The sequence below is a fragment of the Candoia aspera genome, chromosome 1 (assembly GCF_035149785.1).
Source record: "Candoia aspera isolate rCanAsp1 chromosome 1, rCanAsp1.hap2, whole genome shotgun sequence".
NCBI classification, from domain to species: Eukaryota; Metazoa; Chordata; class Lepidosauria; order Squamata; family Boidae; genus Candoia; species Candoia aspera.
The window spans coordinates 316,079,474-316,223,652 of record NC_086153.1 but is presented as its reverse complement, the minus strand read 5'-3'; the positions used below and the strand labels follow the sequence as shown (position 1 = coordinate 316,223,652).

Here is a 144,179-nt window from a genome sequence, read left to right as displayed (position 1 = left end):
AAAATAAACCAATGACCTCTGAGAAGGTAAAAGCCAGTTTGGTCTAGTGGTTAAGGCAGCAGGCTAGAAACCAGGAGGCTGTGAGTTCTAGCCCCGCCTTAGACATGAAAGCCGGCTGGGTGACCTTGGGCCAGTCACTCTCTCTCAGCCCAACTCACCTCACAGGGTTCCTGTTGTGGGGAAAACAGGAGGAGGAAGGAGTATTAGGTATGTTCGCCGCCTTGAGCTATTTATAAAAATAATGAAGGTGGGATAAAAATTAAAAAATAAAATAAAATAAAAAGTAAATAAAAATAAATTCCCTTCACAAGAATTCCAAATGAAATCCATGCCTTTTTCCATTTGCTTCGCTTTGAATTCCATCCCATTTCTGAAAAGTGCAAATTCAAAATGGAAAGAATGTTCAGAACACCAACAACATCAGTGGAGACATAGGCATCAGCAGAGATACGAAAGACTATGAGGAGAGGACACTAAGGTAGATGTCAGGGCAGCCACGCTCTAAATAAAACACAGACTCACTTAGAGGGTCTAAGGATTTCTGGCTTTATTAGAACGGAGTGCGTGCAAAGAAAAAGACGGGAATCCTTATGTGTTGACAGGGTGCCCTGTTTACACTTTGTTGGCGGACGTTGTGCTTCTCCACCCTCGAGCCAGGACCGGATGGGTGCTTGGGACTGTGATGCATCAGCTGATGGGCGATTCCGGCAATCTTCTTTGTCTCTCTGCCTTCGTCCGGACCAGGTGCGTGCCCTGGGGAAATGGGATGGCGTTCCCCCGATCCTCTGATGGGTGTTGAGTCTGGTCCGAGGGGCGCTCCCCTTGTGTTGGAGATTCCTCTATGGACATGGGTGCTTGAGGGATAAGTGAGTGCATCCCCTGGGGAAATGGGAAGGCGTTCCCCCTATCTCTTGATGGGTGCCCATTCTGGTCTAGGGGCTTTTCTATTATGTTTGTGATCCCCTTCTGGATATGGGTGCTTGGGGGATTACGCTTATCCCTTCCTCTTACCTAATGTGCATGTTCCCCGTTGTGATGCACAAATGCCTTGCAACGGGGAACATGACATGCTGCCCCCCAAAGAAAATCTTAAGGTGCTGGTTTAGATGGGTATGCTTCATGGAAGTTCCTTACTAGCCGTTTAGCTGAGACATGTTGAGCTTGGACCCGCTCTGGGTGTGGGAAATGCCTCCATTTGACGAGGTATTGTATTGTGCCCCTTTGCCTCCTGGAGTCGAGTATTTCTTGTATCTCAAAATGTTGTTGCCCATCTATCATTATGGGTGGGGTTGGGGGGGGTTTCTGTGTGCCATTTTGAAGGGGTGGCTGGTTTCAGGAGGGCACAGTGGAAAACTGGGTGTATGCGGCGTAGATTGTGGGGTAAGTCCAGTTTGAAGGTGACTGGGTTAATAATCTCTGTGATGGGGAATGGACCAATAAATTTGGGTGCCAGTTTCTTTGAGGGCTGTGGTGATTTGATGAACTTAGTGGAGAGGTAGACCCTATCTCCCACTTTGTAGTTCGGTTGCGCCGCCCTGTGATTATCTGCGAACTTCTTGTATGTTGCTTGCGCATCAGCCAGGGCTAGTTGAATGATGGGCCAAACCGTGCCCAGTTGTGCTGCCAAGTCATCTGGAGAACAGGGTGGGGTGTCTGGTTGGGGCAGTTCCGGGATTGGCACAAAGTCTCTGCCATAAACCACCTTGAAGGGGGTGTGACCTGTGCTTTGGTGTACCGCGTTGTTGTAGGCCACCTCTGCAAAAGGGAGCAGGTCCACCCAATTGTCTTGTTGGTAATTAATGAATGCCCGCAGGAACTGCTCTAGGGTGGAGTTGAGGATCTCCGTAGAGCCATCTGTGTGGGAGTGCCAAGCCGTTGACAGTGCTTGCTTTGTGCCAATGAGGTTTAGGAATTCTTTCCAGAACCTAGAGGTAAATTGTGTGCCCCTATCTGTCACCAATCGGTAGGGGGCGCCGTGGATTTTGTAGATATGGGTGAGAAACAGGCGTGCCAGCTGTCGCGCAGAGGGGATGGATGCGCAGGGTATGAAGTGTGCTTGTTTGGAAAAATAGTCTTTTACCACCCAGATGATGGTTTTCCTTTGGCTGGGTGGCAGGTCGACTATAAAGTCCATGGAAATCTCCTCCCAGGGACGGGAGGGGCTTGCTACTTTCTGCAGCAGTCCTTGGGGTTTCCCCACCTTCCGTTTTGACCGTGCACATGTGGGGCAGGCCGTGACGTAGTCCTTGACATCTTTTCTTAGGGTACGCCACCAGAATTGCCTCCTAATTAAGTGTAAGGTTTTAACGAACCCAAAATGTCCAGCTGTCTTATCATCGTGGGAGCAGTTTAAAACCTCCGCTCTCAATGATTCTGGCACGTATAGGGTTTTTTGTCTCCAGGCAAGCCCGTTCGTAAGAGATACATGGTGTTGGTTGTTTTGTAACCATGTATCTTTCTCGAGGGCTTTGACGAGTCTTTGTTGCCAGTCCTGTGAAATTGACCTGCGTCTCCCTCCGTTTGCCGGTGGTTGCGCTGAGGCGCATTGGGTTTTAGTCTGGCTGCGTGTGACAGCAGGGCAGCCCAGCTGTGTGTCTGTCCACACAGTACCCACAATGTCCAGTGCCTGGCCAGCATCCTGAGGTTGTCGGGAAAGGGCATCCACCAGGAAGTTCTTTCTCCCTGGGATGAACTTAAGTTTGAAGTTAAATCTGCTAAAGAATTGCGCCCAGTGTACTTGCTTTGGACTGAGGTGTTTTGGGGTGCTGAAAGCCTCCAGGTTTTTGTGGTCAGTCCAGACCTTGAAGGGGCAGGAGGCCCTTCCAGGAGGTGCCTCCATGTTTCCAGGGCTGCCTTGACCGTGAACGCCTCCTTTTCCCACACGTGCCATCTCCGTTCCGTTTCCGAGAACTTGCGGGAGAGGTACGCACAGGGCTTCAGCTGATTGTCAAAATCGCGCTGAAGGAGGAGCGCTCCTATGGAAAAATCTGAGGCATCTACTTGCACAACGAAGGGTCTGGTGAGCTCGGGATGCTGCAGTACTGGCTCTGCCATGAAGAGGCTTTTGAGGCGTTCGAAAGCCGTTTGACAATCAGCTGTCCAGTTTAGCGGCGCCCCCGGGTTTCGTGATTTTCGGGTGTCTCCAAGGCCCTTTGTCCGGAGTAGGTTGGTCAGTGGCAGCACAATTTCCGCTAGCCCCTGGATGAAACCCCTATAGAAGTTAGTGAACCTGAGGAAACTTTGAAGTTGCCTCCTCGTGCATGGGCGCTCCCACGCCAGTATGGCCTGGACCTTGCTAGGGTCCATTTCGATCCCCCTTGCCGAGATCCGATAGCCAAGGTAGTCAATTTGCTCTTTGTGAAACTCACACTTGGAGAGCTTGGCGTATAGCTCTGCCTTGCGGAGTTTCGTGAGCACTGTCTTGACGAGGCGCTCGTGCTCAGCTGCATTCTCAGAATAAATCAAGACATCATCAAGGTAAACAAGCACCCCCTTAAACAAGTGGTCATGCAAGACCTCGTTAATTAGCTGCATGAACATGCCTGGTGCCCCTGCCAACCCAAATGGCAGAACTCGGTATTGGAACGACCCCAGCGGGCGGTTGAAAGCCATCTTCCATTCGTCCCCTTCCTTTATTCGTATCCGGAAGTAGGCTTCTCTGAGGCCTAATTTTGTGAATATTTTGCCCTTTGCAAGATGGGCCAGAATGTCCTTTATTATTGGCAGGGAATATTTATTTGAAATTGACGCGGCATTGAGCCTGCGGTAGTCTGTACAGAGCCGGAAGGACCCGTCCTTCTTCTCCCGGAAGAGAACTGGGGCCCCGACTGGTGAGTTAGCTGGCTCGATAAACCCCCGCGCCAAATTCTTGTCGATGAAGTCCCTTAAAGCTGCCAACTTCCTCTGCGTCATAGCATAAATTTTAGGCTTTGGTAAAGTTGCCCCCGGGATCAGTTTGATGGTGCAGTCTGTTTTCCTGTGCGGGGGAAGTTTGTCAGCCTCCTTTTCACCAAAAACGTCGGCAAAGTCTGCATATCTGGCTGGCAGGCCCTCCGGGGTTGCTGTCTCCAGGTGCATTGAGGTAGTTGTTGCCCTCCCCATTGCAGTACAGGGAACCCGATCCCCTGTGGGTGCTTGGTAACGACCGTCTGAAAAGGTGATCTCTCTGGTCATCCAATTTATTTGGGGGTTGTGATGCACAAGCCACGGGATCCCTAAGATGAGTAGAGGTTGACCCACCGGTGCCACGATGAAGGGAAGGCTTTCCTCATGGTCGCCGAGCCTCATCGCAACTTTGTCTGTGTATTGGGTGACTGGGCACCCTCCCGCTGCTGATCCATCCAACTGCGTGAACACCAAATGGTGCTGAAGTGGATAGCGGAGGTTAAGCGCGGCCACCAGGTCTGGGTGCATGAGGCATTTCGAGCAACCCGAGTCAGTCAGCGCCCAAACCTTCTCTGTTTTCCCCCTGTGGGCCAGGGTGACTCTCACATATAGGGTAGGACAGTTCTCACTCACCCCAAAGTCGTCGCGCCCTTTGTTGTGTTCCACCTGTCTTCTGGCGCTCTTTAAGGCAGGTGGCTGGCGTTTCCCGCCGGTTCGTCGCTTCCGCTTTCCTCGTCATTGGTGACGTCAAGGAATTCCCTTGCCGAGGTTTCTCCCTTCGCAGCTGGCCTTTTCTTTGGTATTGGCGTTGGCTTGTTAGGAACCTTTCCCAGGCTGTCTCTTGTTTTTGCTTTCAGGCAAGCCACCGCCTTGTGGTTCACCTCTCCACACTTGAAGCACTGCCCCTGGGCAAACCGGCACTCTCGTTCCTCCCCCCGGGGTAGGGGCGCTGGTGTCGCTGGAGCGCCGCCGGATCGGGGTCCTCTTGCTGTTGCTGCGGGTTGTAGGGACCTCTGGACGTGCCGAAAGGTTTCTTGCGCGTTCTCCGCCTTTCCCGCGAGCCAAATCCATTCTCGGAGGGTGGTGGGGTCATCCCGGTTTAGCGTCCATCTTAAGATGGTTAAATTAAGCCCCTCCTTGAATTTTTCCGTGAGGGTGGATTGCGACCAGTCCCGCACTTTGCCCGCAAGCGCTTGGAACTCGCTGGCGTAGGCAGCCACGGAGCGCTGTCCTTGCCTGATTTCCCGTAGTGCTCTCTTCGCCGTTTCCGTCTCGAGGGGATCTCGGAAATGGGAGTCCAGAGCACCGAGGAATGCGTCCACGTGCTTGAGCTCTGGGGCGTCTGCCTGGCATAGGTGGACGTACCAGTCAGCCGCCCTCCCCCTGAGTCTGTTTGCAATAGTGTTGATCTTTCCCTGTTCTGTCCAGAAGCAGGGTCCGTATTTGGCCATGTAGTTCCTCGCGTTGATCAGGAAGAATGACAACGTGGTTGGGTTGCCATTGAATCTTGCCGCGAGGTCTCTCACTCCCATCGCGGGTGGGCTCCAGGGCACCTCCGGACGCATGGCCATTCTCCCCTCCGGTAGAAAGCTGTAGTCCCGATGTAGGGATTCCCTCAACCTGGCTCCGGGTGGCACCAGCTCCGCAACCACTCGTCTCCAGCCTCTCCCCAGCTGACGCCCTGCGGAAGAGGGGGGGGGAACCCTCTCCCAGGCAACCCTGTGCGGTGTGCTCCGGCGTGGTCGGCTCCCTCCTCCTGTGCTGCACCCTGCCGCAGCAGCCTCCATGCTTCGGGATCAAGCGGGGGTGGGGACGAGCTTCTGGTGCTCCGTTCACACTCACCCCGGTCGCTGCCTCCACGCTCCAGCACTAGTTCCACGAGTAGCCGCTCGATCCTTGCCAGGCGCGCTTCTGTGGCTCCGCAGCATGCGTTCTCCGGGGCACCTCCTGCGGCTTTCCCGCTCCGCCGGTGATCTCTGCCGCTCGCTGTGGGTGCGTGCCATTGCTCCCACGCTGCTCCGACCATCACGGGCAGGGATTCCCCCGTTGCGTCGAGGGTGACCCATTCCGCTAGCGACTCACCGGTGGTCACCCAGGTGACGTTGCGGTTCGGTTCCTCTCCCACTGGGCATCCGTTGGCTCTTTCCGCGGGGTTGGGGGTGCTGTCACCGGTCCCTGGGCCGCCGCCGCATTGCACCGGGTGTCGCCTCATCGCTGCGTTGTTCCCTCACAGAAAATGTCTGGAAAGGTGCTAGCGAGGAAAATTTTTGGGGGGGGATTCCCGTCTTTATGTCAGGGCAGCCACGCTCTAAATAAAACACAGACTCACTTAGAGGGTCTAAGGATTTCTGGCTTTATTAGAACGGAGTGCGTGCAAAGAAAAAGACGGGAATCCTTATGTGTTGACAGGGTGCCCTGTTTATACTTTGTTGGCGGACGTTGTGCTTCTCCACCCTCGAGCCAGGACCGGATGGGTGCTTGGGACTGTGATGCGTCAGCTGATGGGCGATTCCGGTGATCTCCTTTGTCTCCCTGCCTTTGTCTGGACCAGGTGCGTGGCCTGGGGAAATGGGATGGTGTTCCCCCAATCCTCTGATGGGTGTTGAGTCCGGTCCGAGGGGCGCTCCCCTTGTGTTGGAGATTCCTCTATGGATATGGGTGCTTGAGGGATAAGTGAGTGCATCCCCTGGGGAAATGGGAAGGCGTTCCCCCTATCTCTTGATGGGTGCCCATTCTGGTCTAGGGGCTTTTCTATTATGTTTGTGATCCCCTTCTGGATATGGGTGCTTGGGGGATATGTGAGTGATTAAGGGATTATGCTTATCCCTTCCTCTTACCTAATGTGCATGTTCCCCGTTGTGATGCACAAATGCCTTGCAATGGGGAACATGACAGTAGATCACTCTTTGATTCTGAAATTCTTGAGCTCACTGATAAATCTTTTAGCATCTGCCTTGAGCACTCATGTCTGTTTGCACCTGATCATTTTTCATTTGTGACCAGAGCCTGACTGATGCAAACTAAAATGCCAATAAAGTTTGACATACCCTTTTAAGTTTACCACTAGGTTCAAAGGCAATCATTGACTAATAAGATAATGGCCTCTCAGTACATATGATCCACGGCAAAATGAAGGTAATTGTATTGTAACAGTAAAAGAGACCATGAATTTACTATACAGATTATTTTTATTTTATTTTGTAGGTAGGGGGATGCCATAACAAATGGCTGCTGGTTTATTTAATACTGTGTAAATGCTAGTTATTGTTTATCTAGATTTTCCAATAAGATAAATGGCTAAATAAATAAATAAATAAATAATATGGTAACATCAAACAGTGGCATTATAACAGCACATGACAAAACTCAGCAATAGGGATGACACCAATACCTCCCATAATAATAATAAATGTTTGAGAAAGTGCTCCTGAAATGCCTTTGGGGAATACATTGCCTGAAATTGGAATACTGCTATTATCTTCTAAAGGTTCTCTCATATGCAAGTCAAAACGTATGCACCATGATGTCAAAGATCCATCTTTTTTAATAATATTGTTGTGTGCAGCTAACTTGCCAGAGCAATGAGAAGCTCTGGGGTGCTGTAACCCAGGCCAGGTTTGATTTTCTTGAGTTGGAGAATGCCAAAGACCTTTCTGTAATATGTACTTTGTTTATAAATATTTGCATTTACAAAACTTTATTTACAAATATGTAAATTGACCATACATGAAAGCTAAGTCTGTTAGTTTAGCACAGATTCTCACAGAGAGTCTGGATCTCTTCCCCAAGGTGTCCCATGTGGATCAAAACTTCTCTACCTCCCTTCTGTTTTGCTATCTCTTTTTCTTGCTGTAACTTGATTTACACATTGTGTTCTTTCAGAGGCAAGCAAGTAGTTTCACTTTTTTTTCTTTTGGCCTCTAGGTCTTGCAAGGGATATGTCCATTGAAGTAGTGATATCATGGGTGATGGGGAGATGAAATATTTTCAGCCCCTTTTAATATGGGTGAGTGTGTGTGTTGGGAGGTAGTTTAAGGGTCAAAGTAAAATAATAATAATAAAAAACTGTGCATCTGAAAATTGGCGTTTTTACCATTGAATTTTAGTGGCGTAATCTAGAAGAGCTCTAGGGTTGCCAGATTGCATATAGGCTGCAGGCTGTGGGTTGCCCATCCCTGTACTGAACCGTTTGTGTTTGGCTTAGCTTATTGTGTGAAGCCTTATTCAGCAAGTCATAGTTAAGCAAACTGTGGCTTACAACAATATGTGAATTTACCTCTTCCCCCTTCCCCATGGAGCTTTTCTTTTCATCCATCCTTCTCCTTAGTTTGAAGAAACATCTTCTCCAGCTTTTGAAGTCTTTCTCAAATATAGGAATATGCCCAATCTTTCCCAATCATTCATGGAGAAAGTTGATCTATGTGGTCACTAGGAGTTGAAAATGACTTGATGGCACATAATCAAAAAAATCTCTCAATCATTAGCTTCCACTTTCATGAACTGATCTTTTTGAGCTATAAACCAGATATCCATCTAAAAAAGCAGTATGCCACAAAAGCATTTATTAAGTGGAGATAAAAAAGCAGCACAACAACCTTTTCACTGCAGAATAATGGGAACATGACAGTATTCCTAAGAAAAGTTCCAGGTAGCCACACCTTAGTAGAAATGTGCATCATACTACCTAGAAGTTTTTGATATCAAGTAGAGATACAATTGGACCCCTGGATTCCAGGAAAATCACAAGGTGCTTCAAGCTAGTTGTGTTGCAGAATGCCATTTCAAGCAGTTTTCAGCACAAGACTTGCCTACTTATGCAGGTATTGTGGGTGTAGGATCTATATTGCCTTCTGAATCCTGTAGTTTAGCCCTCAGGCAAAATGTGGGGTAGGAGTGTTTGTGTAGCCAGTTGTCAGGCAGCCTTGCTCCAAAAAAGACACGGACTCACTTAGAGGGTCTAAGGATTTCCGGCTTTATTGGAACAGAATGCATGCAATGAAAGAAATGGGAATCCTTATGTGTTGGCAGGGTGTCCTGTTTATACTCCGGTGGCAGACCTTGTCCTTCTCCACCCCCCATTGACCCTTGAGCCAGGACTGGATGGGTGCTTGGGACTGTGATGCGTCTGCTGATGGGCGATTCCGGCGATCTCTGGCGTTCCCCTTTGTTTCCTCGCCTTCATCCGGTGCAGGTGCGTCCCCCGGGGTAATGGGAAGGCATTCCCCCGATCTTTCAATGGATGCCAAGTCCGGTCTGAGGGGCGTTTCTATTATGTTGGTGATTCCTTTATGGATATGGGTGCTTGAGGGATATGTGAGTGATTAAGGGATTATGATTATCCCTTCCTCTTTCCTAATGTGCATGTTCCCCGTTGTGATGCACTTATGCCTTGCAACGGGGAACATGACATGCTGCCCCCCAAAGAAAATCTTAGGGTGCTGGTTTAGATGGGTATGCTTCATGGAAGCTCTTTACCAGCTGTTTAGCTGAGACATGTTGAGCTTGGACCCACTCTGGGTGTGGGAAATGTCTCCATTTGACGAGGTACTGCAGTGTGCCCCTTAGCCTCCTGGAGTCGAGTACCTCTTGTATCTCAAAATGTTGTTGCCCATCTATCATGATGGGTGGGGGCGGGGGGGGGGTTTCTGTGTGCCATTTTGAAGGGGTGGCTGGTTTCAGGAGGGCACAGTGGAATACTGGGTGTATGCGCTGTAGATTGTGGGGTAAGTCCAGTTTGAAGGTGACTGGGTTAATAATCTCTGTGATTGGGAACGGTCCAATAAATTTGGGTGCCAGTTTCTTGGAGGGCTGTGGGGATTTGATGAACTTAGTGGAGAGGTAGACCCTATCTCCCACTTTGTAGTTCGGTTGCGCCGCCCTGTGATTATCTGCAAACTTCTTGTATGATGCTTGCGCGTCAGCAAGAGCCAGTTGGATGATGGGCCAAACTGTGCCCAGTTGTGCTGCCCAGTCATCTGGAGAACAGGGTGGGGTGTCTGGTTGGGGCAGTTCCAGGATTGGCACGAAGTCTCTGCCATAGACCACCTTGAATGGGGTGTGACCTGTGCTCTGGTGTACCGCGTTGTTGTAGGCCACCTCTGCAAAAGGTAGCAGGTCCACTCAATTGTCCTGTTGGTAATTGATAAACACTCGTAGGAACTGCTCCAGGGTGGAGTTGAGAACCTCCGTAGAGCCATCTGTGTGGGGGTGCCAAGCCGTTGACAGTGCTTGCTTTGTGCCAATGAGGTTTAAGAATTCTTTCCAGAACCTGGAGGTAAATTGTGTGCCCCTATCGGTCACCAAACGGGAGGGGGCGCCATGGAGTTTGTAGATATGGGTGAGGAATAGGCGTGCCAGCTGTTGCGCGGAGGGGATGGATGCGCAGGGTATGAAGTGTGCCTGCTTGGAAAAATAGTCTTTTACCACCCAGATGACAGTTTTTCTTTGGCTGGGTGGCAGGTCGACTATGAAGTCCATGGAAATCTCCTCCCAGGGATGGGAGGGGCTTGCTACTTTCTGCAACAGTCCTTGGGGTTTCCCCACCTTCCGTTTTGACATTGCACATGTGGGGCAGGCCGTGACATATTCTTTGATGTCCTTTCTGAGGGTAGGCCACCAGAATTGTCGCCTAATTAAGTGTAAGGTTTTAACGAACCCAAAATGCCTGGCCGTCTTATCATCGTGGGAGCAGTTTAAAACTTCCACTCTCAATGATTCTGGCACGTATAGGGGTTTCTGTTTCCAGGCTAGCCCGTTCGTAAGAGATACATGCTGTTGGTTATTTTGCAACCATGTATCTTTCTTGAGGGCTTGAACGAGTCTTTGTTGCCAGTCCGGTGAAATTGACCTGCGTCTCCCTCTGTTCGCCGTTGGTTGCGCTGAGGTGCGTTGGGTTTTTGTCTGGCTTCATGTGACAGCAGGGCAGCCCAGCTGTGTGTCTGTCCACACAGTACCCACAATGTCCGATGCCTGGCCAGCATCCTGAGGTTGTCGGGAAAGGGCATCTGCCAGGAAGTTCTTTCTCCCTGGTATGAACTTAAGTTTGAAGTTAAATCTGCTAAAGAATTGTGCCCAGCGTACCTGCTTTGTGCTGAGGCGTTTTGAGGTGCTGAGAGCCTCCAGGTTTTTGTGGTCAGTCCAGACCTTGAAGGGGCAGGAGGCCCCTTCCAGGAGGTGCCTCTATGTTTCCAGGGCTGCCTTGACCGCGAACGCCTCCTTTTCCCACACGTGCCATCTCCGTTCCGTTTCCGAGAACTTGCGGGAGAGGTACGCACAGGGCTTCAGCTGATTGTCAAAATCGCGCTGAAGGAGGAGCGCTCCTATGGAAAAATCTGTGGCGTCTACTTGCACAATGAAGGGTCTGGTGGGGTCGGGATGCTGCAGTACTGGCTCTGCCGTAAAGAGGCTTTTGAGGCATTTGAAAGCCATTTGACAATCAGCTGTCCAGTTTAGCAGCGCCCCCAGGTTTCGTGATTTACGTGTGTCTCCTAGGCCCTTTGTCCGGATTAGGTTAGTTAGCGGCAGCACAATTTCCGCTAGCCCCTGGGTGAAACCCCTATAGAAATTGGTGAACTCGAGGAAACTTTGAAGTTGTCTCCTTGTGCATGGGCGCTCCCATGCCAGTATGGCCTGGACCTTGCTAGGGTCCATTTCGATCCCCCTTGCCGAGATCCGATAGCCAAGGTAGTCGATTTGCTCCTTGTGAAACTCACACTTGGAGAGCTTGGCGTATAGCTCTGCCTTGCGGAGTTTCGTGAGCACTTTCTTTACGAGGCGTTCGTGCTCTACTTCGTTCTCAGAGTAGATCAAAACATCATCAAGGTAAACAAGCACCCCCTTAAACAAGTGGTCATGCAAGACCTCGTTAATTAGCTGCATGAACATGCCTGGTGCCCCTGCCAACCCAAATGGCAGAACTCGGTATTGGAACGACCCCAGCGGGCGGTTGAAAGCCGTCTTCCATTCATCCCCCTCCTTTATTCGTATCCGGAAGTAGGCTTCCCTGAGGTCCAGTTTTGTGAATATTTTGCCTTTTGCCAGGTGGGCTAGAATGTCCTTTATTATGGGTAGGGGATATTTATTTGAAATGGACGTGGCGTTCAGACCACAGTAGTCTGTACAGAGCCGGAGGGACCCGTCCTTCTTCTCCCGGAAGAGAACTGGGGCCCCGACTGGTGAGTTAGCTGGCTCAATAAACCCCCGCGCCAAATTTTTGTCGAAGTCCCTTAATGCTGCCAACTCCCTCTGAGTCATAGCGTAAATTTTGGGCTTTGGTAGAGGTGCCCCCAGGACCAGTTCGATGGTGCAGTCTGTTTTTCTATGGGGGGGGGGAGTTTGTCAGCCTCCTTTTCGCCGAAAACGTCGGCAAAGTCTGCATATCTGGCTGGCAGGCCCTCCGGGGTCGCTGCCTCCAGGTGCATCGAGGTAGTTGTCGCTCTTCCCATTGCAGCACGGGGAACCCGATCCCCTGTGGGTGCTTGGTAACGCCCATCCGAAAAGGTGATCTCTCTGGTCATCCAATTTATTTGAGGGTTGTGATGCACAAGCCACAGGATCTCTAAGATGAGTAGGGGTTGGCCCACCGGTGCCACGATGAAGGCCAGGCTTTCCTCGTGGTTGCCGAGCCTCATCGCAACTTTGTCTGTGTATTGGGTGACTGGGCCCCCTCCCGCTGCTGATCCATCCAACTGTGTGGACACCAAATGGTGCTGAAGTGGATAGCAGCGGAGGTTAAGCGCAGCTACTAGGTCCGGGTGCATGAGGCATTTCGAGCAGCCCGAATCAATCAGCGCTCAAACTCTCTCTGTTTTTCCCCCGTGGGCCAGGGTGACTCTCACATATAGGGTGGGACAGTTCTCACTCACCCCAAAGTTGTTGCACCCTTTGTTGTCTTCCACTTGTCCTTTGGCGCTCTTTAAGGCAGGTAGCTGGCGTTTCCTGCCGGTTCGTCGCTTCTCTTTCCTCATCAGCGGTGACGTCAGGGAATTCCCTTGCCGAGGTTTCCCCCTTCGCGGCTGGCCTTTTCCTTGGTGCTGGGGTTGGTTTGTTTGGAACCTTCCCCAGGCTGTCTCTCGCCTTTGCTTTCGGGCAAGCCGGCGCCTTGTGGTTCTCCTCCCCACACTTGAAGCACTGACCACTGGCAAAACGTCGGTCCCTGTCGTCCTTACGAGGTTGGGATCTTGGGTTCGCAGGTCTTGCAGCTGTGCGGGGTCCTCTCGCCGCCTCTGCGTACTGCACTTCCCTGCACTTCCCTGGAGGAAAGTTTCCTGGCCGTCCTCTGCCTCCCCTGCCAGCCAGATCCACTCCACCAGAGTGTTGGGGTTGTTTCTGCAGAGTGCCCACCTGAGTACATTCAGGTTCAACCCTTCTGTAATGATTGCCTATTCCAATAAAAGGAGTCTCATCAGTAATTACTAGAGAAAACTAATTTATTGAATGAATAGTATGCAAAGTACGAAGAAAGCTGAGAATGAGCAAAAGCGCGCCAAATGCAAACTTAAAAAGCCTTGCTCCCGTTGCGAACCCTCCCCTCAGGCTAGCATAGCAACCACCCACCCCAGACGCTAGCAACCGTTAGAATCGGCCTGAGAAAGTAACCTTGAACAACAGAGATAACCCAAACATACATTCCAGAAGATCACAAGTCAGCACAAAGGAAATTTACCAGCGTGGCCAGGCAGGCACGCAACTGCAGATATGACATGTGAAACGTTACGAGGAACCATAAACATCGGAACGGGAACATGACATACCGCCCCCCCACAAAGAAAAAACTTAATTGTTAAGGTGCAGGTTTATCAGGGTAAGCAGCATGAAACTGAGCAACCAAGTGGGGAGAGCGCACATGTTGTGCAGGGACCCACTCTGGATGAGAGAAATGCTTCCAGCGAATCAGATATTGCAGAGTGGAATGGAAACGTCTAGAGTCTAGTATTTCCTTGACTTCGAAATGTTGTTGACCATCAATCATTATGCGGGGAGGTGCAGGCGGCTCAGGATGCCAATGGGTAGACTCCACGAATGGTTTAAGCAAACTGCAATGAAAAACAGGGTGTAAGCGCTTGAGATTGTGAGGTAAGTGCAACTTAAAGGTAACAGGATTAATCTGAGCAACAATAGGAAAGGGACCTATGAACTTGGGCGCCAGTTTTTTGGATGGTTGAGGGGATTTGATGTATTTGGTGGAAAGGTATACCCTATCCCCTATTTGAAAAAGAGGTTGTGGTGCCCTTTTTTCGTTGGCATGTCGTTGATAAGTGGCTTGAGCATCGGCTAAAGCTTGCTGTAGTTTTGGCCAGGAATCTGCCAGTTGTGAGGCCCAATCGGTCGGGGAGGTGGGCGAAGTAGACGGTGGAGGCAATTCAGGAATAGGGACAAAGTCATGGCCGAATACAGTACGAAAGGGCACCGCCCCAGTACTTTGATGCACAGCATTATTGTAAGCAACTTCAGCAAATGGCAGGAGGTCTACCCAGTTGTCTTGTTGATAATTAACAAAAGCACGTAAATATTGCTCCAACGTGGCATTAACCGCCTCAGTATTCCCATCCGTTTGGGGATGAAAAGCCGTGGATAGCGCCTGTTTAGTGCCCAATAGTTTCATAAATTCCCGCCAAAAGCGTGAAGTAAATTGTGTTCCTCTGTCGGTCACCAAGCGGGCGGGGCTACCGTGTAATCTGTACACGTGAACTAGAAAGAGGCGTGCCAGCTGTTGTGCAGATGGTAGAGACGCACAAGGGACGAAATGAGCTTGCTTCGAGAAAAAATCCTTAACAACCCAAATGACAGTCTTTCTCTGGCTAGGAGGTAGATCCACAATAAAGTCCATAGAGATTTCCTCCCAGGGGTGGGAGGGATTGGCCACTGGCTGCACAAAGCCCTGGGGTTTCCCCCCTTTTCGTTTTGCAGTAGCACAGACAGGGCAAGACTTGACATAGGCTTTTACATCTCGCCGGAGGGTTGGCCACCAGAACTGTCGGCGCACTAGATGAATAGTTTTTGTAAAGCCAAAATGCCCAGCTGTTTTATCGTTATGAGACCTGAATAGCACGGTTTTGCGCAAGGTTACAGGCACATAGAGGCGATCATCTTTCCATGCCAAACCTTGCTTCAAAGTAACCTCGCTCTGATTGTTTTGCAACCAAGTATCCGATTTCAACTCTGCCAGAAACCTTTGTTGCAAATCTGCAGGAACGGATACATGTATCGCGCTAGGACCGGCAGGGGTGTCAGGTTGCTGCGCTCGCGTCTGACTGCGAGTGACTGCTGCTAGTGCCATTTGGGAATCTGTCCAGAGGGTTCCCACCACATCTGGGGCTGTTCCTGAATCCTGGGGTTGGCGCGACAGTGCATCAGCTAAAAAGTTTTTCTTTCCCGGAATGAATCTGAGTTTAAAATCAAAGCGGCTGAAGTACTGAGCCCATCGCACTTGCTTAGGGCTGAGCTTACGAGAGGCAGTAAGGGACTCCAAGTTTTTATGATCAGTCCACACTTCAAAAGGGTGTGCCGCCCCCTCCAATAGATGCCTCCAATTCTCCAAAGCGGCTTTCACCGCAAAAGCCTCCTTCTCCCAAACATGCCAGTGTCTCTCTGTCTCAGAGAATTTACGTGACAGATAAGCACAAGGCTTTAATTGTCCTTGCTCATCGCCTTGCAATAAGAGGGCACCAATAGAAAAGTCTGAGGCATCGACTTGCACCACAAATGATTTGTCAGGATCAGGGTGTTGCAAGATTGGTTCAGAGGTAAACAGTCGCTTGAGTTGGTCAAACGCCTGTTGACAAGCAGGCGTCCATTTTAGGAGTGCCCCTGGATTCTGATTTGCGGGTGTCTCCCACACCCTTTGTTTTGAGTAATTCGGTTAGGGGTAAGGCAATCTCAGCAAATTTTTCCAAAAATGGACGATAAAAATTCGCAAATCCAAGAAACGATTGTAGTTGTTTGCGTGTGCGTGGGGGCTCCCATACTAAAATAGCCTCAATTTTGGCAGGATCCATTTCAATGCCTTTATCTGAAATCCTATACCCCAAATAATCAATTTGTGTTTGATGAAATGCACATTTGGATAGCTTGGCATACAAGTCAGCCTTTCTCAATTTGGTTAACACTTGCCTAACCAATTGCACATGTTCCCTCATGGTTTTTGAATATATTAACACATCATCTAAATAAACCAAAACCCCATTGAACAAGTGGTCGTGCAAGACCTCATTTATCAACTGCATAAAAACCCCAGGTGCCCCAGCCAATCCAAACGGTAACACTTTATACTGAAAAGCCCCAAATGCACAATTAAAAGCTGTTTTCCATTCATCCCCCTCCCGAATGCGAATGCGATAATACGCCTCCCTTAAGTCCAATTTAGAGAAGATTTTCCCCCCCGCCAAGTGGGCTAACATTTCCTTGATGACCGGGAGGGGAGATTTGTTTAATAGGGAGACTGCATTTAACCCATGGAAATCCGTGCATAGTCTTAAAGTTCCGTCTTTCTTTGATCTAAAGGGTACTGGAGCACCCACTGGTGAATTGGCTGGTTCTATGAAGCCCCGCTGTAAGTTTTTGTCTATGAATTCACGAAGAGTAGCCAATTCCTTTGGGGTCATTGCATATACCTTTGGTCTGGGCAACTTGGCATTGGGAAGAATTTCAATGGCACAGTCAGTTTTCCGATGAGGCGGCAGCCGATCTGCCTCCTTCTCCCCAAACACATCGGCAAAGTCCTGGTATTGGTCCGGTAGCCCTTCCAATGGTACAGCGAGGGTATGCAGCGTTGACAGTGCTGCCCTCCCCACATTGGTATCCTCCTCCTCATCATCCCCAGGAGGGGCTTTATAGAACCCATCTGCAAAAGTAACAGTTCGGTGTACCCAGTTTATGCTAGGGTTCTGTTGAACAAACCAAGGCATCCCCAGAATGACCAAGGGACCACCCACCGGTGCAACTACAAAGGGCAACTTTTCCCAGTGGCTACCCAGTTGCAAAGCCACTAACGCTGTAGACTGGGTGACTGGTTTTCCCCCCGATATAGATCCATCCAATTGGGTGAAAATCATGGGACGTTTCAACGGGAAGGTGGGTAACTCCAAAGCAGCTACTACATCAGGATGCATTAAGGAACGTGAGCATCCAGAATCAATCATAGCCCATAGTTCCACAGTTTTTGTAGGGGAACCGAGCTTAAGTCTCACGGTTAACGTTGGGAAATTTCCACTCACCGAGACATGATCGCGCCCCTCTTCTTCCACCTGCTCTTTGGCGCTTTTTAGAGCAGGTGGCTGGAGTTTTCCGCCGGTTGGGAGGCTTCTTTTTCATCTTGCCCACCATAAAACAAGTCCACATCCTCCACCAGCTCTGCTACTGTTGCTTTCAGCTTCCTCGGTGCCACTGGTGATTTCCCCCCCGATCTGTCTCTCCGTTCCTCTGGCTTCCTGCGGGGACATGCAGCTGCCAGGTGCCCCTCCTTACCACACCGCAGGCACAGTCCTTTGGCAAAACGGCTTTCTTTTTCTTCTTGCCACGACCGTCTCACTGGTTTGCTAGCAGTAGCTGCTGGCCTTGTAGGTTTCCCCATCGCTTGTTGTTTGGGACCTCTTTTAGTTTGAGTATACTTAGCTTGGGCTTGCTCAACCTTCGCAGCCAATTGTATCCACTCATACAGCGTTGCTGGGTCGTCCCGTACAACTGCCCATCGTAGTATATCTGGTCTTAGTCCATCTTTGAACATCTCTACAAGGGTGGTGGCAGACCAATCCTCTACTTTGCCGGAGAGTGCTTGAAACTCCAGCGCATAATCCGAGACTGATCTGGAGCCTTGAACCAACTCCCTTAGGGCTACCTTTGCTTTTTCCTCAGCTAGAGGATCACCAAAATGCATTTTCATTGCCCACATGAAATCATCAAAGCAATCCAACTCCAAAGCGTCCATGTCAACCAGTCTCACGAACCAGTATGCTGCCCTCTCCTCTAATTGGGTTGCGACAGCATTAATCTTAGCCCACTCAGAACGAAACATGCTCCCAAACTCTTCCATATAGCTGTGTGCATTCGTCAAAAAAAATGACAGCTTTGTGGGATCCCCATTAAACTTCACATTAAAGTCTCGATATCGGACCCGGGTTGGGCTATCGTGTCTCTTTTTGTGCTTAGCCTTTCGTGGCTGTGGTGGCTCTTCCTCCTGCACCTCTGGCGCTATTTCTTGAGCCTCTGCCAGTCGAAGTTTCACACGTCTCCCCCCCTCCCGGCTCCGTCCTCTCTCCTTCTGCTCCCTACTTGGGGAAGGTAAGGAGGCTTTCTTTGGAGGCCTGCTCGGCGGGGGCCCTCCCCCCCAATATTTCCGTTGCTTTCCCTGTTTGTCTATGGGGGGAGGGGGGGTTGGGGACGCGGAGGTGTCAGGAGAGTCACTACCTTCTTCACCTCCCATCTTTTCCTTTTTCTGAGTGTCCCTGGTAAAGGTTAACTTTGCCAACAAATCCTCTATGGATTTCATCCTCGCCTCCAGCTGCTGGGATTTCTCCGTCTCCATCTCCGTTGGTGTCACTGCTCTTGTCCTTTTGGTGATCTGCACGGTCAGAAACAGCGAGGAATACACCGGCTTGGCTGGGGCTGGTGGCGACCCATACAAGGGTCCCTCTGTCTTCTTGAATACCACTGACTTCACTGCCTTCTCCGTATCGCAACTGGAATCCGTTGCCTCGGAGAGGTCATCCGACCCTGGCATGAGAGTCCCCTCTCTCCGCGGTCCCATGGGCTCTTGTTCCCCACCTCTGGAGAGCTGACTTTCCCCCGAGCCGGTGGTTGAGGTTGGGGCAGTTTCAGTCATCGCTAATTAAACTCCTCACAGGAAACTGGATGGATACTAGCAGACTGATATTAAAGATTCTCAGCTTTATGTAATGATTGCCTATTCCAATAAAAGGAGTCTCATCAGTAATTACTAGAGAAAACTAATTTATTGAATGAATAGTATGCAAAGTACGAAGAAAGCTGAGAATGAGCAAAAGCGCGCCAAATGCAAACTTAAAAAGCCTTGCTCCCATTGCAAACCCTCCCCTCAGGCTAGCATAGCAACCACCCACCCCAGATGCTAGCAACCGTTAGAATCGGCCTGAGAAAGTAACCTTGAACAACAGAGATAACCCAAACATACATTCCAGAAGATCACAAGTCAGCACAAAGGAAATTTACCAGCGTGGCCAGGCAGGCACGCAACTGCAGATATGACATGTGAAACGTTACGAGGAACCATAAACATCGGAACGGGAACATGACACCTTCCTTGAATTTTTCGATGAGGGTTGATTGGGACCATACTTCGACCTTACCGGCCAGGGCTTGGAACTCCATGGCATAATCTGCCACGGAGCGCTGTCCTTGTTTGAGGGCTTTCAAGGCTCTTTTTGCCCTCTCCCTTTCCAGGGGGTCCCTGAAATACAGTTCCACTGCCCATAGGAACTCGTTGCAGTCCTTGAGTTCTGGGGCGCCTGACTGGCACAACTGGACGTACCAGTTGGCAGCCCGTCCTTTCAGCTTGACAGCTAGGGCATTTACCTTGCCCTTCTCAGTTCGAAAATAGGGGCCCCATTCTTCCATGTAGATCCTCGCGTTCGTGAGGAAGAAAGAAAGTTTTGTGGGGTCCCCATCGAACTTGATCCCGAAGTCCTTGATCACCACTCTCGGTGGGCTCCAAGCCGCAGCTGGGCGATGCTGGGTACTTCGGGCAGTTGGGGCTCCGTGGTCGGGACGTGGGGTTTCCCTCCATCAGGTGGTGTTTGTGCCCTGTCGTGTCGGCTTCCGTTGTGTTGGACTCGCCTCGGCTGTGGGGTGGGAGGGTGGGGTGCAGCACATCTGGCAGGTACCTGGAACCGGACTCTGCCTGGCGCTGCGTCGTCCTCCGGACCTCTCCTCCGTCTCTCCGGCTGGTGCATCTCCAAGGGGGGGGGGTGAGGGGTGTCAGGCTTCTGGTGCCTGGTCCCTCCGCTCCCCAGCTGTGGGACTCGTATGCCTCTGCTAACCTCTGGAGCAGCTGCCGCGTCACCTCCAGCTTTTCCTCAACCGCGCTCAGCCTTGCCGCCGTTCGCGAGCTCGCCGTGGTGCGGTTGCCTCCGGTTCTTGATGCCTTTGATATCGGGACGTCCCGCGGTTCCTCCGGGGTGCCGGGCGATCCAGGTGAGGATCCGTCCGTCTTGTCGAGAGTGAGCCATGGGCCTCGGGACTCACGGGTAGTGCTTGCCATGGCTTCTCCCTCCGAACTCGATCCTGAGCTCCCCTGGACGTCGCACCGTCGGGGCCTCGGGCATCTTCCATTCGTCTGGATGGGAGTTCTGTTGCTGGTCGCCGGGTAGCTGCTTCTCCGTGAGTTGAAGTCTTCCATCCTAGCGTGGATCCCTCACAGAACTGGTCCAGATTGGTGCTAGGGAAAAAAAATTTTTGGATTCCCGTCTTTATGTCAGGGCAGCCTTGCTCCAAAAAAGACACGGACTCACTTAGAGGGTCTAAGGATTTCCGGCTTTATTGGAACAGAATGCATGCAATGAAAGAGATGGGAATCCTTATGTATTGGCAGGGTGTCCTGTTTATACTCCGGTGGCAGACCTTGTCCTTCTCCACCCCCCATTGACCCTTGAGCCAAGACCGGATGGGTGCTTGGGACTGTGATGCGTCTGCTGATGGGCGATTCCGGTGATCTCCGGCGTTCTCCTTTGTTTCCTCGCCTTCGTCCGGTGCAAGTGCATCCCCCGGGGTAATGGGAAGGCATTCCCTCGATCTTTCAATGGGTGCCAAGTCCGGTCTGAGGGGCGTTTCTATTACGTTGGTGATTCCTTTATGGATATGGGTGCTTGAGGGATATGTGAATGATTAAGGGATTATGATTATCCCTTCCTCTTTCCTAATGTGCATGTTCCCCGTTGTGATGCACTTATGCCTTGCAATGGGGAAGATGACACCAGTGCCCATATAACTAGAAGTTCACCTTCTTTGTGATGAACATCAGACCAGATGCATATTCAGCTGTTGGTGGCTTTTTTATATGGTGGCATGTGGATGAATGTTTCCTTTGTAAAGAGCAAGACATAGAAGACTGACTATTTTATTTATTTATTTATCAAATTTATCACTGCCCATCTCCCCAGAAAAGGGACTCTGGGCTGTTTACAATAAAACATAGATAAAAAGCCATATAAAACTATAGAATAAATATAATACATAATAAAATGTAAGTATGGTAGGAACCTGATGGCTAAAAGTTCTCTATGACCCGCAAGCAGAACAGGGCCACTGTAAGGAACTAGCCATCCCCAGAAGTGACTATTCTCCCTCCCGCCCCAGGCTTAGTCACAAAACCAGGTCTTTAATTGTTTCCTAAAGTCCAGGAGGGAGGGGGCCAACCTCACTTCCGGGGGAAGGATATTCCAAAGGGCAGGAGCTGTTGCAGAGAAGGCCTGCCTCCTTGACCCCACCAGATGGAATTCTCTTGCAGACGGGTTCCGTAGCATGCCCTCTCTGCATGACCGGGAGGGACGGGTTGATGTAGTGGGCATGAGACGGACCCTTAGGTAACCTGGACCCGTGCCATGTAGGGCTTTAAAGGTGGTAACCAACACCTTGAATTGAGCCCAGAAGCATACTGGCAACCAATGCAGCTCATGGAGCAAAGGGGTGACATATGCTGATCTTGAGGCACCTAAGATCGCCCACGCGGCTGCATTTTGCACCAGCTGTAGCTTCTGGATACTCTTCAAGGGTAGCCCCATGTAGAGTGCATTGCAGTAGTCTATATGGGAGATAACCAGGGCATGAGTGACCGTGCGAAGGGCCTCTTACTCCAGGAAGGGGCATAACTGGTGCACAACACTATCCCCTCTTATTCATCCAGCTGTGCAGTATTTCAAAAAGGAGTGGTTCCAGTTAGTCAGACTAAAGTGACTGCAAATAATTTAACTGGATATAATGTGATGCTTAAGGACAATTTGGCAAGATAACTCTGTCAGTAAATCAAACATTCCATTATAATTTCCAGTGGGGAATCTATGTGACTTTGTCAGCTATGGAAGAAAGTAGATGTGAAGGCATCCAAAGTCAAGGTTCTGTTGGTTGGCTTGAATTATTTATGAGTGACAAGGTGCAGCATCTTTTCTGTATTTTTTTTTTTTGCTTTTGTTGTTTAATATCAGTAAACTGCCTAGAGACCCTGTGGACTGAGGTGAGGATAGTTTAAATCAATCAATAATAAATCAGTATATCTTTACCCAGGGCTGCCCAACTTGTGGGCTTTGGCAAAGCAATATACTGGTTGAGGAGAGAGTGAGAGAGAAAGAGAGAAAATTAGCAGACAGAAAGAAGGATATGGCCCATTTTCGGCTCTGATCGCATCGTTTCAGCCTGGCCCACTGCTAGTATGACACTACTGATGAAAGTAATGTGGCCCTCAACGGGAAAAAAAGTCCATACCCCTATGTAAAAGCAAATAAATATCAGGACTATTTTTAAAAGGGAAAGAAACACTCCTTTTCTTACAGAATCCCCATCCTGCTAAAAAAACCCAGCAATTTCCATTCAGATAATTTACCTCTAAATACAGCTGAGCTTGACTTCCTGGCAAGTATATGCACACTGCCCATACCGACTTCACATAACTCTTTCTCTCCCCATATAGAGGGACAGCACTAAAATCTTTATCAAGAGGAAAGGCTTTATGTTACTGGTGTGTTTCCTTCTTGTCTTATTTAGAGAGGAGAAACTAAAGAAATAGAAGCCTATCCAACGAGTGGAGGGCTGATATCATGTAATAGGCCCATAAACCTTTCATGTGCATTGGATTCCAGAAGAGTTGTAGTCATCTAGTATAATACCCCTGCCCGCCCCACCACCCCAAGCGGCTCTGGTTCAGATCTATTCTGAGTCTTAAGTTATAGGGTTGCTTTAGGATTGGGTAACTGCTACCTCCCAATCTGATCCAGCATTTCTGTGATTCATGGATGAAAATACAGATGCACCTCAGAGAATGTTGCACAAGGCTAATGGGAGCAATGGATTTATAGTATGGAGACTGGATTTGATTCCCACTCCCAAAGCTAGGCTAAGACATTTTGCTCCCTGAGACCAAAAATAAGATGTGTCTCCTTTCATAACTCCTTCTAGATATACCTTTTAACTATGGTGTAGAGATGCTTAGATCTACTTTACATAGAGAAAAAATCAAACTTAGGAACCTTAGAAGTAGCCATTGCAGCAATGACACCACTGAGACCATAGCTACAAAAAAAGGGTGCATTAGACTGTAAGATAAAAAGAAAGCCTCTTTGCCTAAAAGATGGCACACAGTACTAAAGGAAAGCAATCTGGCTAACTGCCTCTTTTACAATGATCAATGCTAGCATTATCCCTAAAACAGTTGGCAGAAGCCTGTCCATGAGTCAAAGAAGAGAAGGGAACTTTGTCCCTAATTCTAAAAGAATGATGAATTCCTATATATAACTAAAAAGCTCAATATGATCACATTCATTTATTTATTTATTCATTCATTCATTCAATTTTTGTAGTTGTCCATCTCATCATAGAGTCTCTAGGTGGCTTACAAAAAAATAATACCAAAAGAACAAAACACAGTTTAAATTATATACAGAAAAGCCACATAACTTAGGTTAAATAAAAAAAAAACTGTTCCATTTCAGTCATTAAGACAACAACTAGCAATCAACCACAAGGGCTTGCTCACCCACCTGGCCCAAATGCCTGTGGGAACATCTAGGTCTTTAATGCCTTACAAAAGACCAACTGGTTGGGGCGAAACAAATCTCTGAGGGAATGCCATTCCGCAGGGCAGGCGCAGCAACAGAGAAAGCTATCTCTGTGGCTGTCCTAGGTCTGACCAGATGGCACTGTCTAATAGATGGGACCTGGAACATGCCAACTCTGCTGGCTCTGGTAGGACAATTTAGCTGTGAATAACCAGTTAGCTGTAAGTACTGTCTATGTGATGACTATTGTATCAGCAATTTCCATTTGCTGCAATTCAGTGGTGCAAGCACATTTTCTGCTTTGATTTCCCAAACCACTGCTGCTTGGAATGTAGCAGGATGTCCATTTTCCCCCTCAGTCCCTTTTTTCCTAAAAAGGGGCATGTGCATATGCATGTCTCATTTCTCTGTAGTGTTCCCATGCCTGTAGCACCTGTGAACATGTAACTATAGTACTAAATGCTAGTTTGTAGAAGTGCACCTACACATTGCCTAAACTTTGCTAAGCACTGTATTGCTTTCAGAAAAATCCCATCAGTATGTTATGAATTAGAAACCATAATCAAAAATTATTTCAGCATATTGGATCAATATTCAGTGAAATGCAGTAATTGGAAGCTATATTCTCAATTCCAGTTCTGTTTCGATAAACATTCAATAACCCCTTTTCCAGTTTTCAGTTTATTGATCTCTACCTGAAAGCAGGATTCAGTGGCTGATCTCCAATAGGTAGAAACAAATCAATAATGTTCAATTTAGCAAACTACAAATGGTTAGATTATGTATTGATCAGAACAGCACTGATGTTTTCACCATAGTTAGAGAGTAATTTTTCATGTTTAGATATTGACAGTCTTTTTGTTCATTACAGATTTCAGTAATTTAAAGAGAGAGAGGATGGGGAAAGTATATATGACAACATGGAAACTATTGGTATTGGTGATGCATTTTCAAGCTTCCTATTCTGGTAAGTGCATATACAATATATTCTATACATAAAATTGTTACAATCTAATATTACTGTTGGTTTAGCTCTTAGCTATGGATTGATTGATGGATTGATTGCTTATAATCTGAGCTGTAACAGGTACATTGGACTAACTGGAAAAAGGGACACACAGGAAAATATCAACTGTATGAAAATTTGCCTCAGGGTGAGTCATGGAAAAATAGCAATACACCTACATTCTGAGTAACAAAATTAAGGGTTCATTGTCGTACCAATTGATAGACAACACAGGTATAAATATCAACTTTCTCATGTGAAATTTTTAACTACAACTGAGTTCTCATACATGGTCAAATAACATCATATTATGTTGGATTAATGTACTACCACCTTTTGCTGACTGCATTCTGTGTGATGTGGTTTAGTTCTGCAACATACCTCTGAGTAGCAATTTCAGCAGAACTAATGTTGAGTACATTGGTATGCAAATAAATAATAGCCTTGCTTCCTCTTCCATATGCACAGTAGATACATTTTTTTAAAAAAATCCTTGTTAAGACCGTAAGTTATTGTGTATTTCATCATCAAAGTTTAAAATTGTGGATATCTGTGTTTCAGAAAACAGTAGAAATCACATCTCATTCTTCGCTCCATCATAAAGATAATCAGTTATGCATATGAAGAGGCACCATGTGAATCGATGGAAGGAGATGATGAAAAAGTTGATACAAGACAAATCAGACAATTGTCAAGATAGGATAGACAGGGATTCTTATTACACTTCCTGGATTAATTTCATCAGGAGTATAACAAGAGTAAGATAGGGACAAATACATCTTTATAAGATTTATAGTCAAAGGCTACATATATGGATTTGGTTGCAAGTATTCTCGTGAAACATGTAACTGGACAAGCCACTCAACATTCAACTACAGATGAGGGCATGACTTAAATCATTACTCAAAGTCACATTTTTAGGAATAAGCGTTCTAGTATAACACAGGTTGTCATTTTTGCAAAACGTAGCCATAACAGCAGTGAACAGGGCACAATACACAATAGAAAGGGACGGGAGGGACCGTTTCAAAACACATACTTGCAATCACATTACTATAGAAGGTGGCCCTAAACTATGCAGATTCTACAAGTGGATGGGTGGGTAAGGTTCAAGCAGTCCTGGCAGTGATGGTTCTGAAATATCATACATAGCTGAATTTCTTCTTAGAACATGTTACATATAATGCTGTCCATTATCCAATGTCCAAGATGCAAAATTAGAAAAAGAATTCCAATACAGCCCACCTAACGATGCACTCTTGCTGTATCTCTCTAATAAACACAAAACCGAGGTGGACTTTGCTTGAATCCAAATTACAGTTACAATTACTACTCCTACAAATAATTACATGTCTATGAAAGATGCAGAGCAAAACCAAGAAATGAAAAAACAGTAAGACTACATGGCAGTTGTTCCCTGATAAAGAACCTTGTTATACCCTCTACAAAATATCCATAGAGATGAAAAACTAAGCCACTGCTGCAGTATTTGAAGAACAATGCATATGGAATACTTCTTGTTACATATTTCCTGATGGCCTTTTCTGCTTTGTATTTCATTTAATACACTTAAAGAACCCTGAACACCATCCTAGCAGCAATTCATAGTGTATTATCGCCAAGGAAAATCAGAAGATGCAGACAAGCTTTATAGCTCCATAGTTGTGGTTGGATGGTTATTAATGGTACCTGAGGTCGCCTCCCTCAGAATCTGGCATTTTTGAACTATGCTTTCATTTTTGTCTTTCACACTGATAGTATGAACTAGGTCCATTATAACTATAGTGATTTCTTGACAAGTTTCCACAATAGTGATTTATAGGCTTCTTTGGTATCAGCCAGACATATGTGACAGTATAAAGCCTATCTTCATTACTGATATATATTGGCACAGTGATGGTACTATAAAAGCCTATAAATCACTATTGTGGAAAGGTATCCACAAACCATCCAGAATGTACTCTTAAGCAGGAAGTGGGAATGGCAACAAACAGCTTCCTCAGAGTTGCATTGTGGGACAACTCAATTTGCATGCAAATGAGGCATGCTCAATTTGCCAGGACTTCCAACGGTTCCCACCCTCCAGCAAAATTACATGGTTTTATACACATGCAACATGCAGCTTGATCTCTCAAGTCAGCCATTGTTGCAAACATATACATGATTGTAGCCAGATCAAAAACCTGCCAATCAACAGATGCACAACTTGTGCCTAAGTGCTTTGCAGATGTTGAGGACTTCTTATTAAGATGGGTGTTTTTTTCTTAGCAGATTTTATTTTCAGCAAGATGTTTTAAATATTGTTTTGGCGGAGGCATAACAATATGCCTTTTCATTCAATAATGTGCACTTTGATATTTAGCTTGTTTGTGCAAATGCACAATTGTATTACAATGTTGTGCTGAACAGTTGGTCATAATATTCTGGGAACATAGTAGTATCTTCATAATCCTGGTATACATATTGTTAAGTATGTTGGGTTAATCCAACCTTTTTCCTCTTCAAGATAGAGAAAGATATCTAGTGTATTTAACTCAATCTAGTGTATTTAACTTCCTGTCTCTCCATGTGGACTTCCTCACCACCTTTCATGTTTTCTCATTTGTACACAGTAATCTGGCATTCTCATCAGTGATTATTTTCCATCATACCATTTCATTGTCCTGAAAAAACTAAGTTTTAGGCAATTTAATTTTGATTTTTATGCTCACTTGACGAATTTACACTGTACGTAACGCTTTGCAATTTTATAAGCATTTGTAATTGGCGCACCTTGGGAGAAGAGCAATGACAAATCTCGATAAAATAGTTAAGAGCAGAGACATCACACTGACAACAAAGGTCCGCATAGTTAAAGCAACGGTGTTCCCCATAGTAACATATGGCTGTGAGAGCTGGACCATAAGGAAGGCTGAGAGAAGGAAGATCGATGCTTTTGAACTGTGGTGTTGGAGGAAAATTCTGAGAGTGCCTTGGACTGCCAGAAGATCAAACCAGTCCATCCTCCAGGAAATAAAGCCAGGCTGCTCGCTTGAGGGAACGATATTCAAGGCAAAACTGAAATACTTTGGCCACACAGTGAGGACAGCCTGGAGAAGATGCTGATGCTAGGAAGAGTGGAGGGCAAAAGGAAGAGGGGCCGACCAAGGGCAAGGTGGATGGATGATATTCTAGAGGTGATGGACTCGTCCCTGGGGGAGCTGGGGGTGTTGACGACCGACAGGAAGCTCTGGCGTGGGCTGGTCCATGAAGTCACGAAGAGTCGGAAGCGACTGAATGAATAAACAACAACAACAATTGGCGCAAGAGTGCTATTCATAAGTTGGTTGATGTCCGCTGAGTTTTCTGCCGGAGAAGTGCATCTGTCTCAGTTATAATCCAAGATGTTCCTGACCTATCCTCCACATTCCAATTCCTCTCTAGTCACAAATAAAGGTATAACAAGAAACAGAGATCCAGAGGAAGGCAATTGTTACGTGTCCCTATCGTCTTTATTGCCCCTGTTCAGAAAGAAACAGCACTTCAGTGTCTGAAGCTGAGCAATAAGATTAAAAGTGACAGCCATCTAACAGCATTTTTGGTGTAGAACTCCTCTTAAAAATAAGAGATACATTTAATGGTTTTAGAATTGTAATTCCCTGTGCTTGTTAAAACATTTCTTACTACATATTGTGTGTTGCTGGTGAATGTCATGCACACATAGTTGCACTTTCAGTATGGATGGGTGGATAATGCAGTGTCAACATTTTTGGTGGAAGTAATGTATTGATTAAATGAAATAAGTTACTTTGATGTCATAATAAATTGGAAATTCCAGAGCTTTTATTTCAGTTTCAGTCGTCGGTTACTGGACAGTGGCAGTTTGCAAATGTTTCTCTTTAGACTTCCTTCCTATTTGAAGGGGTGTGGGAATATATTCCTTCTCATACATGGACAGAAATACTGATAATACTAACAGTGGCAATATACAGGATGAGTAATCCTACTTTTCACTCCACACATACCAGAACATGGTAAGAGAAAATAAATTTTGTTAATGTAATAAAAAAACAATAGGCTTGAGGGCACTGAGAGCAAGATATGTCCTGATGCAAGAACTGAACATGAAGAGTGACTTGCAAGCTCCATGTAGCTGTTGAGTCGGGTCTCTTATGAGAGAGAAACCTAACCCCTATAACTCCACTAGTCTCCCTTCTTTGCGATTCTGTCCATTGTGACAGTTGTAACCAAGACTTAGAAGTAGTACCTTCAACATTCTGGTGCAGGACTTCCTTCTCCCATGCAGGTAAGAGAGCCACCAATGTAAAAATATTCAGCAGCTGGTGTGGGGCTGCTCAGGTAGCACCAAAAAGCCTTCAGGTGGTATAATCCCATTCCACAACCTATTCCACAACGTTCCTGCCATTACTGAACATTTCATTGAAGAGCTGCTACTCTCAGTTCAGCCTACACCCAGATAAGCAGGGATTAACCCCAGACAAATGATCAAGCAGAAAACAATACCCTAATCAAGGAACTACCAAGGAGAAAACCGCACCCCCACCAACACTGGCAGGGCAGGCTACTGTATATAAACGGGGAGCAAGCCCCACACTCACTCACACTGATGATGTCACCTAGTTGGGTAATGAAACATTTGCAAGCAAACAACCAAGCTCAAAGGGCACTAAGGACTGTACAAAATGCAACTCAGTAATGTGGAAAATGTTAAATGCTGTTAGTAATGTTGAAAATGCTGGCTGTTAGTAATGTGGAGGGAAAAAACAGAATCATGTGGAGGAACCTCCTGTACAAAAGCTGGATGACAGCTGAAACTTCCTTTGACGTGGAGATGTGATAATGTCCTACTTAGCTAAGATGGCCGACTAGTTTAAGGTGCTAGGATATGCTGTGTGGCATGCCCAGCTCTGTCTTTCAATCAAGGAGAACAGCTGGAAAGTCAGAAGCACCGTCATCTCTGCCCTGAAGTGGTTGCCTCAGTCTGCTTAATGGTGGGGCTATGACTGCCTACTCTTCATCCCATGTAACACTGAATACATACTCAGTTCAACATAATGAGGTCTTTGTCAGTGATTGGAGGAAGATGTGGAAGAGGAATTACACATTAATACTACTCTTGTGTTTTTAAAAAACTGGAAAAATAGCTGACAGGTAGAAGAGGGTAGATTGCAAGGTGAAATGGGAAAAAACTTTCAACTGTTACCCATTTGTTAGGCTACTTTGAAACATGGGTTGGGTTAGTTGGGCTACTTTTAAACTTGAGTTCAGCATTGAAAGAAGAGCTCTAAACCCATGTTTAAAAGTAGGCTCAAGTGCTGGGGGGTTGGATGGTGGTGGTATCTCTTAGACTCCCAGTTCTTTTTTCCAGGCTGGCTGGCTGGAGCAGTACTCTCTATACCAGTGTTTCTCAACCTTGGCAACTTTAAGACAGGTGGACTTCAACTCCCAGAATTCCCATGCTGGCTGGGGAATTCTGGGAGCTGAAGTTCACCTGTCTTAAAGTTGCCAAGGTTGAGAAACACTGCTCTATTCCATCATTCTGTGGACAATGGGTGGGAGGTGGGACTGCCTGGTGATACTGTGGATCATCTGTAAGTACAGCGCCTGGGCTGTAGGGCAGAGAAAGGGGTGTGTCCAATGAAGTAGGAGCCTCTGCTCCTTTTCCAGGCAGATCACATCCATCCTGCAAATCAATTCTCTTGGTACCAGTCTTCCACAGATAGCTAAATTCAGAAGTCTAGACACCTGTCAAAACTTGCTCTTTCTCCAACGCCTCCCCAACCTTACAGAGAACATTTTGTGGTGGTTGTTCCTGATTGCAAGTAAACTTTGGTGTGAGGGGAAACCATGTCAGGAAATGCACCAATTACTTTCCTTAACTTGTCCCGTATTAAAACTGTAAGGAGAGCAACACTCACCAGCCTCATTACTGAGACAGAAAAGGGCGGTTGGAGCAGCAAACGTTAGGCTGGCATAAGCTTCCCTTGGCTCAAGGATGGGTGGATTTCATGTTAATCTGGCTTTCTGATGGTGACCAGATGTTGTAAAGATAAAAATGGTTTCATCCAATAATAAATTCCCCACATGGACAACTCTCCTGACCTTGGAAATTTGGATGTCAGCCACACATCAAGAGAGTGCCAGGCTGGGAGAAGTTTCATTACATTATGTAATTCATGCTCATGATAAAGAATAGGATTTCGGGGAGCCAAGAAACATGAGGGTTGAACTGATGGCAAAATTTTTCTGCTGTTTCAATTTTCAGGCAGTTTGTTTAACTAAATCAGAACATCATCAAAGATCTGATTTTTATTTCTTGTTTTATATAGCTGCCTGACTGCGTAGTATTGAAATTAGCAAATGATGTCTCCAAAGAGCTGAAAACAACATTAACATCCTGAACACTGGCATCCCCTTGGGTGTTGTTTCTTCTTGGCTTTGTTCCCCTTCCTTTTCTCTCCCCACACCACTGACCTTGGCTTCATTTGCCCCGGCTGCACTTGGATCCAATTGGCTGCAGTGAATCATGTGACTTTGTTTCTGAGCATGTGCAACATCATCACACCACATATAGCACGGGATTGCATCAGCAGAATCACGTGGGTCAGTGCAGCCAATAAGAGTGAGCAAGTGAATAATTTAATAAGACCAAGGACTATGAAACCAAACAAGGGGAGAGACTGTAGCTCAGAAGAAGAGCATAAGCTTTTTAACACAAATGATCCTAAGATCAGTCCTAGGAGTCTCCAGGTTTTTAAAAGGTTCAGGTTTGAGATAAGAGAAACACGGCACTGAGAACAATGGAAATCATACAAATGTGTTTGGAACAAGTGCTTATATACTACTGAAAATGGGAAGATGCTTTTTGGAATGAGAGAACTTTTCACTCAGGTCTCCTTTTGCATGAATTATTTACCTTCTTGCACTATTTATCTCCGCTTGTGTAAGTCATCTTCCTGCAGTGGAGCACAAATGGGGGGCTGTGAAACTCTCTTCTTGCCTGGATTAAATGCTGCAGCACATCTGATCTCTGGGTAATTTTCTGTGATGAAAATACAAGCAGACGGTGTGCAGTTTACTGGAAGACGTCTGCTGGCCTAATCCATTATTTATTGCACTGCGCTTTATGGCTAAGCTCTGAGCAGCAGTGTAGCTGCAACACTTCGGCCAACAGTCTCGGGAAAACATATATGGAGTGGATTGAGAATAAACACGTATCCTAACACAACCTCAGTGGTAAAATAGACCTCTGGCCCAACGAAAGAATGGTTAGTGAATGTCTGTCTCCCTGAAGGACTGAACAATTGGAAGAAGGTGTGTAGGTGTGTTCCTTGGCACTGTGACTCAGCCCAAGTTTACACTTGGTTTGCTATGGCCAGAGCTGGTAAAAAGGAACATTGGTGCCTCTGCCTAGATCAGTGTTTCTCAACCTTGGCCATTGTAAGATGTGTGGAGTTCAACTCCCAGAATTCCCCAGCCAGCATGGAAGTTGAAGTCCACACATCTTCAAAAGGCCAAGGTTGAGAAACACTGGCCTAGATAGCATGCCAGGACGCTTACCTACCCAGTTCTGCATTGCACTGGAAGGAGGGAGAAAGGGGCCCCTTTTCAGCATGACAGAAAACACAATGGTAAGCTTCATTCTATTGTTTCTTTACCTCTTGATATGTTGTTAAAGCAGGATGCAAATGGAAGTTCGGTCATTGGTCTTACACTCTAATGACAGTTATAAAAAAAAGTAAATAAATTAACTCACAGTAACAATTGCCCACAGCAGAACGACAAGTGCAAACTTGGAAAGCTTCAAGCTCCAGCATTATCTTTGTTTCTAAGAATGCATCTGGGCCCCACACAGGTCCCACCACCATTCTTAGAAGATGTAAAGATGGCTGCTGCTCTTTCTTTTCTTTGGAAATGTGCCCACCTGCCCAGAAATAGATGAAGCTGGTTGACAGTGATTTTGTGGTAAGCAATGTCTACTATGAAAGTGAACATGCAGGCCGCTGCATGCTAGCTTTTCTTCAAGAGTATCCATGTTACGCTCTCCAAATTCCAGATGTTCCCCCGACCCAAAATTGTTTGGGACCCCTATTCTAGACTATATTTAGATTTTTCTGTGCTTCGGAAGTTGCCTTATTATTGAATCAAGGCATGACTGCACTTGTATTGAAGCTGGCCATGCAATTATCTTGACTCCCATTCAAGTGCCTTAAAGTGCACTGAATGTGCTGGGATCATCATGAACTGACTGCACTCTCCAAAAATCTAATTCATCCCTCCCTTTGAACTGTGCAGTTCCTGTCATAACAAAACCCACTTGTCAAAGAAAATTTAAAAATAGCTACTGTCTCCCCATCCACATTTTCAGACTAGGTACACATACGTGGTATGATGGGGAACTGCCAGGGCATAATGACACAATTCCTGCTTCCATTGAGAATTCTGTTGGTGAGCGGACAGGGGTAGATGTCAGCCCATGTAGGCCAAGGTAGGAACCAGATGACTACTGAAACTCTATTGTTGCAGGTATAACAACAAAATCTTGAAAACCGGAAGGGATTCTCTGTCCCCTCAAAGGCAGGGCAATCTTGAGTTTCTTCCTCATTCCCTCCTCTCTTTCAGGGCTAACCAGTTGTTTGCCTAATAGCTGTTGAATATCTTCTTCATGGCCATCTCTGTATTCTTCTACAACAGGAGAAATGTGTGCACCCCGTCCAATGAATAACAGGGGCATCCATAGGGATGTCAAAAAAGTAAAAATGGAGGCCACAAACATGTGATTGAAGTCTGTCATAATGCGTGTAAAAAAGGGGAGGGGCTTTGGTTGCATACTTGATTTTTTGACCTCCCTCCCTCATGGACACTTTGATAAGAACATTATACATTTCTCTTGTCTGGCATTTAAAGCCCCACTGAAAGCTATGAGAGTGAAATGAGAGTCTTGCAACCTGCTGACTCATAGTGGGGAATGGAGAGGGCAGCAGGGAAGGGAAGGGATTTAGCCTAGCTTGAGCCATGGAGCTGGCAATGGAGCCCCTGCCAAGCAGCCAGCCATGGAGCTGGGCTGTGGATGGGCATGAAGGAGGGCATCAGTGATGCGGGGACAGCTGCTCTCATAGCATTGATGGGGAGGAAGAGAAGGAAAAATGTCAGAGTCAAAGGCTTGCACAGTGCTGCTGTTCCCGTAACTCCCATCTGGCTTCCTCGGCTAGAAATTTGGTCCCTCACTACGAGCATATTCTGTTTGTATTCTCCCTCTGCATTCTTTTGTATCCTACTAGCATATCCCTTTTGTATCCTCCCTCTGCATTCTTCTTTCCTTTCCTTGGCATGGGTAAGCTGCAGCAAAGACTGGGAATTCACATTTTGCTTGAGTCCATGAGCTGGAGAGCAAAGCCAATAGAAAATGATTTGCCCGCAAAGCTCAGCATTGCAAAAAAAATAAATCCAGTTTTCTCTGGTTTGGAATAAAATGGTGCAGAGGCAGAGAAAGCTGATTCATCCCCCAAAATATGCTGATGTCATGGAGCTGGAGAGGACCGGAGCTACTTCAGGAGCAGCCCAAAGATACTATGTTGTGTTGCTCAGAGATGCCCCTTTATTAGAAGTCATGTCGATCACAGGAGTCTTTCCTGAAGTGAGATAAGCCTGTGTCATCAAATAATTAAAATATTATTTATTTGGACCATCTTTTTAAACCATTGCCCTTCTGTTTGGCTTCTTGTTTTTCTTTTTTCTCAGATCTCAGACAAGACCCTCCCTAGTTCTCACGAAGATAAAGGGAGGGAGGGGGAAAGTGAAGACTTGCAAGATTCTGTTACTATAATCTTATAATAAAAGTAGTATTAGCTTGCATGACTTTGGTTTCTTAGTCTGGTCTACCTTGGAGGGCTGACAGGGAATGAGGAACCATAGTGGCCTTCTGGGTGAGAATGCATAGAACAGTTCTCTTAGTTCTGCTTTAATTCCATTGAAATCCTTGGGTTGTAAACTAGCTATAACAAAGTTCCCATTCATCCTGTCTCCATTTTTTTCCTGGAACTCTCAGAAACAGTTTCAAGTTGACCCACTGTCAACTTCAAAATGTTAGGAACCAGAAGCAAGGAATATCAGGCACTGCCCCTCTTTAAGCTGTTGCAGATCCTGGAGTATAACCAAAATGGTTCATGATCCCCCCCCCCCCAAAAAAAAAAACCTAAGGAGGGAACCAAAAGAAATTGTTAGCACTGCCTTTCCATATCCTCAATTCATATTGTAAAAACAACTAAACACACAACACTGAGTGGCTGGGCTACAAAGCTGTTGAGCTACCATTCCTTGTGAAAGACCTACCAGGATGTTGAATGAGGTAGGAGTTACCTCCAATGAGAAAATGAACCACTAATGAGCAACATCTCAGCGTGTTGCAACGGTAAAAAAAATCTTCACTGCAGTTTCATTCATGCTGCAGCTGAGCCAGAAATGAATCAGCTCAGCATTCCAGCACTTGGCGCAGAGAGATGTGGAACTGTTTTCAAACTGGTGGTATAGAACCATTATTTGAAGCTTCCCTATCTGAAGTCCCCTTGGATCCAGCTCTGCTGAGTATGCACTCTTGCTTTTCAAAATCAAGACAAATCAGAGGGCAACAACAAAAAGGCCACACAAAACTGGAATCAGCCACCTCTCCTGCTTTCACACAATCAGTCCCATGATACATGTTTGATTTCAATTCTATTTTGGTAGTAATCATCAACTTTCAGCCACCAATCAGGAGATATACAGTAGGTAAACAAGGCCTCCAACTTGTATGGATGAATTACATTAGTGTTCAGTCAGTAGGAAAAAGTATATCTTTTAACTGCAGCAACAAAGTCAACTACTGTCTGAGCATCAACTCTGTGCCCTAAGGATTTTCATGCTTGTTAAAGAAGACAGATTTTCAATGTGGCATCTGTTTGGTTATTCAGATGATAGGCTCTCTACTTCCAGGTTTTGAAAGAATTTAATTTCTCCTTGGGATGAGAGGGCTGGACTGGTTTCCTATAATGCCCAATCCAGGGATGGCAAACAATTATGTCTGGGGCTGTACTGGAGGGTGGAGAGGGGCTGTAGGATGCAGCATGCAGGGGGGTGATGCAGAATGGCCGGGGCTGAATCCTGTGTCTGATGTATTGTTTATTTCCAGTTATTTGGGGGGCGGGCAGTTGGAGAGGCCAGAAACAGATGATAGCCATAAGGTAACCACAGTTGAACCTAGGATGTGGAAAACTGTGGCCCCAGAATTGTATACAGCCCCAGATTTCCTTTTAGTTGAAAACTAACAACATAGTTTCCTATTATTTTGAATACACTCTAAAATAGGCATATCACAATTAAAAAATAAAGCTGTAACCCATCCTGACTCATGTCTGACTTTCTGCTTTTGTGGCCTTCAGTCCCCTCCTGAATCTTAAGTGGAGCTCTTGGTCACCGAAAGCTGCCTCCTATGGTCTGGGAGGGACATCTTGCTACATGTAACCCCGCTAAAGCCTGGCATATCACATGAGCCAGCTCATTTTTGTCAAATGATACAGACAATTGAAATGCATTCAGTCTTCAGTGCCCTTGAAAAACAGGCATTAGTTATCCCTTAAGAGGCATCCACATTGACAGCTGTATTTATAGAAATCTTCAGTGCTCAAGAACTTCAGAACTGCTTGACAGCAGCTCCTTCCCAAAATCTGCTTACAGGATTAATCAGCCCAGTCTTTGCCAAAATTATGGCATCCACCTAATTGGAAGCACACATGGTACATTTTAGGACCATCTTTTTCAACATGGTAGTCTCTGAGGCAGATAGAAACTAAAATGTTTACCTGACAATCGTGGGAGTGGTGGTCTAAGATCTTTTTGTTGTTGTTTATTCGTTCAGTCGCTTCCGACTCTTCATGACTTCATGGACCAGACCACGCCAGAGTCAACACCCCCAGCTCCCCCAGGTATGAGTCCATCACCTCTAGAATATCATCTATCCATCTTGCCCTTGGTCGGCCCCTCTTCCTTTTGCCTTCCACTCTCCCTAGCATCAGCATCTTCTCCAGGGTGTCCTGTCTTCTCATTATGTGGCCAAAGTATTTCAGTTTTGCCTTTAATACCATTCCCTCAAGTGAGCAGTCTGGCTTTATTTCCTGGAGGATGGACTGGTTTGATCTTCTTGCAGTCCAAGGCACTCTCAGAATTTTCCTCCAACACCACAGTTCCAAAGCATCTATCTTCCTTCTCTCAGCCTTCCTTATGGTCCAGCTCTCGCAGCCATATGTCACCACTGGGAACACCATTGCTTTAACTATGCGGACCTTTGTTGTCAGTGTGATGTCTCTGCTCTTAACTATTTTATCGAGATTTGTCATTGCTCTTCTCCCAAGGATTAAACATCTTCTGATTTCCTGACTGCAGTCAGCATCTGCAGTAATCTTTGCTCCTAGAAATACAAAGTCTTTCACCGCCTCTATGTTTTCTCCCTCTATTTGCCAGTTATCAATCAAGCTGGTTGCCATAATCTTGGGTTTTTTGAGGTTTAGCTGCAAGCCAGCTTTTGCACTTTCTTCCTTTACCTTCGTCATAAGGCTCCTCAGTTCTTCTTCGCTTTCAGCCATCAAAGTGGTATCATCTGCATATCTGAGATTGTTAATGTTTCTTCCAGAGATTTTAACTCCACCCTTGGATTCCTCAAGCCCAGCACGTTGCATGATGTGTTCTGCGCACAAGTTGAATAGGTAGGGTGAGAGTATACAGCTCTACCATACTCCTTTCCCAATCTTAAACCAGTCCGTTGTTCCGTGGTCTGTTCTTACTGTTGCTACTTGGTCGTTATACAGATTCCTCAGGAGGCAGACAAGATGACTTGGTATCCCCATACTGCTAAGAACTTGCCACAATTTGTTATGGTCCACACAGTCAAAGGCTTTAGAATAGTCAATAAAACAGAAATAGATGTTTTTCTGAAACTCCCTGGCTTTTTCCATTATCCAGCGGATATTGGCAATTTGATCCCTAGTTCCTCTGCCTTTTCTAAACCCAGCTTGTACATGTGGCAATTCTCGCTCCATGAATTGCTGAAGTCTACCTTGCAGAATCTTGAGCATTACTTTACTGGCATGTGAAATGAGTGCCACTGTTCGATAATTTGAACATTCTTTAGTGTTCCCCTTTTTTGATATGGGGATGTAAGTTGATTTTTTCCAATCTGATGGCCATTCTTGTGTTTTCCAAATTTGCTGGCATATAGCATGCATTACCTTGACAGCATCATCTTGCAGCTGGGATGCTGTCATCTCCTGCTGCCTTGTTATTAGCAATGCTTCTTAAGGCCCACTCACCCTCACTCTTCAGGATGTCTGGCTCTAGCTCCCTGACCACACCGTCAAAGCTATCCCTGATATTGTTATCCTTCCTATACAGGTCTTCTGTATATTCTTGCCACCTTTTCTTGATCTCTTCTTCTTCTGTTAGGTCCTTGCCATCTTTGTTTTTGATCATACCCATTTTTGCCTAGAATTTACCTCCAATGTTTCTAATTTTCTGGAAGAGGTCTCTTGTCCTTCCTATTCTATTATCTTCTTCCACTTCCATGCATTGCTTGTTTAAAAATAATTCCTTATCTCTTCTGGCTAACCTCTGGAATTTTTCATTTAATTGGGCATATCTCCCCCTATCACTGTTGCCTTTTGCTTTCCTTCTTTCTTGGGCTACTTCTAGTGTCTCAGCAGACAGCCATTTTGCCTTCTTGGTTTTCTCTTTCTTTGGGATGTATTTTGTTGCCGCCTCCTGAATAATGTTGCGAACTTCTGCCCATAGTTCTTCCCGGACCCAGTCCAGTCCCTTAAATTTATTCTTCACTTCCACTGCATATTCCTTAGGAATATTAGTGAGCTCATATCTAGCTGATCTGTGGGTCTTCCCTAATCTCTTGAGTCTGATCCTAAATTGTGCAAGAAGAAGTTTGTGATCAGAACTACAGTCAGCTCCAGGTCTTGTTTTTACCAAATGTATAGATGTCCGCCACTTTTGGCGGCAGAGGATGTAGTCAATCTGATTTCGGTGTTGTCCATCTGGTGAAGTCCATGTATAAAGCTGTCTCTTAGGTTGTTGGAAGAGAGTATTTGTTATGTAGAGTGAGTTGTCTTGGCAAAATTCTATCAGCCTATGTCCTGCTTCGTTTTGTTCTCTACAGGTCACTAAGTCAGGGAAGGCTCTCTTAGGACATGCCCAGTGTCATATTCCTTTGCAATATAGAGTGAGGCCCAGGAAAAGTTTCAGTCTGGTAAAGGAGAAACCTTCCCTGAAGGTAGAAATGTTTAAAATGACTGCCACAACTCTAAAGGCAAAGAGAGAAAACCTTACCCTAAGAACTTAGAAATAGGAATCTCCCTTATATTAGGTCACTCAAATATTCCTTGACCACTATAATTGCCAATGGTTTCCAGAAACTCAGGCAGACACCTTTTCCATCTCTTCTCTGATCCTTTAACACCAGATGCCCAGGCTAAAATCTGTGACATTTTATACATAAATCAAGTGCTCTACTTGAGCTTGACCATTAGGTAAACAAAAAGAACCATGGCAGAAGTTAATCTGCCTTCATGCTTAACTGTTCCCGCTTTCCACTGCTTATGGGGAAGAGGATGCTCCATTCTCCCTTGCCCCTTCCCATACACACATCCTTCTGCTGCTTGCCCTCAGATGACTGCCCACAGACATCCTTCTGGGTGCCTTTGTTAGCAGGCCATCTGGGCAAAGAAATGGCTGCTCCAGGTGAGCCAGGAACCAGTGGGCTTGCCTTTGATCACAGTTCACCGCCTCTCCCAGTCTCCACCTATAATAGCTGCTTATATATTTGATTTAAAGCTGAAAGGCCTTTGGCCCCAAATTACCCACAGAATTTATCTCCCTGCATGTCAGCATTTTAATTCTTGATGGATTTGTCTGCAGACTAAGAATTATGTTTTGTATTAGGTAGCAAGCATAGATTTCCTGCAACTGATGCAACATTTTGTAATGTTTTTAACATTTTATAATGAAAAGCTAAAGTATTTTACATTTGCTGACTGGCAGCTTATTAGATTTCATTCTTGATCCCTGACAAAATCAAATCTGGATGGCAACGTTTGAAATTTGAGCATATGTTCATTTGGGATGGGGCCATGAGACGTCTATGGGCTCCCCCACACAACCAATCAAAGTAAATTAAACTGAAAAAGGGTAGGTAGTAATTTACCACCACCAAGAGAAAAAGAAAATTAATATATATATTGACAGTGTTCACACACCACAGCACATCATGGTTTCTTTAACCATGATTTGTTAAATAAATCACAATTGGCTGGGTTCACACAGTACATTAAGCCATAAAGTATATACTGTAGTTTGCAAATCATAGTGGCTGAATTCACAAAACACACTAAGCCACACAAAAGCGGACCATATTATGGTTTACTGTGTTTTGAAACAGGTCCTTGGGATGGGCTGAGTGAAATGCTTGCTGAAAGAACTGGGCAGAAGGTGGCCTTCCCATGTTCTTTTTTCTTAACATCTCACCTAGTGGGTTCCGCATTTCACTTTGCCCCTCTATTCCACAGCCCGTCCAATTTAGTGGGATCCCTTGAAGCTCAGTAGAAACTTTCATGGGGCAGCTAGGAGTACCTTAAGGATTGCTCCCTCCAGTAATTCTTAAGAACAGTTCACATAACACTGAACGGACTCATAGTTCCTTTGCATAGGAATTGGCAGCACACAATCAGAAGAGCCATCATTTTTTATGGAATGGTACCCACTCCCTCTGTTGTTGCCTAGTAACCTATAAGCCTTTGCATCAAGAGATTTCTAGCAAAGTTTCATTTCATTACATCCAGAGACTTTTGTCTATTGGTCACTGGGTGTGGCTTTGGCAGTGCAACCATTCAGTCTTGGGAAGGGTATTATGTAGTTGCCAGGCCATGGCAGCAGATTTCAAAGTGAGAATCCTGCTTTTCCAGCTGCCCTATAATTCCATCTCTTTTCCTTGGAGGACTGAAAAGGCAAGGCTCTGACTGCCACACAGTCAAATGGGCTTTGGGATTCAAGCAACATGGCTGATGAGGAGAGGGTAGTTTGATTCATAATTGTCCTGGGACAGTTTTGGGGTAAAACTGCCTTCCTCTTCTCTGCTAGTACTGATGGAATTAGTAGGTTCAGTGTAACACTGTATCTTGACTGGATGTGTTGTGTAAACCAGCCCACAGTCTAAATTCCTTTTACAGAACAACATTTGAGAATCTCACTGAAGGGAACATGGAGCCATCATCTGGACAAACTGTGTGACTGCACTTCTGTATCATTTTCGAAATAGGTAGCCAACCTTTACAACAAATTCAACAGAGAATAGGGCTACCAGAACTGAAGATGACCAATACTGGGTAGCAAAGAGTTAACGTTTTCCTGTATCTCTAGATGCTCTGGTGGTTTTTTGAATCTTGCAGCCCAAGTCTGGTAGCCCCAAGAACCTCTCCTCAAATGCACCTAAAGGTGGCACAGTCATGCCCCAGCAATCTTTTTGTTTTGTGCTACTCCCCATAACGTTGCTTTCATTTACTTCTCAAGCCCCACCAGGGGCAGCCTTAAGTGCTGACTCACACAATGTGTTTTATGAGGACAGACTACAGTGGCTTAAAACAACAACACTATGTCTGAATCATACTCTATTTTGGGGGGATATTTAGAAACTAATGCCCACTTCTGCATTTGGGTTGCTGTGCTTTTCTTGTATTGGTTGTAAGCTTCGTTGCAGAGTCACTTGTACAAACCTCCCAAGTAGAGTTGGGTGTGTCCTCCAGAGCGCCTTCAAAAGTGACTAATTTTTAATGTGGCAGAAGAGGAAAATTACTGAGCACATGAGGGGTAATCATATGATTTAAGTACTTGAATATAAATTAAATCATATTTAGTTTTGGGCTAGCCTCACCCACTTTTTGGTGGGTGGGCCCTAGTATGTCCCTTAAAGTCCAAATGTGCTTTTCAGATTAAAAAAAAAAGGTTAGTGCCACTTTGGGAATACAATTAAAGGCTTGGAAGGAAGTGCAGAACTGTGAAAAAGCACACTTGGTAGGCTGAATACCTTCACTATTCTTCCCCTGGGGGCTGTGATGACATGAGCACTGTTAGCCAGAGATGCCATGGTCTCGTAGCTCCTTTTGTTGATCTATTTGCTACAGGTTATTCTGAACATTGCCATTCAGCTGTTCAGTAGAAAAAGACACATTAGGCAGGACAAAAAGATGGCATCTCCGGAAGTGCTATGTAGCCTTAATTTGCAACTGAGACAATTGACAGAATCTTCTTTTATGTCACATTCCATACTTTTACAACCTGGTATTGTCCACATGTATTGAATGACAACAGCCATTATCTTCAACCAGCATTGTCATATACCAGTATGTTCGTGTATATCCAGCACTGCGGGAGATCTTTGGACTTTGGAGGGTTTTGAGAGATGGGACAGCCACCTCTTGGGGATGGTTGGTTTCCCTGCACAGTGCAGAGGATCATGCTAGATCATTGTTTCTTAACCTTGGCAACTTTAAGACATGTGGACTTCAACTTCCAGAATTCCCCAGCCAGCATTTCTTAAAGTTGCCAAGGTTGAGAAACACTGTGCTAGATGGTCCTTGTGGTGCCTTTCAACTCCACCATTGTGTCATTCTATAGGATTGTATAACTTTCCATTGAAGGTTAAAGAGGCTATGACCAGAAACGATGAACAGACTGAAGGAGGTATCTTTCCTATTGTACTAGGGCCTATACAACACATTGCCAATTGAAGACATCACATATATGAATTGATCCTCTCTATTTTTGGAATTTCACCTTGCATGACCTAAAAAGCCCCTAGCTCTGGGGTTTTCATCTTGATGAAATGGAACTGAATGGCTGCATTGTGACAGATAGTTTGATTCCAAACAGAAGGCTACAGATTAAACCAAGGAGCACAATGATAAGGTAAAGCACCCTTGTCCAAAGTGGAGGCCTTCAGATGTGCTGGGACTCCAAATGACCTAATGCCAAGCCAATGCTTTCTGGGAATTTTGGTAGTTGGAGTTTAAACTGAGGGGCTTCTCACAGTAAGGCATGTTCTTTATTCTTCCCTTTGTGGTAGTGGTTTGACAGTCATCTGAGATGTCACATTCCCATGACTCATTTGGCAAAAGAACCCCCAGATCATTTCATTTCCATGCTCTATTGAGAAGCCAAGCTGTGTGTCAGGGAAAGCCTATTTTGACAGAGGTAGAAGGGAGTGGTTCCTGGTATTTGGGCTGTAGTAAGATCTTTGCTTGGGCTTCCAGTAAGAAGGCAGCAATGGTAAAACAAGTACATATTATTGCAAAGATTATCTGGACATGCCCATGAAGTCAACAGGATTCAGGTGCCATTTGAATGGGCATTTACCCTTGTAGAAGAGACAATTGCAAGTGATAACCATATGCTTGGACTATATCATTTCATGTTGCAGATTCATGCTCATTGGGTTGAGTAATCCTGCTGCTGGGGAAGCTAAGTTAGAAATTTTATGATAACAAAGTGATACAACCCAAACATAGCTTCATAGATTGTGCTAACTCACAGCTTCTTTAACCATGGTTTCTGGTAGAAAATACTGTAGCTTAATTCACATGGTATGCTGAGCCATAAACCATAATTTACAGAAAATTCCATAATCAACCTAAGCAAAAACCATACAAACCGCATTAGGATTCAGTGCAACAGCACCTGATTAACTCTATATAGGCTCCTTTGAACATAATAATTCAATAAAAATAAACATTAAAAAAATTAAAATGGCTAAAAGCTCTCACTACCATTACATCTGAGTATATTTCAGTGCTCCTTCATGAAATCTTGTGCAAAGCGTTCTTATGGGAGACTGAGTAAGACCTTAGGGATGAGATTCCTAAGTCTTGGAAGATTTGGTGAATTTTAATAAAAAATATGTGGGGCAAGGGTGTACATTACTTTAAAAAACTCCTGGTTCCTGGTTAATACAATGACTATGGAGAATACAATGACTATGGAGAATATGCAGAAAGAGAAGCTTTCAGGCAAGCTTACAGACTCCAAGGACACAGTATGAATATTTGTGAGCTAGGAAATCTCAACAGGTTTTTGCACACTTTAGTGCTTATAACACAACATTCTTGGGCATTCTTTAAATAAAAAAGCAATGTTGTAAACTTGTTAAATGAAAGCAAGTTTATTGTGCCAAGTGTATGTGACCTAAGCAAATGCACACATACAGACACAAATGTAAACACCAACTTGGAGATGTTATGTTGCAGTACCATCAGTAGCCTCATTCATAATCTTATTTCATTTTTGCAAAATGATGACAAATGCCTACTACTGTTGACTTGGGTTGGTGGAGAAAACAATTCCTTTGAAAAATGGTAAATTTGACAGCTACAACAGCATGCAGCGGTAAGAAGAGTCAACTATAGGAGCCCATCCCAACTCATTGCTTCTATGTTCAGTGAAAGTAGGACACACTCTACTCCCATAGGTTTGTCCCTGCATTTTCAATTATTCCTTTGACTGCCAGACACATGTGCCTAGTCTATGAGTCCAGCTTGGGTGTTCTGCTATTTCTTTCAAATTGTCCCTGTTTTTTCATGCTTGCCTTGACATGCAGGGCCCAGCCATGGAAGCTTCTTGGGGTCCTGCTTATATAATTTCATATGACTGGAGGAAGGTGGTATCCAGTGTTTAGAAAGTTGCTCCCACAAGCATCCCCAAGAATTGCAAGTCTCTCTCAACCTGATGCCCTCTAGATGTACTGGACTATTACAGGTGTTATAGTGTAATACATCAAGAGCGCTGTTTCTCCATCTTAGCAACTTTAAGATGTGTGGACTTCAACTCCCAGAATTCCCCAGCCACACATTTTAAAGTTGCCAAGGTTGAGAAACACTGATCTAGGGTTGGCTGCGTTACATTCTTGAGTTCTGTTCAAATCCTGTGATAACTAAAACATAGGCAAAGTTGACTTCTTGTTTCAAAAATGTATGCTTGCTTTTTCAAACCTGGCATTTTCTGGACTTGTTGGGAGCTCATAATTTCCCATTATGTACCTTCCATATGATATACAAAAGGCAACAGCTATTTACAAACCTGCGGTTCTTTCAATAGTATTTATAAACTACGAAAAAACTACTTCAGTTTTTATGATAAAAGGGAAGCACATTCCCAATATTAATGCTAAAATATTTCCATTAATGTTATAAGCAACAAAAAATACCTAACCCCAAATACATTTAGTATCACCACCACAAAAAAAGTGTAAATTGATTGCATTAATCATAATATTACTACTTCTGGAGGAATTGTTCTGGCAAAGAAATGCTGCAGTATGTGTAGCGAGAAAGAGGGTGGGGTAAATGTTTATGGAGTGTAGACCAATGCATGTGTGTTCATATGGACAGTAATTGCATACCTTAGCCACTAGGTGGCATTCAACTACATGGGTGGAACCAGGATTTCTTCTACTTTTCTTTAAGACAGACAAATCTCATTGTCATGTAATCCTCCAAGTGACAAGTTTTCTTAATTCTCTTGTGTAAAAACAGGAGGGTGATACGTATCTGATTTTATGTGAGGAAGCTGAGTGAGAAATATCCCCAGGTATTTCCCCCCACCTTTTCACAATAATCTGCAATATAGTTTGTTTGCTTGACCCTGGTGTAATGCATAGCACAGTCAACTTTAAGGAAGTTGAAAACTCAAACGCAGATCTTTGCAAAATCAGCCTTTGGTGGATCATAACCCTGAGCCGCCACATTAGCCAAACATGAGATGGTGCCATAAAACTTTGAGTGCTTTCTGTGTTAACTCAAAAGATGACCATGTTGGCTTCAACTTGTCCCTGCTCCTCCTTAGATCACATTTCCTTCACTTTATGCAGAGGAATTTTGTCCAACGGAGTTGACTCTATGGCCCCAAAGTAGCAGAAAATTGTTTTGGAATTAGAATTTTGTATAAGGCACAGGCTGAGGGCGCTTTTAAGTCTGGATATATCATATATTTGAGTATTAATTACTCCCTATCAAATATCTCCAGACAAAATTTAGTCTCCACCCTATTACCATGGCTTCTTCCAATAGCTGACTGCTGAATAGCATGCTTTTTATTTTTTCTGTCTTGCTGCACCACCTGCAGAGGAGAGGAGAGGAGAAGTCCATTTTTAGTGCCACTTTGGGAATACATCATTTAATCAGCCACTCTGTATTACCTACAGATCCCATTCAAACTGCAGTTTGCTTAGCATTAATACTATGACAGCTTTGTGTGTCTCTGGACCAATCTCTGGGCTCATCAGCTAAGGATTACAATGGCCCCAAAATGTCCAAACTGAAAGTAATAATGAAATGTGAGGATATTTAATTTTGGCTTCTGATTCCAAATGAATATGCTATTGGCAGAGATAGGAATGAAAAGTTTAAGGGGTTTCCATCCAGCCATCCTGAGCATCTCCTAATGGCCTCTGGCACAAACTCCCTGCATTTCCAGCAGGATGGGTTCATATCAGTCTTGCTATTAAGTTTAGTATTTTAAAATCACTCTCACAGAGTTTTTATTTAGGTTTCTTGATCCTTGAGATTTGATGAAATTTGATCAACTCCTCTGGCCTGATTGTGGTCCAGAAGAGGTGCCTATTGATGCCCAGACACCAGGGTCACCACATTAAGGATGGGCATGGACACACTAGAAGTTGTACACTCTATAGTCAGCTCTGAGTATGGCTGTGTGCATGCAGAAAACTGGCCATAGAAAATACAGCTGCTAGAGCCTCCAGAATCTCCACATGTATTTGGTGCTTCCAGTTGGAGAACTTCCATAAGGTTAAAGAGGTGGAAATGCCTCCTGCAACACTGAATACTGTATAGTTCTAAATACGTAGAAGATATTTTTGAGGAGAGGGAATAATTGGAAATGGAAGCATCTGAATAGGGCTGTTGTTGAGTGGGGAGAGAGGGGACCTGGTCCCTGGCTGAAAATAATAGACAGTTGTTGGAATCATCACTGAAAAATGCTCCACATAATGTTCATTTCTGATAATACACTGTAAGAAAAAAAATAGATGGTTTGGTAAAACAAGCATGTTGATCACATAGTAAAGCATTTGGAAATCACATGTCATTTGACTGATTTATGTTATGGCTGCTTGCAATCAGAAGACGAAGGAGAAAGTAACAATGCAGTCGCAGGAATGGTCAACTTCTTGTCTGAAAACATGGAAACTGAATCTGAGAAAGAATTTGAGAATTTTTGGAATACTAAGAACATGGTCCAGATCCAATGAAAGATCTCCCTGTAGTTGCTAGGATGTAACTTGCAAGGCTGACCCTTCCTTACCATCCATGCAGAGGGAGATCTGCAAAATCCTGCAACCGTTTCCTGTGGACCATTGGATCAATATTTTACAGCACTGCAGAATCAGTACACATTCTACAATATCAAAGCAGTATTCAGCAATGGTTAAAAAATGCAATGAGACAGGAAGATTGTGTTAGGACAATCTTTCTCAAAGCTCTGTTCAGCTGGACACTTACAGAAGCCCTTGGCCAGCCTTATTCTGATGCTATAGTGAAGATGACCATAACCGAAACTGCATTTTTATAGAATTTCAGAGGATGGAAAATGGGGATCAGACAAAAAGAAGAATGTTTGCTATTATCCCAGCATGTTTAACAACATTAAACAACTTAACAAGAGACAATGTTTTCCCCCAAGTAAATGATGATTGGCTGACACAAAAGACCCAAAGCCTGGAGTCTTGCTAGCGATTCCAGTAGCTACAGAAATTGAACTCAGATAGCAAATCACCCAAAATAAAAAGCATTTTGTTAAAAAAGAAATAACATAGAGCATGTAATTAGCTACAAGAAGCATAGCTTTATGTGGTGATCACCAACAGCTTCATTAGCTGTGTAAGGTCCCAACGCAATGGTTAGTTCACATAGAGCAGCATCCCTGACAGTTTACATACCTCACTGTATCTCACAACCTCTTTTTGTTTTTTTATCTCCAGTATCAACCACCGCTTTTAAATCAGTGTCAACCACTGCTTTCAAATAAAAGAGAAGACACTAAATGTAGCCACAAGATAATAGCAAAATCCACTGCAACAACACAGTCATGGGATAAAGGTCAGTGGATAAGGAAACAAGGACCTCTCTAGATTAATGACATTTTAGTCGATTAAGTGTTTGACTCAATCATATTTGTGTATGAGTAAAAACAACAGCTTTGAAACAAAAAGCAAATTCCACATTTATCAAATGTATGTGGGTGCACCAGGTGCTATATCAGAAGAGGCATTCCATTTGGGATGCAAGGTAGGGAATATTTTTGTAAAACTGATCCACGCCATTTACATTTATATAAATACTTGCATTAACATAACGTTAAAGCTCCCCTACCCCAAATAATTAGTCGATCACTTAATAAATTAACTGACCTATCTGTGAAGGTGACCTTTCCAAATCTGGGTCCTTCCAGGTAAATTTGGATTAAGTCTGCCACCAGCCCTGCCTATTGGGCATGCTAGCTCAATATGATATGAGTTGTAGGGGAAAATATCTGGAGGGATCCAGGTTAAGGTCATCTTGGTTTGGCCCTAGTGTTCAATGGCTGCAATGAAAATGCCTTACTTGAATGGCTCTTGCTGTGCCTCTTTTTCTTCTTTCGCTTTGCTGAACTTCTCTGGCCATCTTTTTCAGCTTGGGCTTGTTCTGAAGGTACGGTCGCTGAATATGAAGAATCGGTCACCGGCTCTTCTGAGAAGGACTTCTCCTGAGAAGTGTCCAACAAGGAGTCCGAGGAAGGGTCTTCATTTTCTTTGGATGCTTCTGGCAGTGCCAAAGTTTCAAGGGCCACTTCTTGAGAGGTTGTGAGCTGTTTGATCTTTCCAGGTATTTCCTCTCCTGCATCGTCTTTTCTGTTAATACTCTTTTCCTGGTCATTTGAATTTAAACTGTTCCATGAGCTATCAGGTTCAGTTCTACCAGCTGGGTCCCCTGAGTCAACTGGGCCAGCTTTGATCTTCAGGCCAGTTGAATGTCCTGAGTCACCACTTGTAAACTTTACAAAAGAAGTGGACTGAGACAACACTAAATCATTGTCATTAGCATCCTGAAAGGAATGGGAATCATTTCCCTCCTCTTGCAAGTTTGTTCCATTTGGGGCTACTCTGTTGCCCTCCAAAACAAAGAAATGTAAAGCGGCCTTTTCAGAATCAGGCTCGGCTGGAGGGGCCGTACCATTTCCAAAGGCATCAGGCGGTTTCTGTGAAATTAATGGGTCAGCAGCCATCTCAGATTTCTCATTTGTGGTAGCACCTTCTGAAGATTTTGCATTTTCTGTTTGGTCCTGGAAGTTATTGTGTATCCTTGAAACATCTTCTTGCTTTGTGTTATTCACATCCTGAATGCTTTGGTCTGAAAATCAATGACATACACAAGAGTTAAACCCAACCCAAATACTTGTAGTTTGGATTGAGAAAAGGTTGCCACTGAAATCCCATCTCCCCCATGAACACCAAAATGAAATAGTAGAGAGAAGATAGTGATAATGTGGGAATTATTGGAATCACAGTGCGAGAGCTTACTTTTATTCTTTTCTTCTGAGCTGAGTTTTCATCTCGTCCCTTTTCTTAGCAGTAAGAAAAATAACATTGACATAATGGGAACTTTTTTCCCCCTACCACTTATTGCAGTGTGCAGCAGTGGAGAGAATTTACAGGAACTGTAATTGGGGATGGAAAGGTAAAATTTCTCTTCTGTTCCTCCTTTGGTCTTGTCATTTTGACCCCTCTGCCTCTGCAGTGCATATTGTTAAAAAGTCCAAAAAAAAACAAACCCCCAAACCCAAAAACACAGTATTGCATTTAGCTTCACATATAAGCCCTACATATGTAATTAATTGTGTTTACTTAGAGCCCTAAAACAAAAGGTGGTGTTTAGGGCTGCATTATTTCAAAATGTAGATGGAGGCTGAGATTATAGAATGTTCTTCCATAAATAAATACATGAACGTATTAGTGCATATACAACTATCATTTCAGGAGAAGTATTCAGTTCTGTCTTTAAAAAAAAATGCCAGGGTTTTGTTTTGTTACATTTTGTGCATGTATAGAGGAACCCTCCTGTCATTTGAGCTTCTACCTGTGATCTGTAGAAGTTCCTTAGTAAAGTTTACATAGTAAAGTTTACATAATAACAACTCAGTTTGGAACAGGACTCAGCAGCTGGGCTTTAAGCTACTAAACACAAACCTTAAATCACTACAGGATATAGATGTCCTATGTTTGCTTTCTATCTCTATTTCACAATTCAAGTTTTTCTGTCCCTGTTTCCGTGGTGTGTGTGTGTCCTCCACATGATCGGTAGTGGAGGAAAATTTAACAACTTCATGTTGTCACTCCATTGGGCACAGAGGACCACTTTAGGGAGGTCAAACTCAGGTTTACTATAGCTCATGATATAGGTCTGCCTCAGCAGAGCAGCACCTGGCTGACCTCACCTGCGCTTGAATGGGAGGCCACCAGGGAATTCCATGGCTGTAGACCAGATTGAGAAGCAAAAAACAAAACAACCCTGAAAGAAGGTAGTGGTAAACCACTTCCATGTTGTGGCCAAGAAAATTGTGTGGATGTGTCCCTGAACTCGCCAGGAATCAAGCTTGACTTGGCACCTTATCTGCTCTTAACAATATTTCCATGCTAGACCTGTCCACATGAGGGTGCTTTCCAATAAAATGTGGCTTTTATTTTTACTTGGAAAAGGACCCAGTGCTATGAGCAACCATAATATCTCCAAACAACATTCCAACATAAAAAAGAAGAAAAAAACCTTGCTAGCTAGAGTTATTCTGTTCCCAGTTCATACTATTCTCTTTTCCCATAAACGTTTGCAGTTAGCAATAAGAAGAAAAAAATAATTACTGGACACTGAGGTGGTACTGCTTCATGCTGTTCTCTTTGAGAATGTTTTTTGAAAGGGGTTTGGGATAAATAACCAAAAGAAGACAATGAAGACAGTTCTTCCTCATTCTAGATGGCAACAAGCTGGGCTTTTGTGTGTTAAACAAAGGAAAAGGAAACTCAGGAGATTTTCTGGATTTCTGGTCTTACCAATCACTTTCCCTCTCTGAGGTGTGGTTTTCACGGGAGTGTCTGTGCCATTTTTGTTCCTGGTTGTTTTTCGTAGCTGGAACCCCTTCCGTATATCAGCCAGCAAAGCATCAATAACACACACTTCCTCTTGCTTCACAGCTCCTTTCTTAACTAGGGTTGGAATTTGGAGAAAAAAGTGAGTTTGGCAATCAGATTGAGAGTGTGGATGGATTGGAGGCCCTACATTTATTTGTGTTTTATTCTGGATTCCATTGATCTGTAATTGCACAAGCAAATCAACTCAATGAAAAAGCTGTCTTTTGGGATCTAGGAAAAAGCATTCCAAATGCTCTTCCTTTGATGAGCGCTCCATCCTTGCAATTTCTGACACCGCACCACCAAGTAATCATATTTAGGCAAATAATCCCACCCTACCATGGTTCTGTTCCTTTTTGATTAGTGTTTTATTTTCTGGCTGTGTGGGGGCATTACAAAAACATTCCAGATCTTAGCACTGTCTCTGTCCATATAAACTGAAAGTACTGGTAAATGGGAGAAAGGGAACAGAATTGTGCACTTAGATAGCTCCTAGCAGCTCTCACTGAAACTTGAGCACAGCAGAACAAGCAACTGGTTCATGTTATTTTGAGAGTGCCTACCTGGAATGCTTAACTTTATTTCCTTACTAACTGTATTATGCTTCAGTGCAGCAAATTATCATGAAAAGAGATTATTTTTTTTTCCTTGCACCAAGTAAAGGCAAAGGTTTCCCTTGACATTAAGTCCAGTCGTGTCAGACTCTAGGGGGCGGTGCTCATATCCGTTTCAAAGCCGAAGAGCCGGTGTTTGTCTGTAGACACTTCCGTGGTCATGTGGCCGGCATGACTACACGGAACGCCGTTACCTGCTCGCCGAAGCGGTGCCTATTAATCTACTCACATTTGCATGTTTTCGAACTGCTAGGTCGGCAGGAGCTGGGACTAGCAGCGGGAGCTCACCCCGTCACGCGGATTCAAACCGCCGACCTTCCAATTGGCAAGCTCAGCAGCGTTTCTCAACCTTGACAGCTTGAAGATGTGTGGACGTCAGCTCCCAGAATTCCCCAGCCAGCATGCTGGCTGGGGAATTCTGGGAGTTGACGTCCACACATCTTCAGGCTACTAAGGTTGAGAAACACTGCATTACTCTTATATTATAAGCACTAGATTGTATTTGCACAAGAATAGCACTGAAAACAATAAACTGTTTTCAGTTTCTTTGTGTGTATGTATGTGTCTGTCTCACAGACACACATGTGTACACATACATATTTGTATTGTTCTGTTAGAATTATAACTTGCCTGGTATTCAAGGTGGTGCACATAACATTCCTTCCCCTATTTTTTCCTCCCCCCAAAAAACCTACTGTGAAATCGCTGTATCTGCTACAGCGAACTGGCTCTCAGAAGTCCCTTCTACTAAACTTCATGGGGCTCACTCCAGGCTACGTGGTATCCAGCCACAGATGCACTGATAGCCGTACCTGAGATTAAATACTTCCTCACGCAGATACTGCAATTCCATGCAGGTTCATTGAGAAGTAACTTCTGTTGTATTCAAAGGGCTTTCTCCCAGATACAGACTTGTGGAACCTAAGTCAAGAAAACTCCTTAAATTACTCACTGATTTTTCCATTTTCCCCTTTCTGCCTCTTAGCTTCTTCTGCCTCCAACTGTTTCTTCCTCTTCTCAGCTTTGGCTGCTTGTTCCTTTCGGTCCTTGTTTTCCTGTGTATGGGAAACACAGACATGCAAAAGGGGCATCTAATTTTTGCCTGATTTTCACCTTTCGTACTACAGTACTCCACACCGGGCCCACTTAATTTGCCTACAGTCCAAAGACGCGTGCATTCTTTTAGCTTCACTGCAGGGAATTCCCTTGAGTTAGCGTATTGAGTCACTGGCCCAGGTCAGACTGATGTTTGTAGGTTCAGGACTGAACTAGTATTAAGTGCTCCCTTCTTGAGTCCCCAGGTGCAAAGAGTTTCTACTTAAACCATGCTCTTTCCTAATGCCTGAACAAGGATACTTGTGGCTAAAGTCTGTCATGCAATTCTGATTTACAAATCACAATTAGTTCAACTTTATTTAAGAGAAACGATATCCTACCCATCTTTTGGAATCCCAAGATTCAGGGTGCCTAATTATGGAATCAGAGCTAAGAAAAATCAATCCATAAAACTAAAAATAAGGAGAGAGGGGTAGCGCAACTTAAAATAATTTATAATACAGTATGTTTTTTTAAAAGATGTGAGGTAGTAAAACCCATCAAGGGGGCACAAAAAGGGGACAATAAGATGAGACCCAAATTGTAGCTGAACTATCAAGATGGACAGACAAAAGTGCTTAAACATTTCCAAAATCTTGAAGGAAAATGCATGGCAAAAATACAGGCTCAATAAGAAGGAGCTTTGGTTACGCAATCAATTCCCCAAGAATCATTCTCAAACTACAGTCTTGGTATTATTTTAATGTCAACTTTCTGATGATGCACAGTGACGGATGTTCAGGTCAGTAAAAATAGAACTGCTCTAGACTCTAGGAACTCTGTCTCTCTATTTGTGTTATTTTTATGTCCACATCTGCATTGTGTGTATGTAGGAAGAAAAGTGGAACATGGGAAGAAAGGGAATGGGGAGGGGGACATAAATCTCCTCTTATACTGTCCACAGTAGTGCCAACTCCAATTAGTCTGCTATGGATTTTTTTCCTCAAAAAGTTTTTAAGAATGTTGCAGACAAGTGCCACATTTGCAACCTCCTGTGCTGTGAAGAACTGTTTTGGAATCAAATCCAAAATGCTGTACACTCACATCCCTCTGGTTTCTTTGTGTGGGTGCGTGTGCATACATGCAGTCTACAACGATACCAAGGATTTCTCAAGACTTTTGCTGTGCATCAGAATGAAGTCTCATAACAGTACTGGTCTTATTTTCTAATGTCTCAGATGCAGACCTTTAGTGCTTTGATGTAGAGATCCCGGAACGTTTTCATGGTATTAAATATATCCTCCAAAGACAATTTGTTTGGATCTTCGCAGAGATAGTTGGCAAGCTCCATTCTCTTAGCTTCAGTGAGTTCAAACTCATGCTCCAACTTTTTGTTAGCACTTAAGCTATCCTGGAAGAGATTGAAACTGAAATTCAAAAAGGATCAGCTAACTTCATGGAAACAGTGGAGGTGTCCTCCAAGGAGAGTGTGAAGTGTAGCTTTAGTTTGTTACACCGACCTGAATGGCTGTTCCATATTGGGCTTTCACTTCTTCAGTTGAGGATGAGAGCTTCCGTTCAAGTTCCAGCAATTTCTTTACATTGGAGCTGGATTCGGAATGAATCACATCCAAATTGATTCTGAAAAGAAACAAGCCATAGGTGCTGCTTCTGCATCTATTGATTCATAGGAACAAAGCCGGAATTCTGTGGACATGGTGAGAGACTGCACGACCCTAATTGTACAGAAAACAACTTCAAAGGTTTTGGGTTATTCATATGGAGGCTCAAACAACAATTCTCTTTGCCATGAACAAGTTTTTGATAATGAATATTGAAAAGCTTATTTTAAAGTATGATTAATCAAATTATTTTACCTTTAAAGATGACATGATTTATTTGCTAGGTTATTTATTTTTTTTGCAACAATAATTTAAGAAAGAAGTATGCCCAGAGAAACACTTATGCCAATAACGAAAAATATGGTGGATCCGTACCCAGCTGCCTTTGAAACACACTCAAGATCTTTGGGAAGCTGAAGCAAATCAGTGTGATTTTTTTCCACTTCCTAAACCAAAAAAGAAAAAAAAAGGGGAGAAAATATTAAAATTCCAATTATACACTTGCATGATTTATGATGGCTGCAGTTTTTTGGCAGGTTAACTCATTTCTCAGAGGTAATAAGCACAGTAATACTGGCTGCCTGCCAAAGACTTGTTAAACACAGATCTACCAAAGGGGGGATCTCTCTGCCTGAGAACATCCATGGGCAATCCCAGAAGCATATGAGTTTCTAGCATGGATGAAAGGTGGATGACAGTGAATGGGGCAGAATCAACCTTGAGTCCTCTGCATCCAGAATACCTTAACTATTAAGCATAGATGGACCTGGATCAATGAGCGGGAATTAAAAACAGGTTTCTAAAGGGTGGTTGCAAAAACCTCCAATCATCTTGTGTGAACAATAAAATGGGGATCAGACTAAAATATCCTGCAACTCAACCAATTGGGACTCCATCTGGACCAAAAGTGTTGGGCCAGCCCTATATCAGGGGCAGATTTTTCCAAAATGCAAGGGCTGCCACTATGTTTGATGAAATGGACTGTATTATGCCAAAATACATTTGTTAATCTTCATGAGAATTCAAGACTCAGTTTAAAAAGCAACCAAAAAGATCCACTAGGAAAGTAAAAGGAAAAAGAATCATTTCCCCCATCTCTAGGCTGGATGGGATTCTAAAATAGAGAACTACCATAATAACTGTTTCTGCTCCTAATATTTTTCTGCAAGGATGTCTTGCATTCCCTTGGAATAACCTGAGCAATATAATTAATGGCAGAAAGTAAGATTAAAGAGTGTAAATATCAATTTGACAAAAAAGTTTGACTGGCATTAATAAAAAAGCAAAATAAATTTATAAAGATAGATGAGCAAGAAAAACACTCTAGAAAAGTCATAGAGAAATATTTTGTGTAAGCAAGAAACAAGATTTGTGTATATGTATTTGGCAAAACCCTGTTTAATTAAATACCATCACCTCCCAAATATTTTTGCAATAAGATTATTAGGGAAACAAAAACAAAATGAAAGAATACACCATCCTAATAGATGGTTTCTGGCTAGTATACCTTTCAGCTGCATCAGTTTCTTTCTATTGCTAATTTATTTTACTATTACTGTTAAATTTCTCAATGAAAAACAGCAGAAAATACCTCTAAGATATGGTGGAGCAGCGTAATACGGGTCTGGTTTGCTTTTGTTTCTGTTAACTTGAGCAAAGTACCAATTTTAAAGCCATCAGCATCTCCTGTGTGAGATCCCTTTCAGAGAAAAAAGCCACAAAAAATAATGAACAATACTGTATCTGCTTCTCTCATAATGCTGGTTTGAACAGTATTTGCAGAACAGGAAAGAGAAACATGTTTTTACTCATCATTTTTTTAAAGTGCATTTTTTCAAGATTGCTTACATAGTTCAGGAAGTTTCCAACATTGAGGATCAATTGACAGAAAATGGGCAATCGATGGCTTGTGAGGAGATCTAAGAGGAAAGAAAGCCTGTTAAATAGGTGAATGTAGATGGCGTGGTGAAAATATCACTATCAATTAAACGAGGGTTTTCACTTTCTAATTAACAAGTAATAAATGTTGGAAGAATGTTGAAGAATAATAATGCTGCAGGTATAGATGGTGTAACTGGAGAAATGTTTAAATATGGAAGTTGTTTTCTTATGGAATGGATGTGTGATTAGTTTAGTGTGGGTATGTGAAGACTGTATCCATGTCTGATGATAAGAAGAATATGGCTACTGTTCCTCTCTGCAAATGGAAAGGGAGCAAGAGTGAATGCAAAAACTACAGGGGGATTTGATAGTTAATTGTGTCCAAGAGTTCTACTGGAAAAGGTGATGATAGGCAAAATCTGGCAAGTGCAGGCAGACCAGATTTTTGCTCTTTGGCAGATCACTGAGAAATTTATGAATGTGAGAAAGAATTTTTAATCTGTGTTTGTTGATTTAGAGAAAGTGTACATATGAGAATATGAATAGGCTTGAAGTATGGTGTGTTTTGCATTAATATGGAATTGAAGGTTGCTTGTTGAGTGTCATAATAGTGGTATATGACTGAAATAAACATTGTGTGAGAACAAATGCTTTAGCAGATTGTGCACCAAACAGAGAGTTGGACCAGATGTCATCTGAGATCCCTTCCAACTTGATGATTCTACATAAGTGGAAAAAAACTAGAACAGGTAGCTGACTATTTACTAAAGATGGGAAAATGGATGGAGAAATCAAAGCAAATATTTGTAGCTCAGGGTTGAACTGTGGAGTCCTTGGTGCTCTCTGAGCGTTGTTGTTTTCTTGCAGACGTTTCATTGCCAGACTAGGCAACATCTTCAGTGCGAAGAGGGAGTGGGCCTTGCTCTCAGTTTATATACTGTGGCTTGCCCTGCTTGTGTTGGTGGGGGTGTGGTTCTCTCCTTGGGAGTTCCTTGATTGGGCTGTTGTTTGCTGCTTGGTTGATTGCCTGAGTTAATAGTTCCTTGATTCGGGTGTATTGTGCTGTTTGATGGTTCATCTGGTGTTAATCCTAGTGTTGATTTTTGCATATCTGGGTGTTGATTGCTGGCAAGGGAGTGTACTGGTCTTTTGGCTTTTCTGTGGTCTCTTTTGAATGGTATGTAAATGTTGTTTACCTCTATGTTTCTGTTGATGGCTGCTTGGTCTGAGTGCCAGGCTTCCAGGAAGTCTCTGGCGTTTTTGGATTTGGCTTGGTTTAGGATGCTCAGAGTTTCCCAGCTGAAACTATGGTTGAGTCTGTCCATGTGTTGTGAGATTAAGGAGTTCTCATCGTGTCTTCTGACTGCCAGTTGGTGTTCGTGGATGCGCTCTGCTAGTCTTCTGCCTGTCTGTCCTACATAGTGGCTGTTACAGTCTTTGCAATGTATGTTGTAAATAACTCCTGTTTTTTCTTCTTAGGCTATTGAGTCTTTTGGGTTGCTTAATATGTTTTATTTTATTTATTACTCATATTTAGCCACCGCCCATTTCCCCCAGAAGAGGGACTCTGGGCGGTTTTTAAGAGTTTTACTTGGTTTATGTGCTACGGTGATGCCATGTGGTTGTAACAGTCTGTTGGTGGTTTCTGAGATGTTTCTGATGTCAAAAGAATACTAGGCAAAGAACTCCCAAGGAGAGAACAACACTCCTACCAACACAAGCAGGGCAAGCCACGGTATACAAACTGAGAACAAGGCCCACTCCCTCTTTGCACTGAAGATGTTGCCTAGTCTGGCAATGAAATGTCTGCAAAAAAAACAACAAGGCCCAGAGAGCACCAAGGACTCCACGGATGGAGAAATGTTATAATGTACAAATACTGACACAAAACTAGTGGATATGTTGTGGTCTGTTTTAAGGAATGCATGCTCATCAAAAGGCTGTGTATGAAAAAGACCACTTTGTTATATATTGTAAAAGTGAAAGTTCAGTGTCAGAAGATGCAATGAAAATGGGTTGTTTAAGAAATGTGTGTGGTGAAACAAGAAGAGATACAGTCAAGAATAAATGGGTGCTGAATAAGCATTGACTTCATGCAGTATAGAAGTGATTGATCACTATGAAAAAAATACATTGAGATGGTTTGGTCAAAAAGATAGAAGGATTGAAGATCAAATCTCAAGGACAACAATAACAATTTACTAAACTTATATGCTGCCTGACACCCAATGATTCTGGACAGCTCACAACCATCAAACAAAACAATTACAATAAAATAAATAAAAGATGGCAAGTATGACATATCAGATGGAATGAAGCGAGGGGTCTCACTCTCCCTCGCCAAAGGCCTGGGTGGAGAGCCAGGTCTTCACTGCTCTTCTGAACAGCAGCAGAGTAGGGGCCATCTGGGTCTTGGGGGGAAGAGTACGCAAAGGAAGAGTGAATGGGTTGAAAGGAAGGGGGATGATTGGATGGAACTGATATGATCCTCAAATGTGTGAATGATGCATGGTTGGGATGGAATTGTCCTGTTCGGACTATGAGATGGCCAGGCAGAGCTACTAATAAAGTTCTTTATTGAACAAACTATTTACAATAATAAAAGTTCTTGCAATAGATGAGAGCATCTAATTCAATCAAGTCCACCCAGATGGCAAAGGACACCCAGGCAACACTGCAGAGTCAGACTGAGGCAAGGCACCAAGGCAGAACTTGAACAATCCTTGGATCGAAGCTGCAAGACTGGAAGGAGCTAGGGTGTGTGGCAAAGGGGAGGCAGGACACTTGGGTTGGTGCCCTGGCACACAGGCTGGATCAGCCTGGCACACAAAGGCTAGACAATGCTTGGCTGAAGTATCTAGGCAGGGCTTGGTTCTGGAAGCAAGACTGGACCAAACTGGAGTGTCTAGGCAAGGCTCATTGCTGGAGCAAGGCTGGGCTGGACTGGAGCATTGAGGCTAGGCTTGAACCTGGAGACAAGGCTAGACTGGGCTGAAGTGCTTAGGCAAGGCTGAGATCTGAAGGCAAGGCTGGACTGGGCTGGAGTGTTTAGGCAAGATTTGGATCTGGAGATGAGGCTGGACTGGACTACAGTGTTTGGGCAAGGCTGATATCTGAAGGCAAGGCTGAGCTGGACTGAAGCGTTCAGGCAAGGCTGAGGTCTGGAGGCACACCCGGATCGTGTTGGAGTGAAGCGATGAGGCTTGGAGCTGGACACGAGGCTGTGCTCAGCAGGGAAGGCAGAGAGAGACTGTACAGGAGCAACCCATGCAGACGGAGGTTCCATGAAGGCAGAAGGCGCTGGTTCCATGGCAGGCAAGGCTTCTGACGCTGGTAAAGATTCTCCCGCAGGTGCTGTGAGCTCAAAGGAGCGGTTGTCTCTGGCAGCTTGCTCTTGGCACGCCTGCCTTTTAGTTTGCTCCTTTTCACCCCGTTTTCCCTTACTGGCCAATTGCGCTTCTTTCTCTTTCATGTGCTTCTCTGCTCTTCTCTCTCGAGCACTGATTGGAGGATTCAAATCCCACTCTGGAGTTTGTCCAATCCTCTCCTGTGATTTCTCCCGCTCTGCCGAGTCACTTCCTGGATTAGATTCCTCAAATCCTTGCTGATAAGTTTCATTTCCCCCTTTTGACTCCGAGTAAGTTTTGTTTTCAGAGTCAGAAGCAGGCTCAAACCTCACAGGAATAAAGGATAAGAGGGTATACAGAGGTACTGTATAGTGAATGTTGTTTGTGTAAATTAGATTTAGCTGTTTCCCTGTATGTTTCTTGTTTCATGTCTTTAATTTCTTCATTTTACTATTTCTTACTTCTCCTCTGTGCTTTGCCTGCAGTTATTTACCCCAAAGGGGAATGGTATGATGGGCATGTTATGTAAGTATGGAATGTGATAAAGGCATGGGGATACAGAGTGAGATTTTGCTTTCCACCTTGCATATTTCTTCATTGCTTCAAAGGTGAGTGCCTGAGCAGGACTTCTGTTGCTACGCAGATGGGATCTGTACACTGCAGATAATGGCTTCATTCCATTCTCAAAGATTTGGCTAACTAATCTGGAGAGACTGAGAACACAAATATTCTCTACATCTTGCAGGAGTGGACACTGATCTTCTGAGCAAACACAGATCTACGTATTTACATAAGCACTGACCAAACCATTTAAGTCCTGACCCTCTGCAAAGATAACCAGAGTTTGATTTCTCAGCAAACTGTGATTTTAGATTTGAAAGAACTGGCTGTTCTTCAGACTACTTCGAACACCCAAATTATACTCAGGCCTTAAACAATTACTAACCTTCACAAGCCCTCCTTATTGTTTCTGCTTTGGGCTGCAACATCTCCAAAAGAACAGCAGTCTCTTCACACATCAGCATACATTCAATCCGCAACTGGTAGCTAGAATGGAGAAATCATATAAATACCACATTGCACACTATGCACTCAACAGAACTAGAATGGACATTTTTCAAGCCAGTCACTAATAAGGAACAAAACAGCTGAACATATCTCGTGAATTTAAATTTATTTAGGTAGCTTGGCTTCCCCACAGACATTCTGGGAAAGCTAGAATTATTAGACCCATTATTAGAACATAGGTCTATTAACAGTTATTAATCATGCTCTACAAATAGCATCATCAGAATCTATGTGCATCATTATCTTCTATGGTTTGGATGTGTGAAGCCAGTCATGGATCTACCTAGCCCACCTAGCCCGCTGTCATTTACTTTTGACATGTTATTAGCACAGAAGGAATTCAATGAGGATCAAGAAACTAAGGGTCCTTGAGCTGCTATTAATGGGTAGCCTATCTGCTAGGGTGAGTGGTAATCAGCCGGGATAGAGTAAAGGGGCAAGCCTACATTTTGGGGGTTTGTCAGTGAAGGGGCAGATTTTTTCCAGACTCTGTTTTATAACTTAGGTTAGTCCATTAGCTGGATTTATTAACCTCAATAGCTAAATTACTTTTATATTCTCCACAGGGCTGCTTCTGAAGATTAGGGAGCTTCAGTTTTTTCAAAACACAGCAACTAAGCTTTAAAAAGACCTGGGTGTTTTAATGTATTATGGCAAGTTTCACTACCTTCTCTGGCTTCTGTTCCATTTTGGAGGTCGACACTAAACAACTGGCCTTGAACATAGAAGCCCTTCACACCTTGGGACCAGAGCATTTGAAGAATTGCCTGCCTCCATGTGAGACCCTGCCCATATCTGCCCATACTGTGAGAACCTCAACAGAGGCTTTTATCTGAGTTATTTCCCATCTGGTGACCAGGAAGAAGGCTTTTCCAGTGCTAGAGCACAGAATTTGGAATTATCTCCCCAAAAAGTTTTACTTTGTTTCCACTTTCAGCTTTCTCAATGCTAGGTGAAAATCATGTTCTTTCCCAAGAAATATTATTGTACTTAGACAAAACGTACATGGACTAGACTTGTTTCTATCATCCTGTTAAAGCACCAGAATTGGAAAATGCACTTGGGTGATTGGGCAAAGTTTATGCTATTTTTGGGAAGGAGACGAAGTAGGAGTAGTTTACTTTAGTGATTGCGATACCATAATTTTTTCTTTCCAAAGTGCAACACACCTAGACTGTAGTGAATGTGACAATTTCTTAAACTGTTAAGCAAAAGAAAAAAAGAAAGGAAACAGTGTCTGATTCCACTATAGCAATTGCGTTCTCATAATTCATTTTTGAGACTGAATGCCCCTTCCCTACAAAGGTTAGTGAAAGAACTGCACCCGTTTGAAAGAATCAGGGTGTCCATTTCAGCTCAGTCCTAGTATGAAGATGTGGTTGTCATTTATTTGTATGAAAAATATTTTGTATTAACTTTACTTTAAATTGCCAACTGAACACATTAAAGCACTATTTTTATTTTACCAAATTTATTTTATTTAATTATTTTTCAAATTTTGCCACCACCCATCTCCCCCCAGAACAGGGACTCTGGGTGGTTTACAACAGAACCAACAAGATTAAAACAAGTTAAAAACAATCATCATAAATAATATGTAAAATATAAATACAAATACAACATATAAATATAGATATAAAGTAAAAATCCAGACGGCAATAAAAGATTGTATGTATGTGAGGAGCATTCTAAGGCGCCAGCCATGCCCAGGAATAACTATGCCTCTCCCTGCCCCTAGCAGGGTGGCAGAGCCAGGTCTTCAGGGTCTTCCAGAAGGTCAGGAGTGACAGAGCTTCAATCCATTTTTACTCAGCCAAAAAAGATGGATCCAATTCATTTGGATATTCAGGTATATCTCTTTATACTAGTACTTCTGGAAGTGCCAATAACAACTGCCATCTGAAGAAGCATTCCCTTTTCTCCCACCTATAATTGGAATGCCTCTTCTGTGGCTACTATGATAATGCTGCAATCATCTAAAACAGATGATACTTCCTGCTTTAGAGATGTTTTACTAATGTTTACATTTAAATTAATTAAAATGAATGTCTCTCTGGCAAATATTCTCATTAAAATTTCCCATACCTAGGAACTCCAAGGAGTAGAAGATAGAACTGATCTGCATTTGCTAATTTTTCCTTTTCTTCTTTGAAAGATTTCAAGTTTTCTATCTAGCAAGAAAAGAGAAATGTCAGGTTCCAATAACAACACTGTATACACACATACAAAGGCTTGTGGTTCTGAACACAATGCTGGGTTATGAACCTGTCTTATTTTAATAAATAATTAATGATGAACTACATTTTTGTTTGGTTGTAATATTAAACTCTGATTAATTTAAATTTGAAAGGACAGCTTCCAAACTTCTTTTCACAGACACACCGATGAAGAGGCCAGAAGATACTTTTAAAAAAAATTATCTTGATAATAGATTATTCAATCATGATGTATGAATGCAGCAAATGCAATACAAAGAAAAACTGAAACAATAGACTGTTTTTTTGTTGGAAAGTCTTACTTCGTGTTTTTCCGGTAGGAGTTTAAGTAGCTGCTTGAGAACTTCAACGTCAAACTTCGTTCTGTCACCTTTCTGAATCATGTTAACCACCTCCTCATTTGTGCTGTGGGTAAAGGAGATTGTTGATTAGATGCAATCATTGTTATGTAATTATGGGAAGAGTGGATTCTTTCATCTTCTTCTCATAATATTAGAATGTTGAGCCCACCCAATGAAATTGATTGGCAAGCATGTTCAAGTTGGAAGGGAAAAATGTTTCTTCATTCTCTGCCTATAGTTGATGTTTGCAATTCATTACCACAAAATTCAGTTTTGGTTGCTAGCTAAACCAGGTTTAAAAAGGATTGGGTACATTTAAGAATTAGCAATGGTGGCTATATTCTGAGTCTGACTATTAATGAATACTGGATGCTAGGGATAAATGATGAATGTGGACACAGTTCTTTAGGTTCAAGCAAAAAAGCTACCATGGACTAATTTTAGTTCATATCTATTATGTTATAATGACAAGTAGCATCTATCCAAAGTGGAACCAATCCCAGGTATGTGTATAAAATATATCAGACTTGATTCAATGATACCTGCTGATAGCAGATCCCAGTGCATAGACAGAATTCTCTTTGCTTCAATACAAAGAGAAGCTTCATTGAAGCAAGATGGCTCCTTGGGGAAGCTCCATTTGTATATATGTGTATATGTCAGATTCTGAATGTATGATAAGCTTTATATAAAAGCACAAGTTCTAATGTGTTGTACATATCTCTTCTCTTAAACTGCACTGAAATCCACAAAATTACATACGCAAAATAAGCATAGGACGGCAGAGTTAACAATTAGAAATATTATTTTCCAAAAATGTTTGATGTTAGCATTTTATCAACATAAAAATACCACTTACCACTTAAATTGCTTTAAAAATATGTTCAAATTAAGACTCTTTTTGGAATCTAGAAATGTGATCTGTTTTGGAAAATTGAAACATTTTTGGTCAGTTTTATAAATCCATTATAAAGTATAAATTATAAACCATCCACCTGTTATTTTAAACCTTATTTTTATAGAAATTTGTAAAATAGCAAGACTTATGGCACCATAAATGGACTTTGCCAAATCTATAGAATGCTATCCTCAGCAGATGTGAATAATGCCAATGTTTTCTTTTCATTCTTTTATTGCAGCATTAGTTTAACATTAAGATTAAAGTCCACTGGAGTTGGGCAGTCAAATTTAAATAAATAAATAAATAATAATTGTAATAATTTGCTGAACTTCACTCTGAATTCTGTTAAGAATCCTGTTTTTGGAACATTAGTAATGGACTATATGCACTTGCCCTTACCAATGAACGAATTAAAATTGCTGTATTGGGAATAATTCTTGAAAAAAAGAATTATTCTGACTCTTAAAGCAGCCACGTAATTTTACAGGCTTGCATGGAAGTCAGAAAAATGTATACAGTATAAGCTTTAATCAAGAGCAGAGACATGCTGTGCTCACACTCACATAAGATCTGAAGCATTCCTTGCAAATCATTTTCAAACCATGTACAACCCTAAAACTAACATTAAAAAAAGCATGTTCCTTCTAACCTCAAAAGCTTCCTTGCTTGGTTGTGTAACAGGATGCTCTTTTGCAGCAAGCTACACACCTGGTTTACGGGAACTCTTGGATGGTTCAAACAATCATCCAAATGAATAGGGTTAGTTTAAGCAGACTATCTATGTACCTCTTTTGGTTCTGTCTTCACTGGTGTCACTTCCTTTGATTTGGGCTTGCTTTGTGGGAAGCAAAACAACTGTTCTATTCTAGTGTAATCTGGCTCGATGGATTCTTCACTCTTTCTTGTTACTGATGCCCACATGGAGTGACTCTCTGAAAGACACAAGGCAGGATGGTGGGTTACATCTCACACCTTCAGTGTCCATATCTATGCCTTTAAAATAATTGCACCAATTCAACATTTGTAACATGGGACAAATAAATTGTCTTGAGTTCCTGGAGGAAAGGCAGGATATAGATCTAAGAAAAGTTTAAAAATATATATGATGGGGGGAAATGCATAGCAAAAAATGTACAGAAACCTATCACACAAAGAAAATTATTAATTATTCAGTTTCAAAAGACTTTGGGTAGAGAAGTGGAAGAACACTTGCAGTAACCTTACTCTTGACCTTTCCCAATTTGGTGCCTTTAACTTCAATATTCTTAGTTTATAGGATGCTTGCTAGAGTTTACAGGAATAGAAATCCAGTGCAATGATTGGCCTAGCCAGCTGAGTCCTGGCTCATCCCTCCATGGTTTCTGGCTGAGCCCTACTTCCATTTTTTCCCCCAGTTCGGGGATGGCAGGAATTGAAATATAACTTCCCTAGATGTTTGAGCAACTCTGAGATTCCCTCTTTTGGGGGAGATGGGTGGTAACAAAATTTGAATAATAAATAAATTATGTAATTGGTGAGAAAGTCCATTCAATGCTGACACACTCATGCAGATATTTAATCTGTGCACTCTTGATAATATGTTGAAGGATAATACCTTTCCAAAACAGAAAAAAAATCTTCCATGCCCTTTTATATGCAGATGACACCAAAAGGGGGAAGTTTTTAAAAATGGCAGTATTTCAGCTTGAAGAGAACAATACATCAAACACTGATAAGTTTATGCCGTGGACTGAACTGATATATTTTCTTTCTTTCAAAAATAAAGTTGAGTTCTTGGTGCTCTCTGAGCTTGGTTATTTGCTTGCAGATGTTTCATTACCCGACTAGGTAACATCATCAGTGCAATGAAATATCTGCAACCCTGAGCTACATATGTTCTCTTCTGTTGAAAAATGTTAAATGTATCAGCTACACTATACATTAATCAAATTCTGCTTTCATCTCATTTTAAAAAGGATGCACAAGAGGGAACACATTACTGGTACCATTATGAAAAAGCCCCTTGTCCTGCTCCCATTACTTCAGATGAAGCACACATACAGAACAGGTTGAACAAGGGGAATCCCAGCACAGGAACAGACTCAACTGTGGGGGAAAATAATCTGCTGGAACAAACCTAGAACCTCCTTCATCTTTCTTTAAAGTGTCACTGGAATGATCTGGCTACAGATCCAGCACTTGAAGAAGACCTCAGAATGACTTACCTCTCACCACATTGGAGGGGAGCTTCTGCCAGTTCAGTTTCTTCATCCTTAGTGTTGGCGTCTTCATTCTTTTAGGGAAAGATGTGGCATAGCTAACGGTGTTAACCCACACAGGCACAATTTCCTCTACATTGCCTTCTAGAGGTGGAGGAGGTGGGATGCCTGGCAGTGGGGGAGGAGGTGGTAGCCCTTCCATCCCAGGCAGTGGGGGAGGAGGAGGTGGCATGCCTGGGACTGGTGGAGGAGGAGGTGGTACTCCTGCAGTACCAGGAAGAGGGGGAGGGGGAGGGACCCCTACCATGCCAGGCAGTGGGGGAGGGGGTGGTGGCATGGTAGGGATCGCTGATAGACGTGTGGGGAATGCCCCTACCATAATGGGCAGAGGAGGAGGGGGCAGGATCCCTGTCATCCCGGGCAGAGGGGGAGGGGGAGGGATCCCTGTCATCCCGGGCAGAGGGGGAGGGGGAGGGATCCCTGTCATCCCAGGGGGAGGGGGAGGGATCCCTGTCATCCCAGGCAGAGGGGGAGGGGGAAGGATCCCTGTCATCCCAGGCAGAGGGGGAGGGGGAGGGATCCCTGTCATGTTGGGCAGAGGAGGAGGGGGAGGGATTGCTGCCTCACCAGGCCACGTGGGAACTGATGGTGGCATTTGTATCAGAGGTGGAGGAGATGGCTGTTGTGGCAACATGTCTGATGTTCCAGGGAGGGGAGGGGGAGAGGGAGGTGGTGACACTGGAGCAGGAGTAGCTGAAGCTGCATTCTGTTCTGGCAAAGCTGAGCTGAGCTCAAAGTGGGAGGATGCAACCTTCTCAGGCACACTGAGTGGTTCTGTATCAAGTGAGGTGTTGGAAGAGCAGGTTCTTGGAGAAGAGCTCTGGGTGGCCTTTGGGCACTGCCCCAAATCTTCACTGGTCTGAGTGCTTTCGTTCAGCTTGTTGGCTGCTCTTTGGGAATCTGAATCTCTTTCCCTGGGGTGTTTCTTGACGGACAACAATCTCTCCATGACTTCTTCCACGCTGTTATCTTGTACTGCAAAACATTAGACAGAATAGAGCAAGGCAAACTAAAACCCTACTCAAATCCTCTTTTCATATAAATGGGGTAACGAACACTTGCAAGATGATACCTTTTAAGAAAGGATTGGCCTAGGCAAAGCTTTTTTTAATAGTAATTTTATTAAAGATTACAATTACAACAATAAAAACTAATACAAATAAAAGAAAAATAGAAGAAATAGAAGGTGCAGAAAATAAAAAAGAGAAAGAGAAATAGGAAAGAAAAAATAAGAATATAATAAAGAAAAAGAAAAGAAATATATAAAGAAGTGACTTCCAACCTTCATCACAACAAGTATAAACAATTTTAGTAACTTAGCACCTTCTCTTAAAATACAACAAATATCTCTTCTTCCCATATCCTTCTCTTATCTATAAACAATCCATAAAGCCTGGTGATTTCAGTCCTGGTGTCAGCAAAAGTCTATTAAGTATTACCAGAAATAACAATATATCTATTTCAACCTTGATCAAATAAACCACTTTATATTCCTTCCCTTTACTTCTAACCATCTTGATCTTCAGTCCCATCAAATAATGCTGCAGAGCTTGATTTTTCATTTTTTTCTTTGTCCCTTCTCACAAAATTCTTCAAAACTTTAACAAGCCTCTTTTGTAAATCCAATATAGGAAGATTATCCAGGTCATGCTCTTGGTTTGTTATTTGTATATTCCTTTTAATTATTAAGACATCAGCCGGTTTCTTTTGTATGTCCATTGCAACATCTTTTTTCTATGTCATTCTTGTAGCCTGTCATTTTTATGTCCACTTTCAAATTAGTCTTATCTTGTCAGGTAAAATGTGTTCCTCTTCCATAACATCTTTTAAACAGAGTCTATCTATAGAGGCAGGCACTATTAAAATTAACTTCTGGTTCCACTGTTTAAAATATCCTTCAATAAATATTTATTTGTTTGTCACATTTATATAACATGTAACATGTTTAACATGTCCAATGTTAAAATATTTTGCTTCATTCTTTAATTGTTGAGTTGGAGTGTTCTTCTCCTTTAATTATAATCTTTAGTTCCCTCTAGTTCCCTTTAGTGTCCATTTTTTAAGGTATAATCTTTTTTTTTTAAAGAATTCCAAACAAAAACATTTTCCCCATGGGAAGGATTCTTTATAATTAATTCTAAAATCTTATTTCAAATTTATCTGGACCTTTAGGCCATTTGTAACTTTCTAAAATCCAAGTTTTAATCACTCTTTCGCTGTTTGTTAAAAAAAAAATTTTTTTTAGTTCTTAAACCTGTAGTTAAAACTTCTTTTGCTAAGGATTGAAGAAAAGTCACCCAGTGCTAAAAATCTTGTTGATCCAAAGGTTCCTAATTGCTGAAAAGCAGTTAACAATTTCCAAAAGTGATTAGAAAAGGAGGTGTGCAAACCCAGTGCCCTTTCAAAGGCGCTAACCACAGTTTGAGCAAGATGGCTATTCCCTCATCTCCCAGAGCTCTAAACCCACTGGAGACTGCTGTCTTGTGGTCTCCTTGTGAGGAGCAGCTGTCTGGAGCACTTGTGGCAAATCTTAAGTCCTCTCCTTGTCCAGAGAGGAATTATCAAACAGCCGGTCTACTCGCCGATTCTTCATTCTGCTGCAGTTGTTGGCTCTGGTTTTCGTGGAGCCATCTTTGGTCCACCATTTCTTCCCTGGAAGTCCTGCTGAGGCAAAGTCTGTAACAGCTTTTTAATTCCATTTTGGAAGAGCACTCCTCTCTAGCAAGTGATGCAATATATTTGAGCCCCAGCTTTATTACTCCTATGGATTTCTTCGGAACATTCTGAGTTCTTGATCAGAAAACAAATAATGGGTTTTCAAACAGATTCATACAGATGAAAATCAGGAAAAAAACTATTTAAAACACACAAGTAAGCAAATTAGTTTGGTTCAAACTCTATTGTGTACCAGACAGAACAAGTGGATCTTACAGTCCTCTTCCCAAAACTAGGCAACCATGGGGCCAAGCAGACCTCCTTTGAGAGAGAATCTCAATTGGGGAGTTATTCAGAAAAAATCTGCACTGTATCTCCAACAACCTAATCTGTCTTGGTAGTGGGACATATAGCTGGGCTTCTGAAGGACATTGATCACAGGCAAATGTGGAAGAGGAAGTTCCCCCGCCCACAGATATCCTGGACTCAAACTGCTCAAGCTGTTATAAGTAAGTTTCAGCTAGCTGAATTGTACCTGGAAACAGCTTGGAAGCCAATGCAATTTATATAAGAATGATGTTATATGGCTATTACAATTTGTATCACATGTAGTTTCAAAATACTCCTCCAGAATAGTATCATGTTGAGCAGTGTTTTGCAACCTCAATGCAACCTTCTGGCTGGGGACTTCTGGGAGTTGAAGTCCACATATCTTAAAGTTTCTGAGGTTGAGAAACACTGATTGCAGAAATCAGAATGTTGAGATTCTAGCAACTGAACTATTTTTCATTTAGAATCAATATATTTCCACATACATTTATGGGAGAAACTTTGTGGTTTGCTAATAGCCTTCATACAAGGAGACAAGGAGATAGATTTCTTCAGTGATAATGGAGAAGATTACAGATGGCCTTCAGAACCTTTATCAGTATGGAAACTGATTTGTACAGGCTTTAGCTTAGTGTGTTAAAACTTACTGTCATTAGCAAGCAAGATGGCTCTGCTTACTAAGATTTCTAAGGATTCCCAGAGCAATAGGCTGGAGCGATGAGAAGGTTCGAGATGCAAGAGGCTCTGGAGGATGGACAGCAGTTGAATGGAGACTGGGAAGCTGCTCACCTAAAACAGAAAGTGAAACTTTGCAACTATTATCTGCTTTATATACTGCTATGTCATGGTAGTGATGTCAACTGTAATATTACAATCTCTGCCATTAAAAGTCCAGAGCTGCAAGATGAGTCATTATTGAAATTAGACGCAATGGGCAATCAAGTTTCCCAATTGTGGAAACAGCCTCAGGATGAAAATACAATGAATACGTTTGTAAATACAGTGCATGTCCTTGTACTAGAACAGATGACAGTTACAACAGTATATAAAACTCACTGGGGAAAAATGCCACTTTGCATCTACAGACTAGTGAAATGATGCTCTGCAACCGTGAATGAGTATTAAGAATCATATTTAAGTAGCCATTTTACACACAGAATTCAATGGATTAAAGCAAGGCCAATTTTAACAGACTTGCCCCAGATTTTAGATTATCTCCCAAAAGAACAACTCCAAATTTCAACCCAGTCTCTGTTTTAGGCAGTATCTGAAAACAATCTTTATCCACCACTTGTAAAATGAGATAGGATTTGCCTGTCACCTGATACTCATGCCTTGGTTATCTCCCATATAGACTACTGCAATGCGCTCTACATGGGGCTACCCTTGAAGAGTATCTGGAAGCTACAGCTGGTGCAAAGTGCAGCCGCGTGGGCGATCTTGGGTTTCCCAAGGTCAGCACATGTCACCCCTTTGCTTCACGAGCTGCATTGGTTGCCAGTATGCTTCCGGGTCCAAGTAAAGGTGTTGGTTATCACTTTTAAAGCCCTACATGGCACGGGTCCAGGTTACCTAAGGGACCGTCTCATCCCCACTACATCAGCCCGTCCCTCCTGGTCATGCAGAGAGGGCATGCTGCGGAACCCGTCTGTAAGAGAACTCCATCTGGCGGGGTCCAGGAGGTGGGCCTTCTCTGCAACAGCAGAGAATATCCTTTGGAATATCCTTCCCCTGGAAGTGAGATTGGCTCCCTCTCTCCTGGACTTTAGGAAACAACTAAAGACCTGGTTCTGTTATCATGCCTGGGGCGGGAGAGAGAGTAGTCATTCCTGGGGATGGTTAGTCTCTTAGAAGGACCCTGCTCTGCTTGCAGATCACAGAGAACGTCCAGTCATCGGGGTTTTTATCACATTTATTTTATTATGTATTATAGTATTTTACAGTTTTATATTTTTCTTACTTATGTTTTATTGTAAACTGCTCAGAGTCCCTTTTGGGACATGGGCAGTGATAAATTTGATTAATAAATAAATAAACACTAGTCTCTGAGCTTTCCAAAAAAATGATAGAATCTATCATAGAAATGAAATCAGCTATTTTTTTCACAATCAATATGAAAGGAAGGATTTCATTTTCAGGCTGGGAGTCCTGTACTCAAAGTCTATGCCCTGCAAGAACACTACCTGCCAAGGGTGACCATGGGGTGGGGTGGGGGTTGTTTAAAAAGTCAAGATGGCAACTGTGACTCTAGAATCAAAGCCCTGCCCTTTTACACATGTCACATGTACAACACATATAAAAATGGGGACGGGGTTTGTTTGTGCAGTTGCAACCATCATCTTTTTTAAACACTACCCATCACCCCCAGCACAGTCATCCTGCTTCTGCAAATGGGCAAAAGGGAGCTGCCAGACACATACCATAGGTAAGGAGAAACAGCTAAAGGTATGTGCAGAATGGAACTGTGAGGCTGTGGAATAAGAGCCCATTAAAAGTTAGGTTTTAGGGAAGTATCATCTGGTAATATCCATGCCTCTTATCAATAAAATTTGGTCAGGAAGGAATAGGGCCTACTCCACAACAACATACATTTTATGCAACACTGCCCACAGAGAAGTCTACACAGCCCCCAAACTGGTCTTTTTCAGCAGGGCTTCTGATATTGGAAAGCGTTGACACTGGTTCCATGCCTTTGAACTTACCTGTTCTATCTATTTTTGTTTCGATAAGTTTGTCTTTAATTCATTTTCTTCTGCCTGTTGGCTATATATTCTGGCCTTCCATCTGGAGCTCAAGACACCCTCCATCCTACTGATTGGCCTTGAGTCATTCAGTCAAGTTCTATAGCTGAAAGTAGATTTGGGCAAGTGCAAGATGCTAAATGGCATGCCACACTGTGTCTTTAACTGATTGTGTGGCTTATTTTAGTTTTATTCCCTAAGTTTTATTCCTGATATATAATGTATGTACAGTTTTAAATTAGTATTTAAGAATGCTGAATTCTGCAGAATGACAAATACAGAAACAAAGAGAAATTATATGTTGCATTAAAACGAAAATGCTACTTACTTTGTTGAACAGAGAAGAGAAAACCTCTTGATGATTGTTCATATCAATCCCATCACATATTCTCAACAACTCTTCATCATCTTCAGTCTTAGCCTCCTCAAATGTCTCACACTGGATAAGCAGGTCCTCATCTTCTATGTCTCTATATAAAGCCCACAACAATAAATATTAGCAATTCAGTCATCTAGATAACAACTTCTATTTTTTAATTTTAAAAAATCACATCAGTTATTAACCCTACAACAAAAGCTAATATCCCCAACTTGCATCTGTATATCTGATTGACATACTCAGAGAATGTCTATTAGTTGAGGGCATAAACACATAAAATGTACTGTATTTGTCAGTTAAATTATAGAGGTGTTTCTGTATTCAAATGAACTTTAAAAAACTGTGAGTTGATGAAATTGCAAGCTAAAGAAATGTGGGGTTTCTCCCATTAAAATACACCCTAAAACCAAACTTATACACAAGAAAGAATAAATGGGGATGGCTGGCTTATTATCATACTCACAGGCATTTACAAGTAATGCATACACAGAGACACAGAGACACATCATACAGATGTGGCAACTGTCACACTGTAAGCTAGATCAGTCGGCCTCAGCTGTCTTAGCTTAAGTGGGAATAGAGATGATCACTGCAAAATAACTTCAGATAGTTTCTGGGGAGACCGGTGAGAATGGTCAAACTTTGAACAAGATGAATGCATAGTTTCATAGATCTCAAGGTGAGACAATTTGAAAAAGTCTATCTAGATTTTTCTTAATTTAGTGAAGGGTAAAGGAAGATGTTGGTGAAGATAAAAGAAACAGTAGTTATTACACAGTCTGATGGACAGAAACCTTGCTGAACCAAAACAGATGATCAATGAAACCTAACTATTCTAAAGGGAATACTAGGGTGGTCAACTGTATTTAGGCTCATATCTGTTTCCTTCTATGGTTCCTCTTGATACATAATTGTATTATTCAAAGTTTGTGGAACTAGAAACTGGAGATACAACAGTGGACTCAAATAATTGTTCTGATAAGGGAATGGCTCTCCCTTAATGATGTGCTGTATTAGACAGTTGTAAAAGAATTATACTATTTAAAATACAATTGAGTTATATATTCAAAAACATAATAAATCACTCACCGCAGTTTGGTTAAAATATCCAACAACTGGAGACCTGGAAATAGATAAAAGGAAAAAAAATCATTGATATATGGTCTAATGAAAACAAACTATTTTAGCATCAGTAACAGTAACAAATATGCAGTACAGGAAATGACTAAATGGACTACCAATGTAGGTAAGGGGATTCTTTTGTGAGAAAGACGTAGAATTGAAAATTGCTAAATGATATGCAAAATGGGTTGCTAATTAAAAATTCATATATAGTTTAGCAAGAAGGATCTGTTTTCCTGAAAACCAAAATTTTAGACAAAAAATTCAGGAAAGATAAGGCTGTCAGGTCATGATCCTTAGATGATACCATTGGAGCCTTGTGGATATGCCGGGAATCTTCTGACAAAGCTAATTTCATATGGAACATCTGAACTGAAGACCGTTCTTACCAATGAACTCATTCCGGAGCTGCATCCTCCCTCTCAGTTCCTCTGTTCCCAATATAACTGCATTGATGGCACTCAAGAGTGTTATCATGTAGGGCACATTGTCTGTGACTGAGAGCTCATTCATAATGATGCTGAACCGGTACTGTTGGTTTTTCACAGTCTGTGGCAAAGGAGGCAAATCAAAGATGTGCTGGATTGAATGCTAGATTTCAAAACCAAGTTAGTTCAGCCTACGATTGTCACCTCAGTTTAGGAATGATCTTCAGAGTTTTGAGTAGAAAACTCAGAAATCTGGATATGCCAGAAATTCAACTTGGGAACCTTCACAAGCTGAACTGTGGTCCCTCCCTGAAATAAGGAGCCCCTCAATTCCGTTTCATGGGGAAAGGTAAGATGGAAAAAAAAGCTTCCATCACAACACGTTTATTTCTCTTAAGTATAGTTATCTTGCTCCAGTTCCAAGTGTGAGGAACCTGTAGTCCTTTAGATGTGGTTGAACTTTAATTCCCAGCAGTCACCATTGACTGCACAGGCTGGAGTGACTGAGAGTTATAGTTAAGCCACATTTGAAGAGCCATAGATCCTCTACCCCTGTGATGGCAATGCCTTTAGTTATGAGGAAGTGGGCCACTGAAATGGACTGGCATTTAATAGATTAAAAACAGAAGGTACTTACTGACACAATGCATTATGTACCTATGGAATTCCCTACCATGTGTGTTAATAGGAGCCACTGACTAGGGTATAGCCAATGTAGGCAGCAGAAAGAACAGGAAAGAACTGGGGAAGTATACCTGAGTTCCTTGTCAGAGGGCAGGAATTTGTGTTCATGGGTGTGCTAAACAGAACCTAAAACAGAGGTCAGCTATCTTTTTGGACCACTGGGCATATTCAACATTTTAAGGACTCTCCCTCTCATCTCATTGTGTCTTTTTTTGTTTTTATTTATTTTATTTTATTTATTAATCAAATTTATCACCGCCCATCTCCCACCGAGGAGGGACTCTGGGTGGTTTACAATAGGCATTTTAGGTTGGCAGTTTTTTAGATAGGTACATTTCCAAACAAAACTCTAGTCTGCAGACAGGCACAATTCTTCCTTTCCAAGAACGTCTATGAGGTCCAGAAGCAGTTTACAGTCATTTTAGGGGCAGGGAAAGAATGACATTGGAGAATGACATTTTGCTTTGCAGCACGTCAGTGTTTCATTCAATTTACACTTTAATAACCTCAATGGAAATAAAAAGTGATGCAGGCAGTCTGATGAATGCCAAGGAGGATTCCTGCTGCCCTTAAATACCAGGGCCTGCTTCTGCCCTGCAGGTTCATCCTTTGCTTGTGACTTTCTAGATGACGACTGAAGAGATGGACTGTTGGTTTGACACTGAAGAGCTATACTGATGGATGCACATTATGTTGCTGGTTATACATTTGAATTTCTACTTGCCTTGTAATGGTCTAGAGCATCCAAAGCCAGAGCATGTCCCTCAAGTGAATAAATGCAGAGAGCAGCCAGGAGTTCAAACACTTGCTTTTTGACCATGATATTTGAAGTGTCCAGTGCTTCAAAGACAAAGGAGTACAATTACATTCCAGAGCCATACTATATATTTTGTAGACAATGTAGCTTGAAAAAGACATTTTCTATTCAACTCTAGAGTAAATGCAGGGGACCCAGTCTAGACTGAGACTCTAATATGGGAAGGAGAAGAGTCTTAATTCTTTGTCCCCCGCCCCAATACAAGTCCAATTCATTCTAACGGGACTCCTTCCCCCAACATAGGATTGCAGCTCTCCAATTTACAAGCAAATTCAGTACACTGTGCTGTACTGAAATCTTGTACTCCAATTTCCTACATTACTTTTTCTCGCCCTCCTCTGCTACGTAAGGTAGCGCGCAAGGTATTTTCTGTGACGCAGCATCTCTCTGTATGCATTCCTTTGTGGTTGACCTAACTATCCAGTTTTATTGATCTGAAAAAGGCCAGGGGAGAGTTTATTTATTTTTATGAGTTACGTTCTGATTTTCTGACCACAGGCACTCATGTTATTTTTCCTTGGAATATAATTGATGCATGGAAGGAGAGGAAGGCTGCAGACCACTGGAGAGAGGGTTGCAGAACACAAGACAGGACATTCTTACACACCCTTCAGCCATTTCATTCTTAAAGCCTTTCCCCACTGCTGAGCTGAAGAGCTATTACCCACCGATTCTTGAGTCAGCAGAAAACTACACTGGCATGAAACTCCCTGTCCCCACTCCCACCTCTACTGCGTCTGTTTCAAGTCACAGTACTCCCCTGACTTCTGTGCAAGATAATGGATGACAAAGCCCAACAGATTTTTCACATCTTGTGGTTGCTAGAGTATTCAGTTGCCCCACTAACCTCTGTGCTTCCTAGTAATTCCTGAACTTTAAATTATTTTAAAGTTATTTAAAATAAGGAATGATAAGGAAGCATTCCTTAAAATGCTGTAATAATGAGCCAGTACTATGAAATCATGAAAAAACACAGACCTCTCCCCAAAAGGATGGATGGATGGATGGATGGGTGCGGAGAGGGAGAGGGAGAGGGAGAGGGAGAGGGAGAGAGAGAGAGAGAGAGAGAGGGAGAGAGAGAGAGAGAGAGAGAGAATGTGCCCTCACCTTGGGAGAGTTTCCTGACATAACCTTCATTGCTCACGATATATTCAATGCCCTTCTGAGAGTTCATTACTGCCCGCACACAGCTGATGCATGTCAGCTGCAGGAGGGCATCTGAGATCCTAGAAACTCCTCTCCCCGACAGTCTGTCTAGGGCTTCTAAGAGTAGATCCAGTCCACAGAGCTCCAAAAACTGGACCATCCAGCTATCATCACTACTTTCCAGCCGTTTCTTGAGCCCCGAGTAATTCACCACTGAAGGGATCTGCAAGAGACGAATGCAGAGCTCTGGCTCTGCGTTTTCCAGGTTGGCTTCTGTTTGATCCGAATCCTGGGACCCCAGCCTTTCTTTCAAGACACTCCATTTCTTGTGTGCATTCTCTTTCTTGCTAGACATTTTGGCAGGTTGCTCCTAGAGAAGGAAGAGGAAAAACAGACACCAAGATTTCATTAATGTTATTCTGTTTGTCTGTGAATGGCTCCCCCACAAATTACTGACCAAATCACCACACAGATAAAGCTTTTTACTTCCTTAAGGGGAAGCTTCAATTTTCAATTAAGGATATGTCTGCTCAGATCTTTTCTCTTCTATACCACGAATTGTGCTATCAACCAAGGAACATTAGAACATAAGCAACCCCCTGCTGGATCAGACCTTTGACCCGTCTAGTCCAGCAGTCTCTTCTCACAATGGCCAACCAACTGCACAAGGAAACCCACTAGTCTCCCAGCAGACAGCCTTTGGAGACAGTCACGCTGCCATCGAGACTAGTTGCCACTGATCCCTATGACTTCCATGAATTGGTCTAATCCTTTTTTGAAGCTAGCCAAGCTGGTAGCTAGCACCACATCTCATGGTGGCGAGTTCCCGAGTTGGATTACCTGTTGGGTAAAAAAAAGTATGTCCTTTTGTCTGTCCTGAGCCCTCCAGGGTTCAATAAAATGACTTCCTTTCCTTTTGTACTGTTACCCCCTTTATCTCCAGCTTCATCCTCATGAGAAACCCATTTGTGCACTCTGAAGCATCACTAGTGGTTTGTTGATCATTCTCAAACTATACTAAGGATTGGTGCATAATGAGTATACCTTAAAATTCTCAGTATACCAACTGGCAACTGCTTGCTTCTTTATCCCATGAATATCCAATCCTACTAACTTTCAAGAGCCTTTATACTGAAGTCCTGAACTGAGAAGAATTGGCCTAGATGATGCTTAAAGTCCTTTCCAACCCTCATATTATATGATGGTATGATTCTATGATGCTGTAGAGGCAGGATGGTGCTGCACTGTGCCAATTCTTTTAATACGGGCAGAGGAAGACTTCCTTATGTCAAGCTCACCTCCTGATAGCTACATAGACATGTCCATATAATTTTCTTGGCAACAATATACAAGTGGTTTGCCACTGTCTTTTTTTCTGAGATTTTTCTTTTGTACTTCTTGGTCAAGTCCCATCCCTGGGATTTCTTAGTGGCCAACCATCATACTGTAATAGTAACCAGCTTATCAATCACTATTAACTGTGCAGCATAGCTAGCACTGAGAAAACTCAAGAGATTAATTAAAAGCCTGCACATGTGCCCCCCCCCCCCCATATAGAACATGAATATCCTTTGCTACTTGTCAAGGTACCATCTCGTTCCTAAATGATATTTTTGTTCTAGTAATAAGCCACAAAGATTTCAATAATAACAAAACTAAGAATAAAACTAGGATGCCTCTCTTCCACCCAGTCATAGCAAGGTATGTCGTATAATATAACTGGGAGGATGTAATGTAATTCTGGGGCATCCCTGGGGTAATAATATAAACACTGTAATCTCAGATGTGGAGAAAGGGAAGAAAATTGCCTGTTATCTTGGAGCAGAAACCCCAATTCACTTTTGACTTTAGTGATCCCTGTGCTAATGTTTCTCCTAAGCTTGTTGACTTTTTCTCCAGCCCTTCCTACTCCCTTTCAGGAGAGTTGGACTCTAATCCACAGCATTCCCCTGCCAGGGCATATATCCCAACGTTTTTCTAAAGGTTCTCAAAAAAATTCTGAGTTTTCCATCATACACATACTTTCTATAACCATAACTGCTGCTTATCATCCAAGAGAAACATTTGCAGAACCTGGCCTACTTTTTCAAAAGTAGTATTTCAGCTGCCTTTCCTGAAACTTAGAACAAAGCTCTGTTCTTGCTGTAAAGGCCTTTCCCACCAGAGAAATGTATCACCAGAAAGGAAGGTGTGGGATTTATCCCTATGTTATTGTTGTTGATTTGTTCAGTCGCTTCCGACTCTTCGTGACTTCATGGATCAGCCCACGCCAGAGCTTCCTGTCGGTCGTCAACACCCCCAGCTCCCCCAGGGATGAGTCCATCACCTCCATCCCTATGTTAGGTCTAATATATTGTGGCAAAAAACCCTGATCTATGCTTTGCCAAAGTACTCCACAGAACAAGGTATCTGGGGGTAGGGAAATAAATATTCCAGATGAGATATCCTTATTTTTAATGTTAACACAGGGAGTGTTTTTCCTTACCTTAAATAGCTGCAGGGACTCTTATTCCTAAAACAATTAGAGGAGGCTTTTATGATACATAAAAAACCAAGTAAAGACTTCCTCAAGACAGCCTTGCCTCCTGGCTACAATATGGATGTGGTTTGCCATTACTTTCTTCCATATTATTTTTTAAACTTTCCAGTTTAGCCTGCAGCCTAAATTTTCCAAGTTGTCTCCCCATCCAAAGACTAACTAGGTTTGGGCTTGCTTAGCTGTTTGAGATCAACCAATGTCGGCTAGGTACTGTCATCTGCTGGAGCACGTATGAGAATACTGGTGTTGATTGTAGAACGTGCTCCACATGGAGGTAAAACTGGCAACACCACTGAATTAAGCACCAAATTCAAAATAATTTCTTTTTCCCAGCATTTTAAATTACTATATTATGCTGGCTGATATGATGTGTGTGGAACTGCTGTCTCCCATTGTCTCTACCTGCCCCTCCAGATCTAACAGAAAGGGCATGCTTACTGTCCCTTCCATTAAACAATTCCCCCTTGTTAGACCCAAGAGTCATGCTTTCTCTGTGGCAATGCAACAGCCTCCCTGCAGAGATCTGGATGGCCCTGACCCTGTTAGCCTTTCGTAAAGCATTAAAGACCTGGCTGTTCCCCCAGGCATTTGGGCCAGGAGGTTAAGCAGGTTCTGCTGGTTATGTTGCTTTCTTATATCCTGGAATTGTTGTTGTGCTCTCAGATATTAAGGGTTAAGATTGTTTTCTTAGTTGAAATGATTGTTTTTTAACTCCATATGCCGCCCAGAGTCACTGCCATAAGTTAGGTGGCCATATAAATTGTTTAAACAAATAAATAACTTTCTAAGTCAGTCTTTCACTGCAATTCACCTCAGGGATTCTTTTGGGGGAAATGGGAGGACGGAATACTACTATACACCATCTTGCGTTCCTGAAGAAACAGCAAGATATAAACCTAACAAACAAATAAATAAAATGCCCTTACTTGCTATTTGATGTTGTTCTATTTCTTTTTATTTGCATGACCAAATTTTTCCATCATCATTTATTATATACAGGATAGGAAGAGTATTGACACTTTTGAACTTTGGTGTTGGAGAAGACTCCTGAGAATACCGTGGGCAACCAAGAAAACAAACAAATGGATCATCAAACAAATTAACCCAGAGTTCTCACTCGAGACACACATGACCAGGCTCAAATTATCCTACTTCAGACACATTATGCAAAGACCTAGGTCTCTGGAGAAGGCTCTGATGCTGCAAAAAGTGGAAGGAAAGAGAAAATGAGGATGGCCAGCATCAAAGTAGATGGATTCAGTTACAATGGTGGTGGTATACCTTTGGAAGACATGAAAAACCAGGTTAGGGACAGCCTGTCATGGAGAAAATCTATCTATGTGGTCACTAACGGGAACACTGACTTGATGGCACATAATCAACCAACCAACCAATCATATCGTATATTAAGATGAAGGATAGTCTAGCTACCACATCTGGTCTCCAAAAATCCAGGTAGCAGCAAAGAGATGTGGCAACTCTTTGCTGTGATCTAGTGGCAAGTCTAGAATTTTACAGCCCAGATATGATAGCCCTAGAGCAGGTATTCTCAAATTATGGGTCAGGATCACCCAGGAGGGCACAAGCATTTTAGAGGTTGTCGCTATTTTTAAAAATCTCATCAGGCTTGCAAGGCCAAGTGGGAGTTCTGTCAAAATTCATTCTAGACTTTGCTCCCTGCTTTGCCTGGGCAAGCAGACTATGGGTGTTCCCGGGCAAAGCAGGACTGAATTCTGACAGAGCTCCCACTTTGCCTGGGCAAGTCCCAGTAGGTGGCTGCAGGACTGCCAGAGTAAGAATTCCTGTGTGTGTGAGAGAGAGACACACACACATCAACATTTAATTATTAATAGTAAGCATATATTTATTTCTTGCCCAATCCTGACCCCAATGAAATCATGTTTTATACATGGAGAAGTGATACACAAACTCATGTATTATTTATGGAGTCATAGTACTGCAAAGCTGGACAAATCCTCCCCTAAAGTATTATTCTTAATAAACAATAACACTGACAAGCAAGAATCAGTGGGTAGGATTAAAAATACCCTTAATTCTTCTCTTCCCATTGGTTTTGTACTGCCAGTGTGAGTAATTTTTCCATAACTGAGCTGCAAGTGCAAAAGTAAGAAAAGTTGGGAAAAATGAGGTTAAACAATCTCAGTGACATTTGCAGAGGAAGCTGAATCTCCTGAAGAAGGGATGAAACACCCATTGCTGCCGATTTTCCCATGCAAGTCCCAGGCCTCATTAGTGCAAACAGACATACATTGATACCAACTCCAGGTCTGAGAGTTCACATTCCCCAAAGGAAAGCTAAAGAACAAGCAGCAATACTCAAGTAGATTAATTTAAACTGCAACATATGCCCCAAAGTTACTCATTTGTAAAGGCAGAACAAGATAGTTCTTCTGTTGTGGAAATATCACATTTTCCCAGCTGTCAATATTGTGAAACAGTATTTTTAGCTTTGGCCAGCATGTCCAGCTCTCTGGCTATTTCTATGTAAAATACCACTTTACCTTCTTGTCTTACTAGTGCAGTTGACTGCCACATCCCTCATAAGAAGCACAACTACACCTTATGTCTTCAAGAATTGTTGCCCAATTTTGTTGTAAGTGACACACCCAAGGAAGAAAACACCTGAGGCATTCTGAGGAAAGGATGATTGAGGGGTGGGGAGGAGAGAACTTTGAAGATTACCAATGTTTTTCCAAGGTGGCTCTGTGCTTCCAGCTTGCAACCAATCTGTCTCTAGAACAAAGGTTCATAGGGCATGTTTAGAGATTCCTGACCATAGGAACTGTAAGACTGCCATCTGAGAACTACTTCCCTTAAAGTAAGACATGCCTAGATCAATGAGCTTTACTTCTGAGTAGACAAGCCTCACATTCCATAGTTAAGTGAATCAAATGCCTGGCTACAGCTACTGAAATTTCTGAGGAAGTTTCTGCAATTCCCTAACCAGTATTTCATACATCATGCTATGTCATTGGATTGTTTGTTCTGGGGTTTCACAGGGTGTGAATCCAGGTATTGTGGGATGCAAACTATGATTCATAATAGGTCAGTGCAACTTTTTGTAGGCTGAAGACCATACTTGGCCTTTAATGGTCAAGTTAAGGCAGGCAGGGGGAAAAAAAACAATTTGTTTTTATGTAATTGAACCTTACTCAGTGACTTGTTAAACAAGCTGTGACTTAGTGCAGTGTTTTCATTCAGACTATTTGTATTTGTTTCTACAAATACAAAATATTGTATTAAAATATAATGATTAATTACACACCCTGAGTCTAGGTTACAGAAGTGCTAACTGAGCATTAGTTTTGAAAATAGGTCAGTAAAGTTACTCCTCTTTTCCAACCTTCATTCTCAATCTTCTACTTTTGGAAACTTCAATGAACTATTTAAAAAAAGAAGGCCCTCATAGTATAACAGCTTTCTAAAAATATAGTACTGGGAGTTGGAATGATCATAACAACTTTTTTTTTGTCTTTTCTTCTATAAAATGCATGTTACAATACATATATTCTTTCTCAGTTCCCATCCATTACATGGGGACTGGCTACTGTGCTGAGTTTTTGGTGACCGATCACTGCCCTAATTCAGCAGAGCATACTTGGAGCAGTGTGAACTATACACATATAATTTATTTATTTACTTACTATATTTGTTAACCACTCCAATGGTGTAACTCTAGGCAGTATACAGAGACGTAAGAACAAACAAACACCCCTCCCCCATTCAAAAATGTCACTACTATGTAAAATAAGCTGTACAAGAGATGACACCAGCAGCAAAAAGTGGAGCTGAATACCTAATGAATATGAGAAGGGAGAGTGCCATTTAGGTGTTCAGAAGAAGCATGTTCTATAATACAGGGGCTGCCACAAAGAAAGCCTGCTGTCCAATACCCAGAAACCTCAAAGAATTCTCAGCAGACCTTCTTGAGAAGTTGACTTCAACTTCACCATGGAATGGCACCAAAAATTACTGACTAGGATAAGAGGCAGACTCATGAGTTCCCCATTTTCCCTCTCAACTACTGCTCATCCTAATTTCTTTTTTGAGCTTTAGTCACTTACATAGGTTTTGCTTATGTGTTTCCTCATACCGATACTGATATTCAGTTGTTTTTATGTACAAAGAATGTGCTGAGGAATTGTGGGGCAGAAGTCTTGGTTGGTGTTCTAGAGAAAATATGGGATTTCCGAATCATTCTGGAAGCCTTTAAGCTACAGTCTTACAGACATTTACCTAGGAAAGTTTCAAGATCAAATTCCTATTCAACCATGAAATTCACTTGGTATGGGTAACTTTTGCTGCACAATCTTGATACAAACCAACCTTCATCAGCTCGGATATCCTTTACAAATCTGGCTTCCAACTTCCAAGATTCCCAGCCAGCATGGCTATTACTGAAAATTCTAGAACTGGGCCACAGATCTGGATGACAGTCAAATTGGAGAAGGCGAACCTAACCTACTCACATAACTTTTGTAAGAGAAAATGGTACACAAGAAAAAATTATATATGTTGTCTTGAATTCTTTGGTGAAAAAGCTGAATAAAATTGAAAAATACCAAGCCACTTTTTTTTTGTTATGGAACTTCGAATGACTTTGGTAACAGCCCAGCTGTTGAGCTATTCTATTGGATGAAAAAAGGGGAAAAATAGATAGCAGTGTTCCAAAATGTGAACAGTGAATAAGCTTTTTGTGTGCATACTGCCAAAAAAAAAAAAAAAAGAAATATTAAACTGCTTAGAGCCAACCGGACTTTGGAATGAGTGACTATTTCAAGAGGAATGGCTCTGCCTCTCAAGCTTCTGATCTGGTCAAAATTCCCAAAAAATTCTGAGAACTGCTCTTTTTCCTTATGTCTCAAGGTCCTTTCTAGGCCAAGCCCAAGAAACTGTACTTGGCAGAAAGGAGGAATTTGGAGAGGAAGAGAACAACATCTTCTTTCCATTGAAATCTACAAAAGGCTTATTGAACAAACACATTTTCACGTTTTTTTTCCCTTTTGACACACCCAGAACTACCATGGTGCAATAAAATGATCTTTTCATACTTTCCAATTTCCTGTGTGATACAGGGTTTGAATGCAACTTTACAGGGTCAATTTCCTTGGAAAAAGACACCTGGCCATAAACATGTGTACTGTACATGTTACCATCCATACATTCTTTATTCTTTGACAGCTTTGATTCCAGCTATCTTTAGACAACAAAAATGACTTCAGGTTAAATAACCTCTAGATCTCAGTACATTCTTCATGAGAGAACCACACTGGGGTGAGCAGTGAGACTTCTTGATTTCTGCAGAAAATCAGAAGGTAGTGCCAGACAGCAACCTTTGCTATTAAAGATGGCTTACATTCCTGTTTGGAGATGTCTACAGTTATAACAGGTAGTACATAGGTCAGGGTTTGTTATGTGTACAAATTAATCCCAGACTGATCTAAGGTTAAGGGCCAAGACCCCTTCAAACCTATTCTTATTAATAAATAATAACAATAACAAGGCCTATGGTGATTATATATAGAGAGAGTGATGGCTCCAGGTGGAGTCATGTTCGAACTTGCCTCACTGAAATAAATGAGCCCTAACCAACTTTAGGAATCAACTAATAAGCCTTCTCAGTTGCTGCCTCCTTCCTCTGTAATAGTATTTCCTCCAGGTGGTCAAATGTCCCCTTCCTTCCTGACTTTCACAAAGTCTGAAAAGACTTGGTTATTCCATCCAGCCTTGGGGGCAGGGTTGTTGTGACGATTCCTCTGCACGATGAGAGGGTTCTTTTTGGTTTTGAATATTTAGATTCCTAGTTTATATACGGTTCTTTCTGATTTATAATTCACCCACACATGGGGATCTCAACACTTCAGACAAAAAAAAATCTTAGAAATAATGGAAAATTCAAGGTACAAGATATGGCTCCATCTCTTCTGCACCATTGTTTCCTCACTCTGATCTCTGATTCTTCCAAAAATGTTTAATCCTCAGTCCCTAAAAGTTTTCCACCCCTGGAATACAGTAATTAAGCTACAGTAACTTTGAAAAAAAATTCTAATACTTTTGATTGATAGATTTTTTGGTATTTAAGTCATCAACTGGCCAGCATGCTAACCCCATGTAGGGCAACTTGATTAATTCAACTACCTAAATTTGCAGCAATCCTCTTTGAAAGCTTATAAAGTATCTTAATGAAAAATGACAAGTAATAATTAAGCTGACAGGAAAAGCCTAGAATCCATTCTTGATTCTCATGTGGCAACATTGTGCCTCGCCAAAATGGAAATATGTTACAACATTCCCCAGAATCCTCTACAACAAAGATTCTTCAGCAGACCATTCATGTCAAAAATATTCCCTGAAGGCAGAAAAAAAACAAGAAAACTCTGCTTTAAGGGCATGATATTAGCAAACTTTCTTGTTCAACAGGTGTGACCACTCCTGAGTGGACTTGACTCAGAGGGACATTCTTTGGGGTGGGGGATGTGCTATCTCAGGAGATATCAAGGCAGGGTAACAGAGCTGAAAGAATGCCAAGTTTTTTTAAAATGTCTGCTATTTGGGTTGTGCGCCACTTAATATGTGTGATATGGGGAGGGTGGAATGGCTTGTGTTTCAGAAGAAGCAAGACTATTTGTTGAGAATATGCAGAGGGGATTGTCAGCAATTATTAAAGGACAATTAAACTGGAGACTCTACTTTCTTCTGATTCACCAAGAATGAAATGTTTCCAAGATTAAATTTGATTAATTAAGAACAAATGTGCTTACAAAAGAGGTATCTGGGTGGCCAAATTCAGTCTGTCATTGAACCGGATGTAAGAAACTGATAAATGATAGGTACTGAATTTTGGGATGCTGCACAGTTTCAGGTCATGTATTACTAAAAAAATGAAACTAAACAAATAACAAGTACTGCATCCTCTTTTCCCCAAAACAGTCTTACAAAATATAACTTTGTGTATGTGCTGACATTTCTCTTCAAATCTCCTTACTCCCTTTTTATATGGTACATTTTTTTCTTTTGTGTTAATAAAGAGTTTCTATTTAAACAAGTCTAAAAATAAATTGCATTTTCTTGTTCATTTAATATGTATACAGAGGATTAATGTGAGATAGGAAGTCAGTTTCCTGTCTGACTTCTTGAAATAAAGTTATTATGTTAAGAACTTCCTTCCCGCCTATATCTAATGATCTCAATAGAAAATACTCTTTGGGAAAAATCTCGGTAAAAGTCAAGTCTGTGTATTGCAAAGGCAAAATGATACCCATTTATTTCATACTGGTCCTACAAGACCTTTAAGGATGCTACTGGTGTAGACTGTGGCAGTACATAGCCAATCTTGGTTGATTGTAGAGGGCTAAGCAAGGTGGGCCCTGGTTAGTATTTGGATAGGGGACTGACTAGAAATTTCAGACCTTTGGCTAGCCCACTGCTTCTCAATCTCCACAACTTTAAGATGTGTGGACTTCAAGTACACACATGCTGCCTAGGGAATTCTAGGACTTGAAGCATCTTAAAGTTGCGGAGGTTGACAAATGCTGGGTTAGACTAAGAAGTAAAACAACAACATGGAAGAAGGCAAGGCCAAATCACTTCCACTACGTTGCTAATACAACAGCATGGAACCAGTCACCAGGACTTCCTAATTTGGACACAGTATCATCACTACCACCACCACCACTACATCACCACTACCACCACCACCAATGCTTACGTACTGCTTTTCCTAGTGCTGCAACATGGTCATACAAACCCTCTGAAAGATACACCATTAGAATCTAATACAATAATAGCCTATTTATTTTCCAGTGCTATCCTTATGCTGCCAAAATAGCATACACAGCATTCGTGGCAGAGGGCAGATTTCATTCAGCGCTTCTTGAGTTCAGTCTTTCAGTTACTAAAATGCCAAGAAGCAGGCATATCAGTAAAACATCAAATCAAATCTTTATTACAGTCACAGACCAGCATAAATCATTAAAATAACGAATGGAATTGTGAGGCACAATTGTGTAAGGCACAATACTGTTAAAATGAACTTTCCCCCCTCACTATAGACCAACAGTTATTTTAATCCATCGAGCCTCAACTTTTAAAAGGTAGGTTTCTACAAATTTGTATGGTAGCTGACCACAAAACAAGATTAATAGGTATATGGGTAAATAAATGGGTTGTGCATAATAGGCCATTAGTAGATAATATTCACCTTGCATACAACTGAAAGAAAAATAGCAGTGGTTATATTGATTAACTGCTCTTTGGCTTGCAGTAGTGTCAGTACAGTGTTGAACTGCTGAATATTCTTGGAAGGAAAAAAAACCCCAAATTGGATGCCTTTTTTTCTTGTTCATATTTTAACAGCTAGACTAAAGTGTATTTCTTAATCATAAGCCATCGTAGTTTATATTTTTTTCCTTTCTTTTTTGATGTTAGGACTGCTCCCAGATCTTGGAAGAGGTTTCTGGGATGTGAGAGACTGAAAGCTGGTAGTGGCTATATGACTGAGATATCAAACTGGAAATTAGTAGAACAATAACTGAATTTTAGTGACAGAATCCCAACATTAAAATAAATTTAAATTTTAAAAATGGCAAAAATACCACCAAATTGTCAGATCTCAGAAATGTCGCTGTTCTTACATGGGATCTTGTGGAAGATAATGTCAGGCTTCTCTTGGCTAACACTACAGATTATATTTTCTAGGACACAAAGGCTCAGATTAGTAGAATTTTAATAGCAAAACTATGAAATCATTACTAAAGAATTCCAGGGACTGCTGTGTATCAAATGCAAGCTCTATTTATAACAATCAGTGTTCACACTTTGGTGCTTCTTTCTTCTACCTGTTCTATGTAAAAGGCTAGAAGTGAATCTCTTCTGAGCAGGAGATACAATTTCTGTCTGTTCTTTATTTTGGTAACAGCTTTATCTAGTATCAAATTGTTTACATTTGACTTTGTGAAAACTAACTTTCAGAAGTGAGACCACGAAACTCTCATAAAACTTGGTGATCTCACTAAATTTATCCACATTCATTTTATTTCACTTTGCTATTATGACATAGGCCGTAATAACATCTTCTGTCTGAAAGAGTTGCTGAACTCTACCATATAATTTCAATTTGCAACATGGGAATACTGCTTTCAAATCAGGCTCCTGCCTGATTTGATGGGTTGAGTATGTGCTATCAAGTCATTTTCGACTCCTAGCGAGTACATAGACAGATTTTCTCCATGACAATCTATCCCTAACCTGGTCTTTCAGATCTTCCAATGATGTCTACATAATTAGGAAGCTCAAAGCACACTCAGGAACAGGGAATGTAAGGGTATTAACATGTGTTGTGTAGTGATTGTGTATAGTAATTAAACATAATGCTCACTGTGCTGGACAGTGTGTGGGCATAATACTAAGATTGATCCAATACTATACATAACTCTTACTTTATGACAAAGGGATTCACTCAGGGGTACCTGGGTATAGCTGCCTTCCCTATTTTAAGGCCTCCCACATTTCCCATCCTGCATGGGAACAAATGAATTGAACAGGCTTCTAATATTAATATATGGTGTGGCACAGTTCTGACTTGCACATAGCTTAATTGCATGTCCACCACTTACAACTTTTTCTTATGACTTCCTGGGACTCTTCTACACTGTATGATGACATGTTCTCCTCTCTATGGGCTGTGACTCACAGATGGCATGTTTATTCTTCATGGGAGTGGCAGACGGGTAGATGCTATAGGAATGTTTTTTTTCCCATTCTCTGCAAACAGATGAGATACATCTTCATTTCTATTAGTTTACTCCATATCTAAGAGCCAAATTAGAAAATATTGTCTACCAGAAGGAGAAAGGAAGTCTCCTACAGAAAGGCTAATTACAACAGCTGGCAAGGAACATTCTGATTAATCAATACTTTGTAAATGCTTCTCGAAGGCAATCATTTTGTGAATGGACAAATCTCTCCACAGCAGCTATTTTGTGAATGCACCCATTTCCCTAAATTTTTCAAGTTTTCAAATATATCCACTAGACCCTGCGGAAATGGCAAAGCTGACCAGTTTGGTCAGGGAAAAAACAATAAAGACTTTTTTTAAAAGACTGGAAGCCTTTATACGGACTTTTTACTGAAAGAAGAAAAGACTGATGATTTATGGGTTTGGGGATTACAAAGGGTTAAAGAGGGAGTGGGAAGAGTAAGATAGCAAGTACTTGATGGGTGGAAGTCAAAATTCTGTGTTTCCTTTCTCTCTTTTTTCACTTTTCTTTTTCCTTATTTCCTATCTTTTTTCTTTTTCTTATTTTTCTTTTCATTTTTATTCTTTTATTGTACTGTAAACTTCTAATAAAAATAGCAACAGTGATAGTCAGTTGCAAGTTGGAATAGGAAGGTATATTTTGGGGCCAAAGAAGTTGAAGCAGATCCAGTAACTAGGATCCTATAAACTCCACAATAGAATTCTTTAATCAGGAAACCAAACTCCACCAGAAATTCAGGATTCTGGAATTTGGCTATATCCCTATGGGAGAGGCAATACATAGTATAGCTGTGTAACATTTTGTTTTTTGTTTTAAATTCCCCCCCTGCTCCCCAGGAGCAACCCAAACTCTGGGGGGAAAAAAGCTTACATTCATTCTCCAGCTGAAATCTGTTCAATAGTTCCCACCATCCCTATTTTTGTTTCTTAGCTAGGAGGATATGTACAGTCTGTACTCAGCACTCCTGTCCTTTTTAATATCAGTGTTCATCCGGATCCAGGAAACATTGCTGAGGCCTTCTGCTTTCCTGCAAGATTTAAAGGACATAGGAACAGCTCTGCTGAATCCAATAAACTGTCCACTGAGTCAAGCATCCTGTTACTGCAGTTGCCAGCAAAACGTTTCTTCAAAGACCACAAATGTTCTACCTCCTGCCAGTGCTCTACAAACATGGATGCGTATTTAATATAGAAATTTATGACCTGCTTTTCAGTAGAATGATTCCAGAGTTGGCTTATAAAGGTGGTAAGAAATGTTTATACTCCCTTGTGCACAAGAACACACACAGCTTTAATTTTCTAGCTGTTGATAGGCACTAAAATATCCCTTTTTAAAATTCTGCAGTCACGGAGCAATGATCAGCTGGAAGAGATTCCATCTAAGAACTGGGATAAACCACTTCTTTCAGTTTTTTTTTTAAAATCACCAAGCCACAGAAGCAACATACATTATCGGGGGTGTTCACACAACGCACTGATCTACAAACTAGCCAACCAATTTTAGCCTAGCATGTTGTGCAAACTTTCTGGTTAAATAAGTCACGTGGACCCAGAAAATTGGGTTAATGATTATGGTAAAGTTAACCATAGATAAGTGTGTCGTACAAACAAAGCAAATGGGTGGCTCTCAAATGTTATGGCTCCCAGCACAGTGAGGAATTTGGAGGCTCTGCCTAAGACTCCAAAGAGCATCTGCCAAATAGAATAGGCAACAGCGTATCTGATGGACCAAAAGTAAGTTTAGGTTAAGATTCACAAATCCATTCACCATCTCTCTTGAAAAAAACTGACAATTCTCCATGCCACCACCAAAACTTCAGAAGTATGGAAGAATTGCCTTGTGCTGAACCTCAAAGTCACTTGCAACACCTTCAACAAACTTCTGTCTCTCTTTCCTTATATTGCTCATCACTGGTTCTTGAGTTCAGATTCCATTCTCGCATAATCCATTTTATCTGGCTACCAAAACAGACCATGATTTCTTGATACCCGAATATAAGACAACTTCATACATTCTTAGTACAATTGTGGCAAAAAGAGGCAGGCAACTTTTTAGGGCCAGAGGCCATATTCAATATTTTGAGGGACAGCAAAAGCTACCCTAGGGGGCAACAAAGCAAAGTGAGACAGGGATTTTCTGTTTCCTTCTTCTGTTAAAAAAAATGTTGTCTATTTCAGGACTTTCAGGACTGATTTTGCATCTCCCACATCAAAATGGTGCTATATATTGTCACTGATGTCAGAGCTCCAAGAATTTAAAAACAAAACAAAGCAAAATAGGATTTACAGACCCCAGTTAACCACCTCTGTGTTGTGGGAGGAGGTAAAAATGTTAATGAACTTAAAAAACAGGAAGCTTGCTTACTGCAAGTAGTACAAACCATAATGCAATCCTATACTTGTTTACTCAAGGGTAAGCCTTGTTAACTTTAACAGGCTTTGCCTTTCCTCGATTGTGATTCAAAGACTTACTTTCTTCAGCTCTTTAAATTTTGTGTTTGTTGTTGTTTAAAATGATTGGAAAAAATCACTGGGATTTAAAATAGTAGCATAACTTTCACTTCACTCTTTTCATTCCTCTGTGAGGAGCCGTTTACTTGCCAAATGGAGGAAAAAAGCTGCTGATTTATTATCCTGTCAACCAACTGTGCTGTAGCGGAGAGTTCAACAGGATGTTGGTGTTAACTTTATATAAAGATCAGTCATGATATTTCTGCTGAAAGCAAGCGAGCGCTTGTTATACAGAAAAGGATTCACCAGGAGGCTTCTGGTACACCTCCTGCACTTAACAAAAACAGTGACACTTGGGTAATGGTATCTTCCATATTTCATTCTCCATCTCAAAATGATGTAGAAAAAAGTACTCTTGAGTTGTGTTCAACTTGATTATACTTTTCCGTATGGATTGTTGAATATTGTTTCTGCTTCCTTATGGACTCAGATACAACTCCCCCTTTTAATTGTGAATGAACAGTCACAATTTCCCCCCAAGTATGCTTACCCTGGAGCAAGTGATTTACTCTGCTGTTCAGAGCTGGTCCAAGATATTTGGTTGATGGGGCAGAACAGTGAATGGCATCTCAAAGTGTGTGGTTACAAGATATTTCAGCACCTTAGGCAGAAAAAACTTCCTTCCTGGCATTAAAAATATGATGATGGTGATGGTGATGGTGATAATAAGAACAATTACAGACAGCTGCCTCCTTTTACAAGTACACTGTCTAATATCCTTTACATTACACTAGAATTGAGATGTTGATTAATTAACTAAGAGAAACCACACAGAAAGCTTTTTTTTTGGTTAAAATAGTGTAAATAAATAGATTAGACAAAAGCTATAGCTATATAAAAAGAAAGTTAAGCGGCTAGTATTTTAAATGTGCATCAAAAATTAATGAAAGAGAATCAAAAACATTTAACCAGTCAACCACATGTTCCATGAGGACAAGAATATCTTATATAGAGTAAATATTCTTAATCACGCTATCATCTTAAAAACAAAAGCTATGGCTAGAACATCACAAATCCAAGAGGATTTTGAACTTCCTCACACCCACAGAACATATGTGATGAAATTAAAAGGGCATGCTAAAAAGTCCTGTCTCCAAGGGACATCTGCAGAAAGTGGGTTGAAAAAGTCAAGATGGTGCCCATGACTGTGTGATTGAAGCGACACCCCTTTTTTATGTGTGCCATGATTCAGATAAGAAGGGGCGGGGCTTCAATCATATGGTTGCACCCACCATCTTGATTTTTTTTTTTTGAATCACCCCGTGGACACTCTTGTCTGTCTCCATAGTGCTCACTGGCCACACTTTGGCAGTTGTGCAGCCATGTAGAAGGTCTCTAGGTGTATATATCTGTACACGTGCAGTGAAGAATCCTGGGCCAAGCAAAATTCACCTGTATGAGAAGGACTTCTCTATGCATACATTTCAGTGGCTACCAAATGCATGGCTTGTAAATACATTTTTGGGGATCTATGTACTCATCTAAAGTGTATTTATGCCAACTCTGGGAAATACAAGGTATAGAAAAGTTACAAAACAGCCAATTTACAACAGCCTTTCCAACTTGGGACCCTCCAGATATGCAGGGCTACAGTCGCCATCATGTTTAGTCATCCACTATTGGCTTTATAATTTGAGATGATGCAAATGTAGTCTAGCATACATTCTGGAGAGCACCATGTTGATGAAGGCTAAATCATAAGATGTTAAAATGTTATGTTGATTTATACCAGCAAATTACTTGAGCAGAGGGTTTGAATAAAGTTAGCCGGTTTCCACCAGGTCCCTCTTTCTGCACAAACTATTAATAGACAGGTGAAGCTTCATCCTGGCTGACTGCTGTGTTCTTTGATCTGGGAAATGAGTTGGCAAAAAAGCATTTCTCCTCATCACTCGAGTGAGGGAAGAAAGACCAGAGAGCTATTTTTGTAGCACAGGAGATATAATAACGTATTATATGAATTTCACATCAGTAACAGCATTTTATGTTCAGGTGATTTTGAAGGTATAATCCATAAATCCTCCAATAAAATGAGCTGCTGAGCTCAGTCTTAGAATGAAAAAAAAAATCATTGCATTGTGTGCTGTCTATGAACAATAACAAAGGATGTGCTAGAAAGAATGTTGACACTGCAAATTCCAAAACAGAACAAGCCACTGGAACCCAGCAAGTTTCCAAATAATTCTTGGAATTGGTGAAGCACATATAATTTTTTGTTGGAACTGATCAGTTGAGCTCTTGCATTCAATGGGATTAGGGTGCATTCCTTACATTAAGATTTGACAATAGTAACAGTAATTCATTATTAATTATTAGGTAAAGGTAAAGGTTTCCCTTGACGTAAAGTCCAGTCGAATCCGACTCTAGGGGGCGGTGCTCATCTCCGTTTCTAAGCCTTGGAGCCGGTGTTGTCATAGACACTTCCGGGTCATGTGGTCGGCATGACGACACGGAACGCCGTTACCTTCCCGCTGAAGCGGTACCTATTGATCTACTCACATTTGCATGTTTTCGAACTGCTAGGTGAGCAGGAGCTGGGATTAACAACGGGAGCTCACCCCACCGCGCGGTTTCGAACCGCCGACCTTCCGATCGACAGCTCAGCGATTTAACCCGCAGCGCCATAGAAAGCTGCCTTCTACCAAATCGGCTTATCGGTTGGTCTGACTCAATATTATGTACATTAACTTTCCACAATCTATTAGTCTCTCTATGCACTTAACTATAGTACATGGCTATTACCTGGGACTTGTAGTCCAGCATACTCGGCAGGCACCAGGTTGGCAGCAGCTTTCCGGAATTTAGGACAGGAGACTTTCCCAATCATGCTGAGGCCTTCTGCATGTTATGTTACGTTCTTCCCCTGGATGATAGCCTTCCTGGTTCTGCAGTAACTATATACTATGCAGGGGAGTTTTTGGCCTTTCTGCCTTTCAGTGATATAGCAAATCTCTTGTAAGGAGAAGGTCCTGGGATCAATACTTGGCATCACTGATTGTTAAATGTTTTAAAAGATCAGGTAACAGGCAATTAGAACCTTTCTCTGCCTGAGACCTAGGACACCTCCACTGCCAGTCAGAGGAACTGATGCTTGGTGGAATTGATGGATGTTCTCCCCTGGGATAAGGGGCTGTAAATATTCTTCAAGGAGACAGTTTGAAATGGGAAGCCTAACAAGCTTCTTTAGTGCAGTGGAACTTATCCAAAGCTAAGAGAAAAGAAACAAAATTAGGCACTGGGGGCGAACATTTTGTTTGGTTCACATTTGAATGCGAGTTCAGCTAATTTCACATGTTTGACTCAATACATGAGCTGAAACTCAGCTATTCTTCAAAGTCTGCACTTCTTTCTGTCATGTAACATACCATGTTTTAAAAAGTACACATGAAAGAAAAAGTACATATTAGAGAAGATTATAGGAAAATAATGGACAAAGATACCTTATGCTAAGGGAAATTGTAAAAAAAAAAAACAACCTGAGGAAAAGTGGTAAACAAACAAGCATATCACAGGAAAACTGATATTTGAAATTTTTCCCCAGCATTCTGGGAGTTCTGGAAATTGAAGTCCACACATCTTTAAGTTGCCAAGTTTGAAAAACACTGATCTAGACTGATTTCAGAAGCTATACAAGGTGGGCTTTAGTTAATATTTAGGTGGGGACCACTTGAGAATTGCAGGGCTGTTAGTTAGACTGGAAAAGTGTAAACAATCCAGAAAGAAGGCGGTGCCAAACCGCTTCTGTAATACTATCAATCAAAGTGCACAGCCACAGTAACGAGGAGTCAATCTTGACTTGAGGAAGTCTTTTCTTTCAACTCTTGGGATGAAATTGGGGGCTGGGGCCTCTTCTGCTTGTATTATTTACTTAGCCTACCCTGTAGAATGCAAATGTATCCTTCCATTTGGATGTCCTAATAGACGAAGCAAAGGCAAAGCAAGACGGGGAAGGCAGAGGGGGAAGAAGGCAGATGTAAACCGTCCTGGGCTGCTTCTTCGTGACATAGCAGAAAAGAACTGAATCCCAGGGAGATAAGCATGTTATTATAAGTGCCTAGAACATGACTCCCAGCCAACATTCAGCGCAGGAAAAAGAGATGCAACATTTGCTAGAAATGTAACTGAAAACAAGCAGGGTATTTCCCACAATCAAGACAAACCAGAAACAGCTGGGCTGACTAAAAATGGCTGCTATCTCACCATGCACAGAAGGAAGAGTACGCACATTAAAATGGGATTGTTTTCAGAAGCATGTTTTAAAATTTTACTGTAAAAGGGCTTCATCACTCTATAAGTTACTAGGTGGTGAGTTTTCCCCATCCTGTTTACATATTATTTTAATGTTCAAAAGAGGCACATTGAGGTACCTGTACTGACAAGATGAAATACCAAATAGCTACTTGAATGCTAACACAAAAAAGGAATTTTTGTTACCTCTTCACCACTAAGCAATGGGGTTGTACAATGCTTTGGCTTCAAAGGGAAAAATCTGGTTTTGAGTACAGTATGTATGTCCGCATAGCGTTTGTCAGAAACACTTTAAAGGAATTCTGTATTTTCCTGGGCTTGTGTGGCTTTCTTCTGCAGCTGCTGTGCAGTCCCAGGAAAAGATGTGTCCAGGTGAACAGGGAATTCACTGCATGCATGGCAAGACAGAATGCCCTCCATATTGTAGCAAGTTAGAAAAGCACTAGTAGAGGCCAATACCTGATGAACAGGATAGGTGTAGGAATTGTGCACACTCTGGCAAGATGAGCATTTGCAATATATAATTGAGATAACTAAAAACAATTTTTTCCAAAAAGAAAAGGTTAGGGTTAGGGTTGCAAATGAAGTAAAAATCCAGCCAACTGGTTTAATCAAGAATAAGGCAGAAAACATTATGGAATGTTTTGCGTACAATGGCCAGAAGTTAGCCTGGTCAGCCTGCCTTTCCCGCATATTTAGGACTCACCCACATCCCTTCCCTGTCTTTGTTTTGAGATGGGCTGCTTGCCATAGATGGAGGACATGCTCTGACAATGGAGCCTTCTCTTGGGTTCAGCCTGCCATGTGTGGGGTGATGGTAAGAGCCCTTGATCATATTTTACATTCTAAATCCAAGAACAAAGGGGTTTCCAAGGCTCCTGATTTTTCAGAGCTGGATGAATTCACATTCATACAAGCTGTGGTATGCATTTTTTCTGTCTTTCATTTAGTAAATGAATTAGGGCAGAATGCATGCATTTCTGAATACTACTGCTCTTTTGCACTAAGTTCTTCAGCTGTTTGAGATTTTGGTATTTATGAATTCTTTCTAATATATTGCAGAAATTAATTGCTAAGACAAGTTATTGTTTTCTGAAATAACCCAGAACCTTGCTTACCTTTAATTTACTCAGGGAAGAAAAAGGACAAAGTTGACAAATTGTCACATGTGGTCTCCAACCATATCTGCGATTCCATTCAGCAGCAATCACTCTTAACAGTTGCATGTGCTACAATGACTCAATAGTGGGCGAACAAAGGCACACACATACCCTGTTTTATTCTTGTTTCTATAGCAGGCTCTGTAAATCAGATGCCTATCCACCCTCACTGGCATCTGGAAACAATTACTGAAAAAGTCTGTTATACAAAAATAGTTTTTGTCCTTTCCTAGGGAGATTTTATAATTTTGGGGCCTTTGTCAACAGGATAAATCTCCCCAATCCCATTGTGCCTATCTTCCGCAAAACAACTTCGAGTGCTGCTCTTTACACTGACAGAGTGCTAACATTCCACCAGTGTAACATCCAAATCAAACTAGAACAAGAAACAAGAAATGGATGTCAGCCACACCCAAATTCACAGTGGTCCTGCCAGGAAAAAGGTCAACTTAATTAACTAAAAGACAGTGGCAAAAATGAAAACACTGTGGATTTTACAACATTTTCTTCCAGTGCAAAATATAAACATTTGGCAACCACTGAGGGAGGGAAAGGGATGGTGGTGGTTAGAGCCAACATTTAACCAAGAACTTGTTCTAGGAATGGTATGGAGGTGTAACACTGCTCCCCCAAACAAATCTTTTGCCTTAGATGTATGAAAGAAGAAAGCAAAATTTATAAAAAGCAGGTAAGCTAACCAAAAGTTAGAGTAAAGTGCACCAAATGCACTTTTATTAAAAGGGTAACGGAGGAAATCTCAGCGGGTATAGCTTCCATGGAAAACTGTATCTGCCGAAATCTTATCTTCTACATATTTGTTAAAGGCCCAGGAAGCCTGACCTCTTTTACACAGGACCATCTTACCAGAAATTCAAATGACTATAATGAAGAATCTATAGGGTTTTGTCTCTGTCTTTATATTGTTTTGTCCTTCCTGATCTATGTTGTCCCATCTCCTAGAACAGCCATCCCTGACATAGGAAAATACGGTGTCCTGGACCCCTCTCATATGATCTGCGTTTCCAGAGTTAGTACAATAACAGTAATTCTGAAAGGTATCTATATTTCAAAAGATATTAACCTGACATCTTTTTGGAGAACAAAACCTCAGTACCATATATTTACAGAAATGATTCTCTCAGGATCTATCTGGAAAAACTACATAATTTATGTTGTCTTCATAACAAACCTCAACCTTAAACCTCAAACCTTATTGCCTGACTAAATTCAGGGTCAAATAAGTGAAATCAAAATTATCAGAATCATCCCATCATACCTTGGCAAATCTACTAAACGCATGTTATACTGTATCTATCAAACATTTTAATTCAAAGTTTAACAGAGATAGGAAGAATAGTTGAGCCACTCCAATATTTAGGGTTCTTTCTAGTATTCTAGAGAAAGTCGTTCTGCTGTGATAGGTATATCATGTGAAAATGCTCTGACTCTGGCTGTCAGATAGAACAGGTCAACATATGATCATTCTTGCTAGATTAAAAGTCTATTTTATTCAGCATCTTAGTTACCATAGTGGCCAACAAGATACCTATGAAAAAACACACAAACAAGACAACAAGACAAAGGGACTTTCTTGCTATTGATCTCCAATATCTAATAATCCAGAGCAGACTGCCTGTCAAAATGGGCATCATAAGTAGAACCTATGGCTGGTGTGGATTTCAATCAATGAAACTCATCTCAAATCCAAAAATACCACATAATTTTAGGAGATGCTTTAGATCTCTCAACATTTCAATAGCCTGTAGAAAATACAGAGTAGCCACAGTATAAGCAAATAGCATGCATGTACAAGTGCGTTGTTGAGAAAAACTATGGAAATGCTCTACTGTCAACCTAATCAAGCCATACACAAAACCAGAGAGTTTTGCTCACTACTTAGTAACAGCTGTAATGTTCCTGGAGAAGCCTTTGATGTATAGTTTTAAAAAATGAATTTAAAGGTAATTTTGTCTATATTCTTCCCAACTTTGCCTCACCTGCCCATCACTTTTACTACTCAGTCAGTCCACGCCTACCTAATTCTGCATGTGTCATGTTGTTTGATGGCACCATATCAACTGCAGCTTTTTGCACTCTAATTTTCATGCTACGAGGTGCTCTTGCAAATCACTTTCATCTCTGTCAGTGGGGAGGTTCACAAATAATCTGACTCACCAGAGGAAACTGGGTGAGTACCCATTTTCAAGCCAATGTCATCATGATTGCAACTGCCAGCAGAAATGCAAAGCATGGTCAGCTTCATAACTTGTATTTATCCTCCTTGATTCAGATTCTGTGGCAACACTCCCATATTATGGGCACAAGCCCCCAAATTATGGAGTGTAACTCCTCTTTGTTTTGATTTAATCTTTGACCTGTTTTTGGAACATGGGATGGAACATTTAGAAAACAAGCTATACCCCATTCTGCATGGGGCAGTTACTCAGCATTGTCATAATCAACCAACTACTTCTGTTCCTTTGGATGCACTGGCTATAGAAGGGAAAGGATCTTATCACCCACTATCATTCTGCAATATATCTGGACACCTGAATGCCTTTCTAAAGTCATTTTGTGATCCCGTTGGGATCCAGTAACTTTATACAAGGAGCTTTGAGAGGAGTTTGTGTTCTCCGTGCTCCTATTTTATTCACAGAAAAACCCTGTGATTTTTGGTCCACTGCCTCAGTATCAGAATTGACTTGAAGCCCACACGTCTCCTGGCTTTTAAAATCCAGTCTAATTGTTTTGAATTCCTTCTTCCCCTCTCCCTCTCTTTCGTAACTTGAAAAACTGAATTCCTTTCTTGTGTTCATTTGATTGATTGTACTTAGATGGAATTAGTGTTTCTCTTCCCATGAGCCAGTATGGCTAAGATTACCTTTTGCGTGAAGTCTTTCCTGATCTTCTGCAAATCATTTGGAATGCTACAGACAGAGACCACTGGAGTTGGATGGCCAATACATTTAAATAAATAAATAGGCTCACTTTCTGGTCTAAACTGACTTGCAATACCTCAGATGGGTACTGACCATGTGATATGGGACCTTTGGTATGCAGAACAAATGCTCATCAAGTTAGTCACTGTTCTTTCCCTGCAACAACATTTTGTGCTCCCTATAATGCTGTAATTCCACTTGCAGATTGCTTGGGTGTGCAATGGTATCACTTGATTCTCTGCATTTAATGGGGGTAAAATCAGCACTGCTCACAAGAAAAGAAAGTGAAAACTCAGTGTGATGGTAGCGGCTTAGGCGTTGGTCTAGGGAGATCCAGGTTCAAATTCATATTCAGTTATAGTAGCTCATTGGGTGACTTTGAGCTAATTACTATCTCTTGGCCCATGGAATGTCAAAGGGCTGTTGTTGCGACAATCAGTGATATCCTAGAGGAAAGGTAGAACATAAATGAATGAATGAATACAAGTAATATAGATGTTCTCTAATGTTAGGTCTGTGAGGAATCATTCCCCTGTGAACATCAACCATGGAACCCATGGCTTGGAATTAGCAGGTGTGAAAAGGCACACCTCTCTTTCACCTTGTCCTGAGACTCATTCCAGAAATCCCAATATTGCACCATTTTAGGCTTACACAGGAGAAAAGCTCTTCAAAATATTACAGATACTGGAAGAGATATGGGGTGACTACAGGGCAATGTTTATGAGGAATTCTTCTTCCCTTACTTTCCTCCAGAAATGTCTTTGAACCATCTGAGGCCTGGACTGGGACCCAGACACAGTGTGACTATGAAACAGGCAAAGGCCTGTCAGTTTCTTCCACTTGGAAGAATAACCCCAAGGAAACTGCCAGGTCTTCTGGGAGTGGAATTTAGCTCCCCCAGTATGTTGTCTCCTTACGCCTCAGAAGTATAATCTTTCTGGGTCCTGGGAATGCCCTGCTGAGTTGGGTTTCACAGTTCGAAAGAGCAGTTGGATTCGTCTGATCAGCTGGGACCAGACCAGACACAGGAGCAATCTCCCAATGCCTACCCTCTGAACTAGCCCCTAGCTCCAAGAGGATTGTGGCTTCAGGAATCCTAACCCCAGCTCAGCCCTAGCTAGTAGCTGTTGATAAGGACCCCCTACCTTTCTTGCCCTCCTTTTAGGAACTTCTGGAGGCACTGAGTAATGTCAGTCCTTGAGAATCAGGACTGTAAAATGGAAAGATATGGCAATCCTCCTCCTCCTTCTTTCTCTCCCCCAACCAAACTACTGTATTGTCTTTCTTTACACCCAGGCTGGCTTCTCAGTCCTTTTTCTCTTCCCTGTCCTTTCTCTCTCCTGCCCCTCCTGCTCTGTTACAAACAGATGTTTTTTAGACTTCATTGCCCCCTCCTGTTGTCTGAACTCCTGTGTCTGAAAGCTAAGACATGTGTGCCAGTACTTCTCTGTGCTTATTCCTCTTAGGCAGAGAAAAGAGTTTGTGCAGAACATATATTGGATTCACTGACTTCCCTAAAAACAGTATACAGTATGTTACATGTTGTTGCTAGCCCTCAGGGACTGGTCACTGCTATTCCTTCCCTCCTGTTCAACTGCTGTTTCCCCAGCAATTGCCACTTTCTCCTTCACTGCCAATTGCTCAGTAAAATCCAAGCTCTTTCTCTAAGGCATGTGTGATTGCCATTTTTGAGGTCCATATCTGCAGAGTTTTAACAACAGTCTTCAAAAAATCTCACTTGAGTACTGGTGACTGCTGAACAGTCCCTGATGAGCAATTTGTGGATAATCTCAGTCTGAATATGAATCAGCAATGTGACCGGGTTGAAAAAAAGGGAAATGTAATTTTAAGCTGCATCAACAGAAGTATAGTTTCCAAATTGGGCACCTCAATTTAAGAAAAAATCAAACAAACTAGAATGGGTTCATAGAAGGGCAAGGAGAACAGTCTGGAGATTAGAAACTAAAGTCATTTTCCACACTTGTGATTTACAGTGTCTTCTGGAGTCATCCAGCCATAATTTTGCCAGAATAGTAATGAGGGCAGGCTTTATACTGCTTCAATGATGGCTAGGTGGTGCTACTTATCACTATTGTGGAAATGACCATGCTAATTCAAGGACAGATTGAGGAAACTGGGTATGTTTAAGTCTTGAGAAAAAGATTAAATGAAGAAATATCTGGAGAGGGGTCATACAGAAGAAAGCCATGGAACAATGGAATTAAGATATAAGAAGGAAGATTCCAGCTGAATGTTAGACTTTCCAACAGTAAGAGAAATTAAACCCTAGAAAGGTGGTGGGCTCTCCTTCTTAGCATGTCTTAGGCAGATGGTTTCATCTACATTTCTGCACTGAGAAAATGTTGTATTTTATGGCCTAAGTGGCCCATTCCAGTTCTATGATCTCCTCTGGATGCTGCAGTCACCAAGAAAGGAAAACAAAGAGGGAAAAAAAAACAACAACCAACAACACCCATATCACAATCCAGTTTCTTAGACTTCTACCAACTATACAAGATTTTTCATTCACAATTGGCTCAGGTTAACAGAGTATCCTGAATATTTGGTTCTAACATCACCATGAGTTGATCACAGCAGCTGCATTTTGATTCTTTCAGCAGTTTGTCTCACACTGTATGGATGTATATTTTTAAGGGGGAAAAATACAGTTAACAAACGGTAGACTTAACAGGTTTGCAGAAAGCAAATGTAATCACAAAAATTATTTGGAATGTATTTCTTGCTTAAATAAAATGCAACTTGGTACATGCACTAAAAGACAGATCAGGTTAAAAGAAAAGTAATCTGAAAGATGATCTGGGCTTTTATCTAGGATATAAATGTGCAGAATGAAGAAAAGATAAATGTATCAGCCAAAATGGGAAAGAAGAGCTAACCTTCTTAGATTACATATGCATTCACTGCAAAGGGATTGCCAGAGTGAGAAACCTGCTGAGATGGCTCACTATCTAGGGGAGACTGTTCTATTAATTGCAATAAAATATTTTTGCCCATATTGCAGCAATTTTTGAAATGGGCAATATGCCTGGGGAATTGAATGCCTACCTTTGTTTCTTGAAAACAAAGAGATGATGATAATAATGATTTATTATTAGTTTTAACTGTTACTATTACTATTTTAAATTAATATTATATTTTTAGTCTCCTGATTAACCATCTGGAAGTTTCAATTGGTCCAGAATGTAGCAGTGTGGGTAGTTATGGGCTCATCTTGTTATGCTCATTTAACACTGCTTCTCCGCAAGCTGCAGTGGTTCCCAATAGGCTTCCGGGTGTGATTCAAGGTGCTGGTTGTTACCTTTAAAGCCCTACATGGCATAGGACAGGGTTACTTGAGGGACCATCTGCTCCCAAGAACATCTGCCTGCCCCGCATGGTCCAACAGGGAGGACATGCTCCAGGTTCCTTCTTTTAAATCTTGTTATCTTATGGGACCTAGGGAGTGTTCCTTTTCTGTGGTTGCCCCTGCTGTCTGGAATGATCTCCCCCAGATATACAACGGGCCCCAACTCTCCTAAGGAAATCCCTTAAGACTTAGTTGTTCCCCCAGGCATTAGGGACCAGTTGAGTGGGAGTTCCCCCGAGGTTGTTTTGTTGTGTGCTTGGCTACCATTTTATATGTTGTATTTATATATTGTATTTTTCCCCTTTTTTGATTATTTGTTTTTATGCTGTATGTTGCCCGGAGTCAAACTGTTTGAGTTGGGTAGCCTTATAAATCTTATAAGCAAGCAAACAAATAAAGTTATCTGGGAGAATAGAAGACTACTTAAAAACATTAAAATCTGAAAAGCAACAAATTAATAAAAGTAATACATTAATAAATAATACCTAGTCCCTAATAAGCTGAGTATATTACCATTGTAATGGTAGTTGTCAGCCCTGAGCTGATCTTGGCTAATCTCAGAAAAGCTAATTAATGTCTGACCTAATTACTATTTGATTGGAAGCAAGGGCACCCATCAGGGGTGGGGTAGGGACATGTAAACAAAGTCAAGATGGCAGTACTGACCATCTGATTTAAGCCCCTCCCCTTTTTAAGGTATGTTGCCATCTTGACTTTTTTCAGCTGCCATCCTGACCTTTTGACCTCCCCCTGAAAATGCCCTTGATGGGGGACCCACAGAAAATCTGTAGATTAGATTGGAAAGAAACAAAAGCATCCAAGAAAGCGTCAGTGGTAAATTCCTTGTGTACCGTTGCCAAGCAACTACGTGGGCGCATTCATGAAATTACCAAGAGTTGAACTTGATTTAAGGAGCCTTTACTTTTTAATGTTACACAAAAGGAAACAAGCCTGTTGGGTTTGCCAGAAAGGAGATGACATGCACTCTGTGCAGAAAGTTAAAATTCAGTCTTGGATATTTCAGACAGCAGGGTGGAAAAAGGCCTGTAGCTGGTAACCAAGAAAGATGTGTCATAGTATGATGTATTGAGCTGGATGAAGGATGGACAACCACGACCACTGACTGCAAGTAGACCTTGGCTATTCTCACAGTGTGTTACTAAAGTGGCCAAACCAGTGAAGTGGGGTGGTGGTGTTCATAAGATTTATCACACCAATTTCACAATCAGAATACTGTTCAGGCTCTGACAAAAGGAAAGAAGTCAGGGACATTTTTGTCATGCCCTCAGGAGTCATCACTGCATCACCAGATACTGTATGCCCCCTGTGGCCCCGTGGAGCCTGAAATAATAATGATAAGAAAAAAAAGTATCCTCTGCCATTAAGAAGTTGTCCATCCCTTGATTAAATGGCCATTCTAGGCTGTTAAACAGAAGTGTGGTGAAGTGGTTAGTGTTAATCTAAGAGCAGAATCTACTCTCGGCATGGAAACTCACTAGGTGACTTTGGACTTTGGTGACTCTCAGCCCAACCTGGTTGATTGGTCTGGGGATCAAAATGAAGTGAAATCCCCATGTGAGCAACTTTGAGGTCTTAGAAAAAAGGTGGAATATACGTTTAACAAATGATAATAAATAAATGAATATATGTTGGAGACTGGATCTAGCAACAGCTATTTATCATGTTAACTAAATGAAACTTCCCCATCCAATGGCAGTTAACCTTGGAATAGTAGCTGCTAGCAAGAAATAGAGAAAGAGGTTACTGCTTCTATTGTCTAATCCAGCGTTTCTTAACTTTGGGAACTTTAAGATGTGTGGACTTCAACTCCCAGAATTCTCCACCCAGCATGCATGGCTGAAGAATTCTGGGAGTTGAAGTCCATACATCTTAAAGTTCCCAAAGTTGAGCAACACAGGTCTAATCCACCTGCCTCTGTCTATTATTGTAATGTTTTTAATCCTGCTTTTCTATTTAAAAAGTATATAAAGTGGCTTATCTGTGAAGCTTGTTAGGTAACAGATCCTTCAGTCCAGTCTTCCCTACCTTCTGGCTGGGAATTACGGGAACTGAAGTCCTATACATCTGCAAGACTTCAAGCCATTATTCAGACTTATTTGTTCTCTGTAACAAATACAGGAAAAGCAAGGCATTTATGATGGTTTAAGATTTGGGGGGATGACAGACTGATCAAGTGCAGGGAGTCTTCTCTCCAAGGATGTGGGCTGGAACTGTAAATACTGTAGGGAGATCAGAGGAAAATGAAATTGCAGAATGAACAGTTCAAAATAGCCTTCACAAAACAGCTAGAGTTGATAACACAAACATCCTGGGACTGTGTAAGCTAAGGAAGACAAGGAAGGAGCACACCCATGCACACTCACTGAGAAGCAAGCTCCATTGTGCTCAATGGGAATAAACGTCCATAGGACTGTGAGACTCCAAAAACAACACACACACCTCCCTATTTGCAGTTCAAGGCAGAAGAGCTGCAGGAAGTATTACTGAACTTCTTCATGGGTAGCAACTTTCTTCTCTTTATTATTGTAGAATGTTTTTTAAGTAAGTAGTGGCCTTGAAAATTAGTTTCAGGTAAAATGTGGGATATAAATATAGTGTGTAACTCATTTCCAGGGGATGGAGTTTTTTTAGATTTTGTTATCCCGCCTTTATTATTCCTTCTCCTATTTTCCCTACAACAACAACCCTGTGAGATGAGTTGGGCTGAGAGAGAGTGACTGGCCCAAAGTCACCTAGCCAGCCTTCATGCCTAAGGCAGGACTAGAACTCACAGTCTCCCGGTTTCTAGACCAGCACCTTAACCACTAGACCAAACTAGCTCTCATTTTAAAGTGTTGCCATTAAAAACAAAAAGCAAAAAACAAAGAGCCTTGTGTTATCTTGAAAATCATTCAGATGCTTTCGGCTGTAATCTATGAAATTTTAGGCTGTAGTAAGTTGTTTTTAAGGTGCGCAAAACTCTTCAGTGCTTTAAATTTGATCAATAACTCTTAGTAACATCTGCAGTCTCTGCTAAGGTAATTACACATAGATCAAGTGGTTATGTAGCACCTTAATGGCCCTTCCCTAAGTGGGTGGCCACGGCTAGTAGTCTGCAAGTAAACTTTTCATGCTGATCAAGTAGGGAAAAGGTGTTGGCATGACCAGAGACAGCCAAGAGCTCCCAGGGAATGACAGCTGGTGAGCAACACATCCATTCCCCAAAATACAGAGGTGGCTTCTTTGCCTGACTTTTCTTCTTCACGTTTACATAATCTGCCCTGAAGGGAAAGGAGGGAAAGGATTTGATGGCTGCAGTTCTGAGGAGGAGCTGAAATTGACTCAGTGTTACTTACCTCCAAGGAAATGCATATAAAGTAGGATTTGTGTGGGGAAAAGTGCATCATTTCTATTCACTGACTCTGTGTACACAAGATTACACCTTTGTGCCCATTTTAATGAACTTTAAATAAGTACCACCAACTGATTTTGCAGACATTGTCACTTAGCAACTGTAAAACACCCAGCCAGTTCCATTCAGCCACACATAAAAAAAAAGAATACTGCATGCTGAGTTTTAGCTCCCTTGCTCTGCCTGAAAGTAACGTCAAAACCTTCCCCAACCTGGTGCCCGTCAGGGAAGTTGGGCTACACGCCCCAAACCGCCAGCCAATATGGTCAAACTAGCTGGGGAATTCAGGAGCTAAAGTACAAGCACATCCGGAGGGCACCAGATTGGGAAAGACTGCGGCAAATACCGAAGGGGCAGCCAGCGGCAGCTCGGGACCCATCCAGGCTGCGCAGCCACCGCAGAGAGCACAGCAGAGAGGCGCGCGGAGGACGGTGGGTGGAGGGAGGAGGGGGAGAAGAAAACTTTCCACTATTGCCCAAAGCCCGAAGGCGTTGAAGAAGAATGGCGAAAAAGAACGAGAGAGGTACCTCAAAAAATGGGCTTCTGCTCCCAATCTTAAACTGCTGTGTGACTCTTTACGGTGCTGCAAAAGTTTTTATTTGGGGGAAGCAAGCAAGCTAGAAATATCGCCCGGTATATCGTTAGAGGCAGCAGCTTCTAACAGTTTCTATAACGTTCCTGCTTCAGAGTCCCCCAACATCGATCTCTCTGCACGTCCTGGGCGGACCTGCCTGCCTCGACAGCCCCTGAGAAACCGAGCGGGTCCCCTCCTTACCTACCGCTTCTCTTCTTTCTCTTCCACTCTTCTCTCCTTCCTTTTTCACGGCCTGCCGCTTCCAGCCCCGGATCACCAGAACAGCATCCTCTGCCCCCGGCTTCCCGCAAACGCCTTTCGGGGCCAAGCCTCTCCCTCCGGCTCCGAAGACAGCGGCCGAAAAGAAACCCGATCAGTTTCCCACAGACGGGCTCTCCCGGACGGAGAGGAGCCGGCGGGACCCTCCCGACAGCTCTGCTCTCCCCCGCCCGGACGAGAAGGCGGACTGGTGCTAGAAAGTGGAAGGAAGCTCAGGGGAAGAGTGCCCTGCCCGCGCTCCCACGTGGAAGGCGTGGGGAAACGACGGGAAGGGCCCCGGGTTGAATCTCTCGCGGGGCGGAGCCGGCATTGCCGTCGAGTTTGGCGGTTATGCCGCGGATGACTGTGGTCCTGCATTTCCTGGGGAGAGAAAGCCGCGATCCTACGTCCCGCTGCCCCGGGAAAGGAAACGTCCTCCGCCTCTCTTCACACGGGGTGATCTGGCTAAGCATGGACTGGTTCAGCTGGCTGGTGGGTTAGGAAAGTGGGTGGGAGGTCCCAGGCTGCAGAGGAATAGCTGGAGGGGGATGCGTTTTGTGCGTTGAGAGGAGTGGGGGGTCGGTTACCTACCCTTAAGAGAGCTGGCCACGTGAGAGACCACTTTTTAGGTTTGGAGATCTGCCAATCGAATAGGTGATATTGTTTTGGGTTTTTTGGGGGGGGGGGGTAACCATCGGATCAGTGTTGACTCCTGCCGACTGCCTGGACTAGTCCCTGCAGTTTTCTTGGCAAGATTTTGGAAGTGGTTTGCCATTGCCTCTTTCCTAGGGCTGAGAGAGTGACTGGCCCAAGGTCAGCCAGCTGGCTTCTGCCTAAGGTGGAACTAGAACTCACAGTCTCCTGGTTTCTAGTCTCGTGCCTTCACCACTACACCAAACTCCCTAAAGTAATTTTCTGGGCTGTGTTGCACATTGCACTTGCCTTGGAGATCTGCTCAGGGATTCCTGTATTGTATATCTGTTGTCCCATTCAAAAACTGCCATATACTGTTAAACTATTATGGGCCCATCTTGTCCAGAACTCTGACACCAAAAATGGTTTTCGCATCACCTACCACCTGAATATCTTAACCAGAAGGCCAGCATATTAATTTGTGCAGATCTGTACATAAAAAAGATACTCTATTGCTGGACAAGTCATCCGGAGAGGGAGGGGTAGAGAAAAACTGTGCTCATTGGTAGAGCCAAGTATTTCATGTAAGAGATCTTAGGTCCAACCTCTGGCATCTCAAACAGGGCCAGAAAATCCTACCAAACTACCAGATTACCAGTCCTCTTTGCAGGGGGGGGGGGGGTGTCACTTTTTCTTTGAACCTGTATGGGGTATAGCTCATGAACTGACAACACTGGAGTGCACGTAGCTGAAATTTGTTGACCATTCTTTCCATTTTGCCTTTTAATATTCCTCCACTGCTAAACCAGCCAAAAAAGTTTTAAGCAGTGCAATGGATATTGTGAATGTCTGCACTTCTTAAGGTACCCATTTTGCTTCTTAAAATTCCCCCAGCCTTTAAAAATCTAAAGGTCTGAAAACATCAGCTCTGCCCCAGGAGGTTGGGGCTACGAATTGGGTACTGGGGTTGGGAATGTGGCCTGTTGATTGCCTTCCCCTGGTTTAAGCGATAGCAATGATGGGTTTACAAATAGTCTGACTATGGAGGCAGAGCCAGTTTGAGAGCCAATTTGGTGTGGAGGTTAAGGCATCAGGCTGGAGACTGTGAGTTCTAGTCCTGCCTTGGGCACAAAGCCAGCTGGGTGACCTTGGGCCAATCACACTCTCTCAGCCCTAGGAAGGAGGCAATGGCAAACCACTTCTGAAATCTTGCCAAGAAAACTAACTGCAGGGACTTGTCCAGGCAGTTGCCAGGAGTCCTTGACTTAAAAAAAAAAAAAGGAGAGAGCAACTTCCTATTTTTCAGTGTCTTTCTGGCTCCTTTTTTTACAAGGCAAGGCTGCACAATTATGCTGTAAAACTTAACTTGAGTCAGCCAAAATATAGGTCATGGGGTTAGACTTACCATGTTATCATTCTAGCCATGTTTGCTTTTACAACATTTTTATTGTTAGGGCTGCTGCTGGAATCACAGTAGATTCCCACTTCAGGGGAATTTTACAAAGTAAAATTGTTGCTCTAGCACTTTTTTTCCTTAGAGAATGCAAAGACCACCTTGATGGTGTAAATATTTTGGAACAATGTGGAATTCCCTTCCCTTTGTATTGAATAAGTCCTTTTAAAAAAGGAAAAAAAAGTAAGTTATTTTAAATAATAAAATAAATTGTAATAAATAGTAGCTATCCTTAAAAATGGATTGTTATAGATTCCCAAATTGTGCAATAATGTGACCCCTAAATGTTAAATGAATTTGTGCAACCTTCTTATGAATTACAAAATAACTAATAGTATTATTTAGCCAATAATTAAATGACTAAATAATAAACAAAACTGACCAGTGGATGATTTTGACAGATGCTCAAATCCACGGTTCTAGCCCTCTCTCAAAACTCACTCCAGAGTTTGCTCCCAGCTTTGCCATACAACCTGTCACAGACAAAGTGGGAGTGAGTTTTGATACTACTCCAGTTTTTTCAGTTTAAAAAAAGAGTATTTGTGACTCTCTCTAAGTTGCTGGGACAACTTGGAAGATCAGATGCTACAACTGAGAATTGTACTTCTAAAGGTTAACAGATTTCTCACCCCAGAGATATGTCTTTGGTTGAGCTAAATTCAGCCCCAAAGCTGAGTTAACATGTGCAGAAGGGGGTGGTATAGTTTTAATATGACGGGCTGTGCCATGTTTTAGCAGAGTGGCCATATGTCACTCTAAAAGAGTGAATGCATCACTCCTCCACTCAAAACCAACACAGAGCTGCATACAGTTTGCAGATGATTGATAACAGAGAGAGATAATACATATTTAGAAGTAATACTTGTAAGGATTGAAGCTGGTTAGGAAAAGACCAGCAGTTCCCAGGCTAAAGATGATCATAATGAAAATATACAACAACCTCTAGATTTCAGGGCCACTAGGTCTCAAACAATCTGTTAAGGTAGAAGGTAGAAAGAAGAAGACTTGAGTTTACAATCCAGAGAATATGCAACATCTCTGATATCTTTGTACAGTAGTACACTATTTATATTGTATTTGTATTTATTTGTGTTTGTAAGTCAAGTGTTTATAATTCTTGCCTGCAATAAACATTCTAATCTACCCAGCTACGTTTGTGAGTCTTCTGCCAAGGTAAGCCAAAAACTCAGGCTAAGCCTTGAAGCATCAGACAAGCTATGATTTACAGCCGTATCTTGGTCAGAAGAGTCTGACAATACCTATAACTTAAATAGAATTACAAAATACCCCTCTGCATGCTGGAGATAATTGTGACCCTCCCATTGCTTGCAAACGCCTGAGTGTTGCAACCCACATTTTGAAGGATTAAATTTCCCATCTCTACACACAATGATGCTGATCTAGACTGGGCCATCCTGTACTTACATTCAAATATACTTACAGTAAAACAAAACAAAACAAAACCAGAGCTTTAGCTCTTCAGCTACCTGATAGGAGTTTTCCAGATTGTGTAATTTATCCCCCAGTGTGCATCTTTTGTAAGCCAGGCAAATTCCACATAGCAGCTGAACTTAATATGTATATCTAGTGAGTACCTGGACAACATATTAAGCTTGATTAGTTTTATCTTGTTGAAAAAATCCAGTTCTTTGGATTAGTTTATGATTTAATGTCTCTATTATATGAACCTAGAAAGTGGGTTCACTCCATTACTAATATGTTGTGTAAACCCAGGCAATTGTGCTTTATTCATGAAATCATGATTGTAACCAACTACAGCGTAGTGTATTGTGTGAGCTTTGTCCTTGTCTATTAAAGTACAAAAGCTGTAGTAAAAAAAGGGAACAGTCTTATATCTAAGTCTGCACATTAATCAGAAGAATGGATTGATTCCCACCATTGTTATTCCTTCTCACTTCGCTTATTCCGCATGATATGTAAAAGAAACAATGGGTATTATTTGAATACTGTGATTGTTAGAAAAGGAATGAAATGAAAAGTAAAACTGGCAATAGCATACTGCTTTTTTGCAGTTCTATAGTTCTGACCCTCATACCTCAAAATGTATATTGAGGAATAGAAGTAGTTGCAGAAAAAGGCCTAGAGCAAATTCTGTTAAAGGACAGCTACAGTGGTTAGAACAGTGTTTCTCAACCTTGGCAACTTTAAGATGTCTGGACTTCAATTTCCAGAATTCCCCAGCCAGCATAGCTGGCTGGAAAATCCTGGTAGTTGAAGTCTAGACACCTTAAAGTTGCCAAGGTTAAGAAACACTGCTCCAGTGAATCAGAGAGGTGGTTTTCTTGCTTTTCTGCATAGTAGTAGTACCACAAAATAAACCGTGCAAAGGGAGGACAAGGACAGGCAGGTTGTGTGCTACCTAGAGCATTGTGCACTTCCCTATTGGACCGCTAGAGAGAAACTCATGAGATTCTATGGCAGCTAATTGTGAGAACACTTGTGGAGCAAGGTGGGTTTGTATGATTCTGAGTGTTTTGTGGGGAAATGGTGCCTGAGTGGAAATGGCTTCAGTTTCATCCAATGATGTATAATGGTTGAACATTCAATAACTGGTCAAAAGGCACTCTTTTCCATAGTGAATTTATGGAATTAGCTACCACAAGATATAGCAATGGACACCAACCTGGATTGCTTTAAAAGGGAATGAAACAAATTCATATCATATATATCATATATCATATATATTTTAAAATAAATTCATGTATATTCATATATCTTCCAACATATATGGAAGATATATGAAGCTAGCTATCAGTAAAATTAGTTATGAGGGCTCTGTATTACCTCCAGTATCAGAGCCTGCATGTCCCTCGGGGGAACATGAATAGGAGGGTGCTAATGAGCTGATGTTTGCCTGTAGGCAACTACTCTCAAATTGTTCAAAGTATTTGTAAGATACTATGACTTACATGGATATCTGATAAAGCATCTCCTTTATGTGCCCTACTACATGGCATGGGGAAGCCCGCTTGAGGGTAGCACATCTGTCAGAGATTTGCTGTGCAGCAACCCAAGAGGGGGCATTCTTGATACAATTGCCTTGATCATGGAATTCCCTCCCCTCCTACAAAGAGTAAGGAAGATGACCTTGACAAAGCTATGCAGGGGCTGTTGCCTAGGTAAAAGGGGCTGAAGCATTTTTTAAAGCCCAGAACAGCCAGATAGCGTTTGGAAGTGGCTCGGGCAGATGCCTCCTTAATTCATTTCAATTGATTTCCTGGTGTGGTCCATTTAGGGGGGCTGAAACTCCCCCTCAGCTGTTGATTTATGGTTGCATAGTTAATGCATATTGTGCTGTCCATGTTTCTGGCTTATAGAGAAAATCTATGTGGTCACTAAGAATTGACAACGACTTGATGGCACATAATCAATCAATCAGTCAATCAATGTATCTGGCTTATCAGCTAAGGATGCTTTCTATTAGTGAACCATAGTGGTAAAGGAGACTCTGGGGAAATTGACATGTGGATGACAGCTCAGGATTGCCAGCTGAGTCACAGCATTAGTTTGGTAACAAATTGTCATCAAGTTTCCTCCATGTATGCAATTCTTTCCAGTTACGTCAGAGAAGTACGCAGGACGCTGAATGAAAATGCTGAAGTGACAATTTGAAAAAATACATGCTGCACAACTGATATGTCATGTCAGTCTATGGTTAAGCCAGCCTTTGAATATTAGATATTGAATCAGTCAGTAGTATAGAGTAAGAGAACATAGAATCTTACTCTGGGAAAGATTGAACTGTCAGACCCTGAATTTGATATTGTAGGAGGAGGTATAAAACCAAAAGGCATCCTAGTCTAGCTTCTTCCTTCACAGCTATGGCTGCTACAATGGTCCTGGGAAATTTAAGAGTAGGTCTTCCTTTATCTAGGTTACAGAAATTTGAAGGACCACTAGATTGATTGATCGATTGATTCATTCATTCAATTTATGCAGCTGCTCATCTCAAATATACGACTCTGGGCAGTTAATGAGTAAAAACAAGATAAAAACATTATAACAACATAATAAATATCATATCCAATAGCTGAGATTTAAAAAAAAAGGATGGTAGGAAACACTCTCTTTGCTGCCATCTAGTAGTCATCTGGACTTTGAAGCCTAGATATGGTAGCCCTATTAACAAACAGAGAAGTAATTCTGCTATTAGTTACCCAGACTAATTGCCATCAGCAGTCTTTTGAGAGCTGGTATAGTGTAGTCCAGGGTTAATAAGCTTTCTGGCTGGGAAGATACAGTTGGGCTTCTTGATAGCATATCGTGTGTACGCTCAAAAAGTGGCTGCTATGGGAGACTTGTCCAATCAACGTAGATGCCATAAGTAATATGACAAGCCACAAATCACCCATTTATCCAAAGAGAAATATTTATTTATTTATTTGTTTGTTTTTCAAATATCTATCACCGCCCATCTCTCCCGACAAGGGGACTCTGGGCGGTTATCTTGTGAGGCTGCTCCTAGTCATCCCCTCTAGCTCCTCATGATGGTTTTATAATCCCACATCTTCATCTTTTTTTCTGAGCAACTGAAGCAACAAAGCACTAGTCTGAAGCCACCCACTGTTTTTTCATTTGGTGAAGATGTATATAGTGTTCATGCATGAGTCGGGGGCATTCTGGTGAGCTAATATTATGCTAGAGGCTGGTGCTTTGCAATATACCCTTTCTGGTTTTTTATTATCAGCTATTCTTATTAAAGTAACCTTTGAAAAATCTGTGCGAGGCAGGGAGTGGCAGGAATTAAAGCAAGTTCTGCAGGCATATTGGTGCCCGTAGCCAACAGCCTAAAAATCTAAGCGGTGAATCAGGACATTCCTGATAGCCAGAAAACATATCAGGATTCGGTTGCAATGTTAAACTGCATTCCCTGCCTTGGATGACTGAGAGGGTGCAGGAATTTCTACAGTACTGCTCTTATCTACTTTTCTTGAGAAAGTGTGCTAATTCCTAAAAATCAGATTGGCAGGGCCAAGTTTGCTTCATATCAGTCTTTTCCTATTAGCCTATCTGAAGATATCAAGTGCTAGTTTTGCTGTGTTTACATACAGTGTATAATAAAATCACTGAATCTTCAGTTGCTGATTAGGTCTGTTTCGTACAGCTTTAAACACTGGAGTCCAAGGTCTAGTTCTCAGGTGGTAGATCTGTATTGGGTAAGATATAGCTATATAGGAAACCCTGTGACAAAGAGGAATGTTCTAAACCAATTTACTACCTGCCACGACAGCTTTCAATGTGCAAATCCAGATTTTCATAGGACAGTTCAGCCATGTAAGTCCCCAGCTGTAGACTGAAATGATATAGTCGAAACATACTGTAGTTATTTCCACTTTCGTAACAACTAAGTTTATGTCAGGTGGATGAGGGCAACCAAAAGATAACTCTTTGGCTCTTCAGGCATCCCTCTCAGATGTGTTTGTATAGATTCATAGAAATCAGATTCACATGTTTATATCATAAAAAATATCTAAAACATGGTATGCATTATCTTTCTGACTTTCTATGGATCTTGTAAACCCACATGGAACAATTACATGATATTTCCATATCCTCGTGCTCGCAGGACCAATCGAAAAAGTTATGAGATGATTTTGCATACCTGATTAGCATTTTACATACATTTACACTAGGGATATACAGCCCACTCAAATCTACTTTATTGTGGTGCCCACCTTCTCAAATCAGTTTGTAGACCTGGCAATTTTTGAAAGGATAAAAAAGTGCATACATACATATATAACCATCATGCAATATTATGCTGAACACAGAAAAGGAGTCAGAAATAGCAAGTAAAAGAAATTAAAGCATAAGGTAGAATAATTTTATTTATTTATTTAATTTATTTATCAAATTTGTCACCGCCCATCTCTCCTCACCAGAGGGATTCTGGGCGGTTTACAATAAGATAATCAATAAAACAATAAATATACAATAAAATTACAATATACAAAAGTACACCATATAAAAACAATTACAAATAACAGATAAATATAAATATAAATAAAGTCCAGATGGCTGTGATCTAATTCGGTCCTCGCATGGGAGGGGCATTTTAGGGCACTAGCCAACCGCAGGCATAACATCATTCAGTAAACCTTTCCATATCTATCTATTCTTACAAACCATCCTTTCTTCCACCATGTCCATGCGTAGCTTTATTCACTAACCTTCTCAATTCTCTTTTTTCAGGACCTCATCAACTCCATCTGACCATGACTTTCTCTGACTTCCCCTTCCTCTCAACTCATGCATTTTCCTTTCATAGATCTTTGATCTATTATCCTTTTGGTGAGATGATAGGATGCTAACCTGACAATTTCTTCAGCTGTTCAGTTGTAGCTTTTTTTGTTTACAGCCAAGCATGGCATCTTCCAATCCAGAACCAGCATATTTATATGCTTTTTCTCCTTTTGTCTGTTCTGCAGATGAAAAGCAAAAGCAGCTCTTTGTAAAACTAAAGGCCAAATGCATTCTAATCATTGTTGTGTATGCAAAAGAGGGCCACTGTTTATATCTACTTCAGCCTAAAACTGTATTTTTTTAAAAACAACAATAAATACTTCCCTACTGCAACCGCTCCCGGACTCCAAATTTCTTCATAATGGGTGTCTGTTTGATGTACACACACAAAACATTGACTCCATTTAGTAAAATCTGGCAAAGGACAAAATGAGGGACCCGCCTAGTAGCTCAAAGTTCAGAGCCAGTCATTTCTACTCCACTTCGGTGAGAAAGGAAGAGATTGGAACAACCTTAAGAAAACAGACAGAAAGCAAATACAGATTTTGCAGTAGGAAGTCATAGGAGCTTTAAGGTATCTAGTCCAATGTCCAATTGCCCAATAAGATTTCTTTTGTTTTAGCTAAACAAGCAGTGTGAATTTGCCTTTATGGTTTTGTAAATCATAGTTTGTGGTAGAAGTGTACAGCCAAAGGCCCCAGGGTAGCAAGTAGAGCCAGAAAACCTTGCAGGCAGCTCCCAGTCACTTCCAAAAGTTGTTACTATTCATACATCATATCCATTACACAATTCCTGCTTGGGGTAAGAAATGCCAAGCATAAAAAAGGAGTAAGAAATAGTAAGTTAATGTAACTTCTTATATTTCTTAACAAATGAAAATATAATTAAGTTCATACTGAGAGAATTCACTCTACCTTTTCATACCTTCTATCCTTGCAAATCCTTGCCCATTCTTTCTTGTCTTGTCTGTCCTCTAACACTTTTTATACTTTTTATTCTTTATTCTGCAGTAATTCTCCGTCCCTCCCTCTCTCCTCCTATTTTTCCCAGAGTTCACTCTTGACAAAAACATGGAGGAAAAATCCCACAAGATGAAGGCAGAAAGAGATTTCATTTTCCTTTTCAGAATGCATGAGATGGCAAAGGTCTGTTTTTCAACTTTGCTTAACCTTTAGCTTGATATACTTTCACTAGGACTTTTCACACAAAGGCTTCCCGTTTCTGGCACTTCCTGACCAGACCATATAACACAAAACTTGTGTTAAGTATTTACAGCTTATTACTATATTTTTTTCTTTTCAGATTCCTCTGTCACCATATGTATTTTAAAAGACTACATGCAACCTACCTGGCCATCCAAGGATCTCTTAAGAAAAACATAAATGCTAGCTCCACAGATTCCTCTGTAGAATCCCCCATCCCCCAAATCAGTCTTTAGAAGAATTTGTGAAATTCCTAATTTATGCTGTATTCTTCATTATTTTGAGCTTATGGCACCAACTTGCTACTGTACTGTATATTTTTATACATCAGTTGTATATTGCTCTGTTTTCCCATAAGAAATCTTTCCAGGCTTAAAGCTTTTGCTTGGTCTTGAAGAATCAATGTTTTTAGAACCTTACATTAAATGCTGTCTTTGCAAACCATTTATATGAGGAGGTCAAGTAATACTCTTTCATCTTCACCCAGCATGACCATTAGGGATGGGAATTGCACTTTGCAGCATCTGGAGAACACTAGGTTTTGGAAGCTAAGGTAGACTACACTGAACTAACAGAAAGTTAGTAGCTTCTTTTGTTCATTCTGAGATGCAAGCAAATGATTCATTAGCTTTGTCTTTTCCAATAGGAGAAGCAAATTCAATTGGGAGTTTTCCTTTCAGGTACACACTGCCTTATTTCTAGGCACAGGCCAAGTGAAAGACCAATAGAAAGTGGCTGAGAGGTGTAAGACTGCAGAAGAAGAAGAGCTAATGTTGTTCCAGTCTTTAAAAGAGGGGAAAAAATAGACCCAGGAAACTATACTCCAATCACTTTGACATCAGTACCTGGGAAAATACTAGAACAGATAAGCAAGCAAGTTTGCAAGCATTTAGAAAGGAATAAGATTATTTCCAGAAGCCAGCATAATAGTTTGTTGTTAAAAGTAGGTTGTGTCAGACAAATCTTATACTGTAGCTTTTTTTTTAACAAAGCGACTATTTGCAGAGCAAGGGAAGCTGGGGAAGTAGTATACTTAGACTTCAGTAAGGCATTTGATAAAGTTGCCTGTACCCTCCTTCTTGATGAAATGGAACAATATGGGATGGATGCTCCACTACCAGATTGATTCACATATGGTTGAACAACTGTAGACAATGTGTGGTCCTCAATGGATCTATGTCTACATGGGGGGAGATGTGCTATAGGGTTTCCCAGGGTTCTGTCCTGGGCCCAGTGGCCTTCAATGTATTCATAAATGACTTAGATGAGGAGATAGAAAGTACGTTCATCAAATTTGCAGACAACCCAAGCTGGGGAGTAGGTGGGATTGCTAATACTTCAGAAGACAGGTTCAGGGTTCAAATGGATCTTGATAGACCTGAACATTAGACAGTATCCAACAATATCTTACAACAGAAATGTAAGGTTCTGCACTTAGGTGGGAAAAACCAAATGCATGGATTCTTGGTTTATCAATAGTGCTTATGAGAAAGATCTAGGTGTCCTTGTAGATCACAGATTAAACATGAGCCACCAATGTACTGCAGCAGCCAAAACAGCCAATACAATCTTGAGCTGGATCAACAGAGATATAAGTGTAGAGACCATGGGAAGTTACAGTTCTACTTTATGTTGCACTGGTCAGACTGCACCTGGAATGCTTCATTCAGTTCTGGTCACCAAAATACAAGAAGGATGATAAGGAACTGGAAAAAATACAGAGAAGAGCAACAAAGATGGTAAGGTGCTTGAAGGCTAGATCCTATGAAGAATGTTAAAAGAACTAGGTATGTTTAAGAAGAGAAGGCTAAGGAGAGACATGATAGCAGCATTCCAATACTTGAAGGGCTATTACAATGAGGAGGGCTTGGATTTATGGTTCATAGTGCCGGAGGGTAGGACAAGAATCAATGGGTGGATAGATGGAGATATAGATAGAGATCCAAAGTTGAATTAAGGAGAAATTTCCTGACCATGAGAGCATGAACGGCCTGCCTCCTGGAGTTGTGGATGCTCTATCAGCAGAGGTTTTCATGGAAAGGTAGGATAGCCTTTGTCTAAGAATGGTACGAGGATTCCTGCCCTGAGCAGAAGGTTGGACTAGAAGATTTCCAAAGTCCCTTCCTACCCTATGAATCTATGATTCTATGATATCATGGTTGAAGGCAGATGAAGAAGTGAATTCTTGGAGAAGCTTTGCCTTAGAATACCAGAGTTGTTTTTAATTAGTGTTCAGAAGAAGATATAATAGTTTACTCAGCCCTTGGCTCAGTTAATTGTGTTCTTGAAATCTTGTTGGATAACTCATGTTTTATATTATATTGTTACAATATTATGGGACTTTTCATCAAGCTTGGACCCTTTTGAAGCGCAGAGCTGTATAATTGTACAATAGCACTTCTGAAATGCTAGTCTGAAGCATTAGTCAGCTGTACATATTCCTTGGCATGAAAGTGGCATGAAAGACTCTGAAGAACAGATGCTTCCTGGCTTGAAGAGGCAACGCTTTGCCAAGGTTTCATATTTTTATGAGGAAATTAAAAGCAACAAAATCTGAGTATCTGTTATTGCTTTGTTCTATGAGTTAGGATTTTTCTTTCTTTAACTTGATCACAATCTTAAAATGGAGTGGTTGTTAAATTATGCAGCTTAGTTACATAATTTGTGAGAAATAAGTCGTATAATATTAGTAATGTTGCAATATTACATTGTATCCATCCTTCTCCTCCTTGGTCTCTCAGCTGCCTTCGATACCATCAACCATGGTATCCTTCTGGATTGGCCCTAGGGGGCACCATTCTATGGTGGTTCTCTCTTCCTTCAGGGCTGGTTCCTGTCCTTTGTGAGCTGCTGCAAGGTTCTACCCTCTCTCCTTTCCTACTCAACATCTACATGAAACCACTGGGTGAGGTCATCTACCAGTTTGGGGCTTGGTATCATCAACATGCTGATAATACCCAATAATATCTGTTGACCCCAGGCCAGCCAAATGAGGCTGTCAAAGTCCCATCCCAATGCCTGGAAGCTGTGCAGGCTGGATGGGGAGGAATCACCTCCAGCTCAATCCTACCAAGGCTGAATAGCTGTGAATATTAGGGCCACCTAGATCCAGGGAGATTCCATTTTAACCTTGGATGGAGTTGCACTTCCCCATTCAAGAGTGGTGGGCAATCTTGGGATCCGCTTGGATTCACAACTCCTGCTTAATGAGTTGTGGCCAAGATGTATTCTATGTATAAAATGTTTTACCAGATTGCAAATGTTTTAACGTGTGTGAAGACTGTGAAGGCTGCATCTGTGCCTGATGATTGAAAGCATGCTATTATTGTTGTTGCGGGGAAAAAAATGGAGGAGGAAGTGCTACATATGTTGTCTTGAGCTCCTGGAGGAGAGGTGGGATATAAATGTAATAAAGAAAACAAATAAGCAAATAAGTCTAAACAAACCACACTGGCATAATGTGTAAACCTAATCCAGAAGACTAGATATTTTATAGTTCCTACCACTTCCTAGTGTACAATCAGTATTCATTTTCTGTATGTTTTTATACAGATGCTCCAATTTTTTCCTCCCTCTCTGACCTGGAGTGGCTCCAAACTTTGAGCTAGCAGGCTGTCCTTCACTTTGCTAGATTTTTATGAAATGGCATTAATATTTGATGTGAGTGCTTCCCCCATTATTAATGGAACTTGGAGCCAGGGGTTGTTTAAAAAAATCCAGTTTTAGGCTGCAGTAGATATAAACAATGGCCTTCTTTTGCATAAAAAACAATGATCAGAATGCATTTGGCGTTTAGTTTTACAAAGAGCTGCTTTTGCTTGTCAGCTGAGAACAGACAAAAGAGCAAAAGATACTTGTGGTTTGGGAATGGAAGATGTTATGTTATGTTGATTATAAACAAAAAAGTTACAGCTGAGCAGCTGAAGGAATTATTTAGGATTGAAAGGTGGAAAAAGAGAAGAGAAGAGAAGAGGACACAGTTATTTTGAAAAGTGCCAAGAATCTAGTCCAACATATCCAAACATATATAAAACTGTCACCTCTGTTTTTCCTCAATTTCTTATTTCTCTGACTGTAAACTCTTTCCAGCCCATTTCTGCATTTATCTGAAAATTCATCACAGAGGACTGAGGGCAGTTCTCCTAAAACATACCTTTTTAATGCCTTCTTCTAGAGCATCTACTTTTTGTGAGGGTTTTTCTCCAATTTAATGCATTGGTACTTTCCCCTAATATGAATGCCTTTTGAGTGTGTTTTGAGTTAGAACCACATTATACCTTCTGGAAGATTTTGGTGGATGAGTGGTTTATTGCCAACCGAACTCAGCTCTACTTTAAGGCAAGTGGAAGAGAGTAGGTGAGAAATAGCAGAGAAAAGGGAAGTAACTGAAATGAATACTTTGCTGAATAAGGATTGTTTTGGAAGGAAACTATCCTTCCACAATTGGCATTTAGTAAGACTCATGCAGTAATTCTGTCTGTCTGTAGCAGCTGTTGGCATGGATACGAGAATCTGGTGACTCATAGGGTCACATACATCCAATGAATCAAGGGCAATTTCCAGAGACGCATAGAGGATTTTTTTTGTTTAAAGTATTACCGCTGTTCAACTAGAATGGAGAAATACCATGGAGGCTGAATTGCATCATAAACACAACACAACACAGCCCACCCTAGAAGTTTAGTTTCTTTTATCAGTTGCATATTGTCTAATAAATCATAAATAAATAAATAATTTGGCAAACCTATTCTCATCCCAGAGATGCAACCTGTTTCCTGTAAGCTGCATCTACTCAAGCTATAACAATGTCTCCCACCAGGTCAGAACTGGCATTTGTCATTAAATATCTTATTAAGGAAAAATTGTCAGCCAATGAATGGCTCAAATACCTGGCAGTATCTATGGCAGATGCAGTGCTAAGTGGGCATGTTTAAATGCACTATTCACTGAGGAATAGGGTTCACAGGTCCCACCCACTAAAAATAACATTGCTAGAGACCCTGGGGAAGGGTCCCAAAATGTAAAAAAACCCAACATGATAGTGTAGCAGCTACTACTAACAACTTTTTAATTAAGCATCCATTTTTTTAAAAAGTGTAACAGAAAATGTATGCCATGAATGTCCATGCAAATTGCATATGACTATTCCAGCCTTCCCCTAAATTAAGGAAAATCTGTGACTCAAAAGATCCTGGTAGTCACTGCTAGAGCTGGTCTACTCTTGGGGCACTGCCAGTGACACATCATTGTTTACATACTGAATTCCAGCTGCAGAGTAGAATAATCTGAACTCTTGTTCCCGGCTATCGGTCCTGCAGTGGAATGTGCCCCGTACTTGCCTTAACCCTTGATCATTTTTCATCCAGAAAGTTTGCTCAGAGGCAGCCTAGTTCTATCATATAGGCAAAGAAGTTTACTGCCTGGTACAGTTCCATTCAGATGGGCCAAAATTGCTGGCAAGCCACAGGAACTTTTTGTTCTAGCAGGTTACTGAAATGGGCCTCCTGTGTACTCTTTTAGATCAAAATTCCCCTACTCCCACGCTCAGGGTTGCTCTTAGCTCCTAAGTGTGTGTGTACGTGTTGGGTGGAGGGGAGAGAGAAGTGGGAAGAACTCTTACAGTTTGCACACACATTGGTTCTTTTAAAATCCATGTGAACTAAGCAAAAAGGGAAGAGAATAAGGAAGTATTAAATCCTCTCCCAGTGGTGTGGCGTCAAAATCTGCAAGATGGCAGGCGCAACATCACACTGCAACCATAAAAATTACTCACAGTTAAAACTAATCAAACTTAACATGTTGTGGGAACAGAGCGATTGGGTTTTAAATGGTTGGGTTAAGCGTGCTATACAAACCCAACCAACAAGCCGTAATATATGATTTAAAACCACAGTGATTAGATTCACATAATACACTAAACCAAAACTATAGAAGCATACAATGATAGAATGTAAGGGCTGGAAGAGATCTGTGAGATCATCCAGTCAAAGCCTCTGCTTAGTGCAGGAATTCGCCACTACAGCAATCTAAACCGGTGGCCAGTCTGAAGAAAATGTGAACATTAAAAAAAGTAGCAACATTTTGGCTTTATTTATTTACTTGTTCTCATGTAGTAAACATCCAATTCTGCTGTAAAAATATTCTGCCTGAGCTTTTTTTCAGGACAGCCTTTGTGAAGAGATACGCATCTGAAGTGCAGAGTGTCAGATTCCCCGATCAAAGGTTTCACAGAAACCCTTACCGGAGCATCTCCCATCATTTCCTTCTCCAAGGAATGGAATCTGTGTCACCAGATGGGAGGGGGTGTGAAGTTGGAGTGTGAAGTGGTTTATTATGGCTATGGAGCACATCAAGGACGCGGGGTTGAAATATGCCAGGAATACCATCTGGATGGGAGGGGGAGTGACATGGTTTCATGGGAAAGGGGACTAACTAAGGGAATGTAGTTTTAAGTTAGGTTTGAGCGGGAAATCTTTATTCGCAGCTTGCCTTTTGTACCGTTCATTACGCTTCATTAAAACAGTTAAAGGATCCCAGCCTCCTGACTGTGATCATGTGACTGCTCGAATGATCAGGTGCTGACACAGAGGATCTGAACTAAGATCCACAAAATAAACAATTGAGCAAGTCCCATGTCACTGCTCCAGTTATTTTTAGTTTGTGGGGGTCACTGGAAGCCAGCACTAAATAAGAACAGCATCTCATTTCCTATGGGAAACCAGACTGAGATGATAGCATTTCTCATCCTGCTGAAAGGAAAGACAGAAAGATGCCCATTTAGCAGGCAATTTAGGTTGTTCTTTCCCCAACAGTTGGTAAAGTTGTTCTCTAATCATTGGAGGGAGGGTGGGAAGTACTTGCAGCTCATAATCATAGCATAATGAATGTATGTAACTTTATGGTACAGACTGGAGTAGGGCTGCTTTTATTGAATGTTGTAAGAACCAGGACAACTAGTTATAACAAACAGAGTTCCCTCATGTGAAGATTTATAATCTATCTATAATCTACTTTTTACTCTGGGGTGGCTTGATATATTGTGATGCCTCAGATGGAAGAGTTAATTGCCTGTTCCACAGGTCAAGGTCCATTTTACACAAGATTGGCCAACTTCATTTGGCTCCTAATGCAGAAAATCTCCCAAGTACTGTTCCTCCAGGACTGAGCAGGTCTTGTGTTAACAATTCAACAGTCACTTATATAATTATTTCCTGGAAGCAAATGCTTTAGCCTAGGGAGATGGGGAAAAATTAAATAGGAAGCTTGTGTGTTGCAAAGAATGGGTCACACTATAGTCCAGGGAGGAGGAGATGTGTGACAATGGGGTGGGAAAATTTGATGCTTCATGTCAGGAATAACTAGTCATTATTCACCAGTTTAATATTGTATAAACTTAGTTCTTAGTTCCTTGTTCCTTATTTAAGACAGAGAAAGTCAGAAAAATGTGTTTCAGGCATTTAAGTGCTTAGAATGAATGCTTGAAAATGTCAGCAAGGCTGTAAGAGACTTGTAGCTCTGCCCCCTGCAGGACGGATTTATCATATCTCCTGCTATGATAAATCCCAACTTTTATTCAGTCCAAGGGCCAGAATATCTTTTACATCTCAATAGGCTGGATGATGTCTGAAGGTTGTGCTTCAAGCAGGGGTAACCTCTTCCAACCCCTGAACTTCTGCTGCTGGTTGCTATTTCACTGTTTCTTGAGTATAGAAAAATATTTCCTATGTTCACCAAGAGAGAGAATAGAGTGATTACTTCCAGCTTTCTCTTGGGTATGCAGAAAGAGGTTGCCGGTGGAGAGAGGTAAGCAGTAGGATTATATGAAGTGGTTAAGGCTTTGATTAAGTGATTGATTTTTGATTATGGCTTTGATTAATATATGAAGTGGTTAAGGCTTTAATTCTGGGAGTTGAAGTCCACACGTTAGTTGCCAAGTTTGAGAAACGCTGGCTTAAACTCTCAAACTGCAGATTACATATATTTATGTTGTTCAACTGGAGTTTGACTTGACTGATAGTTTTTGAGATTACATCATTATTTCTAAATGCTTCTCACTGAAATGGCAATGTGTATGAAAATGAAAATAGCAGTAGGGTGATGCAGTACTTTGGATTTGAAGGCAAAGCAATGCTTTGGAGCCCTCATGTAGCATCTATCTGCCTCTCCTGAAAGCAGGGGTGTCTTTTTCTGGGGAACAGATGGTTGCCTTTTGTAGCCACCACACAATGCTCAGAAATACAGAGTAGGAATGGCTGCAATGGTTCCTTCCAGCCATTCAGTCTGAAGAATCTGCCTTCTCTGGAGTCATGTCTTTGGTTCATGTAAACCAGTATTATCAATTGTGATTGGAAGTAGCTCTCCAGGACTTCAGATATGGAGTTTTTCTCACCCTACTTGGAAATGCCAAGACCTTCTGCATGTCTAGCATGTCTTCTACTGTTGAGCTGTATTCTGGTCATCTTGCCCTCTTGGCCCTGACATTCTCCATGCCAACTTCCCACTGCAGGGAGTTACAGCCTGATTGATCAGCCTGCCCCAGGTGACTGATGGATCCAACTGGTTTTTCCTGAGCCATAATTTGGCTGAGGCCCTCATTGCTGCTTGGACTGAGCAGAGTCTCTGAGTTCTTGGATCCCATAGAGTGCCTTGGTTTACCAAGGAGGTGTAGGAGATGGAGCAATTCAAGAGACACCTAGAAAGCTGCTGGTGGAAGATGGAAAGTGAAACTGACCAAGCACAGGTAAGAGCCTTTATTAAGACTTACCTTGTGACAGTAACGGTGGTGAAGTGATCTTACTTCTCCACTCTTATTGCATCTGCAGATAGCCAGTCAGTGGCCATGTTTCAGGTGATCAGGTCTCTCCTGAGGAAGGAGGGACCAGGCAGCCCTTTCAGAGTTGCTGTGAAGAATATTCTAGTATCTGTCAGTCATAGCTGCTTGACTTTGCTTGAGTTGGATGCAGGTCCTTTGGAAGTGACTGAGACATGTGTGAGGTCTGTTATCTGGGAGTCAGTCATCCCTGAGTTCAGCCACCTGTGTTCTGGTTCTATGCCCCTCCTGGCTTGTTGAGGCCTCCCAGGAGGTGGCATGTGGTTGGGTCCATTTACACCCATTCCTGGACCAGGAGGCCTTGCTCATGGTCATTCATGCCTTGGTCACTTCCTGGTTTTGACTATTGTAATGTGCTCTACATGGGGCTCCCTCGAAGACTACCTGAAATTACAGCTGGGCCAAAATGCAGTAGCTCACATGGTGTTGGGCACCTCTTGGTTTGCCCATGTTATACCATTGCTGCACAAGCTCTGCTGGCTCCCAGTTTCTTTCTGGGTGTTGGCCTACCTAACACAGGGCACAAGTTATCTGCAGGACCACCTTTCCTTGAAGGTATCTGCCCATTCCACTAGATCAGTTAGAGTGGGCAGATTCCAGGTCCCTTCCCTTAAATATTGCCATCTAGTGGGACTTAGGAAGTGTGCCTTTTCTGTAGCAGTCCCTGCCCTGTAGAATACTTTTCCTTTTGAGATCCAGCAGGCCTCCACTCTCTTAGCCTTCTGTAAATTGGTAAGGAGCTGGCTAGCACAAAGTAGTCCTTCTCCAAGTTCCAGGCAACCATTAAAAAGCAAAGACAGGATCTTCCCTGCCTGGTTGCTGGACACTCCCTAGAATTAAAACCTACACTGATTTTGTTGCAATTTAAGTGCATGCTAGAAATGGTTTTTATTGACTTTGCCATTTGGCAGACCATGATGATGTAGTGAAATAATTACCATCAGTGTTAAATTATCTGTTTTATTACAGAAATAATTTTATGTATTTATAGTATTGAAAAACATTTGTTCAGTAAAAGAGGTGGAGATCCACAGCAGTATAAATATGAATATTTTAAGCAAATAATTGCTTCCCCCAAAGTATGACCCAGTTTGTTTTTCCTCCTTTCTGAGCCAGATTTGGTTCAGAATAGTATCTTAAGTCAAATTGAAGCACACACTTCAATTTGCTAAATGGCAACATGACACGCAATACTACCCTTTCCCTACTATTTTTGTTGTTGTGAGTTTAAGTGGTGGGTTGGGAGTGGAGGGAAAGAATGAAAATAAGAAGTTTATTAGTTTCAGTGTTATGGAATTGGTGGTGATAGTGACAGGCAAATAAGTCTAAGATTTTTTTTCTGGATGCTTATACTTCAGCAACCACTTGGGACTTCATCATAACCTCAGCCTGCGATTTAGGAATTTCTGAATAGATTAATTCCCCTTTACACTGGACAGATGGCAGCTGAGCCCCACATTCTAGCTGCGTAAATTAGAAACTAATTTGTACAGCACAAGCCAGTAGCTTTACAGCTGCAGCCAGCAGTTCCACTCTATGATCAGAATCTGGCCTCTTGACATTAAACAGCTGCCTATCGCTATTTTCTTTTTCTGCAAACAAAATTTGAACGTAATTGAATCATTTCACAGAATAAAAAATGTTAATGGAGAGCAGACTTTTTTTTCCTGGTTGGCAAATTTCCATGGACATTATACAGGAACACTAATGTTCCAGACACAACCTGTTTCCACCCCCATAAAATCAGCATTAAGGAAATCAGTTCTAGGGCTCAATATGGACTGGCTTATTGCGAATTATTAAGTCAAATGTGGCAGGGAAAGCAGGGAGAAAAGAAAGAAAAAAGAGAGAAGTAACATTACTCTGTGCAGCAGGGAAGGGTGATATTACCATTGACTCTAGTCTGCATGACCAATAGTTAGAAATGATGAGAATTATAATTCAGAAAATATCTGGAGGGTCACAGTTTGTCCATCCTTCCTGTAGGGCAGTGTTTTTCAACCTTGGCTGCTTTAAGCTGTGTGGACTTCAACTCCAAGAATTCCCTAGCCAGCCATGCTCCTCCAGATATTTTCTGAATTGTAATTCCCATCATTTCTAACTATTGGACATGCTGGCTGGAAAATTCTGGGAGTTGAATTCCACACAGATTAAGGCAGCCAAGGTTGAGAAACACTGATGTTGTTGGAAGTCCTGGCAAATCCAGCATGCCTCATTAGCATATGGATGGTTGCTCTAGGATGCAAACTCTCCATGCTATTGAGGAAGCTGTTTGTTGCCACTCCTACTTCCTCTCTTTCTTCCTTCTTCTACCTACTGAGGAGGCAGCAAGCATGCTGCTCTCCTCTGTCTCCATCTTGGGCCTAAAGCCGTGTGCCTAGCCCTTTCTTCCATGCAGCTCTTGGCAGCTGTAGGGCTGAGAGTTTAGGAGGAATTAAGATTAGAAAGAACAGAAAAAATAAGGAACATCATTTTTCCACCAGAGATGGATGTAACAGAACCAAGAATAAAAGTCAGTAAGACTCCTTTTACTTCTTAACCTAATCTGTCTAAATGTGTGATTTTTTATGCTTGGTAGGGCTGAGTGTGTAAGATCAATAACCTGTGTTTCTCTGGCATGCTCATTAAAGCCATTTAAGATAATATTCATTTTCCGTGCATAGCTTCCTCCGTTGTGTTAAACTCTGCTCCATTAGGTGGTCCTTGCTGGCCACTAAATGGCTTCAGATGTAGGGCATAGGATACAGTTGACCCATGCAGATCTTTTGAAAGGGTGCTTTCCATCATCAAAGAGTCCAGCAACCTCCCTTTGAACCTATGGCATGGAGGGTCATCTGGTTTCCAACCAGCGGCCAGGGTAAGAGCAGTTTCTGCACATATTTAGGATTGAATTAGACAAGAGCAACATTGGCCTGCTTTACCTTTTCAAAGCCCCGCATTGAAGTGGATCAGTCATGAACTGCCCACTCCAGTTCCTCTTTGGAGTTCAGTTGGGCCCCTACGGGTCATTTCTTTCTCTTGAAAGAGTTCAATCCAAGCTTCTGAGATCTATTGTTCAAGTACCTTGCTACATTCCAAATGTGGTGCTTTGTTGTGAAGCTGGCCTACTTAAAATAGAAAGTTCTGCTTGGATTTACATTTTCTCTTATTGGCTTAAGCTCTTTTTTTTTTCCCAGTCAGCTTGGCCCCTTTAATTATAACCAATGGCTTTCAGTCTTCTTGGGGCCAGGCAATGCATGCTAAGTTGAAATCTTATGGCTTTACATGGGCAGCCATCATCCTGATGGGCTATGAACGTGCACTAGCTGGTCTCATACAACGGGCCATTGATTTAGAGCTGCAGTCAGATTTATCAGTCCTACCTAGAAACATCTTTTTGAGTCATTCTGCATATTTTTTTCCAACCAGCCAGATACCTTAGTTATGTAAAGATTCCGAAATTCAGAAGGGCTTTATCCTTGGCTGTATTTAATGCCCTCCCAACAGCTGTTATTGAAGGGAGATACTGAAATATCCCTTTTGTACAGAGACTGTGTCCATGTGGTGGAGGAATAATTGAAATGATAGAACATGTTATTTTGCATTGTTCCCTCTACACAGATGCTTGGCAGGAATTATTATTTCCGTTCTTCACTAAACATTCTGGTCATTCTGACTCATTTTATCTTATGTTGTTACAGTCGGATCAATCTCATTACATTTTGTTGACCACAGCCAAGTACTGTTCTGTAGTTTGTACAGTATGCCATAGTATCTCATCTAATTTTTCTTAGATATTTTACAATTTTAGGTGTTTCTCTGTTTTTATCCTAATTAATTGTGTCTATTTTGTTTTATTTGCTGGTCTATGATTGAATAAAAATTGATTGATTGATACTCTGAAAGACATTAATGCAAATCTATAGTTGTATCTCCTGAGGTGATGTATGCAAAGCAAGAGAAAAAAGAGGAGGACAAAATGGAAAACAATTTTTGCTTAATGTTTATATATACTTATGTATATTAGCTGGAAACAGAGAAATGACAAGTCCAAGGAAGGGGGGGGGGGAACAGCTTATCATACTGAGGGAAATGAGTGAGTGGCCAGTTGCTTTGCTCAGTCTAGTGTCCAGATGCTGAGTACTGATGGGGAACTTCAAGCCCCAGGCCACTTGTTTGATGGCCCTAGACAGAGGCATGAAAAGAAATGACTGGAGCCAAGAGTTTAATTCTATCTTAATATTATTGCCCACCAATAATAATTCCTGAACAATTGTAGGTAGGTAGAATAAACCATTTAATAACAGTCTTTTAACTACCACTTGCACCCACACTCGCCCCAGCTCTTGCCAACCTAGCAATTCGAAAGCATGCAAATGCGAGTAGATAAATAGGGAAGGGTAGATTCAGTGGGAAGGTAACAGCATTCCATGACTGTCATGCTGGCCACATGACTGTGGAAGTGTCTTCGGACAATGCCGGCTCTTTGGCCAGGAAATGGAGGTGAGCACCGCCCCCTAGTGTCGGACACAACTAAACCGGAACCTTTACCTTTTTAAAAAGGTTACTAGCCACATGGGTTCTGGGTAGAAGGGAGATTTGCCTGAAATTATGGGAAGATGATCTGAGCAGGGGGGACTTGAGGATTTAGTTAAAGTTCCCCTTCTTTTTGTTCCAAAAACTGAACATGGAGCCCCAGACAACTGCAAGATCTACAAGAAAAATAGAGAAATACTTGCATTTCTCTCCCTACATTTCCATCTCACAGAAATGTAACAGCAGTTTTGGAGAAATTTAGATCATGAAAAGGAAAATGAGAAAGGGATAAGTATCATGCAGGACTGGTAAAAGGCATGTTCCTTTCCTGAGACTTTAAAGAAAAAAGATTTTAGGGGAGGGGTGCCTTGTGTGACTCAAGACCAAATTTCATGTGATGTCAAATGTGTTTTTAGCAACACAACTGTTTGTAAAACCTAGTATCAGATGTGAAGGGTGCATTAACTGAAACCAGAGCATATAAGCCTTACATTATCGAGTGTTATGAAATTAACCATTTCCATTAACAGTGTAATATAAGAACTCTGACAGCTGTGGGTTTATTTGTAGCTGTGGCATTGCAATAATCTTTCCTGGTGATCCTAAGGAGGCCTATGCAGAGAAATGGTGAATCCCATTATCGGCCTGATCAAGCAGCCTGCTTTCAGGCTTCCAGTAGATCTCTAAATCAGTGAGAGAGTGACCAGGGAAAGCCAACTGGAGTTTGGCAAGGGAGTTCAGCAGGAGAGGTCAAAGGTGTTGCTCTCCTCCTCCTCCTCCTCCTCCTCGTTGTTAGTCTTTACCCTGAGAGGCAGCCTCTGGGAACTCACAACATAGTTTGACAGGGAGCAAACTATGACATTTTATGTGGGCATTTGGCCACATAATATGCAGCCAAGGAGAGGGGCCAAGAAAGCTGAACACGAAGCAAGAGAAACAGGAGGCTAGAGTCCAGCTCAGAATTTTGCAGGAAATTACAACTGAGGCCAGTAGGTGGGGTTATTCAATACTTCAGATGTTTCTACACCAATGCACAGTGTGTGGGAAATAAAGAGGGAGAACTAGAAATCCTAAATTAGGAAAACTTATATGATGTGATAAACATCACCACAATTTGATGGGATGATTCAATTGGTGCGTAGCACTGGAAGGCTATAATTTATTGTAAAGAAGTAGAACCTATGAAACAGTATCTCATACAAGCCTCAGGTCTTTCTGAGCTTTAGCCGTTCAGACATAATTTCTACACCTTCTGGAAACTACCATATGTTCTTCTTTGGTCATCTTCCCTTCTTCAATTTCCTGCACATGTCCCTTTTTCTCTTCAGCGTTTTAGAGAATTCTGCATGTATGTTTAGATTGCTCCCATTTTTCTTTCTTGTAGGTTTTGTTTGCAATTCTTCCACTTCAGCTTGGAAGGAAGTATCAAGTAGTGTGCCACAAGGTTCTGCCCTGGGCCCTATGCTGTTGAACATTTTTGTCAATGACTTGGATTAGGAATTGAAAGGATAATTATAGAGTTTGTAGATGACATAAAGCCTGGAGGGGCAGCTACATGAATGAGGCAAGACTCAAGAAGGTCAGGATTCAAAAAGGCTTGAGCAACAGGATGAAATAAATAGGATGGAATTTAATAGGGAAAAACATCAGGTTCTGCATCTGTTTAGGAAAAATAACAGGGATGTCTATCAGATCAGGGAGAGCTGGATTGGCAGTATGTGAAGAACTGGGTTTTTGTTGACACAAGTTAAACATGAGCTGACAGTGTGATGCACCTGCCAGAAATGCAACTGCTATCTTGGTGTGCATAACACTGATACCACAGGAAGCAGTTGTTCCATTCTACTCTGCCCTGGTCAGACTTCACTTGGAATAGTGTATACAGTTCTGGATATCTTAGTTCAAAAAGGACAGTGACAAACTGTGGCAAATTCAGAGGAAAGCCATCAAGACGGTGAAGGGTCTGAAAACCAAGATCTATGACGAATGGTAAAAGGATCTGGGTATGTTGAGCCTACAGAAAAGAGAACTGGAGAGAGATATGACAGCTGTCTTCAGATATCTAAAGAGCTGGGTAGAGGAGGGAATGGATTTATTCTTTATTGTCCCAGAGGGCAGGTTGAGAACCAATGGGTTGCAGTTCTTAGGAAGTTGGTTAAGACTAGGTGTTATGAAGAACTTCCTGACTTTACAAGCTGTCAGTTAGTGGAAAAGACTGTGTCATGAGGTGCTGAGTTCTCCTTCACCAGAGGTATTCCAACAGAGGCTGAATTGCTATTTGTCAAAGTAGATCCTGTACTGACTTCCAAAGGAAAAAATGGCAGACTAAAGACAACTCTGGGACGCGGTGGCGCTGCGGGTTAAACCGCTGAGCTGTCGATCGGAAGGTCGGCGGTTCGAAACCGCGCGGCGGGGTGAGCTCCCGTTGCTCGTCCCAGCTCCTGCACACCAAGCAGTTCGAAAACATGCAAATGTGAGTAGATTAATTGGTACCGCTTCGGCGGGAAGGTAACGGCGTTCCGTGAGTCATGTTGGCCACATGACCCGGAAGTGTCCCTAGGGACAACGCCGGCTCCAAGGCTTTGAAACGGAGATGAGCACCGCCCCCTAGAGTCGGACTCGACTGGACTTTACGTCAAGGGAAACCTTTACCTTTACCTTTAAAGACAACTCTACAAAAAGCAAACAATGAACACCTGGTGGGTAGACCAGCTCTTCAAACCTCTCTGGACAAGGAGAGGACTTGAGATTGCCCACAAGTGCTCTAGACAGCTGCTCCTCACAAGGAGACTGCAAGACATCAGTCTCTGGTGGGTTTAGAGCTCTGGGAGACAAGGGAATAGCCATCTTGCTCAAACCACGGTTGGCTTCTTTGAAAGGACACTGGGTTCACATACTTCCTTTTCTAATCAGTTTTAGAAATAGCTTGTTAACTGCTTTTCAGCTATTAGTGACTTTTGGACCAACAAGTCTGATAGCATCTGGTGAGTTTCCCTTCAATCTTTCGCGAAAAAAGTTTTAACTACAAGTTTAAGAACTTAAACAATTTTTTTGGAATAAACAGCAAATGGCTGATTAAAACTTGGATTTTAGAAAGTTACAAATGGACTAAGGGTCCAGATAAATTTGAAATAAGATTTTGGAATTAATTATAAAGAATCCTTCCTGTGAGAAAATGCTTTTGTTTTGAATTTTTTAAAAAAAGATACGATTTCAAAAATTGGACACTAGAGGCGACTAAAGATTACAATTAAAGGAGAAGAACACATAAACTTGACTCAGAATTACAGAATGGAGAAAAATATTCTAACATTGGACATACTGAAGGATATTTTTGAAAAATGGACTCAGAAGTTAATAGTGTCAACAGAGACATCTGCCTCTATGGAAAGACTGTGTCTAAAAGATGTTACAGAAGAGGAACAAGTTTTACCTGACAAAATCGAGACTGATTTTAAAGTGAATTTACAAATGACAGGCTACAAGAATGACATGGAAAAAGATGTTACACTGGACATACAAAAGAAACCAGCTGATGTCTTAATAATTAAAAGGGATATACAAATAACAAACCAAGAGAGTGACCCGGATAATTTTCCTATATTGGATTCCCGAAGAGGCTTGTTAAAGTTTTGAAGAATCTCGTGAGAAGGGACAAAGAAAAAATGAAAAGAAATCAAGTTCTATGTCATTATGAACTAAAGATTAAGATTATAGTAAAAGGAAGGAATATAAATTTGGTTTATTTGATCAAGGTTAACATAGATATGTTGTTATTTCTGGTAATCCTTAATGGACTTTTGCTGACAGCAGGAATGAAATGATGGTGCTTTATGGATTTGTTTATAGATAAGAGATGGGATATGGGAAGAAGATATCATTTGTTGTATTTTAAGAGGAGATGATAAGTTACTAAAATTGTTTATACTTGTGATGAAGGTTGGAAGTCACTTTTTAATATATTTCTTTTCTTTTTCTTTATTATATTCTTCCCTTCCCTTCCCTTCCCTCTCTTTTTCTCTTTTTCCTTTTTCTCTGCACCTTCTACTCTTTTTTTTTTCTATTCTTCTATCTTCCTTTTAGTTTTGTGTAGTGGTTAAGACACCAGGCTAGAAACCAGGAGATCGTGACTTCTAGTCCTGCCTTAGGCACAAAGCCAGCTGGGTGACCCTGGCCAGTCTCTTTCTCTCTTAGCCCCAGGAAGCAGGCAGTGGCAAACCATGGTCTGCGAGAATCAGACACGATTGAATGGATTAAAAAAAAGTTCTCATTATTTTAATTATAATCTTTGATAGAATTACTGTTTAAAAAAAGTAGATCCTGTACTGAGTAGTGGTTGGGACTAAATGATCTCTAAGGTAACTTCCAACTGTGACTCCATGAAATGTATTTCCTCCTGCCTCCATCTCTAGGTCTTTCATTGTATCTAACATTAGGCTTTTGAGTCTCCCTCTTAATATAAACCTAGTGCTTTTCTTTCATCAGTCTTCAGGGATATCGCTCAAAGTGTTGGGCTGGAATGGAGTCAGGAAAGATGCAGCAACTTTCCAAACAGTTCTCTTGGGTATATTTAAACTTTAAAACCCACTCCAAGCTATTTCATAAAGGGCATTTGTTGTGGTTTCTCTTTATATTGCATCATAGTGGTTTTTATTATAGTTAAGTTTTATGTCTGTAATTATTATACTGTGCTAATTCTGGTTTTAATTCTGTTTTATATTTCTTCTGTATTTTATCTTTTGTTATAGTAAATGGCAATGAGCACTTTTTTGTGTGCGGAAAGTTAGGATATGGATACTTTCATTGTTGTTGCCACTACCACCAAGGCTATAATTTATTAACCAAATAGCCAACAGGGATATAACTGAGCTGCCAAAACATACATTCACCCTGCCTTTTTGGTCCTGCAGTTGCTATATATCCTTCATGAGTTTATGGTGACTTGCAGTGAGTGACTCTGCAGTGAGGCGTCATTTGTGGCTGTTATTTCTCATCTCTCCATCTTGAACTTGGTGCCACCAAATGAAGCTCAGTAGTCAGAGATCCAGAGATCAGTAGTCAGAGATCCGCTACATAATTTTCCTGTTCATAGAGTACATACGCAGCAGCGGCTATTGCACTAACACCCTGTTTGTAAGCTTCCCAGAGGCTTCTGGCTGACTACATTGGGAACAGAAGTTTGGGCCAGATAGGCTTTGGATCTCCTTTCCTTTCCTTTCCTTTCCCTGAAAAAAACTCAGTTTTTAATAGGGTTGGAAGGTACCTTGGAGGTCTTCTAGTCCAACTCCTACCCAGTGCAGGAATCTCCATATGTTTCCAGACAAATGGCTGCCCAATCTTTACTTGAAAACCTCCACCCATGACTTCAGGAAGAGGCTGTTCCACTGCTTAATAGCATTCATGGTCAGGAAATGGCTTCTCATTTCAAGTTTGAATCTCTCTCTGTAAAGCTTCCACCCATTGGTTCTTGTCTTATCTTCAGGTGCTCTGGAAAATAAATTCACACTGCCTTCCCTATGACTTTCATGTAGTGGAATACTGCTATCATGTCTCCCCTTAGCCTTTTCTTCTTTAGGCTAACTAGTCTTTGTAGGATTTAGTCTTGTTCAAATTCTGAATGAAGCAACCATTCCTTTCTCTAAACTACTATGCAGTAAGCTAAGTTACCTGTACTTTAATATGGCTGGCCTAAACATTAGGCAAAACACAGAAGCAGATTGAGGCAACTAATAGGGATGGGTGTAAATTAAGAGCTGCTGCTTAATTATACATAAGGCATGCACATTTCAAAGGTGCTTGTTGTTCCAGCTGGCCACCCTATATAGTGAGCAGCTAACTGCAATATGTCTCTCTGAGGCCCTTTCAAGTAACAGGTATAAGATTGTGACCCAGCTAACTAGTTAGAAAATAAGCAGTGCTGTAGCTAGAGCTTGGGATGTGTGAGAGAGAAAATGCAAGTGGATCACTACTGGGTTTGCTGGGTCTCAGCTAGTGGGCCTAGCAGAGTAAAGGTAGATTTAGATGGTAAACTAAAGCTTCTCCCAAACAATCATCAGGCAACTAGGCTGAGAAAGAAAACATAGCCTAGGGGTAGTCTAAGTGTCAGCCAAGCCAAACAAATCAGAGTTCCTGTCCTAAAGACACAAGAAAAGACGAATCTGGCCAGAATCCACTAAGTCTAAATTTCTATAGCAAAATTCAAGAGACCATGTTACAAAATATGGAAGTTGTTTTCAGCATTGGACTACTCCCAAGCATGCAGTTTTATTCAGAAGTCCCCACATTCAAGGGAGCTGGCATGCATCTAATTCAGCTCCAAGTGCAGATGTTTATTCAGGAGACCTTTCTTCCTGGGGAGCCTTTCCTTGCTATCTTGTACATCTGGGCCTTACAGCCCTTTACCTTGTCACCTAATGACACCAGGTGAGATAATAAGATCACTGGTTCCAGACCCAGAAGGACTAACACTATCTGGAGTGCTAGGCCAGGGTTCCTTGCATTACTTGTCTTCCAAGTCCTCCTCTGGCTTCTCCTTATCTTCTGAGGATGAGTCTTGCATGAAGGCTATGACAGGATCTGACTCTGATCAATACTGAGATGCAGGATTGTCTCTGAACTTCATAAATATAAATGGACCCTGTCTGTAAGAGAATTCCATCTGGTGGGGTCCAGGAGGTAGGCCTTCTCTGCAGCAGCTCCTGCCCTCTGGAACATCCTTCCCCTGGAGGTGAGGCAAGCCTCCTCTCTCCTGGACTTCCATAAAAAACTGAAGACCTGGTTTTGCCATCGCGCCTGGGGCGGGGAGGGGAACAGTCATTCCTGGGGATGGCTGATGCCCTAGAATGGCCCCTTACATGTTCATGGACTGAAATAGAACCTTACTGCCATCTGGATTTTATTGCATTTTATATTTTTATATTTTATTTATATTTATATTTAATGTATTATTTATAGTTTGTATTGAATTTTAAATTTTATTTCTATTGTAAACTGCCCAGAGTCCCTCCTTAGCGGGGAGAAGGGTGATGATAAAAATTTGACAAATAAATAAAATAAATTAAAAAAAAGAAACTCTATCTGAAAAAAGTAGGCTAGAAAATAATCTAGAAGATAGCAAGGTTTCATTTTGGGAAGATAAGAGATCATTCTCCTGTACAAATTCTGTGTGGATCAGTAGATCAGGGCTTATTTGGGCTTTAGAATCTTTACCTGGGATGTAACTAACTGGGCAATTATGAACTGAGCAGAGAGAAAGATTGCTGCAATCAATGGCTGTTTCAGAAGCTGGAGAAATATTACTCTGCTTAACTGTTTGTATATTTCAAAGCACAGAACTGATGTTTTAAGCTATTGTTACATACCCTTCAAGTATGTGGGAGGAGAATCAGAATGTTTTTTTCCTTGAGATGGTGATAGCTGGTGTGATTATGGAGATAAATTAGGTATACTGTGTAGCTAATGAAGGAATTAAATGGCATTATGAATATGGATTATGCATCTCCCCAAGGTCAGAGATATGTTTTAATATGATACAGTTGTCACTCACTGCTATTCAAGTATTCTACTTCAGCTTAGGCAAGAAAGGCTATTAAGAAAGAGGAAGGAGAAATGACATTAAGGTTCGGGAAACAGAAAGTTATCAGTTACAGAATTTCGCTTAAGAAGGGTTATGCCAGCAAGGAAATTTAGTGCTTTGTTTCATCCAGCTCCATGACTAGTAATCATGTGAGTGTTGTTTGAATTTGCCATGAATTTAAAATAAATGCTTCATAAGTGAAGAATTAGGGGATAGCCAGTCACAGGATCAAGCAGCGTCATCATTAAAAAACAACAACAGTACAGAGGTGGAATGGCCCAACTGTTGTTTGGACTCCTTATGAGATAAATGTATACCCAGCACTCCTACCATAATCAGAATGAAAATTCTCCCTTGCCACTTGGAGGCCTATGGAAAAATTGTTCGGTTCTTCTTGTTTTAATTTTTTTTAAACTTTAAATTTTTAAAACTTTAAAGAATAAAATGTAATAATTTTACCAAATTTTAATAATTTAATATTAACATTAACAGTAATAATGTTAATGAATTAATATTAATAATGATATAAATTAATAATAGTTAATATTACCATGAAATCAAATTTTTAAAATTTTACTACTCTCTCTCTCTCTCTCTCTCTCGTCCCAGATCAATGCTACATGGCATATCAGGCAGTAAGGGTTCTCCAACGCTTTTGGTCTTGGGCGAGTGCTTTGGCATCCTTCCATGTGATATTCAGTGTCTTCAGGTCTTGTATCCGTGTTCTTCACCGTGTTATTCGAGGGCGTCCTCGTTGTTGTTTAGCATCGGGGGGGGGGCAACTCATTGCCACTTTGGGGATCCAGTTGTTCTCCATGAGAAAGATGTGACCAGCCAGTTGGAGTCTTCTACGTGTGACAATATTATGAAGTGTACACGAGCCACTCCTTTGGAGCACCTCCTCATTGGTGATGTGGTCAAAACAGCGGATCTTTAAGATTCAGCGGAGGCATCTCTGTTGGAAGATGTCAGGCCTCTTGTTGATACTTGCTGATGCCTTCCAAGTCTCACTGGCATAAGTAGCTGTCGGGATCGCAGTTGAAGTGAACAGATGGACCTTAATCTTCAGTGATATGGACGGCGAGGACCAGAACTTGTTCATCCTCCGAAAAACAGCGATCGCCTTCCCAATGCGGCATTTAACATCTGCCTCTGCATCTCCATTCTGGGCGATCATACTACCTAGATAGGCGAACCTCTCTGCTTCCTCTAACTGTTGCAGTCCAAGTACAATTCCTAGTACTGGGGCCGTGATGCTCACGTTCATGACCTTCGATCTCTCAGTGCTTATTCTGAGGCTGACTTTGTTTGCTTCGCCACCCAAGACAGTCATGGCATGTTGTTATTTCCACTCATCTTCCTCAAGCAAGGCTATATCATTGGCAAAATCCAAGTCTCCAAGGTGACTTTGGTCAGTCCAGTGGATGCCTGTCCCAGTGCGTGCTCCAGCTCACCGCATGACATAATCGAGGGTCACAAGGAAGAGGAGTGGGGACAAGATACAACCTTGTCTAACCCCAGTGATAATCTCAAAAAAGTCCGTACAACCATTCTCAGTCTTAACATAGCAGCTTGATCATTGGTACAAATTCTTAAAGATGGTAATGAAGACTGCCAGTATACCATATAGATGCAGGATCTGCCAAAGGGACTCATGATGGACGCTATCAAAAGCTTTTTTAAAATCAATGAAGTTGATGGCTAACGGGCGCCGATACTTGATGTACTGTTCTATGATATTCCTCAAGCTAAAGATTTGCTCACTGCAGGACCTTCCTCAATGGAATCCAGCTTGTTCTTCTCTCAGGCGTTGATCAATGGCACTTTGCAGCCACCTAAGGAGAACTGCACAAAATGCCTTCCTGGGCACTGAGAGAAGGGTAATGCCCCGCCAGTTGGTACATTCAGAGATATTATTTATTTATTTATTAATCAAATCTATCACCGCCCATCTCCCAAAAGGGACTCTGGGTGGTTTACAATATTACCTTTCTTGGGGACTTTAACAATGGCGCCTCTTCGCCAGTCTTCTGGGACTACACCACTTCGCCAACACTTATTGAACAGCTTTGTCAGCTCTTCCACCATGGCCTGACTGCCATACTTTAGGATCTCTGCAGATATCTCATCCAAGCCAGCTGCCTTGTTGTTTTTAAGGCTTCTGATCGCAATCTTGACTTCTTCAATAGTAATCTCACCAGCGTTCACCTGGAGCTGTTGTTGATCATTCTCTTCGTTAAAATTATATATACTGGTTGGGTCTGGATGGTTGAGGGTTTTCTGGAAGTATTCAACCCACCTTCTGTTTTGCTCCTCCTGAGTGACCAGAAGCTTCACATTCTTATCCTTGATCAGGACACTGATGCTCCTTGTTCCAGTCAATTCCTTAACAATGCTGTAAAGAGTCATGGAGTTGTTTTGGTCACCCTTGAGCTTCAGCACCTTTCCATTCCAGCCATTCTTTCTTATCCTTCCTGCAGCTTTTCTTCACCAGCTGGTCAAGTTCTATGTATCTCCGGCTCATTTCTTTCACTTCATCCACATCTTTGGCTTGATCCCTTTTTTTGTTTTATAATTTTCTTTTTGTCAACCAGCTTCCATGATCTATCTTGGATCCACTGTTCCTTCCATTGGCCACAACATCTCCCAATGGTGTTTTGGGTGCATTTTGTAATGGTGTCTCTAAGAGTGTTCCAGAGACCTTCCACACCAGCCATGTCCTCGAGAAGGCCAAAACAATTGCGCAGTTCCTGAGCAAAGGAGTCAGCAGCCGAAGGATTCTTCAGTTTCTCTGTTGCAAATTGTCTTTTTAGTATGGACTTCCTTGGATTTTGAAGCTTTAACTTCATTTCTGCCCTGAGAAATGGTCCAATCCAATATCCGCCCCTCTGTAAGCCCTCGCATCATGCAATGATGACCTCCATTTTCGACTGATGCAGATAAAATTTATAGCATTAAAGGTGTGCCCACCCAGTGACTGCCAGGTCACCTTGTGGATATGTCAATGTCAAAAGTATGCATTACTGACACACAGTCCATTGTGTTTGCAGAAAGACACCAGTCATTCACCATTGTTACTAAGGCGAGCTGAGGACACATGAACTCCAGTCACATTGTCTAGTCCACATTGGTCACTGCCTATTTGAGCATTAAAGTCTCCAATAAGGATCTTCAGGTCGTAATTTGGAATACTATCAAAGGTGTCCTGGAGTTGCTCATAGAATTCGCCTTTCACCACATCATCCGCATTATCCGTTGGCGCATAAGCTTGTATAATAGTTGCTTTTGTGTGTCCATGGGCGAAATGAGCTGTAATTATTCCATCACTGATCGGTTTCTACCCAATAAGTGCCCTTGTTGCCCGTTCACTTAAAATGAAGCCAACCTCATGTTCATGTCGTTCTTTGTGGCCTGTATATACTGTAAGATGATCTTACCATTGCTGTTGATTTGGCCACTCTCTATCCACCTGACCTCACTGATGCCGAGAATGTTTAACCTATAATCACTGAAAACCAGTAAGAGTTGGGCAGGTCGTCCAGTCTGATGCAATGTTCGTACATTCCATGTTCCAATTCTTGTGATGTTCTTGGCTGAGAAGATCATTTTGGACTTTGGACGTTGGACCCCTTTGCTGGTTTGCTCCGTTGTTGTCATATAAGTCATATGACTCAAAATGGAACTCCTGCCTACTTGACCAGAAATATTTGGGATTCTCCTTGCTGTTTCTGTAATGGTTCAGGTTTTACAGGGATGGGTCGCCTAACCCTCCTCCTTTCTCATCTGGGCTTGGGACTGGCAATGGTGGAGTTAAAATGCAGTAAATTTTACTACATAAAAGGAAAAAGAAGGGAAATGAGAAAAGACATAGTGGATGGAAAATAAAATAGTAAATAAACAGAGAATTTACAATTGTCATAAAATTTAAAATTCATTATTTCATTGATTGAATAATTAATTTAAGGTATAGAGCTAAACTTATTATATCATCTTGAAAACTAATTGTAAATCACTACAAAACCCTAAACATCAATATTTATATTTATATTGATGTCACCAAGGTTTGTCATTATCTAAAAGAAATGCAGACAATTGTTGTTCCTGCATCCTGCAAATGCCTTTTGTGCTGCCCCAGTGTACAGGCATTGCAATAGCACTGCTTTGACACAAGAGGGCGATACAGTCCTGTCTGTGAACAAATCAGTTTTAATACCTAAAAAAGCTTGCACATTATTTAGAGTTCCAGAGAAATAAAATGTTCAATATCGTTCATGTTAAAAAAGAAATGTTGATGAAGTGGAGTTGGTTCACTTTGGAAGGCTGGAAGATTTGTTCTTTTATGTCATCAGTTGGCTTTTCCCTGCATTATTTGGTGCATGAGTTATGTGTGAGTTTTTAAAATAAATCAGGGTAGATTCCTTTTTCTGTTAATTGAAGGTCTTTTGTTGTTGTTGTTTTCACGCTTTTAATATAGCACTCTCTATCCCCAGTGGTCAGCATAGGAAATATTAGTCTTCTCAAACTTCTGGAATGAACTTAATACTCCTCTCTTGCATTTCTTGTCCCTTTTGAAAAGTTGTTCTTTCTGAATTTTTTTTCGTCTCCTTTTTCTGGTCCAAGCATTTTCCTTGCACCTGAAGAAAAGCTAATTACAATACTGATAGCAGTTCAGCCTGTGAAAGCAGGGCTGGTGCTACTGTTAGGCAGATTTGGGAAGTTAGTTGAGTCGGGAAATTAACTGAGCTCAGGTGGGATGACTGCTGGCTTCCTTGGCTGCCACACTGTGTTGTGTTTCCTAGTCTTTGGTTTTCTTTTATTTCATTGGCTGTACAGTTTTTAAATTTTGTTAGCCACCCAGAGTTGTGTTTGCAAGGTGGGCATCCATGTAAATTGATTGATTGATTAATTAAATAGGGGGAGTGAGGTCTGGCTTCTGGGAGTAGATGCTAGGACACCAAGAATGATGGCAACATGTCAGAGAATAGGCTGCTGGACGTGCAACATGCATTGCCTAGCACCCTCTAAGCTGGCCTGCTACTTTCAGAGGTGGCTGCCCCATCACCAATGTTGACATAAGATCCAACCCACCTTCTAGTTGGTGTCCATAGAGGACACGGTAGAGGGCAAAAGTATTGGGCAGGCCTTTGACTAGCTCTGTTTCTTCCTCATTGGTCTTGCTGCGTCCTCTTTGCTTTCCTAAAAGTTCTAGGTCCATCCTATTGCACTGGCGGGGAGGGCAAGGCAGGGGAGGCTTGCTCTTTCTGTTTGCTTCTCTCATGTTCATTCATCCCAATTAATGCTGTTCTGAAATCTGCTTTGCAAGTTTTCATGATCTTCCTTCCTTGATGAAAGCAGTTTCTGTTTTTCTTCCATATTCTCAGCATGCTGGAGAATTTCTTTAAAATTTCTCTTGGTAATTTTTTGGGGGCTTATTTATTGTTAGAAGTGGTGGAAGTTGCTACTCTTAGTGTTGCTGTTTTCAGTTACGCATCTTGCCATCACTGAGGCTTCCCTAGTGGCCCACACTTCCCAACCTTTTTACATTTTTAAAATTATTTTATTTTAAAGAGAGTAATTCTGCACATAGCACATAATCTATGGAATTAAATTTATAAGATGGGAGCTAATGGGCGCATTTCTATATCAACCTTCAAACATTTGGAGCACTATTTCCCCTTACCATGGGGATGGCCTGTGGGAGATGACTATTTACCCCAGCTAATTATTTCATGAACATCGGTGAGATTTAACTCCCTAGCTTATAAGCCAACAAAGGGGGCCCACACTGCCCAACCTAAAAAAGTCCAAGAAGAAGGATTATTTTGTGATCTTGCAATTTAAAATTAGAATGCACAGAGGATTTCTGGTTTGGGGAATGATATTACAGCTGGGTAACTGTTGGGAATGTAACTCTTCTGGGGAAAAAGGCATATAAGAATAATAGTCCTTACCTTCTTAGACAGCACAGGCGTGGCAGGAACAATGCGTTTTCTCTCTCTCTCTCTTTCTCTGCCCATGGAATTAGAAAGTTCCCGGCTTTAGCAAACCTTGGGGTGTATATACGCTATTTTCACTTCCTACCACTGTTTTTCTTTTGGTTCATAGGCCCATTCTATAGCCTTGTTTTCTTCCCAAACTGTATAAATGTTTCATCTTACGTTGTGCTATTGGTTACTGCTCTTTTGACATCTTTGTAGGTAAATAAGGATATAATGTTTTCTTGGTCTTTATTGTATATTGAAGAAAATAAAACAAAAACAAAAATCATGTACTTGGTAAAAATGCACATGAAATCATGGACACAGATAAGAATGATGGTTGAAAAGGATGAAAAACTAAGTACCCTATCCTTAGAAAATCTAGGGATGTGTGATCCTCAGATAACAAATAGTTTTAAAAAGATTTTTTTGCTATTATAACAAATATTCCAGAATATAACAATGCTTGTTCA

The 144,179-nt window shown here is 41.9% G+C and overlaps 1 protein-coding gene, 1 long non-coding RNA gene and 1 pseudogene across 5 annotated transcripts; all 3 read right to left on the bottom strand.

Moving 5' to 3' along the window:
• Window positions 1-43,851: 43,851 nt before the first annotated feature.
• Window positions 43,852-104,841, bottom strand: LOC134488129 (uncharacterized). The gene is made up of 2 exons (XR_010066938.1): window positions 104,809-104,841; window positions 43,852-44,510 (listed from the first exon to the last, which is right to left on the bottom strand). It is a non-coding gene; the product is annotated as an uncharacterized LOC134488129 (long non-coding RNA).
• Window positions 44,530-107,319, bottom strand: INF2 (inverted formin 2). Of its 4 annotated transcripts, none has more exons than XM_063290399.1 (23): window positions 107,199-107,319; window positions 76,428-76,836; window positions 75,228-75,343; window positions 73,781-73,940; window positions 73,359-73,392; window positions 72,219-72,360; window positions 69,797-69,938; window positions 66,111-67,139; window positions 64,693-64,838; window positions 63,865-63,926; window positions 62,967-63,069; window positions 62,534-62,619; window positions 60,327-60,427; window positions 56,001-56,071; window positions 55,744-55,851; window positions 54,528-54,598; window positions 54,051-54,171; window positions 53,777-53,941; window positions 52,448-52,550; window positions 50,804-50,956; window positions 48,324-49,109; window positions 47,660-47,734; window positions 44,530-45,822 (listed from the first exon to the last, which is right to left on the bottom strand). In XM_063290399.1, exons 2-22 carry the CDS (start codon window positions 76,819-76,821, stop codon window positions 47,661-47,663), a joined length of 4,167 nt encoding a protein of 1,388 aa, XP_063146469.1. In that variant the 5' UTR covers window positions 76,822-76,836; window positions 107,199-107,319; the 3' UTR covers window positions 44,530-45,822; window position 47,660. The 4 variants fall into 4 exon arrangements, with proteins under 4 accessions (XP_063146469.1, XP_063146472.1, XP_063146470.1 ...); XM_063290402.1 differs by having other exon boundaries at window positions 47,660-47,737; window positions 107,203-107,274; XM_063290400.1 differs by lacking the exon at window positions 47,660-47,734.
• Window positions 107,320-138,668: 31,349 nt separating this feature from the next.
• LOC134487297 (uncharacterized) lies at window positions 138,669-142,943 on the bottom strand (annotated as a pseudogene).
• Between the last annotated feature and the right edge of the window lie 1,236 nt (window positions 142,944-144,179).

Coding starts and splice junctions, on each gene's coding strand:
- INF2 (XM_063290402.1), bottom strand. CDS start 76,821: ATGTCTAGCAAGAAAGAGAATGCACACAAGAAATGGAGTGTCTTGAAA. Junction 63,927..64,692: donor TGAAGACAGAACCAAAAGAG/GTACATAGATAG, acceptor TTTCCAAAACAG/ATCACATTTCTAGATTCCAA. Junction 49,110..50,803: donor TCAGAGAGGGAAAGTGATTG/GTAAGACCAGAA, acceptor ATTGATTTTCAG/ACCAAAGCATTCAGGATGTG.